Here is a 144,179-nt window from a genome sequence, read left to right on the forward strand (position 1 = left end):
TCTGATTCACATTTTATTGTAAGTTTGTCCACTTTGGATTGTGTCTGCTGTGGCATTTGAGATGCCCTTGAAATAGACTTTTCTCTGGCATCTGAAGTGGACTGTGGAATTGTACGTCTTTTCTTCCGGTGGCATGGGTATATTCGCATAAAGCAGGAGAATTATAATGTGTTACATGGTATTACGTACGGAATATGCACCACAGTGAGATGAATTTACTTTATTTACACTACGTCGGAAAGCGAACAAATCATAGACATATATAGATACACGCCATATTCACTGTGTTGCCCAGTCGACACGATACGTCAGCGTGTCTGCCCTATTGCAAGTGGTAAAAGTGCCATTTAAACTAATACACATAGACATGGAAACTGGGTTTTCTGATGAAAAAACAATAACGTTTAAAACAGTATCATTTACATACAACAGATTTTGGCGAATCGTTTAAATGTAATTATTTATATCCATTTATACACTAATAAAGGCAATTATTAAATACTACTACTACTACTACTACTACTACTACTAATAATAATAATAATAATAAAAATAATGATAATTATTATTATTATTATTAAATAATTCCTCCCATATAAGTAACATTTCGCGGACTGCCTTCTTCCATGTCCGAAACATTTCTAGACTTCGTCCTGTTCTTACGTAACACAGTACTGAAGTATTGATTGTGCCCAAGTTACCTCACGTATAGATTACTGTAATGCTATTCTATCTGGCATCCTACAAAAACTTATCCATCGCTTACAACTTCTTCAAAATTCTGCTGCTGCATCCGCGTTTGCCACGTTATGTTCTAAGTACAGAGGCAGAGTCCCATTGCATGGTTCTAACTTGTATTGAGTCGAGGTACTGATGCAAACACCATACATACAGGGTATTGACACGAACACCATACATACGGATACTATGAAGTATTATCCTTGGGGTCCCCAGGGACCCCATTCTGTAGTTCATGTATGCAAAATATGTCAGTAGGATGAATGTTAAAGAGACCAGGCTCCTGTAACTGGGCTTGGGCTACCAGACTTCCAGTATTCGTCTAGTTAGACGGTTTATCATGATATATTTGATGCACAATAGCTTTGACTTTAGTATGAAAAATGATGAAGCAAGTGATTCAACATAGCAGCATTGTAGTTCTTTCTCTTTTTGACTAGTAGATATATTGATCTAGTTATTTCCCAAGACCATGCGACTCGATGGCTGTTGTGAAGAGCTTTTATGGATGGACTCGTCAGCTGACCTGAGTTAGTTTTTACAGATCAGTCAAGATAATGGCTTCTTCTCTTCACTTCCTATGCTTCCTTAGAGGTAGTCCTCATAAGAGAAGGTCAATTGTTGCAATTTTGCCTGTGTATACTCTATATGTTTCTACATATGTTTACACTAGCAAAATACCCGCGCTTCACAGCGGCGAAGTACTGCCTTAAAATTGTTATTAAGAAGAAAAGTAAACATTTTTAAACTGAGGGAAAATATACAAATAATTATTTGTTAAGGATCTCTTTGTATACCACGTTGTAAGTTCGGCCCTCCGGTTGTAATATGACCAAGCTGTGCACTGAGCTTACTCTTGAGCATACAACGTAAGTTGTAGGGTTTGTCCCTGAGACTTATTAATTGTCATTGCGAAGCAGAGCCTTAGTGGAAATTGGAGGTGTTTGAATTGAAATGGGAGATCAGAGGGTATAACGGGGATGCGAGGAATAAAAACTCTCTCCCCTGAGCCACTGCCAGTAAAAATAGTTGCCTCAATTAGGTTCTTTTGCAGGCATGTGACCTGAAATCTTGTGCTGTTACAAAGTTTCGGTGGCTGTACGCAAATCCACAATCGGCTTTTTTGAGCCAAACCTGTTGTTTTCGCTTTTTATTATTGGGATCGTACCTAGAAACAGAAGCTCTATTAACTTGTGGATTTGCGTGCGAATATTTAGCGGCAGCGTCTCTATTAACTTGTGGATTTGCCTGCGAGTATTTAGCGACAGCGTCTCTATGAACTTGTGGATTTGCCTGCGAGCATTTAGCAACAGCGTGTCTATTAACTTGTGGATTTTTCTGCGAGTATTTGGCAGCAGCGTCACAAAGTTGTTTCCGTCTAGCTGCATCAGAAAATGTACCACGACGTCTGACACGCCTCCTTTTTACTGTTTTCTCACAGCTTGGATTGCTGCTGTCATAATCAGGTTGAGTTTCATGGTTTGTTTCAATTACGTTAGTATTTGCAGGACTTGTTGTGTTGAAGTGACATTTGGCATCTGTCAAGCGTTGTAAGCATATAACCGGTTTCATTGATAACTTCGCATCCAGCTTTTGAGAGTTGAAACATTCATAAACATCAAAGTGTCCACTACTCAAATCGTCACCTGTGAATCTAAGATGTTTAAGAGGCATTGGCGGTTCTCCAAATGTGTAAAATAGGCAGGCAGCCAACTACGTGGGAGGCCGGGGGACACAGAACACAGGACGCAACCCCGCCTCACACGGCGACCGAGCTGCAGGCTATGGACGTATATATGTATGTAAGTAGGATTCAGTTATGACCGTTACGCGTAGAATTTCTAAATGAAACCTGCTGAACTTTTGTAAGTAAGCTGTAAGGAATGAGCCTGCCAAATTTCAGCCTTCTACCTACACGGGAAGTTGGAGAATTAGTGATGAGTGAGTCAGTGAGTGAGGGCTTTGCCTTTTATTAGTATAGATTATTCAAGTACATATTTGTTGATGTATCACTTGAATCATCTGCATTTTAATTGTGCATCATTTAAGTGTTCTTTGTTCTGAGTTACTGTGGTCATTCTTCCTTTATTCTCATTGCTAAGAGGACTAACACACTTTTGCTGATAATTAATATGTTTGACTGTCTACATTTTCAGATATTACACTAGCAACATATGATGTTACAGAAAACTCTATGAAAATGGCAACTGGTTTAATTATCATGGGGTGTCTGTTTAGTTTGGAAGTTTAAAAAACTGTATGTCTATATCTGAAAACATTGTTACCTACATATGTTTTGTCTTGTTTTAGACTTACTGGTATAACAAAGAAGAATAGATGACTTTTAAATGCTTCCTACACACACATGATTTTTCTATTTTGCCTTCCAAGTTTGGACTTGGTGAAACACTCTTTGAAGGCCAAGAAATATATTTTTTTGGCAAAAACATCTCATTTTACTATCAGGTTACCATGGGGCTTAAACCCAACATTTTGCTTTGCATATACCCTCAAAAACCAACAGATGTAAAAGAAGTAACTTTGGTTTTCAAAAATTAGAGTCAGATTTGAAGCATATGGACTGTGTAGTGAGAGGAGCCAGTTGCTTAGAGCTGCCAAGTGAGCTTTTGCCAGACTGAATAAAGAATACTGAAAATAGAAAAATGTGTTGGGAGTTGAAATATTTAGGATTGTCGGCCACCAGTAATGTGTACATAATTTATACATATATAAACAAGTCAAGCTGAAGAAAGCAGCAGGAAGCTAATTTAGAATGTTACATGATTACTGATGAATAACATTTGTCAAAAGAAAATATTTAGAAGTGGCAGGGTTTTAGGAAACTATGGGCTTCGCAAAATGAGTGAGTAAAATCCAGACTGAATGGGGGTTTATATATAAAGGATTGAGGCATAGCAAGAGGGCATAAATAAGAAAGGTGAGTGCAATAAGGCCTAAAAGGAAAAGATGGAGGTGAGAGTAAAGAGAAAAGGCAGCAAGAGACCGGACAACTAAGAAAAAAAATAGGCTAAGATCTGATAGTTATTGCCAGATTACTTACATCAAATTTAGAACCATAGAGGTCAGAGCCTGCATTAGTATATAGCAAAATTGAGACTGCTAGATTACCTTCCTCTGAGTCATTTTCAACATTGCCTTAGATAACTGTTGAAGCTATTATTTTGTTTTTGCTATAAACGCATGCTGTAGGTATTTGTTTAGCTCTGACAGAAACATTTCACTTTAAAATACAGACTTGAACAGATAAGTACAGACCGTTATTATTTATTGCTTACAATAGCTTACCTTCAAACTATCATGTAAGTGGAATGTTCCATCCTGTCACCTTCCTAATATCTTGATGTACAGTAACAGTGAAATGGATTCAGTTTTTTTGTGAATGACAAGTATAATTGCATAAAATTTCCTGAGTGTAGTAAAGTAGTAATGTATCATAAAACATACAGCCTATTGTAAGTAACATAAAAGCAAATAAGATATACTGTATGTAAGAAGCTAACAACTGTAGCATCATACAGATAAAGCATTCTTTGTAACTGCATTATGAAATTTTCTCTTCATTTTTGTGGTTTGTTATTTTTTAAATTTTTACTAAAAGTTTAAAAATGAAATTATTTGGGCTGTTGAATTTCTTGTGTTATGCATAATATTCAGAGCTTAAACCTTTGCCATTTCAGTAGCTGTAGTTTTGGAAACTGTAATGAAATGCAGCTACAATAACAAATGGCCCCACTCTATTCAGAGTAACCTTAACTCTGTTCCAAGTGTAAAAAGTACAGATTTAACTCAACACCAAACATTGTGAAAAATGAACTCTCAATGCCAAAACAAGTTTACTCCAGAGTTAAAACAACTTCATCATGTTATTTTTTGTAATACTTGTTATCAATAGTTCTTACAGGTTTATGAATTATTGTAATAAATCCCAATGCTCAGTGTTATAAAATTAAGTTCTACCATTTTTTTCAAATACAGTATGTTACTAATAAAGATGTATCCATTGATAATTACAAAAACAACAAACAAATTCTAAACTGTTACAAAAAATAATTTAACCCAGGGTTATAAAAAGATATATTATATAAGCAACATTATATACAAATAATTATATACAAACCCTCCATAAACTGAAAAAAACATTTTAATAGATTTTCATAGATTTTTGGGTGCTGAATTCAAAAGTGAAAACCATCTTTCTTCAACACATAACATTTTTTCACAAAACATATTTTTTAGGGGAGGCATTGTGGAGTAGCGGTAGTGCTGCTGTGCAGTGTTACTGTTCTCCCACTGTCTGTGGGGTTTCCTCCCACTTTGCAAAGACAGGTGAATTGGTAATGGTAAATTTGCTGCATTGTGTGTTTGCCCTTTGATGGACTGGCACCCTGTTCAGCGTTGGTTCCTGCCTTGCACCCTGTACTACATGGGATAGTCTCCCCACGACCTTTGTCTGAATTAAGAGGGTTAGAAAAATTACAAAATTTATTAGCTGTCAATTACAGTTTATTGCTTTTACACAATGATTAATTAAATATAAATATTTTATTATTGTTATTATTATTATTATTCAAGGATATAAGAAAAAGAATCAGAAAGAAAATGTTTATCCTAATCTTCAATCAGCAATAATACTTGTACCACATGTACGATCTGTACCACGTGGACCAGATGTATCAATCTCTACTCCACCTGACAGTTTTGATTTTGTAGAAAGTCATTCAGTGGGAAAAAAGTCCTTCAGGTGAAGATGAAGAACTCGTCCCAACACGGTTAAACAATGAGCCACAGCCATTCACTGCATGAATTTAATCATTTAGTAAGAGATCTAGGCCTTCCCAAATAGCTCTTGGAGTCACAGATTAAAAGCTAAAAACTTATTCCATCCAGACACACCTTTCTTGTGGTACTTAAATAGAAATGAAGAGTTTGCAGCATTATTCAAGAAAGATGGATACTTGGTTTACTGGACCTGATATTAGACTGGTGTTGTACCGTGTTAGCCATGATGGATACAGAGAGAAGTCAAACAAACTGACACCTTTTACTGGCTAACTGAATAGATTACCGATTCTGTTCAGTTAGCCAATAAAAGGTGTCATTTTGCTTGACTTCTCATTGGGCCTGATATTAGAAAATGGATTTCTAATGCAGAATTTGATGGTGTGACCAACAAACTGCAACAGATTTCTTGGGAATAATTCAAAGAAGTACATTTTATGTTTTTAGGCAACAATAAAGATCCAAATTATAAAGAAATTGTGAAATATTTATTAGTTATTATTAATTAATTGGGTTGCAACCTGATACTCAAAGGTTACTTTTTGGATTCACATTTGGAATTTTTCCCTGAATATCTTGCAGCGGTGAGTAAAGAGTAAGGTGAAAGATTCCATCAGGATATCAAGGATGAGGAAGGAATATACAAAGTATGCTGAGATGTCAGTATTATAGGGGTCCTACTGCTGGATGATTCATAGGTAGGCACTAGAAGAACTGTACAAATAATGCCCCAGTAAAAACAAGGACATTTATGTTTGTTGCTTTTAGGAAAAAAAACATATAAATAGCAAATGTAAAAGCCAGTAGATGGAAGGGCAATAGGCTCCCTTTGTTTGAGACTGTGATGATAAGTGAAGAGGCAAATTTCCTAAATAATGCAGTTATGGGTTGTTGGTGATAGCCATTTACTGGACATAGATATTTACCTGCCATGCAAAAAAGTCTTTTGTTTTGAAGATCAAACTGCTTTGATTGGCATCTAATCAGTATGCAGCACTGTGATAGCAGAATTGCATGCTTCCTTAGGAAATTTTTATATTTACTTGGTTTGAAAATGTAACATGTTCTGGGCATATTGTTCTCTAATCAATATATCTCTGGTATGTGTACTTCTTGGCAGTTTTCAACTGTACTATTGTTTAACCAATGAAAATGTGTATACGCTATTGTTAATCAAAGGAAATTGGTATGTACTATTGTTTAACCCAGGGGTGGGCAAAGTCATTCCTGGAGGGCCGCAGTGGCCGCGGGTTTTTGTTCCAACCCAGTTGCTTAATTAGAAAACAATCCTTGCCAATAATTACATTTCATGGCTTGTTAGTGCTTTAACTCTATGTCAAGACATTCTCATATCCTAGATTTTTTTTTTCATTCTAAGGATATCATCCAAATACTTTGAAGTGTAAAACAGATGGGTAATTCTCAATCCTTCACTTTTTTCTCTTCTCTTTCCTTCCAAGTATTTAATTAAACCAAATAGTGCATGATAAATACACACAGGTGTAAAGGGTAACAAGCAAAATGGATAACTGCTGGTTTCTTTTGTCATTTGCATCTTATTGCTAATAAGGAGCAATTAAAAACCGAGAATGCAGCTGTTTAAGACTTAAATAAGCAATAAGGGTTCAAAATCTTAATGAAGGAGATAACTAAAATGAAGCAGAAGTGTTTCTAGAGCAATAAGTGCTTCTTACTAAACAATTGGGTTGGAACAAAAACCTGCAGCCACTGTGGCCCTCCAGGAATGACTTTGCCCACCCCTGGTTTAACCAATTGACATGTTGATTTAGGCAGAGATTAAAGTGGTTTACCTCTGGACAAATCAGAATAAAATCAAATATGGTCAGAGATTGTTGACTGCTGTCTGCTTCTTTTATGCCTTTGGCACCAGAATGTTAGAGCTACACCACATAGCAACAATAGCTTGTACTTGGCCCAGGCTCTCCTAGGCTAGAGGCCGGTAACACCTGAAACACAATTTATTTTAGATTTATAACCAGCTTTGCGTAATATGCACCTAATACCCGCTTATCAAAAAGAAGCTGCTATTAAGGCAGTGCTGACCAAAACAATACAAGTACTAGGTGCACATTTTCATTCCTTTCTTGCATTTTCATATACAGTTTTGGTATTATTACACAATTATAGCTCTTAATTTGGAAACTCAATGGCTGTGCTTTATTTATTTATTTATTTGCTCTCTCTCTATATATATATACAAAGAGAGAGAGAGTTAGAAAAGAGATAGATAGATAGATAGATAGATAGATAGATAGATAGATAGATAGATAGATAGATAGATAGATAGATAGATAGATAGATAGATAGATAGATAGATAGATAGTTGCCAAATTGTCCATTATGACACAATAAATATAAATACTGCTTCTCCTGTTTCCAAAAGCAGAGAGATAGGGCTGGCATCTTTCAGCATCAAGATATTCTTTTACTTTGTGTATAAGAAGGAAAAACTATAGTATTACTTCAATTACATTCCGGATAATTTATCACCAAATTCCTCCTGGAAATAACTATTAAACAACAAGACATTTGCAATAGTAACTGAAAAATACTTCTGATTTCCACTGAGATTAGACAGTAAGAAAGCAATTTTTTTCAGTTTAAATCTCATTTAGTCACCTACAGTATTAAGAATATAGAATGATATACAAGATTCCTGTAAGTCTTCCATGTTACTTGATCTGAAGCATGTGGACAAAATACAAACTTTTTTAAATACACCAAATTGAGAAGATGCAACCTTTCCTGTTTTGTTCTGTCTTGTGCTGCTAGGGGAAGTAAATTATGCAGAATCAAAATCAAAGAAAGGCCATGATCCCATCTTGATAAGCACAAATCTGTGGAATATCTTAACTATTTATGTTAAAATTAGGAGCTAAAAATAACCCCTACAACAGAACTCCTTCTTCATTATTCTCTGCTGTTACATATTTTGCTGTTCTAATCAGTGATTGAAGTTACTGGATGGGAACAGACTTTTGTTCTGCTGGAAGACTTAAAGAGGCTGGCTCAAACTTGACATGTCCATTCTAATCGTATGGGCCACCCAATGACGTCAGACATGGAAACACTAGTTTTCGACCCGTGCTGTGCATGGAATTTTTCTTAACTACATGACATTGACTATTCAAAATAGCAAATTCCAAGAAAAGTGTTGTGGCAAAAAGAGGTGATATAGACACATGTATGATTCCTCACTCCAAGATCGCAAAGATGCCACAAAGATACTTAGATGACTACAAACTCATTGACGAAAATTGCAAATAGCACAGGATAAAACAAAGCAGCATGTAAAGAAACATGCAAAACATGGACACTCCGCCTTCTCCTTTATTTCCTCTTCAAGCCAGTAATTACAGACACCACTCTTTTTTGCATCAGCTGAGTTTCATCAAGTGTAGGCATGTTTTTCTGAACAATCATGTAAACAATTCACTTCCTCTGCTGTGAAATTGTTAGGTATGCAACATTGACCAAACACTTCCTACTGAAGTAGGAAAATATTGACACACTGATTGAATGGGCTGAAACAAGTACAGTATTGATTGATGACAGTGCATGCACTTGGCTCCAGGATCTATATGCAAGCATTATGCTTTATAAATTGGGATTTACTCTCCAAAAACTGTGCTTATGTACTTTCATTTCCAACAATATCTTGCTCAATCTGTAGCAAGTATAATTATTTTAAAATTATCATCAAAAAGTTCAGTACAAAGAGGAAACCAGCACACTTACTGAAATGGAGTAAGAACATATTTAGATGAAAAATAAATATTAAACTTTTAATATCCGTAAATTCATGGAATACAAACAAAACTTAAGAACATTTATTTGGATAATGGGCCATCTTCTTATGGTTGCTGAGGGTTAGCTTCTATGTTTATTTTCAACTGGCTGTCCCCCTCAGTTCCGTCCATGTAGTAGTGAAACACGATAAATTTTAAAAATCAATAAAAAATTAAAAATAAAGTAATAATTTGTATTGAGAAGAATTTATATTTGTAGGTTTCATATCTGAGGGCCTCCTGATATACAATATTTTTGGTTTTGATATCAGGGCTGGGAATGTAGCTGTGATTTCTTTGTCAAAAATGTAACAAATTGGCAAGGTATCTCTGGCCAAGTGGAAGGTAGGTATGCTCTAACGTCAAACGTTGCCACTGTATCTGATCATATTCACTCTGATGGGGGAAGATACCTCTGCCAATGAGCAGATACCCTCTAAAACACATATAGCTGGGATCTCTCTCTCCAAAATGTCAAATGTTACTCTTTAACAATCTTAAGATAATAATGTCTGTTGAACAAACGGGTATCGCTAGCTAAGCAGAGGCAAGGTAAGCTCCAACATGTGGTGAGATGTAGAGAGGCTTGAACGGAGGCTATCGCGTGAGTGAGGAGGACCCCGCCTGGCTCCCTACTCCTGAAGTCCCGACTCCCCCTCCTCTCGGCCTGCAGCCTGTCTCTCGGATTTGCCCGAATAAATCGGTCCCGCAACAAAACTACAATACTTAGTGTGATGAGAGAAGTCGCAAAATCAACTGGAATGTTCAAGCAAATTATATAAAAAAAACCCAAACTAAATCTGTTAAGTAGTTCTCTCATGAAAAGCAGACAGACATACAAACAGATAGACAGATGTTGGATTTTATATATATATTTTATATATTATATATATATATATATATATATATTAGATATATCCTCATTCCAACAATGCATAATTACAAAGATTGCCTTTTTCTGTTATTCCTCATTCATTACAGGCTAAAAAATTAATCTGTGTGTGATAGGTATTCTGGTATTCCTCAGGAAATGCTATTCTTCAGACTGCATCTAGATGTCAGGGCACATAGCCCACCCCATTCAATGGGTCGTTGTAGTATTTCTTGAGAAAAGTTAATAAACGAATCAGTCCCAGACTCCAAATTCCCCATCAAACCCACATAACTTGTGAGGGGGCTAAAGGCTATTGCTAAAAAGAAAATTTTAATAATCCATACATATACATTTTTCAAATTCCCCCGAACACATCTCTTTCTCTTGTCTTAGTTGTATTGTGCTCAAAGCAGTGCAAATATAATACATTTCTTAGACATAAAAATAGCCAATTTTTTTTAACCTGTTCTAATAATTTGATAGACTGTCAAATGTAACTTACCCATGAGTCTCTGTCATTTCAGCAGTAAGATTATTGACCATCTGTCATCTTGTGTCGTCTCTCAGAGTTTTGGTCCACGTGTATTCTTTGATTACTTGATCCCCTACTTCTGTTTTCTCCATTCTCATTCAGCTATGGAAAAACAAATGCTGCACTCATTTCAGCATACTTTTACAGAAAATTTCAAAGCTCAATGTCAAAGCCCAACATTACAAATATAGGTTTGGAATAGGTGTTTGTGTCTAAATTTACCTTTAAATATGGCATGTATAAAAAGTGTTATATTTTCAACATGGTATAATGAAATGTATGTAAAATTAAAGTCTGCACTTTAATCACATCTGAATCGATTAATTTGTAAATTTAAACTGTAGAGCACAGGAGTAAATTAAGGTAAAAAGTGTCCTTGTCCCAAACATTATAGAGAGTAGTGAATATAAACTGTTATTTTTGATGGACTTACTGTTGTGATTTTTGATTTTACTTCAACTTTTGATATTTTGATATTTATTGACATCACCATGTTTTTAGTAAAGAACTGTCTATTTTTATACCATCTTGTCTGCGTCTGTCTCACTCACCCTGACTTATCTCAACTATGAACTACTGGATGCCTGGATGCCAAGTGATTAGTTCATGCTGGGATTTGCAGACATGTGACATCACAAACATCTTCTGCAGAATATTTCTATTTATGACAGCAAAGATCAGTATTTGATGCTGTGTTTAAGGAGAATTGAGGATGATAAAGGAAACATTACACTCTAGGTTGCTTTTATTCACATTTCAGCCTTCTACTCATTAATGTTGACTTTTTTTATTTTATTGATTTTATTAAAATCAAATAACATTCCATACAAATAAATCAAGTTTTACAAAAATAGGTTCAAAACAAATCAACCCCCACCCCTGAGAAAGAGACCTAGGCCAGCAGAGTAAAACTTTAAGCTAGTAAAAATACGTAAATAGATAAAATAATAAATGAATAAGGATAAATGGAGTAAAAGAGGGAAGAGAATCTGCTTCCTCAATTTAAATGCTTATTCTAAAATGTTATTGATTAGATCCTGCCAGGTTCTGAAAAAGTTTTGTACAAATCCTCTAAGTACGAATTTGATTTTTTCCAGTTTCAAATAGTATATAACATCAGTTACCCACTGACTTAGAATAGGAAAGTTAGGATTCTTTCAATTGAGCAAGATAAGTCTACATGCCAATAGTGAAGTAAACGTAATTACAGTTTGTTTGTCCTTCTCCACTTTAAGCCCATCTGAAGTACACCAAACACAGCTGTTAGTGGATTAGGAAGGATTGTGACACCAAGGCTGTCTGATAGGCATTTAAAGATTTTGGTCCAGAATGATGTTAATTTGCTACATGCCCAAAATATGCGGCCCAGTGAGGCCAGAACTTGATTGCAGCATTAGCAGGTTGGATTTTGCCCTGGAAACATTTTGGACAATTTTAAACGAGACAGATGCGCTTGATATATAATTTTGAGTTGAATAATTGTATGCTTTGCACATATGGAGCTTGAGTAGATTCTCTGCATTGCTACCTTCCACTCCATTTCTGAGATGTTAAGTAAGAGATCCTTTTCCCACTGTCCTCTTGAATCGTTGAAAGGGAGGGACTGTAAAATAGTTTTATACATTACGGAAATGTTGTCTGATTGATCAACATTTTTTCCAACATAGAGGTAGGTGGGAGATGATGAAAATTGGGCAGGTTTTGTTTAACAAAGTTTCTGATTTGAAGGTAGTGAAAGAAATGTGTTGCTGGAAAGTTACATTTGGAGTGTACTTGTTCATAGGATGCAAAGACGTTGTCAATGTACAGATCTCTAAGTGATTTAATCCCGAACGTTTTCCAGCCATTAAAAACTGCGTAAGTTTGAGAGGGTGGAAAAAGGTAGTTCTTGTGCAGAGGTGCCACAGATAAAAGATTCTCCATCTTAAAATGCTTTCTACATTGGTTCCATATTCTGAGTGAGTGAAGCACAATTGAGTTGTTAGTATATTGGTGATATGTTGTATTTATAGGGGTGCAAAGCAAGGAATATAAGAAGTACTGCAGGATTTTATTTCTATTGTGGACCAAGCCTGTGTATGTTTATCTATCTGTGTCAATGTCCATGTTTTTATAGATTGTATATTTGCTGCCCAGTAATAAAATTGAAAGTTTGGTAGAGCCATGCCACCTTCCGCCTTAGGGCTTTGTAGGGTCGCCCTTTGGATTTGTGAATGTTTTGAATTCCAAATAAATGAGGGTATGATTGAATCTAACTTCTTAAAAAATGATTTATTGATGTATATTGGAATGTTTTAAAACAAAAAGAAAAGCTTAGGAATGTTGACTTTTGTTTGTACCTGCCTAGAAATAGTTAATGTTAATATCTGTGTTGTGTAAAAGACAGAGTGGGAAGTAATTGAAAAGAGATCCAACGCAAGGATGTTTTGGTAACACTGGTGAACCTTAATAAAGGTTTCTATACTACATTATATAGTGAGCTATACTATAACTCAAAAATAGTGGGTGACAGAAACATTTTGAGTACATTTTTGAAATCAGCATTGTTGATCAGTATAATCCTCACTGCCATTTTTATGACAGTAAAGTGACAATGTCACGCACAGTCTCCAAATAAAGATAATTCTACACTAATGATAAACAATAATATCAATAATAAAAAAATATAAATCAAACTGAATACAACAGCTAAGATTTAATGAACTAAAAGCTGCATTGCAATAGTGCTATTTGATTGAGGCAGCACATAAACTTCAATTATAATGACAGATGTCAATTACTGCTGTGGTTAAAATAGTTTGTAATTGATTGTCAGAAATTCCACATTAGGTGAGTATCTTCTTCTCAGCATTTTGACATCTGTGCAGTATGAATTATTGATAAAGAAACACACTCCGCTAACATTTACATTTGTTGCATTGGTCATAACTTTGTTCACCTCTAAAAAGTTTGTAACCAGGAAGATTGACAGCCTTGTTGCAAATTAAATTAGTCAGCCAAGTCTCAGTAAAGCAGAACACTGAAGTGAATGAATAATCAGTTCTAGAGCTTAGAAGTAATTGAAGCTTGCTCATTTTATTGCACAACAAATGGATATTTGAAACAAACATGATTGGTAGTGATGAGCAAAACCTATGTCAAGTGAAACAAAGGAGAGTCCCAGCTCTGTAATCCCGCTTTCTTCTGCTAGTTTCAGTTGTGCTCTGGTTGCATCTCCCTCTTTGTGTACATTTAGCTCCCCTGCCATGCTGAGGAGCAACTGTGTGCACTTCAACTCGAGTGACCCATGGGGTTAGATAAAATGTGTAGCTAGCTAATGATGTCTAAAGTGATGAGTGATGTCAGACGTCTGCCGGGTTGTTCTCCTCCATTCTAAAGGAAACAGAAATTGTGTCAGTAGTAGTGTCACATCAAACCCTTTTTTTATTATTCCTCAAAGCCACAACTGCGAGACACTCCTGATGCTCATGTGTGTGGCAATGAGTACTGCATTCTGACCTTTTAAATCAAACTGTCCTATATAAGAATGAACTGAATTGATTTAACTTTAATGGCTATTTTTTGCAAAACCCTTTGACTAAAATAGGATGCACAGTAGAAAAAGGGGAATGAAAATGTATTAACACATAATAAAGGCAGCCAAACGGTGAAATCTAGTTTAACTCAAAAGCGTGAACGCAGGCATATCTTCTGTGTGGGCTGACTGAGAAAGTAAAGCCCAAATGCAGTGAAACGATATATGTCCACTTCCTGATTTACTTTATTATTACAAATTTCAATAAAAATCAAATTTTAGTAAAGGGCCCCTCATTGAACAAATACAACATGTGGTTTCAACATACTGTATATGATGTATTTAATAAACAACGTTATTCAGCACCAAATTTCACTATGTGAAAAGCCATGATTACATCTTGCCTGAAGAAGGGGCCTGAGTTGCCTCGAAAGCTTGCATATTGTAATCTTTTTAGTTAGCCAATAAAAGGTGTCATTTTGCTTGGCTTTTCTCTACATTCATAATGGCTAACACGGTACAACACCCTAGTACTGCTATGTGAAAAGAAATTATTACCCTTCTTAATTGACAAAATTAAATAAATGATTAGAGTCAGCTGATTGAAATCAGCCAAACTTGATAAATGCTAAATATAAACCTCTACTTATTTCTCTGACAAACAGGATCCAAGGGAAACAATGCCAGCCATTGCATTTAAAGAAATCCAGGTACTTATAAATCAGACCTAAAGGTTTACCCACCATACTAGCTAACAACCAGCAATCTTGCAACAGCAATTGCAAGCCTTATCTTCAACAAATGTATTTAATCTGATTAATTCTATGATTAAAAGTTAATAGGGGAAATAAAATTAATGAGTGTATATTCTTTATAAGACAAATAGAGAAAGATATCCATTCAGCAAAATTTTAGTTTTTCTATTGTTATGTTTATCTTGTGTTTGTATATACAGATATATTTTAATTGTCTATAATCCTTGCATTTTTACTGGATTATATTTCTTAATACCATGAGCATCATAGGGGTATTCTCTGAAAGAAAATGGTTATGTATCACTTTTTATCCACATAAAAGTAAAAACATTCACAACTTAAACCAGTTCTTGCAATGACAATTTCTTCATGTCATTAAAAAAACTCCTTACCTAATTATGTTTCACATTTCCTGATTTTAAATATTTGAGTGCATACAACTTTGTAATTTTACAATGGTATTTACTGATTTCATCAATGGTCACACACAGGGATGCATTCAGTTTCTCTTGGTGGTTGATTAGAGGTGATAACCATAATTTTGCCAAAATAATGGCAGAAAGGAAGACATACCTGGAATATATTGTACTGTATTAACAACCAACCATTGCTGTTGATGCCTTGTGCCTCTATGTCTTACCTCTGTGTAGAAAACCTTTTCTTAAGGAGGCAATCAGCACACTTAACAAAAACGCAGAAGAGAACAAATAAAATGTATAATTAATGAATAAACATATATATCGTGGAATAAAAGATGAATGCAGTTTCAAAGGTTGGGGGACTAACCAAGTACTCCCCACTTAAATAATAATAATGACTGCTACAAAACAAAATATTCAGGCACTAATAAATATAGAGCTCTTTTAATCAAGTGTGCTTCCACAGCACACTCTTTATCTGTTTTTCTTCAATACTGTTCCAAAACGGCTCTTTATACAAATGGGCGTGGCTTGGGAGGATAGTGGCACATTGTCAGGCTTGCTCTGACTGCAGTTTGTCAGAGCTACAAAGGGAAAGACAAAGTTGTTAGCAGAAGCACCTCCTCTCTTTCAGTGCTGGACAAATAATACAATCAATCAATCAATCAACAAATGAACTTAAAGAGTGTCAACATTTAGTTTGGACTTCGGGAAGAAGCACTGAATTGCCTGATAGCAGTGGGCAGCAAAGACCCCAGAGGTACTTCCTAGCACACCTGTGGCTAAAAGTGCTACAATATAACACCTCCTGGAGGGAACAGAGGAGATTTTTCATGATGGCACCCAATTTTGCCACCATCCTCTTTTCCACAACTCTTCCAGTTTGTCCAGGGTTACCCTAATGAAGGAGCAGACTTTCTCGATGTTTGTATAGACATTGTTTCTCTTTTGAGCTCAAGTTGTTTCCCCAGGAAACTATAGCATAGAACAGTACACTGGCTATTGTGGACTAATAGAACACTTCCAGTAGCTTCCTACATGCATCGAAAGACCTGAGTGTCCTTGTCCAGTCTGCTCTGGATCTTCTTGTACAGCGCCAATGTGTTGTCAGATGAGTGACATTTGTTTTTTATGTGAACCCCCAAGTACTTGTAGCTCTGTACCACTTTCACATCCTCCTCCTAAATGCCAAACATCCACTACCGTCTTTTTTGTCTTGCTGATGCTGAGTTGCAGGTGGTTCTCCCTGCACCCCAAGATGAAGTCCTCCACTAGCCTTCTGTACTCTGACTTGTCTTCATTATCCTTTTTTTCAAGTGGGAATAGACTCTGTGGAGCATATAGATCAGAGCATATAAGTCCGATAAGCAAATTGCAGAGGAGCATGATGTTCTGAAACCAGGGGTTAAAGATGTTTCAGGAGCAGCCTTTCAAAGGTCTTCATGATGAAAAAAGTAAGTCCTTGGGATCATTGGAATACCCTTTCTTTGGTTCTGGGACCACACAGGATGTTTTCTACAGCTGGGGAACCTTCTGAAGACCTTTTGCAAAAAACGAGAGTAGGTGACTTACAGAGCTGGCTGGCTCATGTTTTAGCACCCTAGGGTGCTTACCTGTGCACAGAGATAAGATATGTGTGTACAAAGTATCACCAGCAGTGGTTAGTTGCTAATACATATACAGTATATACTGTGTGGACACAAGGTGGCACTATTGCCCCTTTAAACCCAACAGACAGACACTCAGGACACCAGGTAAAAGCACTGAGAAGTATTTTAATTCTTTTTCTTCTGAAAAAAAGGGCTCCGCAAGCACCACAGCCACAATAAACAGGCAAGTAATTACAATAATCAATCCAATTCTCTTTCTCTCTCTCTATTTTCTCCTCCACACCTCCCAGCAAGCTTTGTGCAACTCCACCCAACTCTGGCTCACTTGCTGGGTTCCAAACAGTCCTTTAAATAGTGGCTGGGTCAGATGGAGAACTTGTATTTTCGTCAGCCCAGAAGCTCTTCAGGATTTCCATCCTCATGACTCACTAGTACCTCTGAGCTATGAGAGAAGCACAACTCCATAGGTCCTCCTGCAGTGTCTCCTGGTAGCACCCATGGTACCCAGCAGGGCTGCAAAGTGGAACTCCATATCCCATAGTGCCCTGTGGGAATCCGGGGCACCGTTATGCTGCAGGGAAGTTCCCATCTAGCATCTTGGGGAAGGCAGCATCTAAATGTAGTAGCCTTCCCTCATCCGTTCTTTCTCAGCCGTCCCTTACAACTGTCTATACATAAACATGTGAGAGTGGCCTAAATGTCTGAAATAATGTAAGGTGCATTCTTTGTTTTATTAGCAATGTAATTACAGCCCTATTAGCTCTTAGAGTTTGATGAGTTGGCCTCATTGATCATGTTTAAAACAGAGGTTACATACTGTAGGTGCTTCCACAAGAGCAAATAAAACTTTAAAAGATACCATCATAGAGTCCAAAATTTGTTCTTTGAGGAACAACAGCAACAACAATACCAATGTATAGGAATGTGAAAGGACAAATATATTGAAGATAATAATTGTATTTGTGAAGTACATAAACATTAATTTTACACAGAAACACTTGAATATATAACTTTATATGTTTTCTATGTATAATGACCTGGATATTTCTGCTTTTTAATTTTCACCCTTTGTTTAAACTGTTTTATGTAGGGCAGTACTGTAATTATGAGTAGATATCCTACAGTAAACAGATCTCTCATACTCAGAAATGAGGGAATCATCTCTTTAAACATGGTCAACTTGTCATTGTATCATTCTGTTTTTATAACATCAAATATGCAGACATGGATTACATTTATTAAGAGACAGAAAGACTCATCAGAATGGTAATGTGACTAGACAGTTCCTTTAAGAAGATGGAAATGATAATGATGTTAGGCACAATACAAATTATAATTTGAAAATATTCCCCACAAGAATTTTCTGTTTGGACAATCAAAGCAATTGAAAAGGCTTGCATTTTGTGTAGTTTACAAGAAAAGCACTCCTCAGAGTATCAGATGCTGTCTAGATTATAAAAGGGCTTACAGGATGCTTTAAAAATGAGGCAATCATTTGTTTGCCTTCAGTAAGATCAATTGCTTCATTCATTGGATAAGATCCAGATATCCAATGTGCTGTGTCGTGACCCCTAATCCACAAATCAAATGCACAGGCATTATTTAAGGGTTCAAATACCCTTTAATTTATAACAGCACCTTTACAGGCTTTCAGAAAAATACAATTGTCTTTCCTTTTTTCTTCCTTTCCTTCCACTCGTTCCAGGGAAGATTTGCCTGTGTGCAGCAGAGTAGCTCCTTTTATGATTTACCCAAAAGTACTACCAGCTCCACAGTATTATACCCAGGAAGCACTTCTGGGTCAAATGGAACTTTCTTTAAATAGAGAGGTGTTCTCCTAGCAGCTCACCCTGGCGTCACCCAAATACCCCAACAGGGCTGCCCATCATTACTATAGCTCCCATGTTGCACTGCAGATGTACAAATGAGAGCTCCACTGGTGGGATACTTCCATCTGGTGTATTGGGGTATTACATGGCCTTAGAAGTCAGTCTCCCTCTGTCCTTCTGTTCTGGAAAGATGCCAGTAACCAACCTGACGAATACGCCCATCAACCCATGTCAACTGTAACTGTGTATATAGCTGGGTGGAACTTAGAGAATCCAAAGGACCTAAATTTGAACTTGTGCAACACAGGTGTAAAGTTGCAAACAGGAAAGCTGTGTACATATACAGTACTATATCATGATGAATTGGTATATAAGTACATGCAAGTATATGTACAAGGGGGGACCCAAAAATTCCTAGAATCAGTCAATAGCAAAGGTGTATGGTGTAGTTACAGAATATGCCACCGTATATTATATGCCTACAGTCTAGTTAATCAGTCTGCAATGTGACAGTGTGCTGAGTCGATTGAATGTGTTAATCAACGGCATTATTTTGAACTGCTGAGGGCTTCTAAGAGATGTAGCACATTCAAAACGACATTTTGCACTATGACAATACCCCAGCACACAACACGTTGTCAGTCAAAGAGTTTTGTCCAAAAACAATGTGGTTGTTACTTTGCATCCCATGTACTTGGAAGATCTCACTCCCTGTAATTTTTTTTCCAAAATTAAAATTGTGACTGATGGGACGAAGCTTTGCTAAAGTGGAAGAAATCCAGGAAAAAATGCAGGAGGCTGTAGACATGGTAACAAATTATGAGTACAGGAAGTTTTAACAGGAATGGAAGAAGTGCTGGGACAAGTGCATTACATTTCATAGAGAGTATTTTGAAGGTGACTGAAAGGGAATTGTTGAAACGTTTATAAGAAACATATTGTAACAATTCTGGGAATCTTTGGGTTAACCTTGAATATATTGTAGCATAGTGATTAGTATTGTCGCTTCATTGATCCAGCATCATGGGTTTGCATTTGTGGATTTTTCATGTTATCGCCAAAGATGGGCAGATTAGTTTATTTTCTGATTCTAAATTGGCACAAGTGTGGAAGTGTATTGTATTAGTGGGCACTGCCGCCATAATAAGAGCTGTTTCTTGCCTTGTTCCCAGTGCTGCTTTTTAATATGCATATATGTTAATACATGATTATATGTATATGTGTTACACAAATAATATTAGAATTCCTTATATTTTATTAAATTATTATTATTTCCAATATTTAATGAAAATAACTTGTACAAATATCATACCTGCAAAAATGTATATTTCTTCATTATCTGACCCACTAGTTCTAACTGAATGTTATATGAAGCAAAAATTGGCTATGTATAGGCCACTCTGGCCAGGAGTCTATCCATTCTTTCAGAGGGGTCTCCCTCCTGTGCACCCAGAAGGCAACACTCAACATGTGAGAATCTCAGTCGCTGGAGCAAATCTGCATGTAGGTTCTCCTAATGATTGATTTCCCCACTTTCACTACCACTGCCTTTCTGGGGAAATGTTTTAGGGTGACTTGTTGGTGGTCCCCATTCATACCAACAACCTTAGAGTTATCTGAGTCACCATCCAGCTCCCAGAAATGATTTGACACTTCCAGCTCTGTGGTTGATGCCTCCGGACAGTGTGCACCCTTACCTTGTGGTTAAATCCAACCGTGACCTACCTGTCTCTGCTTCTTTGGTCTAGAACAGCGTTTCTCAACGTTTAGGTATTTGCGACCCGAGTTTTCATAACAGTTTTAATCGCGCCCCCCTAAGTTTTTTTGAAACCCTAATAGAATTTATTCCTATATTTTTTGCTGCCGATATACCGCTACAAGTTTAAAATTTTCCTACGAACAGCGAAATTACGCCACATATAGCAACATTTGTGCCCCCTTTTTTGTTACTTTGGGGAGCATGCCCCACAGTTTGAGAACCGCTGGTCTAGAATATCTTCCTGTACCACTGTGTGGGAAACAAGGTTTTTTTTTCTCAATACTAAATAGATTTTTATTATGTTCAGCACAATTTGTCCCTTACCATCATTGTTTTCTTCTACAAAAGTTACATTTGTTTTATTCTATTGTATTTTGGAATGAAATTTGTGTATGTTTTTACTTGAATAATTAGGTGACATTTTAGTTTTAATTTGAAAACATTTGCATGCTTATAAGTCAGTCTGTTCATAGGTACATGATGATTCTGCAATTGATTTTTTCTTTATTTGTCTGTATTATCCAGTCAAGTCATATAAGTCTGCCTCTATCCAAAGACAACTATCTATTAATTTTCCAAATCTACTTCTATTAAATGAACAGCATGTAACACAAGGTAGGAACAGATCCTAGACTGATGGCAGTTCATTACAGGGCAAATGAGAGTGCAACCTCATGTTCACAGACAACATTTTGGGCAAGGGGTAAATAAAGATTGTTAGAATTATGCTTCTATTCCACTGTGCCTCCTTCTATCTAGAAACAGGGCACACTAGATAAAAAAATTTCCTGATGTCTTGTTAATCAAACAAGACATAACATAATTCTAATATGGAATGTTTTAATGAATAACACAGAACTCTCCTGGGTTGAAGTTAAGTATCTTTTCTAAAGTGAATAGATAGATAGATAGATAGATAGATAGATAGATAGATAGATAGATAGATAGATAGATAGATAGATAGATAGATAGATAGATAGATAGATAGATAGATAGATAGATAGATAGATAGATAGATAGATAGATAGATAGATAGATACTTTATTAATCCCAATGGGAAATTCACATGTAAAGATCTCAAGGTAAAGTTAGAATTTTGGGCATTTAGCATAATCACTGACAAGGAAATGGAAAAAAACATATGTGATTATTTGCAATGGGTGCCTCAAGAGGAGTTGTGGTATTGTATGAGGAAGTCGGGAGTGGCAGACAAGTACGTAAGAGTTTTACACGATATGTATGAGTTAAGTGTGGCAGTGGTAAGGTCTGCGGTATGAGTGACGGATGCATTCAAGATGGAGGTGGGATTACTTTAGGGATCAGCTCTGATCCCTTTCTTTTTTACAATGGTGATGGACAGGTTGACAGACGAGATTAGACAGGAGACCCCGTGGACTATGATGTTTGCTGATGACATTGTGATCTGTAGCGAGAGTAGGGAGCAGGTTGAGGAGACTCTGGAGAGGTGGAGATATGCTCTAGAGAGGGGAGGAATGAAGGTCAGTAGGAACAAGACAGAATACATGTGTGTAAATGAGAGGGAGGTCAGTGGAATGATGAGGATGCAAGGAGTAGAGCTGGCAAAGGTGGATGAGTTTAAATACTTGGGTTCAACAGTACAGAGTAATGGGGATTGTGAAAGAGAGGTGAAAAAGAGAGTGCAGGCAGAGTGGAATGGGTGGAGAAGAGTGTCAGGAGTAATTTGTGACAGACGGGTATCAGCAAGAGTGAAAGGGAAGGTCTAAAGGACGGTAGTGAGACCAGCTATGTTATATGGGTTGGAGATGGTGGCACTAACCAGAAAGCAGGAGACAGAGCTGGAGGTAACAGAGTTAAAGATACTAAGATTTGCACTGGGTGTGACGAGGATGGATAGGATTAGAAATGAGTACATTAGAGGGTCTGCTCAGGTGGGGCAGTTGGGAAACAAAGTCAGAGAGGCGAGATTGCATTGGTTTCAACATGTGCAGAGGAGAGATGCAGAGTATATTGGGAGAAGGATGCTAAGGATAGAGCTGCCAGGGAAGAGGAAAAGAAGAAGGCCTAAGTGAAGGTTTATGGATGTGGTGAGAGAAGACATGCAGGTGATGGGTGTAACAGAACAAGATGTAGAGGAGAGAAAGATGTGGAAGAAGATGATCCTCTGTGGCAACCCCTAACTGGAGTAGCCGAAATAAGAAGAAGAAGAAAGAACATCAAAATATTTTTCAATTACATCACAGTTAAAAAAGAAAAGGTAATATATTTTTAAAAAATTGGTTGGCCTCATCCACAACTTAGTGTCGAATAGAATTTAAGCTAGAGAGCAATCACACTGGTTTATCTCCTTGCATTGTATTCATTATATATCCAATTGCTGGAATATTGATATTGTTACACATTTAAAGGAATTAGTGTAAGCTGTGCAAAATGAAACACAGCAATCTCACTTCAGTACTATGTTGTGCACCCTGCATAGCTGCCTGCTAACACAAAGGTTTTCTCTAAAGGTCAGAGTTTTGCAGAACACTTAAGTTCTTTCACTGACCTTTAAGTGTTTCAATGGAAGCAAATAATCCTCTTGTGGTTTTCAGAGGATAAGTCCTTTTGGACACTGTGTGTGTAAAATTAGTTATTTTTAGTCATGTTTTCTTGTAAAAGTCAGCTTTAAAAAGACTTTCTCTGACAAAAAAAAAAGTAAGCAAATTTTCATACTGGAAATATCTTTTATATAGATCTGAAGCCATTCATTATGAAAACAGATTTACTGGTTTTACTAAAAAAGTTTCTTTCAAGATTGTGTACCAGTTGTTAAAATTAGTATGCCACCGCTTCTTTTGAAAAAGTAAGCTTTATTTTTCTATTTGTACTGCTTAGCCAAGTCAGAATCATTTTTTCTTCTTTTTTGTTATTCTTATGTCTACTTGGGTTTTTATTTTGTTGTTATTGGTTGAAATATTTCTGTGTTTCTTGATCTTCTGTTATAGCTTAATTTATACATGGAACAAATAAAGCACTATCTATCTATCTATCTATCTATCTATCTATCTATCTATCTATCTATCTATCTATCTATCTATCTATCTATCTATCTATCTATCTATCTATCTATCTATCTATCTATCTATCTATCGTGGCGGATGGCTGGGGCCCTTGGCCAGCTGGGACACCTATTCTTTATATGGTCCAGGGGAACAAGCAGGGACTGAACAGTACCTCCCCCAAGACGCTAGATGGCAGCCCCCCTGGGTGACAGTGGTTCCTCGGATTCCCGCAGGGCTCCATGGGTGATGGAGTTCTCTACAACCCTGTTGGGATCCGGGGGAGCTGCTAGGGGGTGCTGCAGTGGTTCCTGAGCCCATGTGGGCAGATCTTCCACCACACCTGGAAGTGAAACTGGAAATAGGTTGTCAAGCACCTGGAGCACTTCCAGGTGGGCTATAAAAGAAGCCAGCAACCACCACTCCAGGAGCCAGAGACGGGAGGAGGGAGACAAAGCTTGCCAGAAAGGAGTGGTGCAGAAAGAGAAGAAGAATTGTGTGGGCTTGTGCTTATTGAGACTGTGTTGTGCCTGTGAGAACGGGCAAGTTGTTGCCCACAGGAGAAGAAAAGAAAATAAAAACATTTATTTGTTTTATTAGTGTGCCTCCTGCATCTGCCTGTGCCGGATTGAGTGCTGGTATAGCAGCTTTTGTCACACTCTCTGTCTATCATGTCCTAAGGGTACAAACTCAGAGGAGTGTTCGGTCACACCATTTCTCATTATACCTGTCCTGCTCCCCGTCACATCTTTATCTTCCATTAGGTGAGGACTGCTCTGGCTTAGCTGTTATACAGTAAGTCCTTACATTGGCTTTCATTTCTCCTTACATATAAAGCTTTACTGTATATATAAGATTATATATATACGATATAAAATTACTTAATAAATAAATACAAACCAGAGTGTTTACAATAATCATAAGATGCTGAACAAGTAAAGATTCCAAGCATTAATAAAATGACAGTGGATGGCCAAACCTATAGCTACAGTACGTCAAAGCTCTAGATTGATCTGCTTGTATACAAAATACCCTTTTGGTTTCAGCCTTTAAATGCAGGCAGAGGACTCATTACTTTAGTCTAGCATAACAGGATTGGAACAGCTGACTAGCTGTGCTTATTGCATTTCCATTTCTTAGTCATTTGTACAAAAATATATGTATTGCAGTATCTATAAACTGTTAATAGCTCTCCTCTAATCTATCTTCTTGGTATCCTGCTGTGACACTTGGTGCCACTGCTCTAATTCTGACCTGTTTTACTTTCTATGTGAAAGACTTCAGAAGTACCATGAGTTGTATATTCCAAGGATGAAAGGATATTTTCTTTTTATCACACTGACCTGCACAAACCTGTTCTGTAGAAAGCTATGTAGGGGGAGAGCAGGTAGTTGGTCAGAACTTTGACTGCATGAATTTGGCTATGACATTGCATTATAATTGACTGTGAACACCACAGAGGTTACCACTTTATAAATATTGTTAGGATCTTTTCAGGTCAGTCAATCTAAAATTTCATTGTCTTACTGTGTGTTTAAAGTAATCTGTAATTTTACGTGTGTTCGTTATGTTATTTGTAAAGTTTGTAATTGGATTTTACCTGCAAATGTATCGCAGCGTGATGAGTCTGCACTCAGTGATACCATATTTAGCATTTGTTATGCATGTATTTTTGTTTTTGTGTTTTCATGTATGTACTTTTCATTTTCAAAGGCAGTTTCACAACTGGTTTGATAATTTAAACATTAATTGTAATTACCATTGTATTTTATTCATGGAATACCAGTTTGCGTTTGTCATGTGATCATGTTCATTGTGCTTTTGGCATCACATGACATGAAGTTATAAACTGGTAGTAATCATGTATCACTTTATCCCTTGATGAATTCTACATCTGCACTATCTTCATCAGTGGTTAGCTTCTTATTCAAAAAGACCCGAGTAGTGGCATTGATATTTTGGTTACAACTTTTTGCTAGGCTTTGACCTTAGACAGACAGACAGACAGACAGACAGACAGACAGACAGACAGACAGACAGACAGACAGACAGACAGACAGACAGACAGACAGACAGATAGATAGATAGATAGATAGATAGATAGATAGATAGATAGATAGATAGATAGATAGATAGTGCTGAACAGTTCTAGCTAGCCTAACCCAGTCACATTTTGCTCAATTAAAGGTTTGATTAGTTTAGGAAGGTTTACTATGCAAAACTAGAATGGTGGTGACAGTGTGGCTCTGGTGGGTTCGCTTTTCTATAGCCTTCCACTAAAGCTACTCATTTCAGTAACAGCTTGCCAGCTCAGACTGCTACTGTATCTCTTCCAACCTTAATGCTATTCCCGTCTCTTACCAACACTGCTGGTCTTAGCATCATTACAATGGATATACATCTGGTTAAACAGATTAATAAAAGGCACAATATTAAACTTCCTGGCACCTGAAAGATAAGAGATAAAAGATATCCAGCAAAGGATAAGTCACATGAATCTGATAATCTTTTTATTTTGGTCATCTAATTGGAAAAGGTTAAATCAGTAATATAGCAATTGCAGTGTAGTCTTAACATTAATAAAATTATGATTTGTGTCCTGAAACCTGCATTTGGTGTGTGCAATCAGAGAATCAATGTTCATTTATACAGTAAACTGCTTGGAAGCAAATTCACTCGTCTAGAGATTGATGAGGAGACAAATTAAAAAATGAAAAATATTTTCTTTATTGATTAAAATCAGCTTAATAGTGTAACAAGCACAAAGATGGGAGACAGAGACACATATAAGCTTATAATTTTAGTTTTTGAATGAACAGGCATATTTATTATTTCACCTAAAACAGGCAACAGCTTAGCACTTAAAAACATTTTACCTACAGTTAGTCACCAGGAATGCCCCAAAAGTAACTAAATTCACAAGAGAAGTCATTGCTCTTCTCACCTTGTTCCTCTCATCTTCATACATCAAAAATTGCACTTGTTCTGCTTTAAGTACCTGGCCCACTCCTTTTCCAACATACTATTTCTCCTTTTTATCATTCCAGACTCCTTAAAAGCCCCCTGTAAAAATCACTCCAAGCAACGGTGAGAAAAAACTGGGACCTTCTGGAAGGACCACTAATGTTGTACTGTAGCTCTGCAGCCCCACCCAGGATTTAAGGAATCTGTCTTCCAGCCACCAAAATGTAATCGAGTTAATGTTGTGAGCATGGTAGAACATGCCGCCTCAGAAGCTGGGTTTGACTACTGACCCAGCTGTCTATGTAGAGTTTGAAGAACGTTCTACTTACATCTGTATAGGTTTCTCCCTGGTTTTTCCCCTTTTCCTTTTCACATCTTAGGTTTAGTTAATTTGTAACTCTAAATTGGGCCAGTGCAGGTGTGTGTGTGCCATGTAATATGATTGCACCCAGCCTGGCTTCCACCCTCATAAACCATGTATAAAAATAAGAACATCAGGAAAAAATGATGGATGATGGAAGAACATAATATATTATATTATGTTGGAATATATTTTGTACAGTATTCCTGTAAATGTTTATCCACACACTCATTCTGTTGTTGTCTGCAGTTTCTGTTTTTCTCTCATCCTTTATCAACAGACCACATCTCAATCATAATTTTAATTTTATGTTTGGCAGATGCATTTAAGTAAGGCATAGTACAAGATCATTATAATGGTTTGCATGGATCATATATATATATATATGTATATATATATATATATATATATATATATATATATATATATATATATATATATATATATATATATATATATTTTTTTTTTTTTTTTTTTTTTTCATTTTTTCTATAAACAGACCAGAGCAGACTATTTACTTTAGCGACTTGGTATGGGCAATTGAAAGGCCAGAACTGAACCAGCAACAACACTAAACGTATGCTAAGCTTAGGACCTCCTGTGCTGCTGGGCACATCCGGCAGCTATTTGGCACTCATTTATGTGATCGGTTGATGCGTCTTCTGTCACCTCCCACGTGATAGCACCACTTTGTAGATCTTGGAATTTTCTACTCCAAATATTTGTTGGCTTTTTTCTTTTACTTTTCCTGCCATGTGGAATCCATCTCCTTGCCATGTTTGGGTGCAGGTGGTGTGGTAAACATAAAATATGTGCTGTTGGTTGAAGACAGCACTCTGTCACTATGTCTAGCAGTCTCTGGGTTTTTGTAGGATTTTTTTCCATTTATAATGTTGCCACAGTAGGTGACATGAAGTATCTTTTACAGGCACTGCAGCATTAAAAGCCATGCTTTTCCATATTTTATTGGCAAAACTTGCAGTAGGTATGACTGGGCCAAACTTTAGTATTAAATTTAATTGCTGTGGATGGGTACATTGGGTGTATTGGGTGTATTGGGTGCATTAGCCAAAATTCCATTGTCAGGTTCCCTATTCTATAGTTAATGTCATTTTCTATGTTGCTTTCCCTGATAAGAACAACAGCAATGGAGATTAAGCAATTTCTGTCATCTACTAGTTAAATTGCCATAGTGATTGGAATTACCACTTGACTGCAAGCAATCTGCATGGCTTTTGCCTGTTTTATGCTGATTCTTGTACAACTTTTCTGTTATCTTCTTCCTTCAGTGTCATCAGTGAAGTTTAGATCTCTCAGTCTTGTTGTGAAGTGAAGAGCTCTAAATCAAACAGAACAAAACAATACCAGTTATTCATTTCTTAGCTGCTAAGAACATAGCATCAAAATGATTATCGATTAGAACATTAGAAAAAAAAATGACGAGAACAAGCCCAACAAAGCTCTCCAATTCTATCTAATCCTATCCATCTTATTCCTCCAAAATAATGTTAGGTTGAGTTTTGAATGACTCTAGAGTTCTACTGTCAACTACACTACATGTTAACTTATTCCATGTGGCACATAGTTCTCTGTGTGAAGAAAACTATCTAATGATTGTGCAAAATTAACCCTTAACAAGTTTCCAACTACGCCCCCATGTTTTTGTTAAACTAATTTTAAAGTAACAGCCTCGATTCACTGTACTAATTTCTTTCATACTTTTAAACACTTCAATCATGTTACTTCTTAATCACTACTTGCTTAAACTGAACTCTAGTTGCTCTCCACTGGACTTTCTCTGTAACTGATATGTCTTTTTTGTAACCCAGAGACCAAAACTGCATGCAGTACTCTAAGTGAGACCGTACTAGTGCATTATAAAGTTTAAGCATACAGTAAGCCTCCTTTGATTTGTACTCTACACATTGTGCTATATAACCTAATACTGTATAGCTATTAATGGCTTCTGAACACTTCCTGGAAGTTGGTACTGACCAGTCCATTACATCTTCTAAGTCCTTCTCATAAGTAGTACTTTTAAGTTTCAGTTTCAGCTTGTGTATACTAATCATACGTGTTTACTTCCTATGTGTAATACCTTTCATTTACATCCAACAAATCTGCCCAAGCCTGTATGCAATCCAAGTCCGTCTGTAATGCTTCAACAGACTCTAGATTACCTGCCAATTCACCTAGCTTGGTATCATCTACATACTTAACCAACTTGTTTTTTCCTATCTAAATCATTTAAATATATTAAAAATAGCAGCAAACTAAAAACTATCTCCTGGGGGGCACCATTCTTAACACCACCTAATTCTAATAGTGTTCATGGCACCATAACCCTCGCCTTCTATGTTTTAGCCATTTCTGCTCCCATCCACACACTACACTCTAAATTCCAGTTATTTTTGTTTGGTTTCCAACATCTCGGTAAACACATCAAAATTGGAGAGTTGTGCTTTGTTTTTATGATGAAATATATTAAAAGACATTAAAGACATTGCAAAATTGACTCTCAAATGATATTGATGGCTGGTTATAGCACATTGCCATACCCACCACATGACGAGTCACCTGGACTGGAACCCGATTTTGATGCAGTGCAGAAAATGTTTTGAAAGTATAATAAAGTCTTCAGACTGTTTTATAAATGATGCAAGTGATAAATTAAATAGTTGTCAGGTATGACATGAAATCTGGGCACTGCTACTGGCCACCACAACCCCCTCTCCCTCCAGTTCATATCAGACCCGTCTATCTAACATGGATTCAGGCCTGCCGAATGAAGTATCTACATGCAAATGTGACTTGTTAATGGTGGGCATTCATTAATTACAGCTGTCTCAGGTCTCCCACACAAAGCATAATTACATGCAAACTCTTCACAACTGCTTACATGTCTTAATGCTTTGCTTCTCCTTGCTTTTATCATTTTTGATGAAGATGCAAAACACAGGTGCATATGAAACCCTGTTTTCTGCATGAGGTGCTTTTAGCCATCTGTTTCCTTCTTATGTCCTTCAGCTGTTTTGGTTAAAAAAAGATTTTCCTTTTAAACCACTTATTTTTTGATGTTTTTATTTTTCTTTCTTTATATTCCTGAATTCCTAGGTTACTAAAGGCAAAGCTCAATGAGAGCTTTAATATGAAAATGCTCAACAATCTTGCTGCATATTTCTTTGATTTGAAACATTAGAAAGAAAAATGTTCCAAAGCTCCAAGTGATGTGAGGATTTGTTTTTGCTTGAGAGCTCTGCACTGGAGAGGAACACACTCTTTCTCTGTACAAACAGGCCCCTCTGACCTCCACACCTTTTCAACTTTAACTTGGGTTCATTTTCCAGACGCATCCCAATCCATCATACTTCTACAGTATATTATAAATGACCAGCTGTTAAGTGTCCTAGCTGCCAGTCTGACAAAGAATAAATGAGAAGAGGGAATGCAACGAGGTCGCCAAGGGTAAATACACCCTTATAAATGTAATCAGATTTGAAAAAGGGCAAATAGTTCCTTTTAAGTGGGGAATGAGAATCCACAGCTACTGTATACTATTTGTCATAAAGAAAAAGAAGACTGAATACACAACTATTACCTATTCATTGTTATAAAGAACGAAAAGATCACATTAAGTTGAGTTTAATTTGAGGTGGTTCAATCACCTTAACATACAGTACATGCATGTGTGTCATTTTGTATGACAGGTGAGAATCCTTACATTAGATTAGAGTTATATTAGGTTAGGCAGACCTTATTATCCCAATGGCAAACTTTGTTTGCAGTGGAAAACTATATAAAACATAGGACACTGCTTAAACAGATGCAAGAAAATAAGCCAAGACAAAAATATGACAGTAAGTTTTACAATCAGCACGCAACTCCACAAGTTTCCACAAAAAGAATAATTACCTTTAACAGTATACAATAATAATTCAGAATTCAGCAGTATTCTTACAACATCTAGAATTCAAAATGTTTATACCTCTGGAAATAAAAGTGTTCTTAAATCTGTTGCTCTTTATCCTTAGTAACCTGTAACCCGATGGCAATGAATAAAACTTAACGCCATGTCGCATTGAACAACCTTTCCAGCAATTTTCAATTGCAGACTTCATTTACATAATCTTAGTGAATTAGAGGCAGCTGGCAGCATGCTTCCATAAAGATTGGTCACATAATGTGATGTATCTTTTAATTCACTCCAACTAATCTGTGACTTGCTCCGACAAAATCTGATTGATTTTGCTTTTAGTCGTAGTGATGAGCTCTATGTGCTTGAGAACTGTCAGCCAATGAATGCTCATCCAGAAGTACAATGAGGAATAAGTAAAGGGAGTGTTTTGGACCTCAAAAACAGAAGAGAAGCTCATTTGCCCGATGTCTTGTGTTTTATGTACCATGACAGAAAAGAAAAACAAGGGCTGAGATTGCAGCTGAACCCTACATACAGCATCAGCTCCATCAGGCAGCATGCTAGTTGCAGTCACAAAAAGGGGTGAGCCCAATGGTGCTGGAAAGTCAGCATGCAGTTGCTAAATTTTACATGCCCAGTGATTTTCAGTTGTTTAAATTAACATGGCTAAAATATCAGTAGCTCCAGTCAACAACTCTGACATATCCTATGTCTAGAAATCACACAATGTGACATCTACTGTAGGAAAAATAATTGTTTCTGCCCTTTCCTATAAATATGTTTTGTGTAGAGATCAAAAATAAGCCTGTCATCAATGACTGTTTCTAGGTATTTTTATTGCTCCACCTTGTCCACACTCTTTCTTTTCATCATTGTTGAGGTGGAGGGGAATATCTAAAATCTAAGAGACATCTTAGAGATATTTAGCTGTGTAAAAGAACAATCACAACTTTGACCAAAATCATCAACAATAGGTCCTTCTTGTCTTGTAACAGGAACACAGTGACAGAGTCAACTGCAAATTTCAACACGTCTTTCCTTATGTCATCTCCTGCAGTCATTTCTGTACAAACGTAACAGAAAAGGAGACAGAAAGAAGTCTTGGGGTGATCCAGTGGATGAAGTTAGGCTATCAGAAAAACTATCATTAACAGTGAATCTTCGTGTTTTGTTAGTTAAATAGTCCAGAAATCACTCCATCAAGTTATGGTTTATACATAATTTATCAATCAGTTTGTCTACTAAAATATGTGGCTGAACTGTATTAAAAACAGATGAGAAAAAACAGTAATCTTGCATGGTTTTGAGCATGGGAAAGGTGTTATATAAAAAAGTATTATTATGAGTAGTAGTAGTAGTAGTAGTAGTAGTAGTAGTTTTTGTTCCTTCCAAGTGCTTATATAGCAAGTATTTCTGTGAAGTCCTCCACCCCATTCTTTGGTCTGTATGCAAATTGGCGAGGTTCCAGATAGGCCAGGGCTTTGCTAAATTTGTTAAATCAGTTTCTCAAACAATTTCATGATATGAGAAGTCAAGGACACCAGTTTGAAGTTATTTAAGACATTTGGGCATTCAGTTTTGGTTAATGAAATAACATTCGTCTGTTTCCAGAATTTGGACACCTTCTGCAAATCCAGAGACATCTTGAAAATAAAGTGGAATACTGGACAGAGTGAAACAGGCTTTGCATGTAGTAGTATAAGGTGGCACAGTGGTTTGTGCTGCCCCTTCTCCGCTCTAAGTAACTGGGTTCAGTCCCAAGTCTGGTTGGCATCTGTGTGAAATTTCTACAGTCTCAAAATGTCCTTGTTGGTACTGCAGGTTAATAAACTCACATCGCAGACTTATGTTTTAAGTTATTGGGCCACTCTAAAGAGGCTCTCTATAGGTATTAGTTTCCTTTCATAAATTTGTACCTGTCCAGGATTGGTTTCTAGCATAGGTGTGAGTGTGAGCATGAATAGATTCTGTGACTCACTTTGTTTTAGGGAAACGTAGGGGCAGAAAATAACTAGAGAGATACTGTGTACAACGTTTATTATCAATAACACTTGTGAACACTAGGGGGTCACTGTTGCCCCTGAAACCCAACAGACAGACACACAGGACACTAGGTAAAAGCACTAGAAGTTATTTTTTTCTTTTTCCTTCCTTTAACAGTGCCTCCCAGCACCACAGCCACAATAAACAGGCACGTATTTACAATAATCATAAACACAATTCTCTCTATTTCTCCTCCACACCTTCCAGCAAGCGTCATCCACCTCCACCTGACTCTGGCTTGCCTGCTGGGTGTTTTGCAGTCCTTTATATAGTTCTTGACCCAGAAGTGCTTCTGCTCTTCCGTCCATGTGACCTTCCAGCACTTCCATGTCAGAATTCCAGCTCTTTAATCAGCCTGGAAGTACTTCTGGGCTTCCATCCCTGTGACCTTCTAGTATTTCCAGGCTAGATGAGAATCTTATCTCCCATCTTCGTTCCACAGCACCCCCTGTTGGCAGCCATGGCACCCAAAAGAGCTGAGATACCGAACTCCAAGTCCCAGGATGTTCTGTAGAAATCTGGGGCACTGCTATACTCCAGGGGAGCTGCCATCTAGTGTCTTGGGGGAAACAGTGTCCTAGAAAAGCTGCCTTCCCCCATCCTTCCAACTCAGGGGCATCCCAGCCGGGTTGAGTTGCCTGCTGTCTCTTACAGACTAAATATGAACATTTCACTGCACATAGTTAATTTATCATAGCACACACGTACATAATGTTGCCTCATGGATCCAGTCTCTTGGGTTGGAATGACATGCCTATTCATTACCCATCCAGAGTTTACATGTTCTTCCCTTAACTGTACATATTTTCATCTGAGTATTCTGATCTTCCTCAAATTCTTTAAAATTGCAGTAGATGTAGTAGTAATCCTGTCATTTGTACTGAGTACAGTGAAATTCGTACTTGGATGTCCTGCTAACGTGCAACATGTTGCCACTTTCAAACTTTAAAAGATAAATAAAAATGTATTAAAGTACATAAGTTAATTTTTAATAATAGAAAATATAGATCAGCTTCTGTCAAGTACTCCTTATTTCTGTTTCTAAACTTTTATGCTTCACTGCTAAAACCTTGTGGATAAACCCTGAGAAAAATTCCAGTATGGTTAGCTTATATCGAGGAATATACTATTTAATCTGCTAACTTCATATGTGACCCGAACTGCATGTTAGGTAAATTGGCTATTCCAAATTGGCCTTGTGTGAGTGGTGGTGAGTCCTGCAGTGGTCTGACCACTTGTCCTGGGACGGTTTTTCTGATTTAGTCCAGTGCAGCTGAGTTAAGCCACAGCACCCTCCAACCATGAACTGGATGAAGCACATTATATTTTATGCAATTATTAAAAACTACCTGTGCTAACCATCTAAGATGAGTTGAAATCTAAGTAGTCGACAAAGACCTCAGTGTTAATGTTTGCAGTGCACCAAATGTAATTTGGCATGGGATTTATAAAATCAGTGTTAATGATTGTGATGTGCCATCTATTGGAATGCCATCTATTTATTTTATTAATAAAAATCTTTGTGATGCACAATCTTTTGGAATGAATGACAGAAACACAGCAGTTATGCTTTTATTAAGGTGAATTCCACCAAAAAATTTGTCCTTAGTTTTTAAAGAGACACAAGAAAACAGAAGTTTCTTCTGTGTTGCTGCACTAAAGAAAAAATACCATTGTCTCACTGAGAAAAGTTTTGCTACTCAGATCCAGTACAGAAGTGGCAATACTAATCTATAAAGACAAGATGGATAAATGCGTTTCCAGAACAAGCAGCCAGACACCAAGAGGCATGTAAAATGTACTGCTTTTGTAGGGCTACTGAGAGCCATCAGTGGTACTTCTGTATTTTCAGAAGCCTTAACTCGCTCTCAACAGTTTTATAATTTAATGGCCCTAAGTGGTTTTATGTTATGACACATACTGTATAACTGCCAAAGCTTTATGTGATAAAAGAAATCAAGAAACACATGTGAGAAAATGCTGAAGACAAAACCTATTGCCTTCAAGCTCTAATTGTGATAAGGTAGGATCAATAGAGCTTGTGTACTTCTAGAAGAGTAAAGGTTACAGGCACTTAATATATCTATAAGGATAATTAACATTGATCTTTGTTTCCTTCAATTTATAAAATGCAGCATATTAAACTTGAATACAACAAACAAAGCAGAATATCTGTTGCAACACAACTGTAAGATATTGCCCTCGATTATCATCATTGTAGCCAAACAGAAGGTACATATGTTAGTTGCTTAGTAAAATTTCACATTGCATCTGACAGTTTTTATTTTTTTTCTTCAGTATTATTTTAAAAATTCTTGCTTGTCAGGGACATGGTATTTTTGTGGTCCTTAAATTCGACTAATTGGGTTTAGTAAATCAATAGCAGGCTTGTTTCATTGCAATGATTAGGTTCTACCCAGAGCTGTTGGATATTATTTAAAATTAAAGTTTGAATACAAATTTATGCCCAAGTGAAAACAAAACCATAGTCTTAGGAATTATTTTGCTTTGTTTTACAGCCAGCCTGGCATAAAGAGCTTAGCTCAGCTGTTGATGGCACTGTGTTACAAAGCTCTTTTTGATTTGTGTGTTTGCTTACAATGTTTTTCTATAATTTGTTTTTTTTTATAGATTATTTCTAATACTTGTTTAAAATTGCCACTAAGGTGCAAGAACTTTTAAGGCTCTTTTTACTTACTACCTTAGTAGAGTTTTGTGGCTGTTTTTCTTCTGTTCAGGAGCAAAGATTATATGTCATTAATTGTTATACCAGATTTTAGTACTAGCATAGGAAAAGCTGAAAGATAGAAGCATGTGAAACTTTAATCAACAATGCTTAAAGTAATACTCCACCCAAAAGTAACATTTTATTAATTTGTTATTTATTCCATGGTTTTCTAGTGATGGTAAAATGCTAATCTCATGTTTTCATGGAGATTAGAAATTAACACAGTTTATGATAAAATATAAGACAATGGTGACCAATGCTGTACATTGACAAACAATGTGAAAAACATCCAGGGTAAAAAAAAATAAAATTTCACGTTACTCGTGTTGCATAATGTACATGTGAAGTCTTATGATCACAATATGCAAAACACATGCATTTTTTGCTAAAATATTGTTAAATAGATAATCCCAGAAAGAAGGGTGCACATCATAAACAGGAAATGCAATTCAGATGGGATTGAATTTAAGGTCCTATCTTGGACCCATATTAGTTTACACTAGTTCAGATAAAGGAACCATTTTGATGAAGGGAATGTTACAGTCAATCTTAGTAAGTGAAAGTTAATGTTAAATTCACATATTTGCGTATCTATAATAGAATGTTACTTTTGCATGGGTAATGGAAGGTTCTTTTGTACCCTCTATAAGACAACATGCTAATGGAACATTATATTTGGCTGTATTTTTGATGTAACCCAGAATAGATAGATAGATAGATAGATAGATAGATAGATAGATAGATAGATAGATAGATAGATAGATAGATAGATAGATAGATAGATAGATAGATAGATAGATAGATAGATTCTTAGCAAATGGAAAAATATAGAGGTAGACAGTTTTCTTACCATAAGTCATTATCATATTTACTAACATAGGTTAATAACATACCAAATGTTCTAGTGTATGTTGTGCAGATATAGAAACTGATTCAGTAACTTAAAGAAATTAAGATATAAGCCTGAAGCTGAAATATTACAAGCAATATTATTTTTTGTGTGTATAATTAATTTTTCTCATCATTCTTGAGTCACCTGCTTTTGCGTTGAATTTCACTAAAACTTTGAAGGTGAAGATACTGATGCATGTGTCATACTCAATATTCAAACCTTTTCAGTAGCTGCAGAATTTTAGAAAAATCAGAGAAAAGCAGCTAGCAACAGGGACTTAGAGTGTGAGATAGCCTAATCGGGGGCACAATGTAGGAGCAAAGAAAAAGGTTATTTTGGAGTGATTCACAAAAAATAAATGACATATTGTTATATACATTTGGCTGACACCTTTATTCAAGGTGACTAACAAGGCCAGAAAACATTGCAACTGTTTACACATATTTTTTCCAGTTGAAGCAAAGACACGTTAAGTGATTGCTCAGGGTCACTGGTAGTGAGGTAAAGGTGAGAATTGATCTAGCAATCTTGTGTCCAGACATTCTTTCATTTTTGCTTTGAACCATGTATACTGCTGTCCTTGTTCAGTGCAGAGGAAGAGAAGTTACAATGCTGGCTTTTTGGAGATTCTGCCTGTGTCATATAGTAGTCAGTTTAGGTAAATTACAGAACATCAAGAAGGTATATGCATACATCTTACTGTGGGAAAAAGAAGCACATGTGTATGGGGCATTGAGGCACATTTGGAACTGAATGGAACTGAACTGCTAATGAAAGCCACATTTAAACAGTAAGGGCACTGATGTAATGAAAAGGCACACCTGCAGGTTAGTAAAAGATTATATAAACTTTGGAATGTGAAGTGTTTGAGAAAGGAGCACAACACTTCTGAAAGGAGGAGAATGCTTCTTGTAATCTTTAAAAAGTGGACCTTTACAAAGATGCTTTATTCCTTTCTATGCTAGAACAGCTTGTTATGTTACTTGGTTACTGAAAATGTACCTTGTCTGTTAATCCTTTTGATTGCATAAGAATTACTTGAATATTTTGGTAATTAGTTTAAATCAAAAGTGTAAAAGCTCTGCGGCATTGTAAGTCTAGAATTTTAGGAAAACTACAGTGGGGTGGTGTTTTGTTGTAAGAGATTGTTGTGGCGAAAATTTCGGAGCAAAAGATGCACCAAGAGGTTTTCACCTGAAATGAAGGCTATTAGGAGACATAGGATAGGCAAACAGAGTATATAGTTTTATTGCAATAAAACGATAAGATAAAACGATAACACAGACTCAACCCAATTCGGCCAAATCGCACTTAGCCCCGAATAATTCAACAATCAAAGTTTATATAACCATTTCTTATCACTCTGACCTCGCTCAAATTAGCTCATTCGCTGTTTCCCTTCTGACTCCCCTCTGCACCTGGCCAGCCGGTATCCCAAGTTCTCAGGGGAACCACTATTATCTCCTGACTTCCTTCTGCAGCTGGCCACCGGTATGTTTACTGTATTGTTCATTTTTATTTTCTGTTTTGCTTATTTTGATTGGCCTCAGCCGGGCAGTTGTTCCTTCTTCCATTTTTGGGGTTTCTCTTATCATTTCCCCTTCCTTGGCCTTGAAGCTATTTTATATTTGGTGGCTAAAGCCAAGCTTCAATTAAAAAGAAATATGGCATGTGCCTTTATTTAACCATTTGCTTGGCAGGCCTGACTTGCATTAATATTTTTCTATATTTATTTATGCTAATACATGAATACACTAATTTTATTTTCCATACATTACATCATCTTGACCTCGTTGTAACAATGCCTTTGCTGTTTCTGCTGACTCTCTATTCCAGCTAGTTTCTCACGTGCCTACCATGACCATTTTTCTGTATTTCATCATTCCTTGCTTTCTGGCCTTCCAACAACAGGTGTTCATATTCCCCCTTCTTTTGTCCTCGATAGTTTCTGTGCATCATTCTCTTTCTATTCTGTCCTTGCTTTCCCAATATTGGTAGTTTTGCTTCAAGCCTAACTAGAAATGCAATATGACTAATGTTTGTTTATTTAACTATTTGCTTGACACATCTTATTTGCTTGACATATCTAATTTATGCTAAATCTAATGCATCAGAAGCTGTTAATTACTTTTATGTCGATTTATGCTAATACATAAATTTTTATTTTCCATAAGATAAGCAAATACATCTACCACAAAGTACAATTTGTGGTAGCACAAGAGCACTTCTTATAACTCCTGTTCCTAGTTACACAAGCACACCTCACTGTCCGCTCCTGATTCTAATGACAGAAGCAGCTCTAAAAGCACTTTTTGGAGAAAAGAAATTTAATTTTAAAAAGAAGCAAAGATTTCTTGGGGACAGGATGAGCCCATTATGCCTAGATTAGCTTTATAGGATTATTAAAAAAAGTCAAGTCAAGTCAAGTTGGGGAGCATGCACTGGTACAGTGTGTTGCTGCACCCACCACACGACAAAACAACTCAGGATACCATATGGCAACCCCCCAGACAGACATGCGGTCTAGTCCCACCCTCCAGAAATGACCCTCTATCTGCCGCAGCCAAGTGTTACGTGGGAGACCCCTTGGCCTGGTCCAGCCACTCAGGTCCCCAACAATGAAGATCTTATGAGCTGGATCACCCTCATGGAAATGCGCCACATGGCCATAGTGCCGTAACTGACGCTCCCTCGCAATGCAGGTAATGTGCCTCATTCGGGACTCCATGAGCAACCGCTCATTCGACACAGTCAAACCAATGGTACCCACTGATTTTCCGGAGAGACACAGCACCAATGGAGTCCAGTCTTTGTCTCAGCCCACTGGATAGTGTTCACGTCTCGCAACCATATAGCAAGACAGGAAGCACCAGGACTCTAAAGACTTGGACCTTCGTCCTTTTGCATAAATATCGGGAGCTGATCAGATAAGAGACAGGAGGAGGAGGAAGAATAAAGTCAAGCCAAGAATCATCCAACTTACTGCTGACACTTCAAGAAATACAAGAAATGGGCTGCCTGGAAAGACTAAACATCTAGCGTACCAGATTGTATGGTGTCCACACCTTTTTTTTTTTCTCATACAGTATAGGCCAGACACGGTGATCAAGAGAGCACACTACCAAAAGGAAGGCTACAGTGACTACAGATTGTCATACATGACTTAAGTCTGAAGGAACTGCTGACAGAAGGTAGTAGGCCCAGTAGTGTTGCAACGGTAAACTTTATATCCCCAATGGTTGGTAAGTATAAAAATAGGAAAACTAAAGTAGTTCCAGAGAAGTCAACATTATATTTTGGGTTTAAATTAAAAAGAATCTGCACATTTGATTTGTTTCTAAGAGAGGGTCCCCAAAAGCCTTTCCATAATCAAACAAGGAGGTAAAGGTCTTTGGTCAGGCTACATTTTATCAGTTATTTTCAATCCTTAACCCACACAGGGCCACAGAGGGTGCTGGAGCCAAACTCAGCTAGCATAGGAACAAACAAGGCAGGAACAAACCCTGGACAGGGTGCTAGTTCATTGCAGGACAAACACACAAACCACACACTCGGGTCAATTTAGTATTGTTAATTCGCCTAAAATGCATATCTTTGGGAGAAAACCAGAGCACCTGGAAGAAACCCACACAGACACGGGAAGAACATACTACTACTGTGCCACTCAGGCTACATTTAACAGTTTATATAATACAGTACATAACTAAACATATGTGTAAAATAATGAGAGATAATGATATATCCTATTTTTAGAAGTATTAATATGAAAGAAATAGCAAGGATGAAGTGATATTTGCTTTCAGTTCACTTTCAATTGTCATTTTCTAGTTAGGGCAACATTGGCAACATGGTGTACTGATTAGGTTGTCTTGTATTGCTGAGCTGTACTTGCCCTATAAAGGAAAATGACCTGACAGCTCAGCACAGAAACCTTATTTTGACCACTTATCCACAGTTATAATCCAGAGCACATGGCTAAAGGAAAGGAAGGGGATGTATACTGACCTGTAACCTAAAAGCTTTGTTTAAGAACTCAGCTTTTACATCACAATTACAATCTGATACAAAGACTACAAAATTGGTACCAGTCTACTGACCCATTAGTTAATCTCAGGATCATCTCTACTATTGCTTTTGAACAAGAGTCGGGGTACTTGAACTCCTCCATTAGGGGCCTCTGTTCACCCCTTACCCTTAAAGAACAAGCAATCATGGCCTCAGATTTATCAGTGCTGATTATTCCAACTGTATCACAAGTATGAATCATTCCAGCACATGCCAATACAACCTTTACTTTCCCAAACTGGAAAATTTGCAACCATTTGTAACTTATTATTCTGTCCACAAGATTTGACAAAATGCTCCCATGTTCATGATAAATGTACTCCAAGTCAAGTATGCTAATGCCGTATACGTCACACTGAAAGGCACTTGCAGAAGCTTAAATACAAAACAATGTGGTATCCAAAACTGAAAAAAGGAATGGGTCTCTATTAAATATACTAAGGCATATTACATATATTCAATTTAATATATTGATGTCAAATTAAAATATGATTACATTGTGTCCAGTCACAATGAAACACAGCCTAGTAAGTAGAAAATCATTGGATCATGTTGTAATTCAGGGTTCAAGATGGAATTAAGCAATAACTGTAAGATGCTCAGATGAAGAGGCGGCTGAGTATTGCCCACACCAACACATCTAATCTAACACTGGGTAGGACAATGGGATTGTGCAACTCCAATCTATGAGATAGGAAGGCCTGCATATTCTCTGGCAGCAGTGCTGTTCATCTGACTCACTTATGCAAATGTGGCATAAAACTTTGAATCATAATGATTTCTTTTTTAATGAAAAACTGGAAAGGTTTCACTAACACAATTAAAATTGAATGAAAAGAATGATGTAAAATAGTATCTGAGTTCTGAAAGATTAACATAATCAGAAAGTGTAGCTGAAAATAATAGCATAATGCTAAAGTGTCATGATTCAAATTGAAGTAATATTATCAAAATGTATAATTTACTTGAATAAATTACTTTACACCAATTTAAAATTTTTGGATTCAAATAAGAAGTAGTGTAGGGCATTGTTGTAAAGTGTAATGTAAAAGCAAACAATTCATGTGGACCCAATGCTCACAATTAATTTAAATAAATATAAAGGATTTTTTCAGTGAATCATAAGGTCTTTGAATCTTCACAAAACATATTTGTATAGGATTGTTTAACTCTATGATCTCTAAAATATCCATTCAATGAAAAAGAGTTGAGTCCTTGGTCAATTGTGTGAACATAATGTGCATTACAATGAAAAATTTAACTGTTAAGTAGACAGTTCACTTTCATAGCCCAGCATACTATTTCTAAGTAAGGCTTAGGAGTATGATCCACCCCCAAATAAAAATGGAGACTACCACCCCTGTCTGCCACGCTTGAAGCACTGTCTTTTCCTCCAAAGCAATACTGAAAAAAACGTTAACTAAAACAATCTCACAATATCCAATTCTTCCTGAATTTCAAAGAGGATGTTATTCATCCCTGTTACATTACTACTACAGAACATTTACTTAATATTTTATTTATGGGCCCTACTTTAACAAATGTTTCTTTCTGGCACTGCCTCCAAAGATAAGGAGTGCTTTTTACATCTTTTTTCATTGTATCTCATATTGAGCTGAGGGATTCCAAACATCCTGAGCTAAATTCCACTTACTCTTCTTGAGTTGTTAAAAACAAAATGTCTTTGAAAGTTTACCAAATCTTCCCCATACACAGGCCTGTGTTTAGTCACTGCTACAGCTCCCTTTTTGGCTTCCCAGTATCTATCAGTCAAATATTGATACTCTTCTTATGTTATTGCATAGATGATCATTCATATCTTTGACAGCTTCCCTAATTTTTGGACCAGTGAGGCTATGGAAAGACTACAGAATGGTCTAGATTCCTCTCTCTGAGAGGTATGTAGAGATGCCTCTTATTGACTAGATAAGTACACAGACACAGTTACTTCTTACTTACAGTAACACAGCTGAATATTTTTTACAAAGATCTCAGTTTTCTGAATAGCACACAAGACAATTGCTTTATACATACAGTAAATCAACATAAAATGTCTCTTGCTGCGCGTGCTGTAGTTGTTGTCAGTACCTGTTCACCGTTTCTGGCAGCAGTGGCTGCATGGGGCCAGCGGTGGCAGTCACAATGCAATCTGTTTGTACCTCATGTCATCGTAAGCAGTGGTCCTCCCAGGCAAACGTTGCTGTAGATGCATCAGCTACATTAACGTGTTCAGTGCCATGATCAGCTTATGCTGGTACCTCACTTTCATTTTCAATCTCCAACTCCACATCACTTACATTAAAATCAGAGTCTGAGAAGTATGATTCAACGATAGTATGCAAAACATCATTCATGGAGTATTTTGCTTTGCCCATTCGCTTTGGTCTCTTGCCAGATGTTGATGCCATTTTAGAGGTGCTTTGTTCTTTGCTACTCATGCACACGCAGGGAATAGATGTCACCGAAGATAACTTTCTTTCTAGCAAAGAGAGTCAAACTAAAACATAACATAGTTGGCCACCCTTGGTATATAATGCTGGGACGGTGTCATGTATATAGTGTTGTTTTATTCTATGTGCCTTATTAGGTGCATGGATGTAACAATAAGAGAAATTCCTAGCAACTGTACTCCCTGGCTATGAAGTTCAAGTTCACATTCAACCCTCATTCTAAAGAAACATTTAAGCAATCAACATGTTTTGATTTATTTTGTTCGATTAAATGTGCAATGATTAAAGTTATAATGAATATTGGCCACTGACTTTTCCATAGGTACACGCTTTTTTTCAAAAACAAAATGAATATTATTAAATATAAATAAATTGGGATATTACTAAAATACTCCTAAATTTAAATACACATAATGAAGCTATTATAACTGTGATAAAAATGTAAGCATTCATCTATCAATTTGCAAACCTGTTGCAGGGAATAGGAGATTAGCCTAGCAGCATCAGCTACAAACCATATGACAGCAGTCCACCCGGCAGGCACACTTATGCATACACACATACAATAATGCACATTTTACACCCATACTCAAACTAAATCAGTGTAGTGTATCCAATGTATCCTTACAGCTACATCTTGGCAAAGTGGAGGGAAATCAGATTCCCTATGCAGACATGGAAAGAATTTGAAGACATGGGCACAGAGGCAGCAATCAAACCAAACCTTGAGCTTATATACCCAAGTATGTGAGATGGCTATGCTCAATACAAGAACTGAGGTTCTCTAGCTTGTCAATAGATGGAATAGTGGCTGCTCCCAGCACTCTGATTGGTGAATGGCTACCGTTATTCATTAATCAGCATAATGTCTGATTCCTGGGTCAGTCTTATAGACAGTATATTCACAGCAGTTTCTCCACATCCGCTCTGTATATTTTGGGCAGTGGGGCTGGAACATCTTCCACAATGTTGTCTTTCAACCCAGCGTAAGCACCATTTCTACCCATCTAAAAAATTAATACACAGACTACAATACCGAGAGGCGTGCCTTATTTTTTAACTACAAGGTCAAATAGTTTAAGGTATTAGCTTCATGATGTCTAATATTTAGTCCTCACAGGTGGCGCAGTGGTAGTGCTGCTGCTTTACAGTAAGGAGACTGTGGAAGATTGTGGGTTCACTTCCCGGTTCCTCCCTGTGTGGATAGCGCTTTGAGTACTGAGAAAAGCGCTATATAAATGTAATGAATTATTATTATATTTGTATATGTTAACCACAGTTTTGTTGCATTTCTTTACATAAATTTCTGCAAGTGAGGATTTTAGCTTTTTATTATTAATATTTACATTTTGTTCCATAAAGTATTTGTATCAATTGATCATTTTTTAAAATTTTACAGGTTGGTACCTTTTCTTACTTTTATTTTCACTGGAGATTTTTCTAGAACTGTTGGTTGAATTAAAATATTACTGATACAATTAATGAGCAACATCTTCCTGTATTCAATTCAATAAAATATTATTTCTCTTACAATCCATGATTTTTCCTTTAACATGTATGAGTCCTGTCTTTAATTGTGTAGTACTAAACTAATTTTCTCATGTGTTTACAATTCAATGCGTATCTGTTCTACATTTAATGAAAAACACTGTCTTGACAGCCTACAACTATAAACAAATCGTCTGATTAAACAATTAATTGAATTCAATTAAAGAAATGTAGGCAGTTTCTTTTTTCCATTTACAGGTTTTAGAGGCATCTAAAAAGTCTTGAAAATTGTGGAATTCGATCTGAACATTTTTGAATGTAGCCTATTAATGAAATTGTGAATTTTCTTTTGTGTGTGTTTAAAGAAATACTCATTAAGAAGAGAAGCGTGAAGCATGACATAAAATCTCTATAAATTCCATAGGCACATGTGAATTAATAATGCATTTGTTTATAGTTACATAATTTATCTTTGTATTTAATACTAGCTTTGACAGACATGCTTCTGTTGTCACATAAAATGTCTTTTAATCCATATAGAATATTCAAAAGCACTTCTGTTATGGGCACTGAAGCATTCAGGATATGTAAATCTGCAACAGACACAAATTAGATTAACTATCTAGATAATCATAGTTGTGATACAGAATAAAAATAGTTTATTTTTGGCATGGATTTTTTTTCAACACTCAGACAAGATTTCTTTGCACAGATAGGAAATGTGACTAGCAACTTGTGGGTCTCATCAATACAAAGACACTGAATGTGAAACTTTTTACAACTTTATTACTCTTAGACATCTACATGTAGTTTTACAAAATTTAAATCTGAAATTTCTTTCATTACATATCCCATTTATCACAGTTAAACTCTTAACAGTGGTTATAATTCAGTGTCATACAAGGCAAATGATTGAGTGATACTAACACAGACCTTTAGCTTCATGCCTATGTAAAACTTATACTTCTTAGCCTAACACATGGAATTTTTTACTTGCTCTAATCAAAATGTTCTGTCATAGCAAATTTGTTATAACATTTCACTAGCTGGTCCATGTTCTGTGCAGTCTATCTTCTGTGAGTAATAAAAGCTCCAGGTCAACTGTATGGTACGGAAAGGTCACATCTTTATCACAAAGAGTGTGGCCTGGGGCTGCGCCTGACTACTAGCTATGATCAGTTTCACATTATAAAATAGCTTTGTTTGTGGGGTGTAACCTTGCCTCATGCCTCACTATGGTTTGAAAATCTTCTATTTTTGCTTGTTGGTGTTTACACTGTGTCTGTTTCCCAGGCACAGTACAGTACTTGATTTGCTGATATCATAGACATTATCATCGAGATAGCACCTACACAAATTTTCAGAAATAGTCCGTTGTAATAAGCTGAATCAAAGACGTCTAAAAAAATGTCTACTTAATGGACGCATACACCAAAAACTGGTGTATATGTATATATATATATATATATATATATATATACATAAATATATATATATATGTATATATAAATATAAATATATATATATATATATATTCATTTGCTCAAACGTGCAAAATACGCATATTTTTTGCTAAAATATCACCAGTACTGACTTTCAGAAAACTTGGCATACAAGATATTCATAATACTGAATATTTTGTATATCGGTGGATTGGCGTTTCTAAATTGGCCCTAGTGTGAGCTTGGTGTGTTTGTGTGTGTCCTTTGGTGGGTTGGCACCCTGCCCAGGATTGGTTCCTGCCTTGTGCCCTATGTTGGCTGGGATTGGCTCCAGCAGACCCTCGTGACCCTGTGTTCGGATTCAGTGGGTTGGAAAATGGATGGATGGATGGATGGATATGTGTTTTGTAGTGACTGAACCAAGCATTCAAAAAAAGAGAAAAAGGTAAAGTGAGGAAGAGGAAAAACAAAGCAAATGTCAAAAAGTCAAAAAGAGGATAATAAAAATTAAATCTCAAACTAAAAAATCAAAGTAAAGAAACAAAGAAATTTCAAGAGCTAGAGAGAATCACAAATCATAGCATTTTATCCAAATCTTGCATGCGAAATGGAAGTCAAAACAACCCACAGTGTAGTTACCCTAGTTGCTCCGCCCCTAACAACGACAAGCCACATCATGACAATAGAATTAAAAAAAATGGTTGTGCTCATCATGAAAACAGAACAGCATCTGGAAAGACAATAATAAAATTAAACTTTTAAATGAGGGTTTCAACATAAATAATACAAATAAAACGTCATTCATAACACATTTGAAGTGAAGACAGGAGTCTTAACCAATGAATGATGGGAGAGTTGAATCTTCAGTTTAAACAAAAATTATTATGGTAATGCATCTTTTCTATTTAACTTGTATGCTGACTTTGCTGGAAGTATTCATATTTTAGTATTCACGCATTTGCTACATTTTGAGTATATGAATGGATAAAGGGTATGGGGATTATGCAACATGATTTATATAAGTTTTTTTTTCTTTTTTTCCCATGGATATTTTTCACATTGCTTGCCGCCAGACTGAGATGGTCACCATTAAGTTCCATTTTATCATGAACTATTTGTTCTCATTCTGCGTAAAATCTTTTTTCTTGGCCACCACTACAAACTACATAGGGTAAGTAACCTAAACAAATATATATATATATATATATATATATATATATATATATATATATATATATAATTTTTGAGTGGAGTATTCCATTAATATATCAAGTCAAAAAATAAAATGACTGAATGCATTTTGAAAACTAAAATTAAACAAAAACAATTCATTCCAGGTGCTAACACTACTAAATGAAATGTCAATAAATGAGTTTGTTAAAAAAAAAATCAAACTTTCTCATTAAAAACAAGATTAGCACAATGTTGTCAGGTTGAAAATAAGCAAAAAGAACAAATAGGATGTATAGCACTGCTCACTGAATGAAAGGTCAAAGTGCTGAAACAAATTTACAACTGTAATATAACAATAGAAAACTGCAAGCCTTTGTTAAAATTAAAACATAAATAATTAACATAGTAATTGCAATTTGATTCACATTAAAATTATGACAAAATACAGCCCATTGTAAATTAGGTAAAAACTAAAATTAAATTATTGACTGCGCAGAAAGTAAATGAATAAAGCAATAATTTAATACATACAGCTGAATTAGTGTGTGTGTTTGCGCGTGTGTGTGCACGTGCATGCGCATGTGTGTGTCTGGTATGCATATCCACACTGTGAAACTTACCACTGTCATTTGCGCTGTCATGTGCGTGCTTACGAGGCAGCCTATGGACTCTGGTAATGGTACAGTAGTTACCCTCTGAACTAGGTTGGTGCCATGTGCTAATGCCTCATCTCTTCCTTCCTTTGATGAACTAAAGATCAAAGGACATCCACCCTCTGGCGTCACTTCTGTTGTCACCCCTTCTGGACCCGCCCCTTACTGCCTGAAACCCATATGACCAGCAGTTCAGCCTTTGAGTCTGTTCCCTATTGGACCCCGATCTGAAAAGACATCTACTTTATCTTTGCAAAAACATTATTTCAAAGGGAAGACCATAGACTGTGTTTTATTCCAACAATTTTCCCTTTGGGGAAATCTATTTAGTGACCACACCTGTACTTTACTAGGTAACTATAACTTTGAGGCAATTTTATGGCTTAGTAAACATACTGTATACAAAGTTGCTTCCCACGGTTGAAAAAAATCAGTGAAATTAGAGTTTGGAACCAAATTTTTTCTATTTGGTACCCTTCACTTTATTTCACTCTGGGCAGCTCAGGGTACACTTGCTAGTTTAAATTATTAAATCATTTAGTACTGAATTAAAAATCTTAGCACAATTTACAAAACACTAAATGTCCATTTGTCCCTTGAGTTGAAACCTCTCCCAATAGTGCCTGGTACAAAGCAGCAATTGATCCCAAAGAGGATGCAAGTGCACCATCAAATACATCCATGCTGGGTCAATGTAGAGTTACATACAGTACGTATCTTATTTAACAGCCATTATATAATATTCTTTATTCATATTAATTATAAAAGTAATTAGAAACTAAACAAGACAAAAAGAAAACTGAAAGTAAAGAACTCAAGAAGCATGGTACCACAGTTAGGCTCAAGGCTAGATGCAACTTGCTCTCAGAGTTGCTGAATGGTTGATTGAGTCGGACAGTTGTAAATATCAAAGAAGAGATCAGAAATGCAGAATGCATTAGTGATCCCAGGATCCTTTGTAAAGAGGAGTGTCTTCAAAGATATTGAATATCAGTAGCCTGGAAGTATATTCTCAAAGATAATCAGGGAGACCTTCAGTTCAAAAAAATAAATGTAAACTAAATAACTTGGCGGAATTTCAGGGAAAAATGAATGCATTCTTCTAACTAGACATTATTTAATAAAAAAATACCTTTGAATTCATGTCCCATCTATGCCAGTGAATGACTGGATTGTGATTATACAATATGACCAGAGAATATCAGGGTGTTGGAACATTTCAGGCAATCAATAAACTAAAAGGAAATTGCTTCTTCATTACAAAGATTACTAATCTTGGATTTGAATAGAATAGGTCAAATGCCTGAGGAAAAGGTAAAGACATGGTTAAACTAAAACTGGAGTCATCATCAGAACATCTATCAAGACAATAATTAATATTCTGGGAACAACATGAATAAAGAGTTAGAATAATCAAGAGCCAGAGAAATACAAAATGACAATGTGACTTATACCAGAAAAAAAGTAGAATAATAATTTGAGAACATGCCAAGGAAGAACCATGTTGCTGTCGGAAGGACATTGCAATATGAATAGCTATTGCCTACGAGGAACAAAAGGCAGATAGGAAAAATTAAACAGCTGAAGCTTAGCTAGAATTGGTCATTGTATAATCTACTCTAACATCCTACAATTAACTACAATGATACAGATAATCCATCCATCCATCCATCCATTATCCAACCCACTATATCCTAACTACAGGGTCACGGGGGTCTGCTGGAGCCAATCCAAGCCAACACAGGGCGCAAGGCAGGAAACAAACCCCGGGCAGGGCGCCAGCCCACCGCAGGACACCCACACACACCAGGAACAATTTAGAATCGCCAATGCACCTAACCTGCATGTCTGTGGACTGTGGGAGGAAACCGGAGTACCCGGAGGAAACCCACGCAGACACGGGGAGAACATGCAAACTCCACGCAGGCACTGCGCCACCGTGCCGCCCGATACAGATAATAATAATAATAATAATTCTTTGCATTTATATAGCGCTTTTCTCACTATACCCCTTTGAAACCCTTACAATTGAAGTTCAGTGCATGCAAATTGTATTTGGTCTTCCTAATTAGAGATGAAAAGTGCCAGTGTAATTGAATAACAATGAGAAGCACTTATTAGGAGTCTTCTCTTTTTGGTATTCTAAACATTGGTCTCTTTATCAGTTAGTCTTTAGGTCTAACCAGCTATCCCCTTAATCATTACTTTCAAGCTTGTCTTTCACATGAGCATCTAAAGATTTAATCTATACCACATCTAGTGATCTGACATAAAGGTATACTAAATTTCAGGATATTTTTGATCGGTGTGTCAAAGGCAGAACACAGTTTGAAAATGTAGTGGCACTCCCAAAGCATATGTTGTGAATTCATAACTTTACTAAATTTTTAATAGCATTAGAAATTTTTCTTGTGTTCAAGCATACATAAATCCTTTATTTTGAATATTTGATTGTTTTCTCAAATTGTTATGGTTAAATTATATATAAAATTATTATTTGTTTTGGATTTACCAGAGTGCCATTTTGTTCTTTATGTTTTTTTTTTCTTCACGGACACAAATTCAAACAGAACTGAAGTAGGGTGGTGGTCGTCTTAGTTATATAGGTCTTCAACAGGAAGGGGAGAGTCCAGGAGGGCAGACAACAAAAGTGACTTTAGCAGTGGAGTGGCGCTTAGCCTTCTGTTCTGCAGAGAGAGGAAGAAAGAAGACATTATACTACACTGTCAACACCTGGCTCAGTTGGTTATTACCATCACCTGAGCCTTTAAGCTGTCCCCCAAATATACAGTATATTGTTGCAATAAAGGCAGTTACAGTTTGCCAGGTCATGTCACCTGGAAGTCACGTTGGATAACGTTATTGACGAGACAATATATATCTTGACAGCTCAAGACACTTGTTATCCTACTATTGGGATATTCTACATAAAGTTTTCAGATGTCTTTTGTTTAAGATCTTTTGGATTTCAAACTAACTTCTGTTTTACCGATGAATTTTAGTTAATGTTTAAAATACTTACAGCAAAATGAACAGTTAGAAGTAATCTGAAGCTATGCGACTTTAGAAAAGCTTCACTACATTTTTTCTTCTGACCTGTGTCTTTATTTGCCTGAACGACTTAACCTATCCTACCCTTTGGTAGAATTCAATATTAAGTTCATTTAACTATGAATCCTGAGATGGAAACTCTTAGTGAGGTCATTCAAACCTTTTATTTATAACAACAAGATTTTAAAACTCTCTATGACTTTTTAATTTCTTCCTTATTGTGTACTTTAGGAAACATTTAAGAATTGACTTAGCCAGTTGTTCAGTTAAAAGGAGAAATAAAACAACAGTCCAACAAAAACTTAGAATCACAATAAATTAGTACTGCTGGGCTTCTGCTTGTATTGTGGGATTTCAGGACATTTTGGTGCAATTTGTTCAATTTTAGGGGAAAGACTGGGATATAACAAGAAGTTCAGTGGTCAGTGAGCATAATAGAGACTTGTTTGAAAATGTATTGGTGTCCCCAGTTAGAGTTGGTACTTTGAATATTTAAGCTGTGTCACAGGAGGCTGGGGTCCTTACCCAGCCGGGACACCTGGAAGAACCAGGAGGTGGCATTTATGTCCTCCGGGCTACGAGGAGGCAACCGCCCTGGATCAGGAGAGGACCACGGGTGAGGAGCAAGGAGGTTCCAACCTGCTGGGACCCGTGGCCACCGCTAGGAGGCGCCTCAAGCCTCATGGAACCCGGGAAACATTTACTTCCGCCACACCCAGGAAGATGGAGGAAGATCCTTCCGGGGATGCCCGGAGTGCTTCCGGTGCAAAGGGCAGCACTTCCACCACACCAGGAAGTGCTGCTAGAAGAAAGTCACAAGGCACCTGGAGCACATCCGGGTAGAAATGAAAAGGGCCGCCTTCCTACAATCTGAGAGCTGGAGTCGGGAGTGGGAGCAGGACAAAGCTCTCGTAAGGAGAGGAAAGGCGGCCATGGACATTGAAAGAGAAGCCCGAAAGAGGGGTGATTGGTGCTCGGAGCACTGTGTGTTGTGCGGGACTGTGTTATTTGTGCTTAAATAAACGTGTGTTTTATATAAAGATGTGGTCTCTGACTGGTGGTGTCCGGGCAAGTCTCACAATGGTGCCCAACGTGGGGACTTCCGCCGGTTTCAAGGCGGGAAACCATTTCTATAAATATTTTGTGAGCTGCCAAACACCTCAGTCAACCACACACATGTACCCCATGGAAGCGGCCCACACACGCACCGTGGATGTTCTGCAAATTGCCCAGAGGCCGTCAGTGGTTCCCCGAAGTGTCATCTCCCACCTGATGGGGGTGAGGAATGCTAGCCACGGCAGGAGACCGGTGGATTCTCCAGCGTTCGACGTCGCCATGAAGACCGCGGTAGGCACATCCACTGACGCGGCCGGTAGGAGGTTAGAAGCTATGAGAGATGGGATTCAAGAGGTGAGTCCCAAACCCTGCGATAGGCAGCCCACAGGGGTCGGTCGTGCAGGGCTCTGTATAGCTTTTGCAGGAGGGGACTACCTGGATCCGCGTTGCCGGCTGGGGTGTGCCGATCCTGACAGTGATGCTGGGATGGCGTGGCTAGAGGAAAGGGAGGATCCGCCATGTCTTGAGAAGCCGAGGCAGAGGGGCTTCAGCGAGTCTCACAGACCCCTCGGGAGAAAGGTGAAGATGGCGGTGGACCGGAAGTCCCTCCCTGTGACAGGCGATGGATTGGACGGTGTGTGCCGTACTCCCGTCGATGAATGGTCGGCAGCGGGACCAGCAAACGTCCATCCTGAGCAATGGGGAGGGACCGACGAAACCCGGAAGAAAGCTCCAGAGTGCACAGCTGGTGAGTGAGACTGATTTAAAGGTAAGTCCTCCACTGGCTAATGCTTTGTTTGTGCCTGCAACTCGAGGCGATCTGGAAATTACACTTCGGTTCGCAAAGATGTTGCAGCAGGTGGAACACGACCTTCGAGTCTGTATAGACGAGCTGAAAGATAAGGTGATCGCACCACGTCAGATCTTACGTCAGGAGGCAGAGAGGCGTGGCGCTGGAATCTTTGGCCGGGGGATCGTGGCGGTACGGGTGAGTAAAACCGGTACCGTAAAGAGAAACGGAGAAGCGAGCGAATGTGTCCCGGTATCATGTGGTTCCAGTGAATGAGTAGCTGCGTCTCCGATAGTGGTGGTGACGGGAAGAGCTTATTGCATGGAATGGGTGGAGCCAAGACGCCGGCTGATGAGTGTCGTGGGTTTTAGTGTCCTACTGCCAGTACCAGCATCAGTTTCACGCCGCTCCACAGGGGTGCAGATGGCGAGGGGTCTCTTCCTTTCCCGTAGGAAGACCCAAGCCATAAAAACACCCCAGAGGAAAAGGAAGAATCGGAGCAGGAAAACTGGCTCTTCCTACAAAGTGAAACGTGAGCCCGTGAGCTCACATATCGTGATAGACCACCCTTTGCAGTGGCAGAGGGAAGCCCCAAAGTCAACGGGGATAACGAGAATACGAGCGGTCCAATTACATAACACAAAGACGGGGGCACGAAGGACACAGAGTGGATGCCGAGGTTTCGGCAGCCAGGGTGCCGGCCGAAGGGGAGAGCGTTGGCCCTTTTATGGAAGGGAAGACGCCAGACAGTGGCGTCAGGGCAACGACTCTGCCCCTGTGTCAAGTTTATTTCTTCTAGGACTGGGCCCTGGATGACAGCGTTTTGGACCCACTTTGTGGGAAACCTGCCCTCACGGGACTGGCCGATACGCCAGTGGTCTTCGCTGGCGGTGAGGCAGTGTCACAGGAGGCTGGGGTCCTTACCCAGCCAGGACGCCTGGAAGGACTGGGAGGTGGCATTTATGTCCTCCGGACCATGAGGGGGCAATCACCCTGGATCAGGAGACGACCACGGGTGAGGAGCAAGGAGGTTCCAACCTGTTTGGGGGCACCTCAAGCCTCATGGAACCCGGGAAACATTTACTTCTGCCACACCCGGGAAGATGGAGGAAGATCCTTCCAGGGACCCCCGGAGTGCTTCCGGTGAAAAAGGCAGCACTTCCGCCACACCAGGAAGTGCTGCCAGAAGAACATCACAAGGCATCTAGAGCACATCTGGGAAGAAATAAAAGGGGCTACCTTCCTACAATCTGAGAGCTGGATTCGGGAGTGGGAGCAGGACAAAGCTCCCGTGAGGAGAGGAAAGGCGGCCACGGACATTGAAAGAGAAGCCCGAAAGAGGGGTGATTGGTGCTGGGAGCACTGTGTGTTGTGCGGGACTGTGTTATTTGTGCTTAAATAAATGTGTGTTTTATATAAAGATGTGGTCTCTGACTGGTGGTGTCCGGGCAAGTCTCACAGCTGTCATACATTCAAGTGCAGCAGACAACAAATTGTGTCTGTGAATGGGAAACCACTTGAGAATGGAATTATAGGGCACATCACTAGTATACTTCTTATGTAAGTTGGCAGCCTTCACCAGGAACAAATCTTCTTCTTCTTCTTTCAGCTGTTCCCGTTAGGGGTCACCACAGCGGATCATCTTCATCCATATCTTTCTGTCCTCTGCATCTTGTTCTGTTACACCCATCACCTGCATGTCCTTTCTCATCACATCCATAAACCTTCACTTAGTCCTTCCTCTTGCCTGGCAGCTCTATCCTTAGCATCCTTCTCCCAATATACTCACCATCTCTCCTCTGCACATGTCCAAACCAACACAATCTCGCCTCGCTGACTTTGTATCCTAACCGTCCAACTTGACCTGACCATCTAATGTATTCATTTCTAATCCTATCCATCTTCGCCAGACCCAATACAAATCTTAGCATCTTTAACTCTGCTATCTCCAGCTCTGTCTCCTGCTTTCTCAGTCAGTGCCACCATCTCCAACCCATATAGCATAGCTGGTCTCACTACCGTCCTTTAGACCTTCCCTTTAACTCTTGCTGATATCCATCTGTCACAAATTACTCCAAACACTTTTCTCCACCCATTCCACCCTGCGTGCACTCTCTTTTTCACCCCTCCTCCACAATCCCTATTACTCTGTACTGTTGATCCCAAGTATTTAAATTCATCCACCTTCGCCAACTGTACTCCCTGCATCTTCACCATGTCACTGACCACCCTCTCATTTACGCACATGTATTCTGTGTTGTTCCTACTGACCTTCATTCCTCTCCTCTCTAGAGCATATCTCCACCTCTCCAGGGTCTCCTCAACCTGCTCCCTACTATTGCTACAGATCACAATGTCATCAACACACATCATAGTCCATCGGGACTCTTGTCTAATCTCATCTGTCATACCTGTCCATCACCATTGCAAATAAGAAAGTGCTCAGAGACAATCCCTGATGTAATCCCAACGTCACCTTGAATGCATCCGTCGCTCCTACCGCAGACCTCACCACAGTCACACTTACCTCATACAAATCCTGTACAACTCTTACATACTTCTCTGACACTCCCAACTTTCTCATACAATACCACAACTCCTCTCAAGGCACCCTGTCATATGCTTTCTCCAGGTACACAAAGACGAAATGCAACTCCTACTGGCCTTCTCCATACTTCTCCATCAACACCCTCAGAACAAACATTGCATCTGTGGTGCTCTTTCTTGGCATGAAACCATACTGCTGCTAACTAACCATCACATTCTCTTCTTAACCTAGCTTCCACTACTCTTTCCCATAACTTCATGCTGTGGCTCATCAATTTTATCCCCCTGCAGTTACTGCAGTCCTGCACATCCCCGTTATTCTTAAATATGAGCACCAGTACACTTCTTCTGCACTCCTCAGGCATCCTCTCACTTTCCAAGATTGCATGAAACAATCTGCTTAAAAACTCCACCGCCATCTCTCCTAAACACTTCCATGCTTCCACAGGTATGTCATCTGGACCAACGGCTTTTCCATTCTTCATCATCTTCATAACTGTCCTTACTTCTTCCTTGCTAATCCATTGCACTTCATGATTCATTATCTCCACATCATCCAATCTCTTCTCTCACTCATTCTCTTCATTCACCAGCCTCTCAAAGTACTCTTCCATCTGCTCAACACACTCTCCTCACTTGTGAGTATGTTTCCATCTTTATCCTTTATCACCCTAACCTGCTGCACATCTTTCCCAGCTCGGTCCCTCTGTCTAGCCAATCAGTACAGGTCATTTTCTCCCTCCTTAGTGTCCAACCTCTCATACAACTCATCATTCACCTTTTCTTTAGCCTTCGCCACCTCTCTCTTCACCTTGCGCCTTATCTCCTTTTACTTGTCTACTTTCTGCATCTCTATGACTATCCCACTTCTTCTTTGCCATCCTCTTCCTCTGTATACTCTCCTGTACTTCCCGATTCCACCACCAGGTTTCCTTTTCCTCCTTCCTCTGTCTAGATGTTACGCCAAGCACCCTTCTTGCTGTCACCCTTACTACATCTGCTGTAGTTTCCCAACTGTCTGGTAATTATTCACTACCACCCAGTGCCTGTCTCACCTTCTCCCTAAACTCAACCTTGCAGTCTTCCTTTTTCAACTTCCACCATTTGTTTCTTGGCTCTGCCCTCACTCTCTTCCTCTTCTTGATCTTCAACGTCATCCTACAGACCACCATCCTATGCTGCTTAACTACACTTTCCCCTGCCACCACTTTGCAGTCTTCAGTCACCTTCAGATTGACTCTTCTGCATAGGATGTAATCTACCTGTGTGCATCTTCCTCCACTCTTGTACGTAACCCTATGTTCCTCCCTGTTCTTAAAATACATATTCATCACAGCCATGTCCATCCTTTTGGCAAAATCCACTATCCTCTGACCTTCTTCGTTCCTCTCCTTGACACCATACCTACCCATGTCCATTGAAATCCGTTCCAATCACCACTTTCTGTCCCTTGGGTACATTGTTCATCACTTCATCCAACTCACTCCAAAAATCTTCTTTTTCATCCATTGCACACCCATCTTGAGGGGCATATGCACTAACAACATTCATCATCACACCTTGAATTTCCAGCTTCGTAATCATCACTCCGTCTGACACTCTTTTCACCTCCAAAACACTCTTGACATACTGTTCCTTCAGAATAACCCCTACTCCATTTCTCCTCCTATCCACACCATGACAGAACCATTTGAATCCACCTCCAATCCACCTGGCCTTACTCCCCTTCCATTTACTCTCTTGTACGCACAATATATCAACCTTCCTATTCTCCATCATATCTGCTGTCTCCCCTTACCAGTCATATTACCAACATTCAAAGTTCCTACCCTCAGTTCCACTCTCTTTACTTTCCTCCTCTCCTCCTGATTCCAGACACATCTCCCCCCCCCTCTTCTTCTTCTTATTCTTCTTCTTCGTCCAACAGTAGCCGAATTTCCGCCAGCACCCTGTTGGCTAACAGTATTAGTGACGGTCATTGTTAACCAGGGGCTCGATCGATCTGGCATGGAAATTTGTATTGTTGCATATTGATTTGGCAATATTTTACATTGGATGCCCTTCCTGACATAACCCTACCCATTTATCTGGGCTTGGGACCGGCACAAAGAAACACACTGGTTTGTGCATCACCTGTGGCTGGGTTCGCCAGGAACAAATACACTTTTTAATTATTCCAAGTGAGTACCCTCAGGTTCATTTAGGGTACCCTTCATTGGAAAAAAACACAATCCTATAATAGACTGGAAGTAAAAGAAATAAATAAATAATGGTCTCTACTGTAAAGTTAATAATTTGCTGTCAATTACACCCTCAGTTATTTGTTATGAAGGAATGGAGATATCATCCTTGTGTTATAGCGATTTTCACAATGCTTTTTGCAAACAAAATGATGTGGTAAATCCAAAACAAATAATAATTTTATAAAGGATTTTATCATTAGTATTTGCAGAAATAATTAAATATTCAAAATTCAACAAATTAGTAAAGTTTTGAATTTGCAAGAACAAACTTGACGTATTAATATGTATCTAAGAGGCTTATTATACCTTAGATGAAAACATAGCACATCAAAAAGCAGTTTAATGGGACAGGGAGATGAAAGAGAATATAAGGTAATATGCAGGCAAGAGACTAAACTGGGAAATTAAGAAAGAAACCAAATGACAAAGCCCAATGCAAAAGCCAAAAATCAAGTAAAATTTCCTAAAATGAAGTTTGAATCCAAAGCCTCCCCATTGTTTTATTCGTATCCAGATACAGTACCTGCATGCAAATATATCACCCTCTTGCCAAAAATTAATGTTATTCCTTGTATTTCATGTGCTTTTTTAAATTATGGAGAATCCATTTTGTGGTGTTTTAGCCTTTTTTTTATTGGACAAAGTTTATTTCTTTGTTTCACTACCAGCTTTTCTTCATGCCACACAGAGTTACATTTCACATGACTGTGCAGAAGATCCAGTATAAATATGGTGGCTCTGCAACGCATCTTGATCTCTTGGTGGAAAAAATTTCGTCAAAAATCCTTCTAGAGTAGTTGGTTTATTTATCAAGTAGGCCTAGCGTTAAGTTTCATTATGGTTTTTTGATTTCCTTCTCTTCCTATCTTCTTTTTTGATCTTGCCTTGTGTTTTGTTGGCTGGTTATTGCAATCTTTTCAATTCTGACCTTCCCCCGAGTCTCATTACAATCATATCTGATTTGACATCTTTTGGTCTCCTTGTATCTCACATTAATTTCTGGAGACGCTGTTTCAACACACCTTCAAACTGTTTTGTCAACCGCTGCCTCCGGTAGGTTGTGAGTTACCATTGTTTATAATGGTAGTGGGTTGTGGTGGGTCGCTGCTCTGATGATCGCTCTCACTCCGCAGCTTTATGACAGTTACACTACATTAACCAAGAGGTGATGGGTGGGTTGCAAAGACACCAGAAAGATGGATAAACACTACCTTAAATAGTGGTTATGCGACAATGAAATATGTTGCATCACCAGCAATCCTGTGAAAGCAGCAGGAGATGCTTCTTGAAACAGTATAACCACTCAAGCAATGGTGCTACAATCAAGAAGGATTTATTCCAAACTGGTGCAGCAATGATTTCACTGTAATAATAGTAAAAATATGATTAAAATAACCATATAAAAGTAAATCAATAAAAATATATAGAAATGAATCCCAGATGGCAAAAGCTCTCAATCATGAGAATATTTTTGCTCTGTCCTTTGGAAAGAGAAAAAGCACGCTTCCATATTTAATGAGGAACATGCAGCAGGCCACCAGCTCTCACACAAAACTTTCTACAATGAATCATAGGCTTATAAGTAAAAGAAATTTAACTGAGGTCATACGCAGTAGTATTTTTGCAATTGGTCATTAAGTTAAATATAAATCATCCATTAAATCATCCAAAAGATTCTTCTTTGTATTGTGGTGGGTGGCCTGAATCCTTACTCAGCCAGGACGCCCAAAGTGTGGAAGGACCAAGGGAGAGAGTATTGTTGGGACAGTTTCTCCCCCGGGGTGATAGAGGGAAGCACCCTTGGTTTCCAGTGGGGCCATGGGTTATGAGCATGGGAGCTTAACCCTGTTGTAAAATGTGACCACCCCCAGGGGGCACCTGGACCTTTCCAGGGCCTTGTTTGGTCATGCTTCCTGGAGGTGTGGCTGGAAGAACCTCGTTTGGCACCTGGAGTCCTTCCGGGTGCCCTATAAAAAGGCCATAAGTTGGCCAGAGTCAGGAGGGAGAGAAAAGCCTAAGGAGGAGTGGAGGCAGAAGGACTTTCGGCAAGGAGGAATTATGGTGTGATGTGTTGCAGGACTTGTAATTTGGGCACTGTATTATGTAAATAAATAAATGGGTGTACTGTGGCAAAATCTGTATCGTGCCTGTTTGTGTCTGGGTTGACGTAAAAGTATGTAACACATTCTTAAACTAAAACGTGTGTTGTCCTGTTGACCTGTGACACCTGTGAGCTTCAGCAAATTATATAATCCGTAAAAAAATAATAATAATATTAATAATAGCTTGAGTTGTGCCAACAGTTTGGATTACCCTGTCCTTAACAAATAAAATTTCATTTACAAGCCATAGCAGTACATAGAAAAAGGAGAATTAATTTCAGGTTATAAGACAGAATCAAGGTATCCAAATTTGGATTTTACATCTGAAGGTAATTCAAGAACAATTCTGTATTAAGATGTAACCTAGAAGGATCAGTTATGTATAAAACAAGCATTACAAATACTATGTGGTGATCCAGAGACAATCAGAAAGATTATGATAGTGAATAACACAGCAAGAGAATGGAATGCTGTAAAATGATGTACTACTGTAAATCAGGCTTAGGTCAAAGCATCACCCTTGGTTTGTATAATACTTCAATACAGAACAGCATAAATAGAAGAGCTGATGCTTTAGAACAAAGGTGAGATTTTGCAAATGCATTGTAGAATTTCTAAAAATAATCTCATTATAAAACATATAGGATATATAATTGAAAAGATGAATGTTTTTCACAAGTTATTCAGCGATGCCTCCAAATTGTGATATATCATGAAATACATTGGAGATTATTTTATTGCTTATGGCATATTTTGAAAAACTTTTAGCTTTTTATATAAAAATATTTTTGTGGACTCCGTATCAGCCTTAATGTTATTATTGTTACAGAATACATAAGATCCCTTTGCAATATGCTTTAACATAACATTCCCAGATTCTTACTCACAGGACATCAGAGCCTATGCCATCGGTATCAGAAATAAGCCAGGAATCACCACCAGATGGGAAACCAGTCCGTTGTATAATAAGGTGTACTGTTTTTTTTTTAAATCCAAACTTATGGAACAAAACTAAGTTTAACAAGAATACAGGTTCATAAAGCACAGCATTTTAAAATTGCAACTTGCTTCTTTCTTCTCTGTGTTGTGATTTGTTTCCTTAATTATTTGGTGTTGTAATGAGGTAAAGAAGAATAGAAACACTAAAAGTAACAAACACACAAGTAAACAGTAAGCTGAAGACTAAATTCAACAGACATGAAATGAGTGCCATAAGACAGACTTGTTAACTTAGACTTTACTGGAGTGTATAGCAGGGTGTCATGCACCATGCAGTGCTAAGTGCAGAAGACACTGGTTGTACTGTAAATTCATAATGCTTTTTTTAAATGGCTGAATTTGTTATGTGCTCACATTCTGTTTTTCTTAAGGTGTTCTGCTTCCTTCAAAAATCTCAAATTCTATTTTTTTGCTGAACATTGTTGCATTTTTTTCTGTTTCCAAAACATTATACATTTTTTTCCAGAGGATATTAGTGTATAAAATCATTATATAACATTTTTATACAAAATTATGGCCTAACTTTTTATTCTCAAACCAGTTGTACAGGGGCAAGTGAGAAGGCAGAGTGAGTCCCAAAATAGTTGGGGTGCCAGCCAGGCCAACCCTTTTTAATTTGCAACAAAAAAGAAAAGCAAATGTAACAGGCACACAATGGCATTTTTAAACATAATAGGCAGCAGCCTTCTGTCTAGCTGCATTTTCTAAACTGGTTAGGCTTTGGAGGAGCTCCTGGCAGTCAGGCATTCAGGCCCAAAATTGTGACGCCACCTTCCCATGTCTCCCTTTATGTCATCTGGGCCAGAAGAATTGAGGCTTTTCAGGCACCATTGCCCTCAAGGGTTGGTTTCTCAGCACTGTTAGGGAAAAAGTAGAAAAGATCACTAGTAACAGAACCCCCTCTCATTCTGGGGTGGTACCATATACCTTAGGTAAGCCTGGAGATCAACCCTTTAACATGCATGCATGACACCGGTTAAATAAATTCAGAGTATCTCCATTTGCCCTCTCTTATGCAAGATAATACAATAAATTATTCAGCAAAGGTATTTTGCTTCCCTTAGTCATTATTATTATTGTGCTTCCATTATAACAAGTAATTAACACACAGTCCCAATACTATTAGAATGTTAAGAGGCTGTCAGAACCCTAGAAATTCTAAAATTCTAAAATGACTGTAAAAATACAGCATTTATCACTCAATATATATATGAGCAAAATACACACACATATACAGTAATCCCTCCTCCATCGCGGGGGTTGCGTTCCAGAGCCACCTGCGAAATAAGAAAATCCGCGAAGTAGAAACCATATGTTTATATGGTTATTTTTATATTGTCACACCCCCTCCGTCAGGAGCAGGGAGAGAGAGAGAGAGACAGAGAAAAACAAAGTCAAAAATCAATACGTGCTCTTCGAGTTTTTAAGTATGCGAAGCACCGTGCAGCATGTCGCTTCACGAAGCAGCTGCACACAGAAGGTAGCAATGTGAAGATAATCTTTCAGCATTTTTAGACGAGCGTCCGTATTGTCTAGGTGTGCGAACAGCCCCCCTGCTCACACCCCCTACGTCAGGATCAGAGAAAGTCAGCGCAAGAGAAAAAGAGAGAAAGTAAGTTGGGTAGCTTCTCAGCCATCTGCCAATAGCGTCCCTTGTATGAAATCAACTGGGCAAACCAACTGAGGAAGCATGTACCAGAAATTAAAAGACCCATTGTCCGCAGAAATCCGCGAACCAGCAAAAAATCTGCAATATATATTTAAATATGCTTACATATAAAATCCGCGATGGAGTGAAGCCACGAAAGGCGAAGCGCGATATAGCGAGGGATCACTGTACAGTATATATGTGCCAAATACCTTACAAAAGGTTTCTTTGTAGTCATAACACAATTCTTTTTTCTCTATCTTTTTCTCTCTTTCTTCTCCTCCACTCCTCCCTTGCAAGCGTTGTCCATCCTCCATACCCGACTGCAACTCACCTGGATGAGGCTGAGCAGTTATTTTATCTGAGACCCAGTAGCTCTTATGGTGCGGAAAGCTCTTCTTAGGTCAAATGTGAGATCCACAAAGTAGGGATTAAGTGTCCCTGCAGCAGTATGGAACTCCGGATCCCAGCATGACTAGGGAGATTGCCCCCTAGCATGTCAGGGGAGTAGGTAGCCCTGCCAGTTTCCTGCCAGCAACTCAACATGCCCACCTGCAAAATTGACATGCTTTATTATTCTTCTGGTAGGGGCAGGAAACATTTCGACCTTCTTTGTGCCCATTCAGTGTCATGGCAGCCAGGTAAAGGATATGAACCTATCCTGAAAGGGATGTGTGTGCATGTGTGCCATCCATCACTATATATATATACTAGCAAAATACCCGCGCTTCGCAGCGGAGAAGTAGTGTGTTAAAGAGGTTATGTAAACATATATATACATATACATATATATACATATCTAAGGCTTATTGACTGAAAGTGGCTTTCATGAAAAAACTTATGGCTTTGCTACAGGATACACCCTCCACAAGTTAAGGAAGTAAAAATAAAGGTATATATTTCTGTTTTATTTAAACCTTTTAAATAACAAGGGCGCTATATGAGCACTGACCCAACACAGACTGACATGGGAGGCACACTTATAAAAGAAATAAACTTTTATTTTCTTCGTCTGTGGGCTACGTCTTCCCTGTACCCACCGACACAACACAGTCCCACACTAAGGACAAACACAAACTCAAATAAATACAAATCAAATCTCTCTACTTTATCTCCTCCACTCCTCTCCAGCAAGCTTAGTCCCTGTCCTCCCGACTCAGGCTCCCAGAGTAGTGGCTGCTGGCTTATTTTATAATGTACCTGGAAGTGCCCCAGGTGCTTGATGACTTCATTTCCGGCAGCACTTCCAGGTGTGGCAGAAGGACTGCCCATAACGGCTCAGCAACTCACCTGGCAGCACCTGCGGATCCCAACAGAGCTGCACCAAACTCCAACTCCCATGAAGCCCCGTGGGAGTCTGAGACACTGCTGCAGCCCAGGGGGGTTGCCAACAAGCATCCAGGGGGAGGTAACGTACCGGCCACCCTTGCTCCCCTGGTCCAGGCAAGGGCCCTGGCCACACACTACAATATACATACTGTGTATATAAGTATATATATATATATATATATAGTTGGTATGTTTTACACAGTGAAAAAAGACTAAGAAACACTGCCATATACCACATGAATGCCAAGTTCTATTCTGGGCTGGGATTACCTTCTGGTTAATGTTTCCATTTTCTACATGTGTTTACATAGATTCTGCATGCAGATTTTAAATATATGAGACATACTGAAGTTTCTGTAATTTGTGAGGATACTGTACCAGCCAAACGCCCCATTCAGGAATAACTCCTATTTGGTACATAGCATGACCTACATGTACAGTATATAAACATTAAGTGCCTAGAACACTAATTTTGGATTCCTGGTTGAACACTAACAGGGATGGAAATAATCCATTTCTATCAGATTGTCCTCTGTCTTGTCTGCGGCTTACAGAGCTCCCGAGTACGTGGTGTTTAGTGTTAATCTTTGTTCGTCTTTGTCAACTAGTATAAGTAAAAAAGTAGATTTAAGTGATAGTAGTACGCAGACATACATTTACGAGCGGCAAATCCTGCTCGATTTCCGAAGAAACTGCGCCGAAATATCCAGTGAGGTGACAGAGACGCTCCGCAGCCTTTCCTTACTTCGGCAGCCTAAGAAGCTGAGCTGGCGAAAACGCAAGTGCAGCGATTGGAAGCAGAAACGAGGTAAACGCGGAGGTGTTAGCACAAGGCTAAAAACTAACCAACCAGACCTGCGATACTGTCTATTCTGCTTGTGAACGTCCGATCACTGGACAACAAGCTGGACTACATAAAGCTGCAGTGGGCCAAGCAGTGGGAAATGAGAGACTGTTGCATCTTTATTTTCACTGAGTCATGGCTCCAGGAAAACATTGCAGACTCGGCCATCAAGCTAGACGGAATGACCATCTTCCGAGCGGACAGAGACGCCTCTTTGTCCGGTAAGACCCGCGGGGGGGGGGGGGCTTTGGGGGGGGGACTGTGTGTTTATATGAACAGAGAGTGGTGTACGAACGCTGCCTCAGTTGCGCGACACTGCTCCCCGCTGACAGAGGTTTTATCAGTAAGGTATCGGCCTTTCTACCTGCCGAGGGAATACAGCTGCGTGCTGGTGGTTGCCGTGTACCTCCTGCCTAGCGCAAATGCTAACCAGGCGCTAGCGGAACTCTACGAGATCATCAGCAAACTACAAACAATGCACCCTGAGGCATTTTTCATTATTGCTGGAGACTTCAATCATGCCATCTTGAAGTAATTTCTCCCAAAATTCTACAAGAATGTGAACTTTGCTACTAGAGGGGGAAGCTGTCTGGACAATGTTTACACGAGTGCTCCTGACGCCTACAAAGCCCTACCCCACCCCCACCTCAGTTGTTCAGATCATATCAGCATTTTTATGGTCCTTGCATACAAGTCCCTGCTGAAACGCACTAAACCAGCCCACAAGAGCATCAGAGTGTGGCAGGATGGTGCGGTTTCAGCTCTCCAAGACTGCTTCGAAATGACAGACTGGGACATTTTCAGAGAGGCTGCTATGAATGGTGATTCCATCAATCTGGAGGAGTACACGGACTCTGTGACTGGCTATATCTCCAAATGCATAGAGGATGTTACTGTTACCAAGGATGTTACCACAAGAGCCAACCAAAAGCCCTGGATGACAAGAGAATTGCACAAGCTGCTCAAGATCAAAAATGCTGCCTTCAGATCTGGAGACAAGGCCGCCCTCAGGATGACCAGAGCCAACCTGTCTCGCGCTATAAAGAGAGCTAAGTGGGCATACGCGCAGAGGATCAACAAACAATTCAGCAGCACCAGAGATACACGTCATATGTGGCAGGGCATTCAGACAATTACAAACTACAAGCCCAACCCACACAGCAGCGATGCTGATGCCTCCCTTCCGGATGAGCTGAACAACTTCTTCACACGGTTTGAGGCGCAGAACAAAGAGCCTGCGAGAAAAGCAACACTGACCAGGCACTCTGTGTCTCCATAAATGACGTGAAGAGGACTCTATCCAGAGTCAATCCACGCAAGGCTGCAGGACCTGACAACATACCTGGTCGTGTGCTCAAAGAATGTGCCAGTCAACTGGCTGGTGTCCTCACAGACATCTTCAACACATCTCTGAGCCAGTCGTCAGTCCCAGCATGCTTCAAGTTGACCATGATCATACCACTGCCGAAGAAGTCATCAGTGACATGCCTGAATGACTTCCGACCAGTTGCACTCACGCCAATCATAATGAAGTGCTTCGAAAGGTTAGTCATGTCACACATAAAGACTAATCTCCCTGCCTCCCTTGACCCTCTTCAGTTTGCATACCGCTCAAACAGGTCAACTGAGGATGCCATATGCTCTGCCCTTCACCTCTCCCTGACACATCTGGATAAAAAAGACACGTATGTCAGGATGCTATTCATAGACTTTAGCTCTGCCTTCAACACAATCATCCCTCAAAAGCTGGTTGTAAAACTGAGCAGGTTGGGCCTGAACACCACCCTCTGCAATTGGATCCTGGATTTCTTGACAGAGAGGCCCCAGTCAGTTCGGATGGGCTGCAACACTTCCAGCATCATCACACTGAGCACTGGAGCACTGCAGGGCTGCGTGCTTAGTCCACTGCTGTTCACCCTGCTGACTCACGGCTGCACAGCCACGCACAACACCAACCACATCATCAAGTTTGCGGATGATACAACGGTACTGGGACTGATAAGCAGGGATGATGAAACAGCATACAGAGATGAGGTGGAACAGCTGTCTGCATGGTGTGAAGACAACAATCTATCTCTCAATGTCGACAAGACAAAAGAGATAATCATGGACTTCAGAAAATCACGTCCTGCCCACATCCCACTCAGCATCAACGGTTTAGATGTGGAGACTGTTAGGAGTACCAAGTTCCTCGGTGTGCACATAACTGAGGAACTTACGTGGACACATAACACCTCATCACTAAACAAGAAAGCCCAGCAGAGACTATACTTCCTGAGGTGACTGAAGTGAGCAAGTCTTCCCCTTTCCATCCTCACCATGTTCTACAGAGGCACCATTGAGAGTGTTCTGACCAACTGTATCACTGTCTGGTATGGCAACTGCAACATATTCGACCGCAAGTGCCTGCAAAGGATAGTGAAGACAGCAGAGAACATTATTGGGGTGCCTCTCCCTTCACTACAGGACATATTTTACAAACGCAGTGTCCGCAAGACCTGCAGCATTGTGCAGGACCCCTTACGCCCCTCACATGGACTTTTCACACTTCTGCCATCCAAGAGAAGATACTGCAGCATCAAAGCCAGATCTGCCAGGCTGCAGGAGAGTTTTTACCCCCAAGCTATTAGACTTCTTAACACCAGGCTGCCCCCTGGCACCTTCCACACGGCCTCAAACACCTCTAAAAACAGAACTTTTATACATGTGAGCCACTGTCCTGCAAAGACAAGTGTGCATGTAGAGAAGAACTGAAAAAAATCTCCTACTGACCTTTAAGTATTTTGACACTCTTGTTATCCTTCTGCTGTGAAACATTCTGACCTGTCATTGTTTACACATGTCTTAAACAACTATTATTATACACTGATAATTTCTGTATTATCTATATCTATTATTTATTTATTAAATTACATATCTTACACATCAATATTGCTGCTACTTCTTTGTCTTTGTCTTGTCTTTGTGCAATGTCTTGTCTTGTTTGTGTTTTAATTTTAATTTAAATTTTAATTCTATTTTTAAATTATTATTTGCACGTCATGTTATTACACTGTGGACCCTGAGCTTCGCAATTTCGTCTATCTGTATGCTTGTATATGGTTGAGATGACAATAAAGTTCACTTTGACTTTGACTTTGACAAGTAAACTGATTTCTATTCAACATTAGCACTAAAATTTTCTCACAATTTGTTTTATTACAGGTATTTAGTACTCTTATATCAAGGTGTTGTGAGTATTCTGCATTTTAAAATGCATACTGTATTTAACAGTCTTTTAAGTTGTGGTGGTCATCTCTGGTAGTACTCATGGAATACTGTGCTTCTAGACAATGACCAGCTGCCACATGACTCGTGACTCTCTGATTTCTTTTTGCTTATAAGAATGTAGGCAGTGGCAACTGCTTAGTCTCCAAGGTCCCTACATTCTCTTCAAGCTCTTTGTTAAAAACATAATCTGTCTGTTGATGTAAAAGACCATTTGTTCAGTAACTTTAATTTTTGCATGCCCCCTAAAATACTTATACAATCTATTTCTGTATTGACCACTGCCAGCAGTATAATAATTCTTTCATTTCTTAGACTCTGAATGCAGCTGAGGACAGTAATTTTAATTTTATGCAGTGATAGATAGTGGCAATAATCTCCACACTGAGAAGAAGTTGAAGCACTCATGGGAACTGTGGAGAACCAACCCTTCAAAACACAAAAAGAAGGCAAAGCAAATGTGAAAAGATTCCTCTGAGGCTAAACACATTCGTACAGCCACAGCAGCAGACTGCAAATATTTTAGCAAAAGCTGATCTGTTATGTCAATTATTATACCTGCTCTAGAACACTGCCCCTTTTTGACCTGCAGGTGTTCATGTAGTGAAGCAATTAACAGCAATTATTACTCAAATAACTAAATCTTCCCCCAGCACGTGCGAAGGAAATCTCTAAAGGAGCACAGGTTCACTGAGAGAAGTTTCAGTGATTGTTGAACTACAACCTTCTTAGTTCCTTGCTGAATGAATCAATGTTTTGTTGTTTACTAGAAAGACATCTTTCCAGGTCACATAGGACTAAGGAAAGCCATGCATTTTTTTTTGTAAGAATTTATATTTGCATTGACAGAGTATCCATTTTTTTACATTGAGTGGCATGCTATCCTGAATATCAGGGCTTCAACATTCATCCAGTGAAGCACTGATGAACTTAAAATCAAAACTGACATAAGCAAAGCTAAAAGAACCCCTGTTTATTTAAAAAGTCCATCATCTGAAATGATGTTCAAAAACAGGCTGATGGTCCTACACTAAAGAAAAGAACAAAGACTAAAATTCTAGACAAAATTCATGGTCCAAAAACAAAGCATGTTCAAGCAAACGAGAAAACGTGAACAATTCCAAAATATACACTGGGAGCCCCAGATTGTGGCTGTTAGAAAGGCAAAACATTGATAGAGCAATGCCATCATCAGAGCTCTTCTCATTTATTTCCCCTTCCCTCACCAAAATGTGACTGTCATGTAGTAAATGTTGTGCATCAAAACAGACTGATCAAAGAGATGGAGGAAAATCTTGACATATCATATAGATTCTTCACATATCACATCATGCCATAGTCTTTACCCAGATAACAAGCTGATGTTAATGAAATAATATTGAATAAGTATTTATAGTAGATGAAGGGATGTATTCCTTGTTTGGCCATCACTCACTCTGAGTGAACTCTAATTTCTTAGCAACTCATGATGTATCTGGGACACCTGGATGTTGGCTCTTCCAGCTGAGAACTAAAGTACACACAGTAAATTCACATTATGGTTTTTAACACTAGAATCCCTGAAACCTATGAAAAAACTTGTAATCCTGGCCCACCTTAAATCCCTTCACACCTCTCCATCAGTGTCTTTTATTTTGTAAATGTGTCAATCAGCAGAAGAAGCAAACAGACTGCTATCCCATCCCCACTACTGACGGAGCCCAAACTCTGGAAAAAGCTCTCCCAGCTCAAGCCTTGTTTATCTTGGTGTGAGTTACCTGAAGCTGTATAAGGTAAATAATACATCGTTATTTGGAATACATACATTTCATGTGTATTCTGTGTCTACAACGATCTATGTAAGTGTAGGATGACATGAAATGCAAGAAATGTTTTACACATACCTGAAATACAAACTTTTTTCATGTTTTAATACTAACAACAAAATTTTGACATGAAGTGTATGATGTGGAAGACTGAAGTCCAAATATCAAATCCACACTTTCACAAAAGGTACACATATAACAAAACAAGTGCACTTTTATTCAAGAATATAACCGAAGAAATGAAATCGGGTTAGGGTACAACACTGACACTGACTGCTTTGGTGGTGCAGTAGTAAGAACTACTGACTCATAATCAAGTGGTCGCAGGTTGCTTCCTGGAATTAAAGTTTTGAGAGGTGAGCTGCTCTTATTGTTATTATTATACAATAAAAACATACATTTGATTTGAGTCTGTAACAGTTGGTGTAAATATATGGTACTTGTAAAGGTCTGTCTGTTTAAATTGAACAAATATCTTAATTTAACATGTTGTTAGTGCTCTAGTTCTAAAATTTCTATTTCAATCCAGAAACTCCTAACATATCTATTACCTTTAAAAAGCAATCTAAATGAGAGGACTGGGATTTAGTCATGTTGCTTTTTAATTCTTATATAACATTGTGATGAAACCAGACCCCAGCCCAGTAACAAAAGCTTGGCCCAAAACTGGAATGGGCCAGAGAAAGCCTGGAGAGAGATTTAGATAACAAAATCCTGATATTGTGATGATATAACTGTCGATTTTGAAACTTTAAAACTCAAGTAATTCTCTGAGCTTTGAGGGCTTTGGTGTCATTTAAAGACCACACCTCCTTGTGAACTAGGGCACAGGGAACTGAACTTCTGAACTGTCATTTTTATCTTTAGACCTTTGACAGGTATAGAATACGAAGCTAATTATTGAACTGTTACATTTTGAAGTAACGGACTAAAAGGAAGTGGCACGCCCCCACAGAAGAGAGAGTTCAGAGTGGGACCAACATTTGTGGGAAGTTCTGGGCACTAGGGCACAATATATTTCTTATATAAACAGAATGAGATTTGTAATAGAGCAGAATCATCTTGAAGACAAAGAGGAAGGAGTGAATCTGTATCATCACTGCTAAACTGTTGTAAGAATATCATTTTTCTATTATTTTTATTTTGCATGCAATATAATTTTCAATTTTATTCTTGTGCTTTAATACTGTAAATGCTTTTAATATTAACTTGGTCTAGATTATTATATCTTTCTGGTCTCATAAGTTCAGGTGCAGGAGGTGTCATCTTAGTGGTTTTGATTGAAGGGCTTGGTGGGGTTAGGGATATTAAATATAGGTTTGTGAGACAATGGCCTGCAAAAGGTTACCAAAATTGTTAAAATCTCAACACCAGGTGCTAGGACCAGAGACCCAGAACTGCAGATGAACCTAAATTACCTTAAGGTCACCTTTGCCTTCACATCTCTCTCCCCTTAGCCTGGGAGATAGAGCCAAATAACCTGTATATCCCTCCGAGCCCAGATCTAGACAACATACAGTATTTTAAATATTTTAGTTCCCAAGAGTCATACTTCTCTTATCCTTTCCTTTTGTCTCATGTAGATTGTTACAAGGTATGGGAAATGCATGAAAATCTGCGTCTGGTCCAGCTCTCACACATACAACAAGAATGGGCAAATGGAAAGGGTGAATATTTCCGAATATGAATTTGCTGATGCTGTTAAAAAATGGCCACGCTTTTCACAACAGTACTTAGGTGGAAATGGTTGCAAAAAAAAACACTACTGGTCTGTGTGATCTTGAGTGAAAATTTGCAAAACCAAACAACCACTGGCAAAGCAGATGGCACAACACAGAGGAGCTATCTCGTCAGGCCAGGACTCTGCAGTCTATTTACACCTACAGGACAGTGGTCACTCTTTCAGTGATGAAGATGTGCACATCCTGGACAGGAAGGAACGCTGGTTTGAGCGAGAAGTCAGGGAGGCCATTTACGTGAAAAAGAAATGACCATCTCTGAACCGAGTAGGGGGCCTAAGGGTACATCTTTCACCATCTTACAATGCTGTGATTGCAGCCATTCCCCAACTCCCTGTGAATGGTACTCATGGCCATTGGTCAATGGACAATTTGCATATCATTGATCACACGGCCCATTGTTAGTTAATGGTGCTAGTTTTGGTCATTATGCACAGGTACTGTTTATAAGGTTGGCGAAACCTGCAGTCAACTGAGACTGAAGAAGTCACTTGGATGAGTGATGTAACATATCTCCCTGGAAAAGAACTATGTCCAGATGAAATGAATCAACTTTCTCGAACTTACCTTTAACCTTAATTGTTCGATCACACAATACTCCTGATACCAATTCTTCCATCTACACTACACTCTATGTGTTATCTCTGCATCTCGGGCTACCATTGATCCTAGATATTTAAATTTATCCACTCTTGTCAATAGCTCTAACTAACTTCTTAATCTTGATCATCAGCAAACATCAAATATTCTGTCCTTTTCCTATTTATCTTCAATCCTATATCTTCCAACTTCTTCTTAACTTCCTTGTTTGTGGTGCTACACAACAGAAAGTCATCAACAATATGGTGGCTCGATCAGCTGCTATATGTCTAATTGTCCTTTTTTCATTTTAATCAGTTTTAAATTGCCATTTTTAATTTTCTTTTCAAAGGTAGTGTTTGGTAGAACAAGTCCCATAGAACTGATGTTATTTTCACTTGTAAGTGACAGAGATTTTAAAGGTCTTTTGATAAAGGCAGAACAGGAAAATAGTCAGTTGTAAGCAGAATTCAATAGATAGATAGATAGATAGATAGATAGATAGATAGATAGATAGATAGATAGATAGATAGATAGATAGATAGATAGATAGATAGATAGATAGATAGATACTTTATTAATCCCAAGGGGAAATTCACATACTCCAGCAGCAGCACACTGATAAAGAACAATATTAAATTAAAGAGTGATAACAATGCTGATAACAATGCAGGTATACAATATACAATGTAATATACCGATAATGTTTTATCTTTCTATTTCTAGACAAAAAATACAAACAATTAGTCAAAACACAAACTTAAAATACAGAAACAATTCAATTCAGTTTAGTTTATTTTTGTATAGTGTCGTTCATTGTGTACAGGCATAAATCACTGTGACTCAGGTTAAAGTTCTCAAGTAAAATGTGAATACAAACTTTACAAATGACTAATTTCATAATGAATACACATCAAAAAAAGACACAATTTATTTAAACAGACAGGAGAACAAAGTACTTTGAAACTATTTAACATAAATGAAACCTAACAATATCTGACCATTAAATAATTGCTGCACTATGAAACAACTGAAAAAACTACATTTCTTTCCTTGAGAGATTGTTTCCTTGAATGCTAAATCTCTTGTGATGATCTGTGCTTTGTAGCCAATGACTTTATTGCATGTACCAAGCTGAGCTGCCAGCATGTGCTGAGCTCACTCTCGGCACATTGAGATGAAGAGTAGAATGCTTCAAGTGCTGCAATATGGTAGCAATAATTGTGAAAAGTAAAAGAACTTTAGTTACTTTGTTAAAAAAATGTTTTTCAGTGGCTACTGTGATCATGTGCCCTGATAAAAAAAATTTCTTATCATGAAATACTACATTTCCACGCATTGAAAATATATGACAGGACATAACAGAGCAGTAAATGTAGAACACTTATATAACTGTGCAATTTGAATGCCGAAAGGAAGAGCTGACAGTGTTTTGTCATAGCTTTTAGCTGAACCAATGCTAGGTTATTTAGGTTGAGATTTGCCATGACACATGCGTTTTTTGCCAATTTCTTCCCCTTCAATTTAATGATATTTAAGATTTACTGATTTTATTAGTATATCTGTTGTGATGTTGTCTTTAGAGGAGTATCGGCAATGCAGGAACAAACAGACATAGAGAACTATTCTAATAAGCAGCACTCACTGTTCATTTGGTCTTTGACTGCCCTTACAAATTACATTTCAGCTCACAAGACAAAACACTGGGCACCCCAAATTGATCAAAATTGCTTATAATGGCAAACAAAATGTATTTTCCAAATGGAAAAAAAAAATCCAGAACATAGTTACCTTTTGTCTATTTGGAGTTGATGGCATGAATAGAAATATGGGTATATGTTTTCATCAGTTAGCTGAATTTTCTTTTATGATAACTAAAACATAACTAAATACTCCCTGCAAAATGTGTTGAAAAAGGAACTGCTGTTCAATCTTCATACGTATGGGAACATCTGAGGTTCAAACTTTTAAAGAATCTGAAAAAATACAAAGACATCGGACCCCAATGATTTTGTATGAAGAGAGTGAAAATCCGTACTACATTTTTTCATAATAAATTCATAAATTAAATTATTCTCCTACTCTCTTCCCCATTAAACACATAGGTGCCTTTTATTGTTTTATGCTGCTAAAAGTTTATTGTAATCTTTCATGTGTGTGTGTGTGTTTGTTAAAAAGTTTCTGTTGAGTCAAATAAATTAAATAAATCAGTATACACTCACTTACCTGTACACCTGCTTATTCATGCAATAATGGTTGAATGGAACTACCTTTTCACTACATTGGAGAAATTTGGGTTTGGCCCAAACATTTGTGCATGCATCAAACTACTGTATACCAGTCCAGAAGCTTCAGTTTGTATTAAGAACATTAATTCAGACTACTTCAAAACTAGAAAGTGGTACTAGACAAGGATGCCCCTTGTCACAACTGCTTTTTACAATCACCATTGAGCCACTGGCAGCTCACTGTCAAAATGCTTATGAGATAAAGAGGATTATCAGAGAAGGACTTGAACATAAAATTTCTCTATATGTAGATGATATGGTACTGTATATATCAGATCCGCAAAATACTGTGCCTGCAGTGCTAACAGCACTAACAGAATTTCAAAAGATGTCTGGTCTCATAATTAATAATTTGACTAAAAGTGTGTCCTTTCCAGTGGAATTCTCAAGCACACAGTATTAGATTGGACACCTTCCCTTTTATCCTTGCAGATCAGTTTAAATACCTAGGGGTAAACATCACAAATAAACATAAAGCTCTTTATCAACAAAATTTTGCTGTCTGCATGGAAAAAATTAAGCAAGACTTGCATAGATGGTCAACCCTTCATCTCACTTTAGCTGAAACAATTAACACTGTCAAGGTGACTATCCTTTCTAAGCTTCTTTTTCTATTTCAAAACATTCCAATATACATCAATAAATAATTTTTTAAGAAATTAGATTCAATCATAATCTCATTTATTTGAAATTCAAAACATCCATGTATCCTAAGGGTGACCCTACAAAGACCTAAGGCAGAAGGCTGTACCTAACTTTCAATTTTACTACTAGCCGGTGAATGTACAAGCTATGAAAACATGGACATTGACATAAATAGATAAACATACACAGGCTTGGTCCACAATAGAAATAAAATCCTGCAGTACTTCTTTATATTCCTTGCTTTGTACCCCAATAAGTACAAGTCATTGCCAATATAATAACAACCCAATTCTGCTTCACTCACTCAGAATATGGAACCAATGTAGGAAGTATTTTAAGATAAAGACGCTTTTATCTGTGGCACCTCTGCATGAGAACCACATTTTTCCACCCTCTCAAACGTATGCAGTTTTTAATGTCTGGAAAACATTCGGGATTTAATTGCTTAGAGATCTATACGTTGACTTCGCATCCTATGAACAATTACACTCCAAATGTAACTTTCCAGCAAAATATACCTTTCACTATCTTCAAATCAGAAACTTTGTTAAACAAAACCTGCCCAATTTCCCTCACCTCCCACCTACATCTATCCCCGAAAAAATACTGATCAGTCTTGAGGACTCAGACAGCATTTCCATAATATAAAAAAAACATTTTATAGATTCTCCCTTTCATAGATCCCAGAGTACATTGGGAAAAGAATCCCTCATCTCAGAAAAGTACTGGAAGGTAGCCATGCACAGAATTCACTCAAGCTCCATATGTGCAAAGCATATAATTATTCAACTTAAAATTATATATCAAGCGCATCTGTCTTATTTAAAATTATCCAAAATGTTTCCAGGGTAAGATCCAACCTGCGAACATTGCAATCAAGTTCCGGCCTCACTGGGCCATATGTTTTGGGCCTGCACCAAATTAACGTCATTCTGGACCAAACTCTTTAAATGCCTATCAGACAGCCTTGGTGTCACAATCCCTCCTAATCCATTAACAATTGTGTTTGGTGTACTCCCAGATGGGCTTAAAGTGGACAAGAACAAACAAACTGTAATTGCTTTTACTTCACTATTGGCACGTAGACTTATTTTGCTCAACTGGAAGAATGCTATCTCATCTCTATTAAGTCAGTGGGTAACTGATATTATATATTACCTAAAATTGGAAAAAAATCAAATTCTCACTTAGAGGATCTGTTCTAAAGTTTTTTCAAAATTTAGCAGGATCTAATCAATAACATTTTAGAATAAACATTTAAATTGAGGAAGCAGATTCTCTCCCCTCTTTTTTATTCTATTTATTTTAATTCATTTATTTATTTACATATTTTTACTATTATTAAAGTTTTACTCTGTTATCCTAGCTCTCTTCCTCATGGGTGGGGGATGATTTGTGTCTAACCTAGTTTTGTTAAACTTGACTTGCTTGTATGAAATGTTTTTTGATTTTAATAAAATTAATAAAATGCGTAAAAAAATATATAATCACCTAATCATGTAGCAGCAGCACAGTGCATAAACCTATACAGAAACAGGTCAGGAGTGTCTGTTAATTTTCATTTCAAACACCAGAACGGGCATAAAATGTGACCTCTGTGATTTCAACTGTGACTTGAATGATAGGCAAGCTGGTCTGAGTATTTGTCTAACTGCAGATCTCTTGGGATTTTCATGCATAACAGTCTCTAGAACTTCCACAGAATGGTGGGAAAAACAAAAACATCCAGTGAGCTTCAGTTCTACAGATGGAAATACCTCATTGATGAGACAGGTCAATGGAGAATGGCCAGACAGTTCAAGCAGACAGAAAGACTATAATAACTTAGATAACAAGTTTGTGCAAAGCATCTCGGTAACAAACCTTGAGGTGGAATGGCTTCAACATCAGAAGACTACGTCAGTTTTTCAGCCAACAGCAGAAAGTTGAGGGAGCAGGGTGCAAAGGCTCTCCAAAACAGGAGAGCACAAAGGTGGTAGGGTGAGAATTTGTCACTACGCATGATTCTATGCACCCAACCTGCCTTGTGCCTACAGTCAAGGCTGGTGGTGATGGTGTAATGATGTGGAGAATGTTTTCATGGCACATTTTGGGCCCATTAATACCAATCAATCATTGCTTGAATGTCACAGCCTATTTGAGTATTGTTGCTGACCATGTACATCCCTTCATGACTACAATTTACCCATCTTCAAATGGCTTCTTTCAGCATTATAGTGCAACATGTCAGAAAACAAAAGTCTTCTCAAACTGGTTTCATGAACATGACAATGAGCCCAGTGTTCTTCAGTGGGCTTCCCAGGCACCTGACCTAAATCCAATAGATCACCTTTTGGATGAAGGTGAGTCGCAGCATAAACATGCAGCAGACAAATGTGCAGAAATTGTGCTATACAATCACGTCAATATGAGCAAGAATCTAAAGGAACGTTTCCAACATTTTGTGAAATTCAAGCCACGAAGAATTGAAGTTGTTTTAAGAACAGAATGAGGCCTTACCCAGTATTAGTATAGTGTTGATAATAATTTGATCAGAGAATGTAACATATTGTTATTTGTAAATGTTTACAATAGCAATTTTATACTGCAAAAGATGAAATCTAGACCAAGTGAAAAGTATTTAAATCATGACATTATGTCTAGTTTTCCTTATTGTAAGAATTATCGACTTATCCAAAAATTTGTATTTATGATTATTTAGCTTACTTTAAGTCAAGTAAGTTCTGATAACCACTTTGGCAGATTTTTTTGCTAAATACAAGTAAAACAACTCCCATTTAAAGCTTTTATGTCTGGTTTTTGCATATGTATTTTTTCAGTGCACTTTTACGATATCCACTATATATTTCTTTACACATGTTTACAATGACAAGTAATCATCTCATTGTACTCAAAAGGTACTCAACAGTACTTTCTATTTAGATAGATAGATAGATAGATAGATAGATAGATAGATAGATAGATAGATAGATAGATAGATAGATAGATAGATAGATAGATAGATAGATAGATAGATAGATAGATAGATAGATAGATAGATAGATAGATAGATAGTAATTGTATAATTAGTAATCCACCACTGTTAAAAAAGGGGTGCCTATGTTAGCACCCTGTGCACAAAATTTCCTGGATGCACCCTGTCAATGTAATGGTTTCCTATGTCAAGAACAAAATCCAGATAATAGATGAAAATATAGGGGACTATATTAGGGACTGACAAGCTTAGAAATTGACCATGTGTTAAAAATGGCTTAATTCCTTGATATAAATGTAATTAAATATTTTACAAACAAAAGCACAATGTCAGTAAAACAGGAGGATCTGCTGAGTATGGAAATGTTTAGTTCATGGTTGAAATAAGCAAATATCTATTTCATTTGCAAGAATTCACATCTGCCTGAGCCCTACCCCCAACAACACTAATACATCCACAGTTTCTGATAGGTGTCTAGTATATTTTTTCCATATGGCAAGATGGCATTGATTTAGCTGCCTCTAGTCTGAAAAGCCCCTTGATTCCACCAGCAACAATAATAACAATTGATTTTTAGTCATAAAATGACATCAGAGACATAAAACTCATAAAGCTGAGAAAAATGCTTGTAGACAAGTTGAATCATTGATTAATGTGCTACTATGATAGACTCTTCTGTCACCCAGAGTGTGTAGCTAGTACACAAGTGGGGCTCATCAGGGTTTCTTAAAATTTAGAACATTTGGACTAGGCCTGTTTATCTGTAGCATCATCCCTTAAGCATTTCGTTTTCTCTATGGGACTCCAAAGTAATATTTCCCATCCTGTCAGGCTCAGATTACATACCAACAATGATATAGAAATTCTATTCTTCTAAAAAATAAGACACGGGTTAGCAAGGCCACCCCTAAGGCAAGCAAACATTGTTAGTACTGCTGAGAGGGCCTCAATATTAAAAGGGAATAAACCTAGAAAACTAAAAGAGAATTTAATTTACATTTATTTTTTTTTTTAGTTTGAGATTAAAAAAATGCACAGTTAACAGACAAAAGAAATGCCTAAATTCTCATGGGTAAATGAATAGCCTCTAGCACCTGTCAGTGATGACTGAAACTCATTGTTTTTATTGGAAAGGCCAACTATGACACTAGGGAGACAACCTCCTTGTGCAATATCATAACTGAAAGACTCCAGCAGCTTATCCAGTTCCTAAAGAAAAAGATTTTAGTGAGTTTAAGACTCAGTACAAGCACATTTAAAAGAAAGCACTCTTATTTTAGCAATAAGAATACTTCTGTTAGACAGTGTTTGGAACCATAAGGAACATTTATTTTTTGTAGGAACATAATTGGATTATAATGCCCTGAGTGGTAAAGCATACTGTAATTTTCAACAATAATCTATCATTAATGCTGAAAATATGCTAAGTAAACATCCATTAATAAGGCATTATGGAATACAGAAGGGTTGAAACTCGTAATGACTGAGCTTATTCTTACGAGAAAAGATTTTAAACATTAAAATGAAAAAATATGGAGTACATCAGGATAAAATGCAGATGTACATAATGAGATAAGATCGTGGCATCGAAATACCTGTAAAAGAAACAAGAAAAAGCTTTAATGCTTTAGCTATTTCTCACTATACTTTACCATACTTTTTCCAATACTTTCTCTGTACTCTCACTTTACATGCCTGTTACTCTGTAATAATTACATGTACTACTATGGCCTTACTGTATGTAATTTGGCAGTGCACTCTTTCCTTTGCCTGAACAATGCAATATCAATACCAAGTTTTCATACTTTGCATTGGTCTTACTCTCATAACTCATTTTTTTTCCAGGCCTGTACATTTAATAGGATTGTTGAGTAGTGTCTGACTGTGGTTTAGGGAACAGTACCAAAAGTAATTTAGGAAAGGTCTTTACTTGTCTCTAGAAAGATTTATTCAATCTGCTGTGAGATATGAAAAACTGCTAAGAGCAGTAGTGCTATTATGCATAATGTAGAGATCCAGAGAAGGCCCATGAGGACCTGGCTGTACTTAAAAATATATACCGGATAACTGATAAACTAATAATGAGAGCAACTGACTTTCAAAAATTCTCCTTGCACATGTGCCACCACGAGGCACTGTTAGTTGATAGATTCCTTTACTTTTCTCTGTGCAAATCTCTGATCTGATTCTGGATACCAGAACACAGGAATACCTGGTGAGAATGTTAGATTTTCTCAAAAAAGAGTCATATTGACAGCTAGTACAAACACCTGGATGCTTGTCCGTCAAATAGTACAAAGTTGGCAAGATTCCATTTGCCGCTTTTGTTAGTAGAATTGACTGTGGCATTGCATTTATACATCATTAGGTTGGATGGCTAGAGAGATGCTTTTCCAAATCAAGGAACTGGGCAGACAATATGCAAGCAGCATGAATGATTCTAGAAAGACTGGACCATTGTGATAGGATAACATCCAAAACGTGAAAGGCACACATTAGCTGCAGTTACTGCTGAGGGAGACTAATGGACTATGTTTAAAAAGCTGTTGGTTCTTTGTGTTCAACAGTCACATTTGTGAAACTTAAAATGAACTATTTTTTTTCCAAAGCAAATTTAAACCTAATTTGTCGTTTATTTTTGCCAAGTACTTTAAACAAGGCTAATAAAACTGTGATGTTTTTATCTCTGTTTTATAAACACCAATGTAACTTTATGTATAAGGGCTATGTGTAATAATAACATCCATAACACTGCAATATTGATAGCATAATGAATATGCATTGGAGCAAAGAGTTTGTGGAATATTTTCTGAGTCACATCTGAGACAGAAAAAGATTTTAATGAGAGAAGACTGGAAAAAGAATATTGGATATTGTCAAAATAGCGGCGAATTTCATTAGCCAGAAAATCAAGATTTTTTGTTATCCCATAAACACTAGTTAAGCCAGAAACAGTTTTAATGTAACTAAAAGAAAGGAAACACTAAAGAATTGCCAACCCACACAAAGTTTATTCAATCTGGAATACTTAGGAATACATGCACCCACCTTTACACTGTTGCTCTAGTGACATCAAACACAACCATACTCCCACTTCCTTCTGGGTAAAATTGTCATGGTAACCATCAGCACTATAATGTAAAAAATAATGGCATCCATAATAATACAAAATAGGGTTGCGATATGCAGTAACAATACAATATTTTAGTTTCTTCCAGAAGACACCAAAATGGGTACATACTAATTCAAAAAAATTCTAGAATTCCTACAAAAAATGAAAGAAAATGCTGGGCCACGACAGAATAAACTACAGAAACATGTGTTTGAGGTGGAAACTTTGACAACTTGTTTAATTAGCTAATAGATTTGCTGGTTCAATATCACATTCAGGTACGATAAAATTGTGTCACAATTTTTTATGTAAGAAGTGGTTCTTAGGTTCTGTCTTAAATGTACTTCTTCTTAATTTCAAACAGTGTCTTTGTCACTGGGCATACAAATTCCAACTTGCCACCTAATGAATTATGGGCATTAGTATCCTGAACAAGTAAACTATTCCCTTTTTGCTTCCCAAATCTGGGAACCGGAAATAGGCACACACAATAACATTGGGAGCAGACTGATTAACCTCTTTCCCAAATTTATTTAAAACTATAACATGGTTAAAAACTACTAAACATCATCCCCATTAAAATTTATTTTATTTAAAACACAAGTCTAACATCCCCATTTTAGTCTGCTAGATTGTCCAGCAGAAATCCCACTGAACTTGGAGAAGAAGCCATTCCTGAAAATCAAACTTCAATGCCGCTTGTGGTCCACTTGGGAATATCATCTTAGCGTTGAAAATAGCTGCACCACAAAATAAGAAGGAAGTGTCTGAATAGCTGAACTAAATCAACCAGCTACTCAATCAAGAGAAGTTGCCAATTTCCAACTGATTTTGACCTGGCACCCCGACTTTCAAAAATACTTACAGTATTCTTATTTCGATGGCTTCCTATTTAAAACAAAAATGAAAACCACCAATTGCAGCTCACGATCCACATTTAAAAAGCTCCAGAAGTCAGCTTCATCTTAGCATTCTCCTGTTGCCACTCCAGCCTTTTCCACAACATCACATGGCTGTTTCTTGTGTCTCTTTCCCTTTTTCCAGGCTGGCACTGACAACCTTCCATCTCCATGCTACAGAGTCTCCCTCTTTCTTTTGTAGATTTCAATTTTTAGTTCAATCCCCCCCCAATTGCAAGTATGCAAGTGTAAGTGAAAACAATTACAAAAACAAAATGAAAATCCCCAGCCAATTAAATAGTGGCAACAATTACAAAAGCACAAGAAAATGAACAATTAATGTTTTTAGATAGGAAAAAAGAAAAATCTCACAACACAAAGTAGAAAATCCACACAACCCACTAAATACACATTCTAAAAGAAAAAAAACTCTGCATATCACATTAACACTGACATCTTCAAGTGCATCATTCTCCATTTAAAAGGAAGAAATCTGCTGATTTAACTTTATTAATGCCTTTAACACACGTGTATACCGTGATTAGCTCCTCACACAGCTTTTTTGCTTTGACAAAAGTGGTTTATTTACTTGAGCCTGTCAGAGTTAGACATGCCATTCACATTTAATTGGTTGCTCTTCTATGCAAAGTTTCTAGGGCTTCTTTTTTGTTGTGAATTGGCCAGAACCACATAAAACACCCTAGACAAAGTCTCACTAGTGCATTATAGAGCCTGAGTATAATGTCCTATTTATCTCTATTCAACAGCTTTTGGGAAAAAAATTAACATTGCATCTTTTTAATTACTTCTGCACATGCCTAGACAATAAGATTGTTGTCAATGTAAATCCCTAAATCATTTCACAGACTGCTTCCTGTACCACAACATCATTTATCGTCAATATATAATGTGTGTAATTTATGTGACTATTGCCTAACTTCTAAAAATTAAAATCTTCTCAAGTTTATTTCAATGATGTATTCTTACTATACATAGAGTCAATGTGAAAGTTGAAGGCCATATCTCATTTTCAGGAGCACAGAAAGTGATTTAAATACCTTTCTGTTTGTGATAGCCTATGTTATTTATTAAGCACAACTAATAAAAACTACGACTTAAAAAAATCCTGAAGCTGAATACTGTTTCTGTTTGTGCCTGTGGTACTTAACTGGCTTATTAGCCACAGCCTTAGCCTGCTGCAGCACTGTACTGTTACAATTTCCCCCCTTCTGAGCCTACAGGGATAACAGATTTCTTTGTTCAGTCTTCTGGCAATAAGAATAGGACATAATAAATTAGAACTGAGCTCAATAGAATAGTTTTTAGCAGCTAATACACTTCATGCTGCATACACTCAGGTGAAATATGCCTATACTGAAACCATGCACATAACACTATTGTTTTCAAAGTCTAAATATGTTTGTAACACTTTGCATACACATTTTACAACAGGAAAAATGATTATTTTATATTCTGATTATGTATAGAGAAAACATGTATATAAAGTGTAATGTACTAATGATTTTGATCATCCATCCATCCATTTTCCAACCCGCTGAATCCAAACACAGGGTCACGGGGGTCTGCTGGAGCCAATCCCAGCCAACACAGGGCACAAGGCAGGAACCAATCCCAGGCAGGGTGCCAACCCACCGCAGGACACACACAAACACACCCACACACCAAGCACACACCAGGGCCAATTTAGAATCGCCAATCCACCTAACCTGCATGTCTTTGGACTGTGGGAGGAAACCGGAGCGCCCGGAGGAAACCCACGCAGACACGGGGAGAACATGCAAACTCCACGCAGGGAGGACCCGGGAAGCGAACCCAGGTCCCCAGGTCTCCCAACTGCAAGGCAGCAGTGCTACCCACTGTGCCACCGTGCTGCCCTGATTTTGATCATGCATTATAAATTATTTTAACAAACCCACTTATCCAATGACTAGCTTACATGCCTATCCCTGGGCACAAAGAAGAAACTAACAAAGAATGCCAGTCCATCACATGGCACAATTATACTCAGTTCTACTTGTTCTCATTCAAGATCTCATTAGAGTTACTGGTCATTGGCTTCCATGATAACTCTGGGAAGAAACCAAATGAGAAAGAGAAGGCCAACCCCCACATAGTGACTGAACCCAGATATTGACCAGGCTTCTTCTTCTTTTGGCTGCTCCCTTTTGGGGTTGCCACAGCGGATCATCTTTTTCCATATCTTTCTGTCCTCATCATCTTGTTCTGTTACACCCATCACCTGCATGTCCTCTCTCACCACGTCCATAAACATCCTCATAGGCCTTCCTCTTTTCCTCTTACCTGGCAGCTCTATCCTTACCATCCTTCTCCCAATATACTCAGCATCTCTCCTCTGCACATGTCCAAACCAACGCAATCTCGCTCTCTGACTTTGTCTCCCAACTGTCCAACTTGAGCTGACTCTCTAATGTACTCATTTCCAATCCTATCCATCCTTGTCATACCCATTGCAAATTTTATCATCTTTAACTCTGCCACCTCCAGCTCTGTCTCCTGCTTTCTGGTCAGTGCCACCGTCTCCAACCCATATAACACAGCTGGTCTCACTACCGTCCTGTAAACCTTCCCTTTCACTCTTCCTGATACCCGTCTTTCACAAATTACTCCTGACACTTTTCTCCACCCATTCCACTCTGCCTGCACTCTCTTTTTCACCTCTCTTCCACAATCCCCTTTACTCTGTACTGTTAATCACAAATATTTAAACGCATCCACCTTCGCCAACTCCTTACATCCTCACCATTCCACTGACCTCTCTCTCATTTACACACATGTATTCTGTCTTGTTCCTACTGACTTTCATTCCTTTCCTCTACAGAGCATATCTCCACCTCTCCAGGGTCTCCTCAACCTGTTCCCTACTATTTCTACAGATTACAATGTCATCAGCAAACATCATAGTCCATGGGGACTCCTGTCTAATTTCATCTGTCAACCTGTCCATCACCACTGCAAATAGAAAGGGCTCAGAGCCGATCCCTGATGTGATCCCACCGCCACCTTGAAAGCATCCGTCACTCCTAACGCAGACCTCACCAACATCACACTTCCCTCATACATATCCTGTACAACTCTTACGTACTTCTCTGCCACTCCCAACTTTCTCATATAATACTACAACTCCTCTTGAGGCACCCTGTCATATTCATTTTCCATGTCCACAAAGACGCAATGCAACTCCTTCTGGCCTTCTCTATACTTCTCCATCAACATCCTCAGAGCAAACATCACATCTGTGGTACTTTTTCTTGAAACCATGAAACCATACTGCTGCTCACTAATCATCACCTCACTTCTTAACCTAGGTTCCACTACTTTCCCATAATATGTTTCTGTGTTAATGGCCAGTGGGGCACAGTTCCACTAGATGCGCAAAATAGGAATACAATTCCTTCAGTTATTTAACTTATTATTAAATTTGTTGCATCTGGGCTGCTGAGCTGCACAAAAGACAGGCAGGACAGAATGGAGCAAAGAGAATGTTTATCTTGACAGTTGCAGGAACAGCAATTAACTTTTATTCAGCAATGGTGCCTTTATTGAAATTCACAGTAAAGCTGGCCTCTTCCTAGTTGTCTCTGTTACAGCAACTCCAATTCTTGAGTTTAAAAGGTATCTCCTCAAGAGGACTCAGCTGTAGGGATAGAGGCACAGCAGAGGCTAGGACTGGGTCTGAGGCAGTCTGCACAGGATAAGAGAGAACAGAACAGGAGGTGAGTGAACTGGCTTTAAAGACTCACAATAATGTGCGATAACTGCCATCCTCAGAGAGGGTTTCTTTAGCATTGTAACCCTGTATAACAGAGTGTTTTCCCTGTAAATGAGGTGGCTGAAGGTGTGCCACAACAGGTTTAAAGCAATCCTAAGCTTTGTATTGTTGAGCAATGTTTTTCAAATCATCTTTTATATGCCCAATGTAATCACAGGGTCCTGGCCCTGCAGTGTTCCCTTTACCCTTGATTGTGTGCGTGTGCTCATGTGTAACCAATACTTACCAGTTTAACTTTGGGTCTTAAAGGCCATCACTTATATTAAAATGATGACCTCCTTTTGTTGTTACATTTAAATCACGTGTTTGCACTTCAGTTTTAAGCATTTCCCAATTTGGGCCATGCATTATATACAGTACCAGTAAAGAGGTACAAAAAATCAGGTATCATTTTCTCCTTTAATGCATCACTCACAAGAAATTACGCTGCAACTTGATTTTCACCCACTGCTGAGGAGAAAAACACATAAAATCTGAAAAATCCACCAAAAAAGACTGTGTTTGTTCTGCTTTGTGAAAAAGAAGCCAATAGTATGATGCCCCTGTTTCAGAGAAGTGCAGAATCCTGGCGTTGACAGAAAAGGTGTATATGTATGTATGTATGTATGTATGTATGTATGTATGTATGTATGTATGTATGTATGTCAAAAATTGTTTTTTTCAAATATTTTCTAGCTTTGTGCTGACCAGCAAACACCTGGCCAGAAGGTAGTTAGCACTGCTATTGGACCTGCAATTCATGTAGTCTTTCTATGGTATTATAATTATTATTACTATCATTATTATTATTGTAGCTTTTTGTTTTTCACCACAAAGTGACTCAATTTAAAACATGAAGTGTTTCCATTTCTCACTTTATTCACTTTTAAATCTATGTGGCTGTATTTTGACTACTAAGATAGGCACCAGTCGCTCCTCGACCCAGCCATGGACAAGTGTATTAGGAAAATGAACAAATGGATAGGTAAATGTTTACTGTGTAAATGTCTGCAGATGTATAGTAAAACTCTTGCCAAAAACACCAGTGAAATGTGATTATGAGATTATTCTGGCATTTTGATACAGTAATAACTAGTGTAGTCCAATAGCTCTAAAGTGTTTAGTTTTAATCCTAGCCTGCCCTCTACTGAGTTAATTTGTTGTCCTAACTGAACTAGTTTAAGAAAGCTCTGCAGTGGACTGTTGTCCATATAGAGTATATCCCACCTTGAACTAGTTGTGGCCAAGATAGAACACAACTACCCACGACTTTATATTGGGCTGAAAAGTTTAATAAAACGGAATGATTACCAAATTCCAGTAAATTACATTTTTCTTGTACTCCTAGCTATGGGATTTCCCTAGTCTAACGTCATCACATAGACATTGAGCATTCCTCATAATTTTATTGCTAACTGTTTAGGATCTAATTTACTTCATATTATTGTTGCAGTCTGTACTACAAAGCATATTTGAGTAAAAAGATATGATCATTTAGTTCAGTTACCTTCTCTAATTTCATTATTTAGTTTGTCAGACTCTGCTCAACTGAGAAAAATGTAGCATCTGTCTGGCTAAGAATGATATCATGTTAATTAATTGAACTCAGAGAAAATTTTGGGCTTCACTAAAGAAGAGCTATGAGAGTGTGCATGGCATATCTTTAAGCAAATTTTATAATTGATGGAGATGAGCTTAAAGACACTGCAAATGTGCCAATGTTAGAGTAAAGAGACAGAGCTAATTAGTAAGCTAATAATTTTCTTTCCTAAATCCTGGGACATTCTGAACTTATTTGTCATTTTCTATCAAACACTGCACTGAACTCAAAGGAGGCTGTGAAGTTTTTCTTTATCATGAATTTTGTGAAAGCTTTGACTGACACTAGCTGAAGTGGCCTCATTACAGCATGAAGTTATAAAATTAGTTCAGTTTATGATTGCAGGCAGTAGTGAAGATCAATAATATTCAGTGTGTCACTGTGGTCTGTGTATTTAATAAGCTTTGCATTAATATATATTTTTGGCTTTTGATACAGTATTCTTTCATATACAGTATACTGTGCTTATATTTTTTCTGCCTATTATTATCACTGTTTTACAGTGTTTACTTTTCTTTTTTATCATGCTTTGCTTGCCTTTGCTTTCATTCTTGTGCTACAAAAATCTGTAAGAAATCATTCTTTGGGCTCTGCAAGGAGAAGTCGAGATGTTTTGCACAGATTTCCAGAAAATGGGTGGCATAACTGCTAATTAGACACTGATTAGTTTATTGTACCAGCACAGTATTATCTTAAGGTTACAGAAGGTGCTACCACACAATGATTTTTGAGAATCCACAACCACTGGGTCCCAGACATGCTGAAGCAGAAAGGCTTCTGTCCTACTCAACCCTCAGACTTTGCAATTGCTGTCCTCCATAACTTTCCACCCTCCAGACTTCTGTAGGCTTCAACAGCATCTGAGCACTGAGAACAGCTCAGCTAACTGCTGCATTCATCTCGGTCAACCTTTATCAGGGTCTCCAGACAGATCCTGACAATGGAGTTGTAGGCTGAAAGAGTCTTTAATACAAGCTACATATAAGCTGGTGTTGGTTGTTGTTGTTTTTGTGATTATTTTGTTGATGTTGTTACTTTGATTCAATAATATAAATGGAACAACCTTTCAATTCCCTCAAATGAACCTGATCCATCCATGGAGCTAAGAGTTTCTGCTAGACACAATAACAATATCAAATACTTTGATCTGGTTTATCCTGGTTAATACCCAGAATCTATTCTAACACTAGAAGTGTGAGTCAGAAACTACGGTAGATGAGACAACAATTTATCACGTGGCTCTGTCACATTCACATCACTCTCATCAATCCAGTCAGGAAATGTTCAAAATGTGGTGTGAAATCCAAACTCCTCAGCCACAAGGACACACAGAGTCAAATTCTTCCAATGCAGAGACGTGGTGTAGATGAAGCATATCATGTAAGGTGGCAACGACACCTTTTTGGAAAACAGTGAATCATAGAGCACACTTACACACATCAGACCTATTTAGAGCCACTCGGAAATTTGACTTACTTGTCTTTGAGACATGGAGGGAAACTTAAAACATCTACTGAAAATAATAATAACATAGTATTATGCTTTTATATTTGATGTACAAAGATCACAATAGATTACAACTGTTTACAGATTTTTTTTATGGATGGGGAACACGTGGGTGGAGTGACTTGAGTTGTCATGGGGGATCACCTTGAAGGCCATGCTGAGGTAAGCAATACCACTCTGGGACGAGTCTGTTTCATCTTTCCACCCACAGTTACAATACAATACAATACAGTTTATTTTTGTATAGCCCAAAATCACACAGGAAGTGCCGCAATGGGCTTTAACAGGCCCTGCCTCTTGACAGCCCCCCAGCCTTGACTCTCTAAGAAGACAAGGAAAAACTCCCAAAAAAACCTTGTAGGGAAAAAATGGAAGAAACCTTGGGAAAGGCAGTTCAAAGAGAGACCCCTTTCCAGGTAGGTTGGGCGTGCAGTGGGTGTCAAAAGAAGGGGGTCAATACAATACAATGCAGCACACAGAACAGAACAATTTCTCAATATAGTAAGGAATAAAAAATATAAATTTTAGAAGTACAGAGCAGAATTTAACAGTAGATGATATATCCCATAATAAGATTTGGATTTGTGTTGAGTCCTGGAGACCTCATCCTTCAAGCTGCCTCCCCCATTTGGCCATTCCACGGCTGAAACAGTGCTGGGCCAGCCAATCCGATGAAAGGACCCCTCTTTCCTACGATTCCTGCGATCCTCCATTTGGGATGACTTTTCCTTAGGCAGGCAAAACAACTTGGCAGGTGGGCCATGGCACCAAGTGCCACATTTGAGTACCGAGAAGAAAAACAGAATAAGTGAGGGTTAGTATACAATTATAACTGTCATGTTACTTATGTTTAAGTGCTAATGACTAACAACAGAGATGCAGTCTGTACAGTTAATCAGCAGCTCTAGTCAGGATATGCTAAACTGAAGTAGTGAGTCTTCAGCCGTGATTTAAAAGCTAAGACCGAAGGCAGGCAGTTGTTAGAAGAGCCACAGGGAAGATGCCTAGCCCTGCCCACAGCATCCAGAACTGGCCATACCATATCCACTTCAAATGCCATAAAACAGGTGGTCCTGGGAAGGTGTTGTCTCATTTGGACCCTTAAAGATAGCAAAAAGATAAGAGAGACATAAATAATAATAGTAAAGTAAAGCACAACAATTACTAAGCAGGGTCAAAAGTACATTCCCAAATATAGAAAACAAAAAGTAAAGTAGACTGTTCAATTAGATTAATTTCCAAAAAGTTCCGTGTCTATTGTTTTAATTAAAAAAAATGTGAATAAGAGAAGTCCAAAACATATGATTTGTATCCAAAGATGGTCAGTCTTGAATAGGAATCAGAAGTCACTCAAAGGACTACAGAGGGCCTCAGGGATTGCAAAATTTTTGAGCCAATGAAGAAACCAATCACAAAGAAAAGCCTACATGTTTTGGGACTGGCTGTTCCTTCTTCAGGGTCAAGTAGTATGATTCTACAAATTGATAAAAAACAAATTAACAGAAAAAAGAAACATTTACAAAATAAATAAATAATAGTAGTGATGATTACACCATTGAACAACAAATTCCTTCATAATTGTTATTGTCAATTAGTCATATCCTTTTTTGCAGAAAATTAAATAGCATATGACACACTGAAACCCAAATCCCAATGGACATATAAACACCTATAAATAATTAATAATTAAGTTCAGGACCAACAATACATTACAGTCTGAAAAATGGCAAAAGGAAAGAGGTTAGCTCAAGTAATATACCAAAATAGTCAAGGGACAGACCGGATGTGCAATGGCCAACACCATTAGAGCAAACCGACCTTCAGCTGGATTTGTTTTGCCTTTTTATCAGTAGCAGGCCAATTCATTAGTCTCATTAAGACCTAGAGGTGATAATGTATTACACTTAAAAATGCACACTGCAGGGGTGTGGTTTGATTTTTTTTTCAATCCTATTTTTTGTAAAAATTGATCAATTTGTAAGGAATGATTACAATAAAATTAATTAAAAAAATTTTAAAAAACACACTGTTTTACCTTTTTCATTCCGTGCACACTTTTTCTGTTGTTTTCTGTTGTGTCAATTAAATCAGGGAGCCCAGCTAGTGTCCAAAATACTTCTTCTGGCTTTGTACAGTCTTGTGCATCCAATCACAGAGTCAAACAGTGAAGCAGATGCAAGAATTAATCTGGCAGCTTTGTTATTCACAAGCCATTACCTTAGCCACTACACCACACTGCCTACCAGACAGAGACTGGGCCAGGATCCAAAACTTTGAAGTTGTGAAGCAGAAGGGATAACTGCTATGTGTGACGATGCGGGTTCCGCTCCATACTCCCATCTTGCTTCTGGGAGCTCTGAGCCCGACACTATCAGTAATGTCACCAATGAGCTGGACAGTGAGGCACAACAATGAAGCAAGGGAATGGTGCAAAAAGTGCAAAGTGCTTTTATTAAAATCAATAAAACCTAAAACAAAGTGTCCAAATGAAATAGTGCAGTGCATCAAAATAAGTCATTAAATACATAATCCAATAAAACAAGTGAACTAGTGGAGGTTAAAATCCAATGGGAAAAATTCTTTTAAAACCGAGGTTAAAATAACGTCTGGAAGCAGTCTTTTTTTAAAAATCCGGTGCATACTTCTTTAACCTGGCTACTCCCCTGCTTCTTCCTTTCGGGCCCTGCAACAGGCGAGTTGCCCTACCAGCACATGTAGCTCCTTCAATACTGGTCCGGTAGCCCTTCGCTCCGTGGCTACGTTGCGCTCCAGCAGGAACTAGAGTTGGGTTCCTTCTCCAGCGGCCAGGATGCTCACGCTGGGGCACGACACGCCCAAAGCCTCCATGACTCCGCTCCTTTGGACAGCCAGTCGTCTCCACTGCTGGTCACTCCAGCTCCTCCCAATTACTCAGCTGGAGCGTCCACTTCAAACTGCACCCTCCGAGAGTTGGCCACACTTCTCCAGGGCTCTCATACCAGCTGCCTGCCTTTACTCAAGCGAGCCTGTTGTCGCTCACTCGCTCACACCAGCTTTCCACTTCCTGCAACCTTCTTCTTCTCCCTTAACCTCCCGTTCTTTCTTATTTCCTTCCTCTTTTCTAGCCGCCTCGCGCTTCTATTTATTACGGAGACGTGGATGAGGTGTGGCAATCAGCAGCTCCCGGCAACAATTACAGATGCGGACAACTCCTCACCTGTGCACTTACTGTCGGCCACACTACTATGCATCCTCTCTAAGCCGCGAAGGCGGCGATTATTTATTTAAAAAGTGGCCTTTTTGACTTGAGCTGTGGACCTGCTACACCACACTATGTTACTGTGCAAACAGAATACACAAGACCAGATCTACAGTATCAGGTGCAAGGCAGGAAAAGGTGACATCCCATTGCAGGGCAGACTCATTAATTAAGAAAATTACAGTTGGAATTCACTTTAACCTGCATATTTCTCAGATGAGTCACGGAACTGGAGAACCAACTGACATACTAACATTAAGGACTTTCATCAACTTTCATCCAACAAATTATTCAGCAGAAGTGGAGCTTCTTTATATGAATGGAAATAACAGCTTAATAGTGCATTCACTGCTAATACTCCTTTAAATTTAAGACAGATATTTTTTTCTTTACTAATTCTGGCATGCATTTGTCATTATTTGTTAAGTTAGCTTCTGTAAAAGCTAATTTTTTCCCTTGGGACAATTAAAATTCTATCTATCTATCTATCTATCTATCTATCTATCTATCTATCTATCTATCTATCTATCTATCTATCTATCTATCTACCCAGAGAAAACTCAAAAGGATATAACATGAATGCATAAACTTCCCCAAGAAAGTGAGTTACCCAGAATTCGAACACACTTATCTGGAACTGTAAGGCTTAAACAAACAAGTGCATAACATAACCCTGCCAAGCCCATTTAATCTAATTCAGAGTCACAAATGACCACAGCCTATCTTAGCAGTACTGTCTGCAAACCAGGAACCAAACCTGAACAAGTTAAAACATGGTTACCTTATACTGAACATCAACAATATTAATTTGTGTTTTGCATTAATGAAAGAAATCTGAGATGTTTCTTTTTGAATCAATCAGCACTCCAGATGTCATTTTAGAATAAGTATAAAATTACATAAACAAAGTAAATCTTTTAAATCATTCAATGCTTTGTCTTCTTATCCCAAGTTGAATTGTATTTTATTTAACTCCACAAATGCAACAGACTGATGCTTTTTTCATCCATACTGAATAAAGAAGAATTCATTACAATATTACTGCATGCAAGCTGGTAACACCAATACAATCTTAAAGCAATTTCTTACCAAAGCAAAGCCAACCCAACTGCCTAATGAACATTAGAACATTAGAAAAATTGTGACAGGAACAGGCCATTCAGCCCGACAAGCTTGTCTATCTTGTTTATCTAGATTCTCCAAAATAACATCACGTCAAGATCTGGAAGTTTTCTCAAGTGCGTCTCTCTACCACACAACTTTGCAGTTCATTCCTTATATCAGTTGTTCTTTCCATGATGAAAAACTTTCCAAAACAGGGGTGTCGAACTCCAGGCCTGAAGGGCCACAGTGGCTGCAGGTTTTCATTCTAACCCTTTTCCTAATAAGTGACCAGTTGTCATTGCTAATTAATGTCTTTCCCTTCATTTTAATAGTTCTATTTTTGAAGGAGTCAGTCCTCTGGATTGATTCTTTTCTTCGTTAAATGACAGCCAAATAGATATGAGATGTAAAATGAGCCAACAGATTACCAGCTAACTTGGGGCTACAAACTCCAACCAATTTCACTCCAACCAGTTTCTTAAAGATGTTAATTAGATCTTGATGTTAATTAAACCTGTTATTTATTTCCATGGCTTGTTGCTGCTCTCATTCTGCCACATCAGACATTTCCAAAACTGTTAATTTTCTGTTTTTTCTAAGAACACCGTCAAATTGTTTTGGTGACCTGAGAGATCAACCTTACTGAGACCTTCACCTTTCTTTATTTTCAGATATAGTGTGATGGGCACAGGTGAGCTAGTCATGTGGTGGCTTGTTTTGTGTTTTCAGTTTTGTTTGGCTGCTAATTAAGGAAAAAGAAACAACTAAGGGGCCAGAGTCAAGTCAACTAAAACTAAGGCAAAAGAAGTTAATTAGCAGCAAAAACTGGTTATTAATTAAGAAGATGGTTAGAATGAAAATCTGTAGCCACTGTGGCCCTCCAGGACAGGAGTTCGACATCCCTGTTCTAAAATGTGGGTGAAATCTACCGATAAGAAGTTTTCACCTGTGTCCTTGTGTTTTTGTTGAAGAATTTATTTTAGAGTAACATCTGGGATCCATTGTACTAATTCCTTTCATAATTTTAATCGCTTTAATAATGTTCCTTCTTAATCTCTGTATGCTGACAACTGGGGCCCATTGAACTAATTGATTTCAGAATTTAATCATGTCCCCTCTTAATCTCTGTTTGCTTAAACTGAAAAGGTTCAACTCCTTTAATCTTTCCTCTTAGCTGATACCCCTTAGTCCTGGTATTAGCTTAGTCGCAATTCTCTGAACTTTTTCTAGTGCTGCTATGTCTCTTGTAATATGGAAACCAAAACTGAACACAATACTCCAAGTGAGACATCATTTGTTTGTTTATAAGCAGTTACATTTGTGTACCTCAAGTACCAAATACAAACCATTGACAAATTTATATTGCTATATAGTCAGTCATAAAGGATGACATTATTTCAAAATGAAAATAAATACTAGTATTAAAAGACATGTATGGAAAATATAATATAATGTACTGGCTGGCAGCACATTGCAAAAAAGAGCCCTGGACAGGGAGCCAGTACATAACAAGAAAAAATAGAAATCAAAATATGAAAGAAAACAGATTTAACATATTAGAGACCAACACTTATTTCATTCATCCATTTTTAAATTCACCTTTATTTAAATATCAGAAAACACAAACTGAGGGAAGCTCTCATTTGTAGTGGTACCGAGTTACATAAAACAACAAAAGGGTCAATATCATAAAATGTTAAATTACAAACCAAAATATAAAATCATTAAAAATTTTACATTTGTACGTACATATATACTAAATGTACAAAGGAGATAAATGTTTAAAATATCATTAGCAGACTTGTCGTATGGATCTTAACACCATAATCCTCTTTCTTTTATTACAATGCCATGCAGTATTTTAGCAGACGCAGCAATAAACTCGGACTATGGGGACATCTCTAGATTAGGCCATAATTAAAACTCTGCTTTGATCATTCATAGTAGTAATAACAATGCAGGTTCAGGAAACCTGTTATGGAAATCAGAACATATTATGTTGGAATGTTTGAGCAGTTAATAAAGGTGCCTTTGAATTTCAGGGTGGTGTTTGAAAATTAGTTTGTTTCTCAAGATATGCTCTTCATTTAACCATCCTCATTTTCTCAGCATTTACAGTATTAGTCTGCCATATCCTGGCATACATGTTATTGAACACCGCTTTCACTCATTTATAGTTACTTTCAACAAGCAGACCTTCCAGTTCAACATAGGTGTTATAATGAAATTTTGCATGTAATTGTTTATGACATTTTCCTTCATGTTAATTCTTGGTTTATGTTTCACTCATTTATGGTTCCAAATCATGTATATATATTGTATTTAATATAGTTTCTCACTTCAACATTTATTTAATGTTAAAATAATTTTGTGTTGTTTTTGATTTCTCACAGGTGCTGGCATTCATTGCTGAGTTCTCTAGGGAAAAAATTAAAAAACAAAAATTCTGCAGACATGCCATCTAAACTGTTTATACAACTGTGTAAAAGCAACCAACAACTTTTTTGAGGCTATGTTAAGGCAGAGAATATTCGCATTTTTGGTTGAGTAGGTGGTTCATCTAATATATTGCAGAAATCAGGAGGGACTGGTGGAGGTAACTTTAAACAGTGAGCCTGCAAAAGAAGATACAGTAGGTAATTTTGACATGCTATGTGCCTGGCCCTGTAAGCAAACTGGAGGCTTTGGATGTTTGTTTTCAATGACAAAACGAAAATGATCACTTTAGTAGATTTATTAGCATTGACTTAATGATTAATAACAGTGCTCATGTGCATTGAAGAAGAATAAGGGCTTAAGGAAGCATAAATGACAGCACTGTAATTTTGATTGATACCGTTTACTGAAGTTCAATAGTTTTACATGTGCTCTGTAGTAATGTATATTAACATGTATACACAGCAAACAAATGCTTTCTTATGCCTTTTACATTCTCATTTCTTAACTACAAAATGATGCATGTTACATGATATACTGGTATGAGAAAAATGTAAATTTTTGCATTCAAGTCATGAGTTTCCAGTGTATTTGTAATGACGTATTCAAAGATCTTGACGCTAATTTACATGTACATTGTTATCACAGATGATAAACCTACTAAACATAGTAATAGGTTGAGTAAGTACCTAGTGGCCCATGGATAACGTGTGTTCAATGAGGTGACAACTAATAGATAGAAGTTGCACACTTTCGTTTTACTGCTAAATAGCAGGCTGTCCTTTCTAGATTTTAAAACTCATGTGCCAGACCACTTGTCATTATTAAAACTTATGAGCTGTTTTTATTTTCACCCTTCAGTAGGTAAAGAAATGCTAACAGATTATGGAGTTACTGTGTAGTAAGAAATTAATGGAACCTTACATTGCATTTGGAAATATTCTCCAATTAGTCAGAACATTGTAATTTACAGTAATTTAGAATTTATATTTGACATTAGTGTATTCAACATAACTGGACAGGTGAGGGCCTCCCCCCTTTCTCAACTGACACTAGTGCTTTACAATACATAAAGGTCTCACTATCTGCAATGCAAGTTCAGTTCACAGTTATCACTTCCTTGGATGGGTTGTGCCTCTATAGCCCCTTGCTTTAGCCCTTAAGTAATATCTGGAGAATTATAGGTAGAGTCCTACATGGTACTCATTCATTCTCAGTCCCACTCCAATCTGCTGCATCGCACAGCCATTCTCTCCTAAAACATCTTACAGTAATTCTCTTTCCACCTTCTTCTGCCTGGTTTCTCCTGCTTCGAACAGCATTCCTGTTTTTCCCCAAAAAAAGGCACATGAATTAAGCATATAGATTAGATGCTTTATGCAGCACATAGGATTAGGGATCATGTAGTTCATGAATTGAGGATTAACCAGGGTGTTAGAGGGAAACACATACTCAGAAAGATATGGAAAAATACAAAAGCTGTTTATTAAAGCCACTCCAAAAATTCAGTCCTGTGTCAAGGCATTTAAAGCAAAAACTCAAAGCCTTCAGATCATTTTTCACCCTTTCTTAATGTAAGGTACTCTAGAAAAATAACTTCAAAAAAAAAAAGGATTTACTCAAAATATTCCAGCAGTATAATGCTCACCACACTCGACTCTGAGTCTCTTAAATCATTTTAAAATCAATTGTAGGTCTTCTTTCAACAGGCTCCAAATAGCCTTCTCTCTTTAGATAAATCGGAAAGTGGTCATATACAACTAACGAATCCACAACAGTACAACACAATAATAACCCTCTCTCTTACTCCGTTTAATCAGAGAGATACTGCATAGACTAAAGACAAAACATGACCTCTAGTTTCTGTTGTACTGTTATACAGTATATGCCAAAGGGATTTTTCCCAGAAGTACCACCAGAAAACCCTCCAGTCCCCACCAATAAGAGTGCATGCTGCTATGCTCACGTTGTTGGATACCTCAAGTGGGAAGACACACCTGTTTTAGGACATTGACACCTGTGCACATGTAGCAAGTAGACATGCTCATAAATCCTCTATTTAGGCCTATTTCCTAAACCACTTTCAGGTAACCTTTTTCCTGCACCATCTTTTTTGGCCATTAACTCACACCTAGTTCCTTTCTTTTCCGTCAACTAAACTTGTACTCTTTTCCCCAGATTTTACACTCGTTGCTCTCTGGCTATGAGACAAGTCTGCTCTATCATAACAGCATATAGCACCTATAAAAACTATTCACCACTTTCTTCTGTTCTTGTTCCGGTTTTCTGTGGTGGTGATCTGCACCCCCACCACCTGATCAAAGCACTGTGATGTCCCTACATTGATGGATTAAAGACCAGAAGTCCACATGACCATCATCATCAAGTTCTTCTATGAAAACCCTGAATATAATGAGGACTGATTGATGTTAGGTAGAATGCCCAGAGAGGGCTGGGTGGTCTTGTGGCCTGGAACCCCTGCAGATTTTATTTTTTCTCCAGCCGTCTGGAGTCTTTTTGTTTTTCCTGTCCTCCCTGGCCATCGGACCTTACTTTTATTCCATGTTAATTAGTGTTCTCTTATTTTAATTCTTATTTTGTCTTTTTTTCTCTTTCTTCATCCTGTAAAGCACTTTTTTTCCACATCATTTGTATGAAAATGTGCTATATAAATGAATGTTGTTGTTTTCACTTTTTATTGTAATATATCATTGGCTCACTGTGTATTTAATTTGTTTTTTTGACATTGATCAACAGAAAAAGTAAAATCAAATCTCTGCAAAGTGGTTTAAAATTAATTACAAACAAAATTTAGGATCATTGGTATTACAGGTTAAGATGGTCAATCAATATGCACTATGTGACCATAAAATGAAGTTCAAAGCCCTGCAATCTCCATTGACTAACTTGTGCAGCAGAATGGGCCATACTGAAGAGCTCAGTCACTTTAAACATGGAACTGTCATAGGATACCACCTTTGCTTCAGGTCAGTATGTGAAATTTCTGCTTTTCTAGACCTGCCCTGGTGAACTGTAAGTGCTATTAATTGGAAGTGGATGCATCTAGGATCATCAACAGCTTAGCCATGAAGTTGTAGACCACACACACTCACAGAGTGGGGCCACTGAATGCTGAAGCACATAGCATGTCAAAATTATCTATTTTCTTTTGCATTACTCAGTGTTCCATAGTAACTTTAGAAGCAACATCAGCACAAGACCTATGTATTGGGAGCATCATGAAATATGTTTCCAAAGCTGAGCAACTGCACAAAAGCCTAAGGTCATTCTGCACAATGCCAAAGATTGGCTGGTGTGGTGTAAAGCACCCAGCCATTGGAGTCTGGAGCAGTGAAAACACATTCTATTGAGCGATGAATCGCGATTTACTTTCTGTCAGTCAGAAGGACAAAACTGGGTTTGGTGGCCACTTTTTGTTTATGGTTTAATTACAGTTATATGTGTATATGTATGTATGTGTAAATGTTTTTTTTTTTTTTTAAGGAGACATCATACCGTTGGTTTATTGAATTAGGGCTTACCATGCGTATTCCGGGCTACTGTTTAACATCATTCCCCGGGTTTACTCTTTCAAGACTGTTTAAGATTATATTTTATGTTTAGAGTATTTGGACTGTATTTTTAATAGATATCTCTATTTTAATCCTTATACACCGCTACTGGGGGCTTGTTTTGTTTTAGACATATTCTGTCTCTAGGTATGTCAGATTACTGGGACTTTGTGAAGTGGGGTCCAGGCAAATGGGGGGGGGGGGCAAGGGGACTAGGGGGAGAGAAAGGGAACAAGCTATCTCTAATCTATCCTTTTAATTCTTATATTTATAAGTGCCAATGTAACAATAGGCTTCATGGCAATAACTCCTGGGAAAATTGGAAATTAAAATCAAAGCTGTCTTATCTTAAGTTAAGAATACAAAATGACAACAAAAATTCAGAAATCTGGGTTTGGTGAATGCCAGGAGAACGCTATCTTTCTGACTGCTTATTGATAACTGTAAGATTTGGTGGAAGAGAGATAATGGCCTGGGGCTGTTTTTCAAGGCTTGGTCTTGGCCTGTTGGTTCCAGTGAAGGGTACTGTTATTGATACCTTATAAAAAAGACATTTTCACTTCCAACTTTGAGGCAACAAGATGTGGAAGGCCCTTATCTGTTCCAGCATGACTGTGACCCTGTGCACAAAGCCAGGTTCTTAAAGACATGGTTTGATGAGTTTGGTGTGGAAGAACTTGAGTGGGCTTATAAGGCCTGGGTTGCCCATAGCCTTGGTATCTTCTTGTACCTGAACAGCAATAGTCATGACCGGGATGTCTCAATGAATGAGGACACAAAACAACAAAGAGTTTGGTGCAAACCTGCATTGTTCTTTTTATTCCAAATCAAACAACGGTGTCCAAACAAATAAACAGAATGGATCCTTCTTCTATAAAGAAATAAATATATATTCCAATAAAATCAGTGCTTAACTGTGAAAAATAAAATCAGTTAATAAATAAATTAATTAAATTAAGAATTGATATCAAGTCTCCTAGCCTCCTCCTCCCAAAATCCCAGAAATAAATATTGTTTCTTTCATTTTCTTCCAATAGTGCTCCCCCACTCTCTCTCTCTCCTGCCTCCCCTGGTCACCTATTGGTCCCCATTCTGACTCTTGTCCCAGTCACCTCATTCGGTCACTGATTGGATGCTTGAGGCCAGTTTCCATCACCCTGCCATTTGCCTTCAGTTCAGCAGAACCCCTGGAGCACTCAGCTATTCAGCAGGAGTGACCCATCCCAGGTGCCCCATCTCTCTCACTCCCTCACGGACCACCTGACCACCCTGCCTCTGGTGGAGTGGTGGCTCTGAGGTTAGGAATCTGCACTGGCAATCGGTTCGAATCCCGTAAAATGCCAATAGGAAATCTGCTCTGTTGGGTCCTTGAGCAAGGCCCTTAACGTGCAATTGCTGAGCGCTTGGAGTAGGGAGAAAAGCGCTATATAAATGCAAAGAATTATTATTTATTACACTGGCTCACACCCCGCATCCATTTTCTGCTCATTCCCAAACCCTCTCTCTCTGCCTTGATTTTCTCTTGTCTCTTTCTTTCCTTCTCTGTCCTTATTCCTTTCGTTTTCCTATTCAAACTTATTTTATACCTTTGTGGGTGTAGTTGGAGTTCCAATGAAGAACAGCTGAGTTGCACATTATCAAGCCAGCTGCTAGCATCTCTATTGAACACTTTACAAGCCTGAGCCACATTGTTTTTTATTTTAAATCCTGCACTGCCACAGACCACTAACCACAGCACCATAGGCCTGCACAGAGCCCTGACCTCAGCTCTATTGATTACCTTTGGGATGATTTGCAACACTAACTGCATGCCAGGTGGTCTTGTCCAACATCAGTATTTGTCCTCACAAATGCTCTTTTGACTGAATGGGCACAAATTCTGACAGACCCATTCCGAAAATCTTGTAAAATGCCTTCCAAGAAGAACAGAGTCTGTTACAGTGGCAAATAAGTGGGCAACTTCATATGACCGTCCATCGGTTTTGGAATAAGATGTTCAATAAGCTCATATAGGTGGGATGGCCAGGTGTCCACAAATTTTTGGCCAGGTAGTGTAAAATAGGCTTGGAGGAAAATTTTGATGTACAAGGTGGTATTAGAATTGGGTCAGAAAAAATCAACATATGAAGACATTATAAGGGTTAAAGTATAATTTACGAAGCACTTCATTATAAAAAGTGTTTCAGGAACCTAAAACAAACTACAAAGTCATGTACAGTAGTTGAAAGAGAAACTTTGTCCACTTTTAAAAAGTCTGGATAAAATATTGGGAATACTTAGCTAAGACCTAAACAAAGAAGCTAGATGGTCTCCTCTCATTTAACAAAAACGTTTTGTGTTGTGTATATTCTTAAGTACAAATTAATTAGCAACTCAAAAGAAAAAAGAAACAAAATAAAACTTCAAGCTGATTATGGAGGAAATTTTCACTGTGCTCTTGGTGATATTTATGAAATGAAGCTAGGTCTACCCCGTGACACTGTGTTCGGATTCTGTGGGTTGGAAAATGGATGGATGGATGGAAGCTAGGTCTAAGGTATAATGGCTGTATTATTCTAAGATACAGTTCTTAGTGACAAAAATGCACTCACATTTGGGGTTCTGGAAACAATACAACTATGAACAAATCGAAACAACCACTGCTCAAGAAGAACTTCTAAGCTTATGCTATTATTAACAGAAGCTATGCAAAGCAGGAGAACAAGAAAGAGTCCATTTCATATGAAGCATAGACTCTTCTCCATAAAGTATTACCTTCCTAAAATTTTGGGAAGTTTAAATTGCCATTTTAGACAGAAAAAAAATATGAAGCAGATTTTAGTGAAGCATTGAAACTGTGGTTTACAGGAAGAAGTAACATTTATGCCATTTCATTCAACTTTATTTTATCCTGTCAACTTGTCCTTGTGATGTCTTGCTGTTTTCTTCACTGCCCACGTCCCCCTTGCATTTCAATACAGTATGGATCTTAAAAAGGCTTATTCCAGAATTAGTCTCAGTTCACCAGTAATGTGAACTAGAAATTCAAACACATTTTCTTATAGAGTTTCCGACCTTCAAACAACAGTTGTTAATTGATTTTTCTCAGTATTTGAAAAAGCTAATAAATTTAATGTGAGCTAGGGTTTTGCATACTAAATTGCTCATCTGGCAAACCGCTGCCAGTGCCTCTGATTTTCTTTTTTGGGGGATCATTATTGTATCAATTAAAAGTATAATAAAACCAGCTCTGGAACAAGTATGTGTAACGCAAAGAAATAATGAAAACCTTTATCTAACCCCCCCTTAATATCCACTGTTTATCAACAGGAGAAAAATAATGAAGATCTACAGTACAAAGATCTCTTTAGCCCTCCCAGTCAAACTAAAATCACAGCCCCCACAATCCCACAATGTTACATACACTTAAAAAGAAAGACAAACAGGCATTATGATAGAAATGAGAGGAAGTAGAAAGTGAGAAAGATATTGAGAGGCAATTGAAAAAATATCCTGAGGGATTTTGTGTCAGTGAAACTTTTCAATGAAGCTTTAATTTTATGAAGTGCTTTCACCAAGAGGTTGAAGGTGTTACTTCAGGCTTTATTAATATGCACTGCAGACAGCTCCTGGGGCATTAAGGTCTAAATAGAAGTAAAGCAACAGCAGGGGTTCACTAGATCTGGAGGTTTCTAACTGGAAGTTAGCACAATTTTGAAAAAATAATGGCAATAAAGATTTTTAAGTTTAAATTAAAAGTAAAACTCATAGGTGGAAAAAATTGGAATCTTGACAGTGTACAGAAAAAGCTGATAGAAAACAAGATGAGTACACTGGACGGTAATTTTAAACAGACGAAGTAATGCTCCATTATCATCACCTGAGCACAGCTGACCATGACAGTTGGCTGTTAGACCTATCCTGAGAAGCATTTGAGTGTCACAATACTGTCTATGAATGCACTGAAGTTATGGCTACATTCGTGTTACAAGCCTCATTGCTCTACTCTAATTTTCATATTTGCATATCGTGACGATTCACATTCATAAGTACAAGAGACCTTTAATTAACTGAAATGTTAACGTGTTTGTGAATGAGTCATCCACGTCACCAACAACAAAAGGTTTAATATTTGTAAGTCGACTCGTGGTTTTAAAACCAACAAAACGAACTAGTAGCTACTGCATGCGTCACATTTTTCTCTGGAGGGTTCCAAACAGTTCAGCAGCAGTACATGATTAGGTTGAGAAGATGAAAAAAAAAGCCAGACTTCTAGCTTTTTTTTTTTTTGTTTTCACAGCTACTGCTGGTACTTCTGCACCAAGAGATATGTAGGTACGAGAAGGGAGCCAGAAATGATGGGACTGTGACTATATTCACAGCTGTAGCTCTCCTCAGTTGTTTTGCTACTCTGTTGGTGCTGGTTGATGACGGCAGCACTCAGCCCATCTGTATAGGCAAAACAAAGAAACTAGATGGACACATCAATTCTAATCTGACCTTTCTAATTCATGTCGCATGGCGACAAACTGAATGCATATTTGATCTAGGACCACATATGAAAACAACTCACATCTGATATGAAAAGATCAGATTTCTGTGTCCACACAGACCTGAAAACATCAGACCTGTGTCATATTAAGGCAAAAAATCAGATCTGAGTCACTTTAGCCTGGCAATATGAACATAGCCTCAATGTGCAAATAGCTTGATATTTGGAATGTTAACAAGATTTTTCAGGATAGCATCCCTGTGAAGAGGAAGAGAACTAGTTAGAACCTCTTGTGTTGAGGCTTTGATAAGAGGATATAACAGTACTTAACAGTAAAGCAGGGCTACTCAATTTCAAATTCAGTTGGGCCAGATTTTTGAACCAAGAAATTTAGCTGTGGTCAGACATTTTCACCGCCCAGTTAGCAGCAGGTAATAACAAATTATAAACAACCATAAATGAATGTAATGTTTATTCATTCTTTCCCTTTTAAATTTGGTCACATCTGACACAGGCACATGAAAATGTGCTTAAAAAACAATAAAAAAGCTATAACTGAATAGAGTCTGAGGTAGTAGCTATACTTTTTTTTCCACTTTTGAAATAAAACAAAAAATAATTGGTCATATCTGACCTAGGCACGGCTCAAAACTCATAAAAACAAAAAATAGTGCACAGTATTAGCAATAGCATTTTTTTCCCTTTTGATATAAACTTTTTTGCTCACATAGGCACCAGGCACGTCTCCAAGTGCATAATATCAAAAAAGTGCACAGTTTTAGCAATAATGTTTATTAACCCTTTGAAATAAAATAAATATTTTGATCATATATGACCCAGATGCATCATAAGGTGAATTTAACAGAATAAAAAAGAACAATTGATGTTAGCAAAGCTATCAGTGCACAAACCCTTAACAAATGATAACAGTAGCTAACACACATGAATACTGCACACTGAAGTTACATAGATTGATTTTAAATCACCACATGTGTGATTAGCAGTGCCTTTTTTGTAAACAAAAAGGTGGTGGTGTGTATGCGCTGCATTTAGATCAAGTTTGAGGTACTGTGTAGGTATAGAGAGACTGACAGTCCTAGTGCTACATGTTTTGTTTATTTGGTGAAAAACATAACGTTTAAAATTTAAAATTGACAAATCGTCAAGTATATCAATAATAATAATAGTTTACCTTGATAAATTGCTTTACTCACTATTCAAAGCGCTTTGCAAACTCCACACAGGGACGACCTGGGATGCAAACCCATGATCTTCTTATTGTGAGGCAACGGCGCTACCATTACACCATAATATTGTGCTTAATAGTTTAATATTACAAACACAGAATTTCCAAAAATGAAGAATATTAACAGCAGGTTAATAACAAACTCTGCATTCTACAAAAAAGTTATGTAGTCCTGCAAAGCAATCAGTGCTTAATTTGATAGAGTTTTAAAGAAAATGTCAAACTTTTTGCATGTTTTCATCAAATGCTTTCTTTGCTTTGAGTGTCAATGGCTGTTAATGTCACTTGTAACAGCCGTAAATCTTGCAGGATCAAAGCATGTGAGTGGAGGGCCACCCAATCCTATTAATAGAAGTGTGGAGATAGTGCTTGTCAGTAATGAGGCTGTCATCAGAGTAACAATTAGATTAATTTGCAAAAACTCACGTTTGTATGCACTTCATGAAACTGAAATACTAAAACTAAGCAAACAATTGATTATAGAATCATTTAATATTTAGTGGTGGTACAATGTATCAGAACATGCCATCACAAAAAAAGAAAAAAATCACTGTATCATAGACTGTTACCACCACTTCTAGACACACAACAGCGCTCTGTATTGTGGGTTGAATGTTACTAGGCTACACAGAGTATTGCATTTATGGTTTGTACTGCTGTAGGAGTTTATGTAGGAATTTCTGAAGGATTGCAAAATGTGTTTTTCTTGGTTTTTCTCTACATTTCTGGTGGGACCACGGGCTGGTGGTTGCTTCTGGACCGCATGTAGACTGCTGGCTGCCGTTTGAATTGGCTGGCAGTAAGGCATGAATCTGAGATGAGAGCTAACAAAATGACAGAATATGGAAAGATAATGTGGCCAAATGAAGTGAACACCCAAATGTCACTAATTTAGAAGTTAGTGCGAAGGTTCAAAATGTACTATGAGAAATAGCTGGATGGGATCCAGCCCACATACAGATGACCTTGGAGGAGGAGAGGAGAAGGCCCACCTGAGGAAATGACCACTGGAGTAATTTACAAGGAAGCAGGAAGTGATTAAGTACGTTTAGTGTGAAATATAGAAGTTGTTGTGTCAATGTGTGTATTTGTTTCTGTTCACTCTGTTCCATTACTCCTTCCTGGACAAACTAATCTTCTTCCAATAAATACACCACTCTTCTGGATATGGAGCTAGGTCAGGAGTGCCCTAAACAGTTACTGTAAAGCTTAAACTCAACAGAAAAGATTCCACCTAATATATGATAACAACGCCACGAACACAGATATCCCATGTTGATCTCCAAGAGAAATAAATAAAAATTAGTGATTTTAAAGATTGTATCTTAATATGTCATCTGCATACAGCATTATTGTTCCAGATCACTATTTTTTTTCTTTATTTCACCTTATGCAATTTCTTGTATTAGGATTTTTTTAGTTTTCACACACCCCTTTAGGTCAGAGCACAGGGCCAGCCATTGTACAGCACCTCTGGAGCAACTGCAGGTTAAGGGCCTTGCTCAAAGGCCTAGCAAAATAGGATCTCTTTGCAGTAATGGGGATTCAAACTGTTTCAGCACAGATGCTTTGCCTCAGAGCCACTATTAATTGGTATTGAATATAATGTCTCATATCATTTCATTTTCTGAAACCTGTTTTCCTGGTTAGGGTCGTGATAGCAGATGGTCAAACAGGTAAGTCAAGTCTAGTCAAGTCAATTTTATTTATATAGGACATTTAATGCACAGTTTCCATAAACAGACCAATAAATACATTAAATGAAACAAAACAAAATAAAACTATGAATACTCACATGCTAGTTTAAAAAGCCAAAGAGAAAACGTGTTTTCAATGTGGATTTAAAAGTGACCAAAGTTGGTGTAGATCACCTCTAAACTTAAGTCTGGACCTTGGCACAACCAATACCATTTTATCAGAAGACCTAAGTAATCAAGAGGAAAACAAAGAGTGTTAGAGGTCAGTAAGATAAGAGGGTGATGAACCATTAGGGAACTTATAAAAATCAATAATTTTTTTAAATTAATCAAGTAGCCAAAAGGATACCAGTGAAAGAAGGTAAAATTGATGTGATTTAGTTTTTGTGTGCCTATTAGGCACATAGCTGCAGTATTCTGGACTAATTATAGACACGCAAAGGAAGACTGGTTAACTTCAGAGCATAATTGTCAAGCTCAGAAGAGACAAAGGCATGAATTAGTTTTTCAAATTCAGCTACAGATAGAAAAGACTTTAGCTAATACCCAGAGGTGGTAGAAACAGGGAGTGGCAACTGAGTTAATTTGTTTGTTGAATTTGAGGGCAATATCAAAAATCACAGTAAGATTTTTTACAAAACATTTAGAGTAGGTTTTCAGAAGGCCAAGGTTACTTGTAGAAGCACAGGTAAGGTCAGAGGGCCCAAAACACATAATCTCTGTTGTTTTGTCATTCCGATTGAAAAAATGTAGTGACATTGATTTTATAATGTCTTTCAGATATTCTAGTAAGGTTTTAGGAAAATTTGTTTCAGTGGAAGATATATTTGTGTATAGGCTGCGTAGCAATGAAAGGAAATGTTACATTTTTTAATAATGGGTCCTAAGGGCAGCATTGATAGTGAAAAAAGAATAGATCCTTGGGGAACCCCACAGATGAGAGGAACCGGTTAGGAGGAGAAGTCGACCAGGCTGACTGAAAAACAATAGTCTGTTAGGTTTGACCAGAACCATTCCAAAGCAGTTCCAGACTTCAGCGTTGCAAAGATTTTAGTAGCAACAGGTGCTATGCATATAGACCCAGCAGAGGTAACTTAGCTTTATCCCTGCTTTAGATGAAGTCTACAGGCCTCACAAATTAATTTTGACAACAATGAAAATAAACTATCCCAGAATGATGACATGGAGGAGATGGAGAGGAGAAAGCATGAAACTAAAATTATAAAATAAAAATGTGGATTCCAATTCATCTTACCTACAGTTACTTGAATGATGAAAGTAAATGTAATTTAGAGTGATGAGAAAAAATGTTTTAGTATAATAAGACAAACAACAGTATTTCAGGAATGCTCATACTGTATTTATATTTATTGAATGTCAGCACTCTAAATTAACTTGTGAAGGGAATGAAAAAGGGGATAATCCAACTCTGAATTGTTGATTTCAGAGGAACACTGCTGTTGACTAATAGAAACACTAGTTAAATAAAAAGAACATCTCCATAGAGTTAAATAAACTGATTGCATGGACCAGGGAGCCTAGCTCAATAAGTCAATGAAATGAGGCAAATAGGGCAAACTTGATTTCTGATTTGAAAAGCGGGACAGTTATAATTATTTGAATAATTATCCGCAGACAGAGTGAACTTCAACTTCATTATCATGTTTGTGTTGCAGGGACCACAAAGATTATGTTGTGGATTATCTTCTGTAAACACATTGCTGACAGGAGTTCTGTGGAAAACGTCTAACTCAAGACCATATTGATAATATGTATGAGCAATCATTGTGATTCCTAAGTATCTCAACTATTGTAAAACAGTGAAAGAAAATTGATCAAATCTATTTATCTATTTCACAGGAAACAATACGTTATTATTTAAGTTAACCTTGAACTCTGAGATTTGATAAGTCTCCTGGTACCTCCACATAAATTAGTGTCAGATATCAGCTAGAACAGTATGAAAGCATACTTAAGGGAAGAAAGAATCTTATAAACAATACCTTTAATAATATTCACCCCTTGGAATTTTTCAGACTTATTGTTGATCAACATTGAATCACATTTAATTTGGCTTTTTTGACACTGATCAACAGAAAAAGACTCTTTAATGTTAAAATAAAAACAGATCTCTGCAAAGTGGTTTAAATTAATTACAAATATAAAAAATAAAATATTCGATCATATAAAAAAATAAAACAATTGATCATATAGAAAACAAAATAATTTGTCATATGAGTATTATATTAGTCTAAAGATAAGCAGGGCTGTATGGGTAATTAACAGCAAAATGGCACACTGGTATATTGATCTTTGCTTTCCATGAACTCCTGGGGCATTTGCATTCAAGAATACATGCATAGATTCCCAGGATTTTCGCTAAACAGACCCTCACAGAAGATAAAGGTTGGGGTGGGGGGGGGGGTACATGATTCTGGAAAACAACTGGGGATTTTGGAAGAGTGAACGTGGCTATTCAGCAACTGTTATTTTATGAGGCATTTCCCATGACCATAACAGCAGAATGGTGATTCTTCACAAAGTACAGTTGTGGATCTTTTATTGTTAACTTAACATGCCTAGTATCAGACTTAACTCTCATTTGGTGTATGTGTGTGTCTTTTAATCTCAGTCCTTTTTATAGTATTATTCTTTAAGTAGCTGCAATCAAGTAACAACAGTTATGTGCAGGTTAGTGCATTATCCTACCTTATTGTAATTTCCTTCTTATCATCTCCTACTACTTTGAATATTGTTATTATTATTATTATTATTATTATTGTTGTGAAGCCTTAGCGTTAGTATCATATAACTACAAAATGTCATCATGAATGACAATTTGTGGCAAGTAGTGCTGTAAAATCATGACATCACTCATTCTCAAACATGACCTTCTACTTCTAGGAGAAGGATGCTTTGTAACTACTTCTTATATCCTGCTCTGTTGTAGGACAAATTTTTATCCTAGTCCGACTTTTAGCAAAATTCCTAGAGATAACTTCGAGATGCTTAATTTATACGGGCCCAGATCTCAATGAAAATGAAAATTTTTGGCTGGACTTAAAAAAGGGCTGTTGATTCACGATCCACATGCAACCTGCTGGAGCTTGAAAAGTTTTGTAAAGTAGAATGAACAAAAACCACAGTGTCCAGATGTGCAAAGCTTATGTAAGACCTGTGCACACAGACTCAAGGCTGTCATGGCTACCAAAGATGCATCTACTAAATAAATGAATTATTGGGGGTGAATACTTACACAATACATTATTTTGGTTTAATTTGTAATACATTTAGATTAGTTTAAAGAAATTTGCTTTCACTGTCTCTATCTGTTGATCACTCTCACAAAATCCAGATTATGTCCACTGTAATTTAATTTTATACAATAATAAAACGTGAAAACTTCCATGAGGGTAAATTAAATGCTTTTCATAGGCACTTCACATAAAAATAAATTACAGTTCAAAAGGGTAACAGAATTAATCACCATTACCTTCAAAAAGTCCTCCAAAAGAAGATATCATTTAATGTATTAACTACAAGAAAACAACAGAGCATCTATTACTTAAATAGCATTATTTTTACCATTAACATAATAAAACTAATTAAGCTTTTAGCTCAGGAAATAATACAGAAAGAAGTAAGGAATACTATCGCATCAACCATTAATGCAACCGGAATGAAATTTTCTGAATACAAATTAATTAAGTAAACTATTTAAGAGAATACTACAGGATGCTTTTCACATCAGAATGTTATAAAAATGAAGCTCTAAGTAGACATTTTTGTGCTTAAAAAATGGATAATTTCTTGAGGGATCAGCTGGACATCAGTTTTCCTGCTATATCTAACTTTTTTGAAAATGATCCCATTTTCATGATTGACCATTCTTACTGACATACTTGACAGTAGCACAACCTTTGCGTCTCACATTTCTGCTTCAGTCAAAACAACACTTTGCTGTTTAATATCATCACTGGAATATGAGTTGATCTGCCTTCATTGAATACAGGCATGCTTTACCATGCTTTGATTTCTTCTCGGTTGGACATCCTTAATTCTCTTCTTTATTTTATCGGCATTTCCCACTTTTGCCACTTTCATATTCACCCATCAATGAGTTTTCAAAACTTGCCTGCTTCTCACCATCTTGGGAAGCAACAGCCTACCCAACAGTACTTTTTTTTTTCCAAAATCTCAGAGCAAAATATTTTACTTTATGTTTTCAGTACATCTATTACTTCAGATGTTAAAAACTGCCTGAGAGCTTTCACATTTTTTAATAATGATTTTGTTTTGCCATTTTACTTTGCTAATTATAGCTCTCATTAAGTGCCACTAGAAACCTAATTAAAAATACTCGTACCACTACAAAAAAGAAACAATGACTGAAAGGTAAGAATTTTTGATATACATGCACAACCACATAAACTCATGGAAAATATTTTCATATATGTGAAATTACAATTACTGTCAAATAAGAACATATTACAGCAATTAATTCTTCTTTGTGTCTCATAAATAAATGACTTACTCAGTAAGAAGCAAGCCTCCAATTGATTACAGCACAAAAAATTCAAAAAGCACTTTGAGCCATTTTTCTCCAATGGTGGCTAAATTCTGTGCTTCAGGGATCTCACAGGTATATTTTTTTAAATAACTGTATTTTTACGCCTCATTTTGAATGTCTGTACAATATGTCACAATTAACGGGGACCTCTGAAAGGAATGAAATAATTGACACTAAATAATTGACAGTGAAGATGAAGTTGGTACAAATATTGATAAGCTAATATATTACTATCATTTGGTTGAGATAAGGAATGAAAATCAGTATGATAATGACTAATATGGGACCGGGGAAATTATACAGCGTACTGTACTCTGTATTCTTTGGATATCAATTTAAAATGCAGCAGTTAATATGCATGGGTTAGTAAATATGCTCAGCCATGAATCAGCATGGGTGTGCACTAGCCATCAGGAACTATGGGGGACTTCCTGGTGGGCCAGTGACGTTTCTGGGCCGGTTGAGCATCTGTGCACACCTTTTCAATTTCTCATAAATACATGTATGCACATTTAATAAATTCATAAAAAGAAGGCCCCTACCTAAGTGATCTATTCTAGGTGAAAATGAGGAAATCCCTTCCCAAATGGTACAACTCCATGCCTGAAATTGAAACTATTCATCCATTTTCTTAACCTGCTCACTGCGTTTAACCTTTTAACAAAAGACACCACAAGTAAAAGGAAAAAAGGTGCTGCTGGGAAAGCAAGAATTAAACAAAAAAAAATGTTGCTGGACAATGTATTAAAATATCAGCTTTATTTAGAACAGGTGAGAAATGTGGCAACCGTTAACTTTACAAAATTGCGTTGGTTCACAGATTCAGTAGTACTAGGTGTCAGAAAGTAGCTAGCTAGCTAGCTACAGTATCAAATGTGATTGGCCCTACAGTCTGTCATATTACCTAAAATGCCCTGAGGTTTTGGCGTTAACGTGCTATGTGTGCTTCACATGACAACACTGTTAATGTTGGTTCATTAAATAACTTAGCAGCCAACAACTGTAGTTGTAACTTAGCACCACTATTTAGAATATATGTAGCCTATTAAAAAAGGGAAAATGTTTAGTGAATTTATGATGCAAATAGGCTATTAAGCAAGTGAAATGCTACCTGCTATGAATGAACGTCCAGGCAGAACAAAATGCTACCTGTGCTTGTTAGTTCTGCTCCAACTAGATGTTATTTTACAGCCACAGAGAGTCAGTCTAGTCATGCTGATGAGGCAGGAACAGAAGGTCGTAAAGAAAGGACAGCAACAGGTATGTGCAATATTGTGGTGCTGTGATGTGATGATAGGATTTGGTTTTGTTGGTTATTTTCAATATTAATTAAAATTATATGATCTGTGTGAAGCAGTAATAAGACTGCAGGCTATGAAGAAATTATCTATGGAATAATATGCAATAATATAGCCATCATGTATTATTTATAGCCATGACACATTGTACAACACTACATGTTGTAGTCCTATTAATTATTTAATTTCTTTGTTATTAAAGATGAGGATGTCCTTTTGGGATCTGTGCCAGAGAGGGTTTTACTTCTGGGTACATGACAGAGGCAACAACAGCTAAGGAGGATAAAGAAAGGGATACTCAGACTAATGAAAGCAAGATAGAGAAGGCTATTACAAGCTTTGATTACTTTGCATTTCCCCAGTCCACAGGTCCTGATGTATTCTTCTGCTATCTCCTACGACAACCCCCAAGACATAGACTGTTGGGGATGTGATAAAAGTGATGGAAAAGAGGGTACAAAGCTGAAGCTACCTGTACTCTACAAGACAGTACTAATAAACATAGCAACTTGGTGTTTTTCAGTAAATATGACACCTGCTTGCACCAACCTCTGCATAAGTACTGTGAAAAGAGCAAGAAACTGGCAATTTAAGAGTTGTATGTCTCTATTCTTCTGTTGGCAGTTACCGTGGTGGCCCAGTAATAAAGCCCGTGTTCCATCCATCCCAATTGGGGGTGGGCTGGTCTGTATGATGTCACTCCAGGGCTGAAAGAGCATCTGTTTCATTCCTGCATTGAGCCTGATATTGCAATTTAGGCTTTGGCTTCCTCCATACATGAATTTATACAGTAGGATTAGAAAATGACTGGATTGATGGACTGATACATTAATAAATTAATACAAGTACATTGAATATACAAAAACATAAACCAGTAAGCAACATTTAGTACAAATTGATTATTTATTTATTATGGACACATTTCAGCCCAGGAGATCACAAAGACAGGATAAAATATACTGTAGTTAATGGTGTTATAAAAAACAATGCTTGATTGGTTGGTGTTTAATTCACACTGAAATATTACAACTATAAGATTAACATATTGAGTTAAAGAAGTCAATCTCAAGTCAAGTCAAGTTGGGGAGCATGCACTGGTACAGTACATTGCTGCACCCAGTACACGATGAAACAATTCAGGATCCTGGTTGGCAACCCCCCAGGCAGACACGCGGCCCAGTCCCACACTCCGGAAATGACCCTCTATCTGCTGTTGTCAGGTGTTACGTGGGTGACCCCTTGGCTTGGTCCAGCCACTCGGGTCCCCCATAAGTCAATCTCCTTTAAAATAAAATATTGTGTAACCTACTATCTTGCCCATTTTTCACAAACTGAGTAACAAAACAATAATAATACACATAGCATGTACATCTTCTCTCTGACAATTTCTTAAGCTAATAATAATAATAGATTCAATAGCTTAGGTGCACTTGTGGCATAAAATAAAATGACTGGCATGTCATATTGCTATGCACATAGCAGGCAAGCCAAGCAATTCCATAACAAACTGCTACATACAGTTCAGAAGAAATTTTGCCACAAGGATTTTGCCACATTAAAAAATCAATTTAAATGTGATGGTGAATTATGTAATTTTCAGTAAGCAATATAAAGATTGATTGACTTTTTAAATGATGGCACAGCAGGAGTTATCATACTTACAAAAGGACTATGTGATATGATTCTTTTAAATATGTCTTTTATCTATTGAGTCTTACTTTTTACATGATTTGTATATAAATGCTAAAATAATGCTGATTATGGTTCTCTTGATATGATTTTCTAAATTATGAAGTGCTATGACAGATGATTGCTGTGACACATTTAACAGAATATTCCAGACAGCGTGGACCACCTTCAGTTTGCATATTGTCACATTTGGTCCACAAAGGATATCATATTTCTTGCAATTTCTACTATCCTGATACACCTGGATATTAGATACTGATAAGCCAGAGTCCTGTTTATAGAGAGCAGTTCAGCATTTATCACTGTTGTACTATCAAACGTAATCACAAACCTCATTGACTTTCCAACTGGATTTTGGACATCCTAACTGCATTTGCAGACTGGCAACTTCACTTTTCTTAATGGAGGTCCTCAACACAGGCACCCACAGGGTACGGTGCTGAGTCGCTCCCTTGTTCTGTCCTAAATTTGTGGCTAAGCATAGCTTCAATTTTGTCAATAAATGTACTGATCACGCTACCATGATAGGCTTGATCACTAATAGTGATAACATGGCTTAACTTTTCACACAGAGGCCATCATGCCAACAATCTCACCCATACGTAAGTGACACCAAAGAGCAGCACATTCAGGAAGTAGAACATAAACTGCATTACAATTTACATCAGAGGATATGCTCTGAAATGGTCAGCAGTTTTAAATTTTTGGAATTACCATAACTGTTGACCTGAAGTTAACACAAAACATCCGGGCATGGTGAAGAAGGATCAGCAATGCCTTTATTTCCAGAGGAAAGTTAGATGATTCCAACAATACTCATTAAATTTTAGAAATGTACAATGGAGTCCATTTTCTCTAACCACTTAACATGCTTGTACGGCATCTGTTCAACTCAGGATCATTAAACAATAGTGAGGGTTGTTAAGATGACACAGAATGCGGCTGATACACAGCTGCCTTCTGTTCAAGAACTACATAGCAAACACTATTTTAGAAAAGCAGACCCTATTATTAAATGTTTCAGCCATGCTGCACAGTGGCAAATGCTTCAGGATTATTAGCACTTGAGCTACCCCACACAGCTTCAATAACTGATGTGCATATCTGTTCAGCTAAAATGCTTAAGCAAACACTTTTATGGCCTACAAATACAGACATCTCTTCTCATTTCCTTACAAAAGTACAAGAATTCATAAACTGACACAGTCCTTACCCCCAACCATACCAATATGCATGTCTTCTCCAACCTTGTGGTAATCCCAATTATAATAATAACAATTTCCTTGCCTGATTACAGCCTTTATGTTACAGTATATCTTTTTCTTTCATTGTTGGATGTGTTTGGTCAAATTGCCATTTATAAAAGACACTTTTGCCCCAATTAATTTTCATCTACACGATTTTGGGAGAATGTATGAGATTAACTCTGCATACCGCATCTCTGTTGTTAGTCACTAGTACTAAAATATAAGTAATACGATATTTATAAAATGTTATTAACCCTCCCCTATTCTGTTTCGCTCCTTGGTATCCTCATGTGGCATTTGGTGCCACTGCCCTAATGCCAAGTTGTTTGCCTGCCTATGGAAAAGTCATTTTGGCTAAAGGAGCACTGGATTCATCATATTGAAGAGTCCCTTCATCAGATTGGCTGACCCAGCACTGACTCAGCTGTAGAATGGCCAGAAAGGGGGAGGCAGCTAGTTGGCTGAGTTCTTCCGGAATTCTGACTGTGTGTCTGATGGCTTTTCTACAGTCTGGCTGTGGTTCTATAATTAACTGATGGACAGATATTGTTATTTGTTCATTGGTTTCTGCTATGTTTTTGCTATATTTTAATAAATCTGTATCTTGATATGTTCTTGATATGTTCTGTATTTAGTGAGTGGTATAATGTATTCTTTCATTTTTCCTTGAGAGTTGCTACAGGCGCTCTGCACCTACACTGGATGAGGAGTGCTGTGCAAGAACAAAGTATTTTGTACTATTTTACTAAGGTGGCAATGATAGATTGGCCATGTATCGCTATGAAGAGGATTGTTTGTATTCTGTTTTGTGTGTCACATTTACCCCATGTTTGGACACCCATTGCACGCCAAACTTACCTGGAAAGGGATCTTTCTCTGAAATTCCCTTCCCTAGATTTCTTCCTTTTCTTTTTCTACAAGGTTTTTTGGGAATTACTTCTTGTCTTCTTAGAGTGTCATAGCAGGGGATGTCAAAAAACAGGGCCTGTTAAAGCCCATTTAAGCATTCCTTGTGTGATTTTGGGCTACATATTTGGTCTATATGTTTTGCCCAATATTGCCAGAATAGGTTGTGCTTCCTTATAAACCTAAACTGGAATGAGCGGATTTGAGAATGTCTCTATATTATACAAAAAAAGACGAGATGTGACTTTTTCAGAAAGACACTTTCATGTCCTGCGAGACTAGACTTTGTGCCAAGAGATTTATCCATGCCCGGGGCCAGAAAAAGACAAAGAGTAGATGACAAAGTAGAACGTCATAAAGAATTCAAAAACATTGGCGCGATACACATGCAGAGCATGTTAGAGAAAATGGAAGTAGGAAAATTCGAAAGTCGAAAAAAATGATAATAAAGATCACATTGGTGCAAACAAATGGAAATTATTACTCGGTGAAATAACGGAACAGCGAAAAGAGGTCGAATAGAGCTTGAGGATGTCTGGGGGAGAAGAAAGACAAGGCACTGAGACAAAAAGGACAGCTGCTGTACAGGCTTTTAAACGTTCGAAGCGCCACACGACATTCATACCACGCGGCACGGCAGCAGCAGCAACCAGCAGCTGATCGAGCAAAGAGGAGGTAAAAAAACCTATTTGTTTCCCATTGTATCACCGTTTAAGAGAGGTTTCAGAGGAGCAACTGCATCTCCTTGGGGTGTGTTTAGCTCCCCTCTTCACAACGGCACGTAGTGTAGGTGGGGTTGGCAAGCGAATCGAGCCAAGGGTGAAGCTCCCTGATTAAATAAACTAGTTGATAATATTGAGTTGAATCAATAATTAAGGGAAAATGGTTCACATTTACACATACATTGCAGGTTTACAGTATATTTTTATATATATTATATAACCTATGGCCCTACCATGTGTCCACTTATCTTTAATTGCAAATAAAACCTTTCATAGCAAATAATATCAATGTCTGCTTTGCAAAGCAGAATACCACAAAAAAGTATAAATTCATCCTCATAGTATCATGTAGAATTAAATAATTAGTTGATAAAGGCAGGTCATTTAAACTAATTTTTATTTACTGTATCACATTTCATGATGAGAACAGTTTTACAGTATAATATATTTTAACATAAATAGAAAGTCAGTAAATCTCAGACCAATTCTGTATTTAGCACAATTGGAATTATGATGAGTATTTTTCAAAGAGATTTTGGAAAACTTCACATAATAAATATTTGAAGAAAGAAAGAGTTGCACCTTGAAATAGTTACTTAATATTTTCATGGAAACACCTGATAATAATGAATTGACAGCAACACTGAAATGCATGGCTTATTTACACCAAAAATTTTTTTAACTTACAACACTTTTGCTCCCACTAAAACTGACCATTGTTAAGTCCTTAATGGAGAGCCGCACAGTTTGAGAGCAGCAAGATGTCCTTCACAGACATTTTGAAGTGTAAATCTTCTCTGGATGTGGAGTACATTCTTTTGTCTCCTAAACAGAATGCACAAAATTAAATGTACAATTCTTTATTTTTCTGTTCCTGAAGAGGAGCCGCATCTTAATAATTGCCATAGCAACAATAAAATTGGTTCAAAATACCTTTCTATTATGTATTTTATTTTTGATTATGGGAGAACAAGTCTGAATATAAATCAGTGAAAGCACTCATATCATATTAAGGCAGCCCTTCACTGGAATACCATTGATATGAGCCAACATACAGATCAATTTTAGATTACTTCCTTTTATTACCATGAAGGCATGATATTTATCAATGTTAAGGACAATATCAATAATATGGGAGACACTTGAAAAAATAAACAAATTATGTTACAGTGCACTTTGATACAGCTTCCAATTTTACTCTGGCAGATGAAATATGCAGCTTGACAAAGTGGCCTGTGCGGCCCAAGCAATTTATTTGACAATATGGGATTGCTTTATTGAGTAGGCTATGTACAATTTATTTAAATGCCATCAAACACTTTAAAGTCTAAATTAATTTTGCTAATTAATTTTTTCAGATATCCTTATTCTCAATATTCTAGTCTTTAATTGTTCACTTAGGAGTGATTTAAATATTTAGGTGGTAGTAATTCTTTTTAGGATTGTGTTGTTCATGAAAATAGACTAAACAAGGTAAACAGCAGAAAGAAAAAAAAAACAGACAATCAAACCCTCAGGTTAGTTTACCAAATATATACAGTGAAGTTAAGAAATACAGACCAACCAGTGAGAGATGTTAAAAATGATCCAGTATTGATTTTGAACCATGTTGTAAAAAGCAAATACACTGTAAGGCCAAATGTTTGTGGACCCCTAAACCATCATGCCTATATGATCTTGTTGGACATGTCTTTCCAAACCTATCAACATTATATATGTGGCTTTAACACCCCCCTCCCACCACACACACACACACTATTTTGGGAAGGCTTTCCTTAACACTTTGGATACAGGTACTGACAAGTCCTGACTCGAAATCAGCATTTCAATTCATCCCAAAGGTGTTCAGTAGGGTTGTGCTGATCAGTCAAGCTCCTCCATGTCAAACTTGTCAAATCATGTCTTTATGGACCTTCACTTCATGCCCAAAGGCACAGTTATGCTGGAACAGAAAAGGGCCTTCCCCAAACTGTTGCTAAAAAGTTGCAAGCACACAATTGTATAAAATGTCTTTGTATGCTGTGGCAATGTCAGAACGTTTCACTGTAATGAAGGGGCCTAGTCCTGTGGTATATTGTGAATTAAGGTTTTAAATAAAGTTGTTATGAACCAGATAACCAAGGTAAATATATGAATAAATAAGGGCAATGGTTAGTAACAGAGAGCAATGGAGACGGGTGTCTTTTGTAAAGTTCTGTTTCATGTGCTTTAATAAATTAAAAGCTTTTCTGAGTTAACCATCTGTCTTGCACTGAATCATTTACGGAAGCTTCCAGAGGGAATAAAGAATATTACAAGTCCAAGCCCTGAAAAACAGCCTCAGATTATTATCACTCCTTCACTAAGCTTTACAGTAAGCAACATGCAGCCCAGAAAGTAGTGTTTCCTCTAATCCTCCAAACACAGATTCGTTCATCAGATTGCCAAATTGTGACACATGATTTATCACTCTAGAGTCCAATGGAGGGGTGCTTTACACCACTAAAGCCAATGGTTTTGTGCAGCTGCTTGGCCATGGAAACATATTTCATGAAGCTTTCAACACACTGTTCTTAAGGTTACATAGCTTCCAGAGGCAGCTTGGAGCTCTGCTGATGCAACAGAGGACAGACGATTTTTACATACTATGCCCTTTTGCAGTCTGTGGCCCAGCTCTGTAATTTTGCATGGTCTACCACTTCATGGCTGAGCTGCTGTTGCTACTAAACATATTCATTTCACAATACCAACACTTACAGTTGAACAGGGCAGATCTAGCAGGGCAGAACTTTCACAAACTGTCTTTTGAGAAGGGTGACATAATATGACTCACCAAGGTATTGTGCAAAGTTCCATTTGCAATTATGTTTATTGATGGTCTTTATTTAATAACATTTATATGTTACTTAAATAAATGGCACACTGAATGTTGTTTACCTATATTTATTTACTTATCTTCCTACAGCGTAAAGTCACAAGTAAACTGCAGAGCTTCCTGTGTTCTTGCTGGGAGGGCTTCTGTTCTCTTTTTCCGATGTAGAACCCTCATCCTCATGTGAGTTCACCTCTGTTATAGCATGTCTTTATTTGAAAACAGCAGTGTCAGATCGGGAGGAGCGTGAATGTGATTGAGAGAATAAAACTGAATTAAAAAAAAATGGTAACCTTTACAAGTACTATAAATTTACACTGCCTGTTACAGACTCAAATCAAATGTATGTTTTTATGGTATAATAGTAACAATAAGAGCAGCTCACTACTCAAAATGGTAATTCTGGGAAGCGTCCAGAATCAAACCAGTATCCTCTTGATTATGAGTAAGCAATTCTTACTGCTGCACCACCCAGCATTCGTGTCAGTGTCGTACCCTAACAGAAACAGGGTACGACAGTGTCTAACAGTGTCGTACCCCTGACAGAAAATTAAACGCATATTACGGACAAGGCGGAAGTACAGGGAAGGGCAGAATGAGTGGCAGAGTCACCAGCCTCTAGCAGATGCTTCAAAGGCCGCCTGATGCGTCACACAAGACAGAGAGGGCGGGACCAATAAAATATCGTGCGGCCGATCCAATCTAACCCAATTTCATTTTCTTCAGTTATATTCTTGAATAAAAGTGCACTTGATTTGTTATATGTGTACCTTTAGTGAAAGTGTTTATTTGATGTTTAGACTTCAGTCTACACACTTTATACACTTCATGTCAAAATTTTGTTGTTAGTACTATAACATGAAAAAAGTTTCTGTTTTAGGTATGTGTTCAACATTTCTTACATTTCTTGCATTTACTGTGATCCTACACTGACATAGATGTAGATGTTGTAGACAAGGAACACACATGAAATGCATGTGTTCCAAATAACAATATATTACTTACCCTCTACAACTCCAAGCACCTCACACCGAGATAAACAAGACTTGACCTGGGAGAACTTTTTCCCCAAGTTTCAATTAGCTCTACAGGCACAATCCTCTTTAATCAAATCCCTGTGTGCATCCATGTGTCCATGTGTGTGTGTGTCTTCTGGTGAAGTGCGCATGCGCGGGGCACTCTTTAATAAAGGACATCATTGCTGGGGAGAGTGCTGATTGGGTACTCACGGCCGCGCACATAAAATCCTTTGCTGGGGAGATGCCACACATACAATTATTAGCTGCATGCCAGCACAGATTAAAATACTTGCTGGGGAACTGCACAGTACTTGCTGGAGAGACGCCACAACCACGATTATCAGCTGCACGCCACACATTACATCGGTTCCTGGGGAGACTCTGCTGATTGCCCACTGTTGTGACAGAAAATTAAACGCATATTACGGACAAGGCGGAAGTACAGGGAAGGTCGGAATGAGTGGCAGAGTCACCGGCCTCTAGCAGATGCTTCAAAGGCCGCCTGACGCGTCACACAAGACAGAGAGGGCGGCCGATCCAATCGGATTTCGGTAAATGAGGTAACACCTAAAACATAAGGCACGAAAAATCCAATTGGGTACTGAGACGCGGAGACCAGCTTCCCCAAAGAGGTGGGATTAGTGTTTGTTGTTGTGCAAGTGTTCACTCTGAGGATGTCAGATTTGCGATTAAGAAGCTTGGCCCGGTAAAGTGTAAAGTATCAGTCGTTGAAAGGGTTTTCCTAAATATACGAATTTTCATGATATTACAATAGGATGACTTTTAAAAGTAGATTTATTTTCGCACACATAAAATCTGTTGCTGGGGAGACGCCACACATACAATAATACTTGCTGGGGAACTGCACAGTACTTGCTGGAGAGACGCCACAGCAACTGTTCTAGCGCCCGTTATTGTAACGGGCTTAATGTCTAGTTTTGGAATAAAAAATGAAATCAGCATGCACAGTAAAGCCCGCATGGTAATGAAGAGAATATGCAGACTTGACGTGCAGAATGACTGTATTGCAATTTCAGTTCAGGTTCCTTCATGTGTGAATACATAAATAGACTAGGTTTAAGTGGATGTTCCTTATCTGCACAGTTTAATTTTATTTTCTTTTTTTGTTGCTTGCACTAATTATTTATCAAAGAAAATAATAATAGATCACTTTAGATGGTTTATCATAATTATCAGGACATGGTGATTAAAGAGGCAGGAGCAGTTTCCACTGACAGCACTTCTAAAATTAAACATGAAACTAATTATATCTGATTATTTCAGTCATAATCAGATTTCATTAGGAAGCCGTCTACATAGATTATGTCATGACCTAGAATGTCTAGCTTTAAAACTAATATTGCTTTACTTGTGATCAACAGAGCATTTATTTAAAGGCCCTCCTACCGTCAATAGATCCCTATCAGTGAAACACTGAAAGCTGCAGAGACTAGAAAGGACTGAAAGGTGGTTTCATTCATATGACATCCAAAGTATACAAGCAGATACAGTAACAAACAAAAAGGAAAAAAAAAATAAAAGATGGCTTTAGCCTGTGAGTCATTACCTCTAAATTTGTTTTATTTATGGACAGCAGTCTACAGCAAATCACCTGTGATAATTTCCCATTGTACTTGATTGCTAGCTGACTAAATCCTCTTATTTTAACGTTGACAGACAGTTCAATATCAGTGTGTCATTTGTCAACCGGCAAGCACCAACACCTCTGGATGGTGTGATTTAAAGTCTATTAACCTTGAAGGCAAGAAAAGCTTCATAAAGTTTGTGACCATTTCGTGCACTACACTGTGCATTGCTTCCTATTTATTGCCATAAATCACCCAAGATGGGTATGGAATGGATCGATAGCAAAAATTATGCCACAACATTAGATTCCATAATACAGGACTTCGGCTATTACTGTTCTGTCTTAGTGTAGGAGGAATCATGAAAATTAATGGTCTTTCTTTTTTCCGCAACATGTTTATGGGAAACCATTACCTTCAGTGTATTTCTTCTTTAAAAACTATCAATAAATTCTGGTCTCTGAATGTCCAGGCAACCACCTGCAAAATTACAGCTATACGCATGTTGTTATTTTGCACTTGAGAATAATGCTTAAGAGCTAAACAAATGAAATTAGACCCATAACATAACCCATTATAACATTATCCAATTCCAGGTCACAGGGCTATACCAGGAGCACTGGGTGCAACCAAGAAAATAGACTTTGCATCAGTTTATTACAGCAAATGAGTATAGAGTCAATGTCACATTATGTAAATTTCTGACGTGGAGCATGTCAGATTTGCCGACCAAAGTCACTGATTTCATTGCTGCACCATGTCAAGTTGCAAAACAGAAAGTCACTGGGTATATCTACTTTGCCAGCCAGATTACAACTTTCGTCTTTTATTTTTCTTCTCTTCATTATGTAAAGAACTTTGAGCTACTTTTTGTATGAAAATGTGCTATATAAATAAATGTTGTTGTTGTTGTAAATGAAGCCTATGACTGAAAACCACTGGAAGAGTAATCTAATGTGACACCGGCTTAAGCAAGACCTACTTATACACATATTGTACACCTACTCTTACACTCACAGGGACAATCTGGAATTGCCAATCAAAGTCAAGCTGAAAAATATAGCAGCAAAAATATACATATAAGAGACAAGAGTCAACTATCTCAGTCCTCGGTCCAGATTATGAGAACATCTCAATCAAATTCAGGATCACAACACTAGAATTACCATTTTCTTCTAATGCACTGACTCTGCATGGTAGTCCTACAGACTGGTCATTAAACCTGGTCCAAGCACAGGGAGGGGAACGGGGAAGGTGAAGGCATTCATGTCCATTATATGGAAAAGTACAGAATGGGATGTTTATGATTAGTAATATTATGACATGTGATTTAAAACTCCCAAATGGTACTGTTTAAAACTAAAGAATGAAGGAGACAGAAGTCCCATTTTAGAAAACTGAAGCTGAAATATATTTCAGACATTTTTGTTATTTTACAAAAAACGATATCTACCCATGTATCTCTTTATTGAACAGGCATAATCCAGTTCATCACTACACATCATGGAAGCACTAGGCACTTGACAGGAAAAAACCCCAGATGCAAAAAAAATACTAATGAGGCACAGGGGTTAAAACAGTAGAACATTTGAAGGTATAATAACCACCATTAAACTTGAGAAGCCATTTTAAGTTGAATATAATTTCATTGCCCTTCTTTTTTCTAAATAGCTTATTGGATTCATAGAAACACGGTATGCACACAGCACTGTAGGAAGAAAGGAAGCATCTCTAGACAGGGTGGCAGTCCTTTCCAGGAAAACAGTAGAAAATCCATACAGATTATCAGGAAAATTTTCCAACTATTCATAGGTTGGGTCCAGGCCATGATTTTACTCCAGAAACCCATAGCTGCAAGGCAAAGTATAGTTTTGCAGTGAAATAATATGGAAATGAAAGATTTCATGCTTGAATTTTAAAAACTGCATATTGCATTTTATATGACCTTGTCTTGGAATTGAGCATGTTAGTAGATATTCTCTCTGTAACGTGATTCATGTGCACATTCAATTAGGTCCATAATGGGGTTTTTTTCTGCCAAAAGAAGCCCATTCTTAAAGCATCTCACAAAGCCTGCAGATCCAGGGCTTCTTCAGAGGAAAAACCTCTTGTCCAATACAAGATTTTATTAAAGAGGAAAGAAGGTGTGTTTTGTAAGTTTTATTTCTCATGTGAAGCTGGTTAGTTCAATACAAGAAAAGTCTGCACCTCATTCTGTGGAGCTATGACCAGCTATTGTCCTGTGTGATTGTGAGAGCTGCAATGCTGAATTAACTGGAGTTTAAAACCTTAGAACAATTTTAATGAGAAAATGGCATTCAGCCCAACAAAGCTAGCCAATTCTGTCCAACTAAAACATCAAGTTGAGTTTTTAATGCCCCTAAAGTCTTGCTTTCTAAAACACTACTTTTAAAAAAAAATTTCAGTCTATGTTTTTTTTGTGTGAAGAAAAACATCCTAACGTTTCTGTAATATTTACCCTAACAATTTTCCACCTCTATGCCTATAGTCTTGATTTCGGAATTCATTTTAAAGTAGCAGCCTTGATCCACTGTACTTCAGTCACATCACATGTTAAGCTCCATTTACTAAAACTGAAAAGGTTCCACTCATTTAGTCTTTTTTGGTAGCTCATACGTTGTAGTTCTGGTTTCAGCCTATTCACTCTTCTCTGGACTTTTTCTAGTACTGCTGTTTTATTTGTACGCTGGACACCAAAACTTGACAAAGTACTCCAGGTCAGACCTTGACTATGGGCTGCATGGAAAGAAAAGCAGCAAATATGTAAGAGATTGGAAGAAGACATGTAGTCAAAAACCACAGCAAGGGTCAAAACCAATAAGAAACAAAAAAGTATCAAAACCATAAAAACTAGAATTTAAAGATGCATTGAAAATCATAAACTAACTCTAATCTGAGGTCTTAACAAGGTGAATTGAACACTTCCTGTTGTAGGAGAAAGTCTCTGAAGCTGTGTGATTAAAATCATTACATAAATTTACACAGTTGCTTCATTATACAGTTTCAGGCAGTTGCAATTTAGACAAAAACTAATTGTATGTAACACCTCTGCAGAAAAAATTGTCTTAAAAGATACATCTGAAATACAAAATGCAACTATGCAAACTCAGAGCAGAGGTTCAGCTGGGACTTACATTGCATAGTAAACATTAGACTTTCTAGCTCCATTTTCTGGTAACATGTCAAATAAGATCATCCTGATAAAAGGATGTACAGTAAATGATCTGAATTGTGAGGGTTTGGGATTTACTGTAAGGTTCACAGGGTGCAGAATCATATCTCCATGGCAACAGTACCTGTCTTTCAGATTGCTGTATCTCTTTTCTCCATTAATCTGTTTATCTATCCATCTATCCAATCTTTTCTAAATGTATACTCTGGCAACTGAATGCTCATTTTAACTAAGCACTGTTTCTAAGAATACATTTTGTGATTTGCTACCAGCAACTTGCAGCTAATGAATTCTAAATGTAGCTCTTTTATAAACTGCTGTAAACTTTCTGCCACAAAGCAAAACTGCAATTGCTCTTTGCCATTTCCAGGGTATTCAGTGCATAGTTACAGAAACAGAGTTCTTTAGTGATTACAAGCATGTTCCACTTCATAAGTTAACCAATATAACCTCTAATGAAAATTAACTGAAACAGGGCCATACTATCAGAAAAAGCATTGACAAAAGAAAGGCTTGAAAAAGTGCAAGGTTAAACAAGAAAAGTACTCGCTATCGAGCAAGTCACTAATGGGCAAAAACACATTTATCAGCAAACTTTCCTTGTTAAAAAACATTTAGTGAATATGGATGTTAATAATGATTTGATTTCTTGTGAAACAAAAATGTATGGGAGCAGTATTGCTTTAATTCTTGTTTGTTCTAAGCTTAAATCATTTCATTGTCATTTATAAAATTATAAAATATATTTTTGAGGAAATATATTGTTTAATGCTTGTTTTATCTTGGTAGAGTAACGTATTGCTTTACTTTCCCCTATTGTATTATTAAAATGTAGCCTTTGTCAGAATGCCTAATCTCCCAGACTTACCACTGTTTATAAGGTATTATAGTATATAACTTATCCCCACCTTCCCTTCTATATAGTAAAAGACAAGCAGGAGTTAAGTTACACATAAAACAATGTATTATTGGTAATATTCATAAATAATAACAATATGCAAAGTACATTTGAATATTGGCAACCATACAACCTGATTATATGTGTAGTTTCAGGCGGCACACAGACTTGTTAGTTACTTAATGTCTCTAGTTAAAGCATCATTCAACTTTCTTCAGAACAGGCTGCATTGCCTGCCTCAATATGGCTGCCGAGTTGTGCGCTCCATTGTGTTGTCTTTTTCAGTTCATGGTGTGATGGTCTCCATCAGTTTAGTAAGAGAGATACTTCTTCATCATATGTTGGTTAGTAAGAGGGGGAGAATGTGGTTGAACAAGCAGATTTATAGATTCTCTGTCCAACCCCTACAGCCAATAGGACATCATGGTACTTACTGTAAAAGCTTCTTATAGAAGCCAATTCCAAACAGCCATGCTTCAAACCAATGGGGCAAAGACAATATTAACACCTAACATCCCCCAAAACCATATGTTAAAGTGCAGTTTGGCTTCCTTGCAGAGGTTGAAAGACATTAGCAGAGAAACACTCGCCAAACTGGTTTAAGGCACATTCCTCCCCCATCTCAGTCGTAAAATTCAAAGCGACCCATTCCTAAAGTGGGGGGGGGGGGGGGGGAGTAAACACTCACTAATGTAACATTAAATTACATTGCTTTGCCTAAATTACAAATAAAGACATACAAAATATTTATCAAGTTATATGCAAAATCTTACATCACAACAATGCTATCTCACCAGCGTTAAGAAAAATTGTAAGCAAATAATAATAATAATTGCAAGTGAGTTAGGTGCTAGCAGAGCTCATTACAGCAGCAAAAGTGAAAAAGTGTAAAAATATCAAGAATACCCAAGAAAACTAATGAAAAAGCAAGCAAAGGTGCAGGAAGATATGACATACATGACATAAACAACATCATATTACAATGTAACATAAACATAATGTTTTGAAACTTAATTCAGCTTTGGACCAGAACATAAACCCAACAGCATCAGGCACAGAAACCAACCCTAGACATGGCAGAGTGCATCCCAGGGCCCATTTAGGCATACACCCAAATTGGTTATATATTTAGAATTGACAGTTAACATAACACACATATCTTTGAGATGCAAGGAAATAAGAGTAACTGGAAATAAACAAGGGAATTAAACACAGGGTAAAAACTACAAACTCCACCAGACATCAACTGATTGGTGATTTGAACCCAGGATTGATAAAACAGTAGCACTCACCACTGTGCAAGCTTAGCTCCCATCATATAATGGCTTCCCAGTGAAATTGTACTCACAAACGAGGAGAGTGTGTTGAGCAGATGGAAAGAATACCTTGAGAGACTGATGAATGAAGAGAACGAGAAAGAGAAGAGGTTGGATGATGTGGAGATAGTGAATCAGGAAGTGCAATGGATTAGCATGGAAGAAGTAAGGACAGCTATGAAGAGGATGAAAAATGGAAAGGCCATTGGTCCAGATGACATACCTGTGGAAACATGGAGGTGTTTAGGAGAGATGGCAGTGGAGTTTTTAACCAGATTGTTTCATGGTATCTTGGAAAGTGAGAGGATGCCTGAGGAGTGGAGAAGAAGTGTGCTGGTGCCGATATTTAAGAATAAGGGGGATGTGCAGGACTGTAGTAACTACAGGGGGATAAAATTGATGAGCTACAGTTTGAAGTAATGGGAAAAAGTAGTGGAAGCTACAGTAGGTTAAGAAGGGAGGTGATGATAGGCGATCATATGCAAGAAAGCCAGGAAGATTCATGGCGATTTACTGAAAAAAAATCCTTCTTCGAGTGGTGAAGGTGAGGAATTTAAAGCCAGCAGAAGATGGTTTGAAAAGTTTCGCAAGAGAAGTGGTATTTAATTTTTTTTTAACTGTGCTTAAAACTCATAAAAAAAGTGTTTACAGTGAGTAGTTCGTAAGGGTCTAGTGCGAACTCTTACAATGTTTGTTTTCTCTGTTGTTCAAGGTTTTCTCAGTGTTATTCAATGTTTTTACATTTAGTTTACTATTACACGGTACATTCTATGGTATAATTAATTATTTTTGTGCTTAAAAAACATAAAAATATATACAGTGGAACCTCGGTTTGCGAGTAACTTGGTTTATGAGTGTTTTGCAAGACGAGCAAAAATTTTTAATAAATTTTCACTTGATAAACGAGCGAGGTCTTGCAGTATGAGTAGTTTGTCTGCTGAGCGTCAAGTGATCACAACTGAGCTGATGGTTCTTCTCTGTCTCTCACTGCAGGGATTGTGGGCAATCGTCTCCTATTCTCCGTCTGAGTCGGCATGCCTCACTCATATAGTCAACATCCGTACGAGCGTATAGTGTTTACTACAGCATTAGCATTGTGACTGTGTGCACGCGCGCACTCGTGTGTGTGTGTGTGTATGTGTGCTCGCGCGCGCGTCTGTGCTGTGACGTACGAGTCCCCGTCTTGCACCCTAAAACACGAAGCTGAGTCTCAGTACTTTAGCAACACAAGCTTTATTCAGCTTGAAACAGCAACAGCGCGGTTATTTGTACACAGACACAGCAGTCAGGCAGGGCCCTGCGCATTTATAACGTTCCTTGTTCCTTGCATCACCCATTGACGGCAGGTGCTTATAGCATGTCCACGATCTTTTTGGATTCGCTTTTACAGAGAACTGCTACAGCGCTGGGAGACTGCGATTGCTTTGGGACGCTCTTCCGCATGTCGTCCCGTTGGGTGCAATCCCACAAGAGTTTAGAAACTCACTCACACCAGCCATGATTCTTTTCAAAGGTAAAGTGCAAGTTAATTTGTTTTATGCATTTTTACTTTATATTTTGTATTAATCATTTTTATATGAATAGTTTTGGGTTGTGGAACAAATCATCTGAGTTTCCATTATTTCTTATGGGGAAATTCATTTTGATATACGAGTGCTTTGGACTACGAGCACGTTTCCGGAATGAATTATGCTTGCAAACCGAGGTTCCACTGTATATATATATATATATATATATATATATATATATATATATATATATATATATATATATATATATATCTACATACAGTTTGTACGGTCTGGAACGGATTAATTGTATTTACATAAAATCTTATGGGGAAATTATGTTCGGGTCATGACCAAATAAGATCACATCCAGAGTTTTGGAACGAACTACGGTCGTGACCAGAGGTACCACTGTACAAGGGAAGTGTGACCGTGGTGAGGTCTGCGGTAGGAGTGACAGATGCATTCAAGGTGGAGGTGGGATTACATCAGGGATTGGCTCTGAGCCCTTTCTTATTTGCAATGGTGATGGACAGGTTGACAGACGAGATTAGACAGGAGACCCTGTGGACTATGATGTTTGCTGATGACACTGTGATCTGTAGCGATAGTAGGGAGTAGGTTGAGGAGACCCTGGAGAGGTGGAGATATGCTCTAGAGAGGAGAGGAATGAAGGTCAGTAGGAACAAGACAGAATACATGTGTGTAAATGAGAGGGACGTCAGTGGAATGGTGAGGATGCAAGGAGTAGAATTGATGAAGGTGGATGAGTTTAAATACTTGGGATTGAGAGTACAGAGTAATGGGGATTGTGGAAGAGAGGTGAAAAAGAGAGTGCAGGCAGGGTGGAATGGGTGGAGAAGAGTGTCAATAGTAATCTGTGACAGACGGGTATCAGGAAGAGTGAAAGGGAAGATCTACAGGATGGTAGTGAGACCAGCTATGTTATATGGGTTGGAGATGGTGGCACTGACCAGAAAACAGGAGACAGAGCTGGAGGTGGCAGAGTTAAAGATGCTAAGATTTTCATTGGGTGTGACAAGGATGGATAGGATTAGAAATTAGCACATTAGAGGGTCAGCTCAAGTTGGACGGTTGGGAAACAAAGTCAGAGAGGTGAGATTGCTTTGGTTTGGACATGTGCAGAGGAGAGATGCTGAATATATTGGGAGAAGGATGCTAAGGATAGAGCTGCCAGGGAAGAGGAAAAGAGGAAGGCCTAAACAAAGGTTTATGGATGTGGTGAGAGAAAACATGCAGGTGATGGGTATAACAGAACAAGATGCCGAGGACAGAATGATATGGAAGAAGATGATACGCTGTGGCAACCCCCAACAGGAGCAGCCAAAAGAAGAAGAAGAATTGAAATCACCATAAGAGTTAAGCTCACAGAAAGGAGCATCTAAAAACTAGTAATAAATGCATGCTGACTATTTCAAGCGGCTAATACCTTCATCAAAAAAAATGAAAAGATTAAAAAAATTGTTGACCTAATGACAGTGCCTATAACAGTATATGCATCACTTTGTACATTTTCACATTTTATTGTTTCACAATATTGGATTCACTGTTGATTATTTTTTAAAAGTGATAAACAGAAAATGATTCCTTAATGTGAAAGTGAAAACAGATATTTGCAAAGTGGTCTAAACAAATTACATTTATAAAACACAATAATTGATTGTGTAATTATTCACACTCTTTTGTGTAACACACCTGAATCTCAAAGTCACACAATTCGTTCACTGATGATCACCTGTCAGTATTCAAGGAGTTTCAATTGATTGTGACACAAATGTGGCTTATCTGAACGGCTCAACTTGTGAGTCAATATGGTAGCCTAAATTCCACAACAGTGCAAAACAACACTCCAGGCTACTCCGCAAAAAGGTAATTGAAAAGCAAAATGTAGGAGATGAATATTCCTTGTAGTCCAGTTAAATCAGTTATTAAGAAATAAGAAGAGTATGGTACAGCTGTAAATATGGCTAGAGTAGACTGTCCACAAAAACTAAGTGACTGTACAATAAGAAGGCTAATGAGAGGGACCACCAATATACCTGTGATAATTTAAAGGAGTCCCAGTCTACAATCGATAGGATTAGAGAGGCTATTCAGACAACTGTTGTCCAGGTGCTTTATGAGTCACATCTTTATGGGAAATTGCCAAACAGGTACCCACTGTTAAATAAAAAATACAGAATTTGCCAGAAGGCACATGGTAGACTTTAAAGTCAGCTGGAAGAAGGTTCCATGGCTTGACGAAACTGAATTTCAGCATTTTGGCCATCTGACTAAACACTGTGTTTGGAGTAAACAAAAACACACCATCCCCAATATGAAGCATGGTGGTGGGGCATTATGCTGGGGTGATACTTCTCTGCAGCAGTCTCTGGAAGACTTGTGAGGGCAGAGAGTAAAGTGAATACAGCAAAATACAGGGGAATACTGGAAGAAAACCTGAATCAGCTTCCAAGAATCCTGTGCTTTAAGTGAAAATTAATTTTCTAGTAAGCCAACAAGCATAAAGCCAAACATAACCCATGAATGACTTGAATGTCTTGAAGTGGCTGAGTCGGAGTTCAGATCTCCGTCCAATTGAAAATTTGTGACTAGATTTCAAAAGGGTTGCTCACGTACAATCCTTACGCAACCTGAGAAAGCTTGGTCAGTTTTGAAAACAGGAACTGGGAAAACTGCAGTGCCCTGATGTTCAAGGCTGATAGAGACCTGTGCATACAGACTCAAGGCTGTAATGGCTGGCAAAGGCAAATGGAACACCCAACAGTTACAAATAAGAGAGATGCACAGGTGTAAACTCCTTTCCACACACAAATAAGGCGTGAAATCATTTCATTCTTTATATTCTGTCATACATGTGAGTATGGTGTGCCTCTTTTTGTAATCAATTTAAGACCAGCATTGCAGAAGTACTTGGATTAACACTGCCATTCCTGTTTTTATGTTCTGCCCTCTGGCAGGAGAGACCAGGACCTGGAAGAGAACACATGACCACACCTTATTCTTGCTTTTGACATCGTTTCTATCTCTTCCAACTACCGTGTTTCCCCGAAAGTAAGACTGGGTCTTATATTAATTTTTGCTCCAAAAGATGCATTAGGGCTTATTTTCAGGGGATGTCTTATTTTTCCATGAACAACAATCTACATTTATTCTTGAACAAAAATCTACATTTATTCAAATACAGTCATGAATTTCTTGCAACTACATCTCCTTTAGAACCATTGGCCCCAATCTGTCTTGTCTAGCAATAGAGCTTTCCCTAAATGAGCACCTCTTCTCTGTGTAGCCTGCTCGTAGTGCATTGGCAACACAACTGTCAGCGATTTTATCCCATGAACTCTTCACCTAAGTCACGACCTCTTGCAGGCTAGGCTTCACAAAGTTTCCACACTGATTTCTCTCCATTCTATTTTCAATGTAGTCGATAATTTCCATGCGCAAATGGTCCTTGAATGGCTTGTTTATTTCAATATCAAAAGTCTGGAGATAGGCAGTCATTCCTGCAGGAATCATTATTTGATCTATTCTTCTCTTTTCAAGGAAGCTCTTCATGTCTTTAGCGCAGTGTGTGCTGGGTGAATCCCAGACTAGCAGACCTCTTTTCTGCCTCACAAAACAAGTGACTGCATTAAATCGACCAACTTCCTTATAACTGCTTGTGTGCACCAGGCTTTTTCGGTTTCAAGAACACAAATGCCTGAAACATGTTCAATATTGTCCTTCTTGCCCTTTGTTGATGATTAGAGGTGGGGCTTTATTTGCATCCAGACGAATTGCCAAAATACAGGTAACACGTGCTCTTTCATAACCAGTAGACTGAGGAGGCACCCCACTGATCAATTGTCATTTGGGATCCTTGGCCCATAAACACTGCAGTTTCATCCATAGCAATCATGTTGGAAAGTTGATATTTAGAAAAGTCAATGCCATCAACAAAGGACTTGAATGCAAGTGCATATTTAATAACTTCAGCATCTTCCAGCTTAAAGAGTGTTGTCGATGTTCTTAGAGACAGTTCATATCGCGGAAGGAAGCCATCCAGCCAGTGTTATGATGCTTTGAATTCTTCTGGGGATATTTCTAACTGTGGTGCCATTGCAAAGGCAAATGCTTGAATATCAGCTCTGCACACAACCAAAGCCTTTGCTCTCCTGTCAGCAACCCATTCATAGATCATGTCTTCTAGCTCAGGAAATAATGATTGCCGACCTGATCCACACTTACACTTCTCAGCATTTCCCTTGAACACCTGTTGACTGAGGTTATTGTACTCAGCTCACCATTTTTGGACCATTTGGATATCCAACTTCTTCTCTATGCAGAAAGCAGTAAGATTTTTGCCCTGGGACTCCTCCACAATTCCTTTCTTGTACTCGACAGAATAGCTCTTTCTTTTTAAACTCATCTTGTCAGGGGGTCAAAATACTATTTCCTGTTCATCTGTGTAAATACGGTACCGGTAGGCATTTATCTCTCATCCAAAGGCACCTGAGCGGGATTATAACTAGGGCTTATTTTTTGGAGTAGGGCTTATATAATGAGCATCCTGAAAAATCATGCTAGGGCAGGGGTGGGCAAATTCATTCCTGGAGGGCTGCAGTGGCTACGGGTTTTTTGTTCCAACCCAGTTGCTTAATTAGAAAACAATCCTTGCCAATAATTAAATTTCATGGCTTGTTAGTGCTTTAACTCTGCTATGTCAAGTCATTCTCATATCCCAGATTTTTTTTCCCATTCTAAGGATATCATCCAAATACTTTGAAGTGTAAAACGGATGGGTAATTCTCAATCCTTCACTTTTTTCTCTTCTCTTTCCTTCCAAGTATTTAATTAAACCAAATAGTGCATGATAAATACACACAGGTGTAAAGGGTAACAAGCAAAATGGATAACTGCTGGTTTCTTTTGTCATTTGCATCTTATTGCTAATAAGGAGCAATTAAAAACCAAGAATGCAGCTGTTTAAGACTAAAATAAGCAATAAGGGTTCATAATCTTGACGAGGGAGATAACTAAAATGAAGCAGAATTGTTTCTAGAGCAATAAGTTCTTCTTATTAAGCAATTGGGTTGGAACAAAAACCTGCAGCCACTGCAGCCCTCCAGGAATGACTTTGCCCACCCCTGTGCTAGGGCATATTTTCGGGTTAGGTCTTATTTTTTGGGGAAACACGGTAGATATGTTTCCAGCAGCATTCATAATGGAGTCAATTGTCAAATGACTGCAGCAACAAATTTAAAGGGAATATTTATTGCATCCTCACATTTTATTTTACAGCTTATTTGTAGCATCAGTGTTAAGAATAAAATTCCAATTGGGTTCTCACTATAGAGTAAATCTATTAATATATATGTTTGTGTGAAACTTTTTTATGGACATAGACATCTGCAAAGCACCCCCTTTCACCTCTCTTGTTGTTTTAGATCACAGTAGCATGATAGGAATGTTCAGAAAATAACAGGACTCTTGCTCTTTGCAGGGCAACTTTATTATTGATTTTAGCTTGTACTTACAATAATTGTTCAGATGAAAGATTAATCGTTCCTTAGTCTTTGTTTCCACAGAATTTGGTTTTACCATAACTCTCTACCTATATTTGATACCATTTATCTTTCCATCTTTATAAGCACTCCATCAGTGCTCCAGCATAGACATTCTAAAACATAATGCGGTCACTACCATACTTTGCAAGCCTGCCACAATTTGTTGACTAGGTTGGCAGGGCATAAAATAAAGAGAATGCATATCACAGCAGTATCCAATTACAAAACTAAAAATAAATTTAACATCTATTATTCCGCAAAAATTAAAGCAAATCACTTATACTTTGATAGAAGTATGGCTATGAAGACTGAGAAGCTCAAAGACAATTCACCTTGAGAAAGCTCAGCTCAATGTCATAGAGATGCCCTACTGGGTTTATACATGTCACGTGCCTCATTTGTAGGCAAAAGATTGCCATGTTTTCTGAATGTGTAGCAGGCATGACTTTAGAACTGTATAAGGGACATTTTTTATTTTCAATTCTAAATTTACCTGCTCATTTTAAATGGGGCGCATTTCTGAAATGTACTGAGCAAGCTCTGTTTGCCACTAAAGTGAGATTGTATTTACGCTGTGCAGTTTCATCAGTTGTATTACCTGTTACTTGATTATGTAATACTAGCTGCATGTGGTCTTCGGGACGAAAAATAACCCGAAGACTCCCTAGCAGTTTTGCTATATTCATGAACTTGGAGAGGTGTCAGCTAACTCTTTGGAATTAACCAGTGCACAGGACGTGGACCCACCTGTGCTTGTTGCCCCACTTACTTTCATAAGAAGACACTGGTGATACCATATCTTAGCCGTATTGCTGGCATTTGAGTCCTATTAATCTTTGTCTAGAGAAAATACCTCCAGATAGATAATGTTTTAGTGAAAACTTCAAGCCTTGCCCTCTGTTGCTGAGGTGTTTCACTTGCATGTTGTTGCGCGGTGGCGTTTGCTGCACACAGGTCTTTCGTAGTGAGGTGCATGCAAGCGGTGAAAAAATGTAAAAATGCATGCATGCGCCATCTGGTGGCTGTAGTTGAGCACAAGCAGAGCGGACTGCTCCATACACACACACACACAAGTCATTTGTTTATACTGTATACTTTTAATTCTTTGAAATAAGCGTAAAACAAAATGCACATAAAAAAAAAATGTAAATGTCAAGCCCCAGTAGCAGTTGCACCCCTGTGATTTAAATCTGTTCACAAATTAAATCTGTTCTGTAATTACAGGTACTGTACTTCAGCAAGATATATCTTTGATGTAAATCTTAGTTTTTTTAAGCATGTTTATTTTATTACTGATTATATGATTGGTTCACTAGTTTCTTAATATTTTGGGAAATTCTGTAAATGCTCTAAACCTTTTATCAAAGGTGCTTAAATTACTAAAAACTACAAAAAAAAAAATTCATCACCCAAACAGCAAATCTTTCTTTGCCAGACAGCCTGAATGAGTTTTCCAGTAGATGTCCCTGACAGAGCAGAGTTTATATAACCTGCTAATATCACCAATTTTCAACACAATGAAGTCTCCTTCTCATCCTCCTAAAACCCTCTTCATCAAAACAGGAATTATGCAAGGTCTTCATAAAGTAAAACTGCAGGAGGGCAGCTGTCCCTGACCTCCCCTCTCCTGCTACATTGAAGGATGGTGCTAATCTACTGGTTTCAGTCACATTCAGAAAATCCCAGGGTCTCCACCTGCTTCAAATTCTGCACCATTGTCACTGTCTCTAGTAAACAAAAATAATTACAGATCTGTTGTAATGAAAATCTGTGAAGGTCTGATACTTGTCTACTGCAAATTCATTGTGGACTGAAGTGATATCCTTGAGCAGACTCCAAACCTACACAACGCTAAGGAGGCCAAAGCAAATAACAGCAAAAGGGTCTTATTACACAGAATAATACACAGACTGGTGTGTGGTGTTGAGGACTGCAATACATAAAAATAGGGGAAACAAATGCTAGACCTTCTGTGAACCTGTCTATACTCCCCTGTATTATAATCCCCCTTTATTTTTTAATTTTCTTTACTTGCAAAGAATTTTTTTCTGTGTATTTTCATTCCCTTTTGGGGTTTTTGCTAATGTTAAATCTAACTATGTTAACAGTTTTGGAAATGTATTTCATGTTACTAAATTGATTTTTTATCATTTCTAACTATGTATTTGATAATTATGGACCTCACCATTTTAGAGATTTGTCGTGGTGATTTACTGACAATGACTGAAGTGTGACACCTGTTGTACAACATATAAAAAGGTCAACACTAACATTTGATTTCTATTCAAGATTGCGGAGAAATCCCTTCAATGACTGGGCATGTGTTTCTTATTTAGTTTTCTTTAGCAAACACATCTATTATGTGCCATATTCTTTGAATCTGGATTTGGGTTTAGTTTTAGGCTTTAGTGAAAGATCATTCGGACTTCCTGTTTACTGAACATAATGCGTTGATTTTCAGCTACTTCTCATTTCCTGTGCTGTTCTTATCAACATGCTGTCTCTTTTCTGAGACGCTATATAGTACCAGGTTATAATGGCACCCAAGTCATATTACCATAATAGTTAAGCTTACAAAAAGGAGCATCTAGAAAACAGTAATAAATATATGTTGCATTACACAACTTCATCAATGAAAAAATAAAAAAATGGAAATTTACCTTACTATATTCAAGATACCATTTGTATGCTTAAAGACGGCTAGGCAAACAGGACACAGAACAGTTACAAATAAGACACATACATACACAGGTGTCATTATAAGATTCTGTAAACTCTCACTTTCATTTTAAATAACATGTCATTTACAGGTATTGTGTTATTTATTCCCTGTCAAGTAGGGTGGATGATCCACTTGCCCACCAGACTGTTTGTTACCTGTTATATTCTTGTCCTGCTCACTCCTTCTACCTTCTCTCCATACACACCTGGCCTCTATTTCTCCCACCAGCAGAGTCCCTGACTCTCACTGTTTTCCCAACTTCATATCTCAATGGCCTTCTACCACCCCCTATTGTTGGTGGTCTAATAATAGCAACCACTAAGGTATTGTATAGCATTAACCCTGCCCTTCACTATTAAATGACATACATTACAATCTCCACCATCTCCAGCCTTCCATCACACCTTTACATTTTGGGTTCTCTACATTTTCAACAGAAGGTCAATAAATCAACTTCAAAAATCAAAAGCAACTTTAAGCTAATATGAGCTTCCAGTAGTAATATCTGTACTCTCAGATGCTTAGACAACAAATTAGCCCTTGGTTCAGCTTTATAATGTAGTTGTTTACCTCTTATTGTGCCAACTGAATTTTTCCATTTTACATATGAATAGATTAGAACAAAATAAGCAATGCTGTGCAGTGGAGCCAACACTTACAGACTTCATCTCTGTTAACACTTGTATGAGTACTCTGTACTTCAATAAACTTATCTAAAGCCAATGATGCCATCAGAGGTCACATTACCAACAAGGTTGAGACTGTGAATAAGGGTGAAGTGAATTGCCTACTGCTGTGGTATGTTAACAACATTATCCTAAACACACAAAAAAGTGTAGCTCTCAGCACAAAACTAATACAGCAAAGGATAAAGAAATCCTGGAGAAACAGTGCTTCTGTCTGCAGGGGACTTTGGATTTGGAAGAAAATTAACTTTCCTACAGGCAAATAACTCAAAACACATGGTCACATCAGAGTTGAGTAATTGAAAAACAGTCAGAGTGCAGGAGTGGTCCCTTCAGAGCCTGCACATCAGTGTGGTCAAGAATATGTGTCTAGATTTGAAAAGTGCTGTTCATTAACTTCACCCATCCAAGTTAACAGTACTAGAACAAGTTTGTATGTAGATATTGATGTTCCCATGTGCTCAAAAACTCAAAAAAGGTATTCTAGAAAGAGAAATGTTTTTAATTTATTCCAAATCTAGTCAAATTTTGGGCATAATGGTATTATCTGTTCATCCATCCATCATCTTAACTCGCTTATGCAGGGTAGGGGCACAAGGCAGCTGGAGCCTATCCTAGCAATGATAGGGGACAAGGCAGGAACAGCACAGGGAGAGGGTGCCAGTCCATCGCAGTAATGGAATAATTTGCTTTCTCTTTTAATTTAGAGAGTGTACTAATTGTTAATGCTGTTGCTTTATATCTTAAGTAGACTGGGGTGAAACCTTTGTGAGACATGTATGTTCTGCTCATGTCCTTATTTTGTGTACTTTTTTTTGTGGGTCATTCATATTTCCACCCATATCCCCAAGCTATCCATGTTACCATTTTAAGCTAGCTCAATATGTGTGAGTGGGTAATGGACTGGCACCTTTTATAAGGTTACTTCATGCCTTGTACCACAAAGGCCTTTGAATGCTCTAGCCTCTGCAATGGTGAACTGAATACAATTTTTATGGAACATTAGTGAATGGATGAAACAGGTACATTATGGGTGAGGGTAACTATGTGATGAAAAAACATTCCTTCCAGGGTTGAGATCTATGTTGTGTTAGATTCTGCTGGAATACGATCTGGCTGTTTGTGGCCCAGATATTAGATAAGTGGAATACAGTAAGTAAATGAATAAGTGGACTGTACTTAATTAGAAAAAACCTGGAAACAATAAAGACAATTGAAAGAGTTCAGAACAGTGTAGAAGCCATAATTTAGTAGCAAAGAACAAAAATCCAGAAATCTGCAGCATTAAATACCCCAAGCAGTGATGCATTGTTCTAGCTTTAAAGGCAAAAGTGTTGTTAGTATTGTCACTTTTCCTGACATATCCAGCTGCTCAGGGAACTTTGGAAAAACAGAACTATTTCATGAAAATACAGTACTAACTGTGTAAGCCTGCGCTGTGAAAAGAACGGGGTCCTAGAAACTATTGAAATCGTCTGAAAAAAAATGAAATGTAGAGATGTCAGGTGATTGAAAGGAACTACTCTGGGCATCTCTCTTCTAGGAGGTTTCGTATTGCCGACATTCTAGCATAGTTTGTGCATTAGCGTCTAAGCAACTGTCTTTCTTCAGAGGTTTCCTTTTGCTGGCGTGCTCGCCTCGCTTCTGTATTAGCGGCGGGAGAAAAAGTAAAAGGGATACTGTTTTGCTGATGTGCTCACCTCGCTTCTGTATTAGCTGCTAAGCGAGTGACTCTTTCTTCAGAGGTTTTGTTTGCTAAAGTGCTGGCCTTGCTTGTGTATCCTCGGAGATGGAGCCCTTACTCCGACCACCTCTTACTTCCAGGCCAGACAGACACACACACTTCCACGCGTAGAAGTTTATACGTATATAAGATGCTTTGCCCTTGCTCTACTATATATATATACAACCAAGGCAGTGTCAGGGGAACATGAATTCGCGGACAAACAAAGATCAAGATCCAAATGAAGATTATATATATATATATATATATATATATATATATAATCTTCATTTGGATCTTGATCTTTGTTTGTCCGCGAATTAATTAGAAGAAGCACTAGATGGCAGTAGAGAGACAGCTAAAACATAGGCATTGCATTAAGAATCTCCTCCAGGCTTATAGTACTGAAGACTGTAGTACTCCAGTCACACCTCAAAACACAGACATTTAAACTAAACAAATTGTTGTGCTTTAAATTAACTAATCTTTATATATAATCTTCATTTGGACCTTGATCTTTGTTTGTCTGCGAATTCATGTTCCCCTGACACTGCCTTGATTGTTACTTTTCTTTACAAACACTGTCGATACCACTCTTTGTGTTTAGATCTGGCGTCGACACCTGCTTCGTTGTCGAGACTGTGGTTTTTTCTGTTTCTATCGACCGTTGTTGGCAGCACTTCGTCCAGATCGAATGTTCACCTGCTTCTTGGAGTCGGCAGTCAGAGTATATAAGTCGGACACACTTCTGTGATTTTCCATCAGTTGGCGTTTGGAGTTCAAGAAAGAAGCATTGGTTCTTCTTTACTCTTTGGATTGCCACAAAGCAACCTGCGAGATTGGAGAAAGGTTGAGAAGAGATCACGAGAGGAAATGACAGCGTCATGAAAACGAGACGGACTGTGAACAGAGAGAAGCAGAAATGCTCCTCCACCACCACATAATTACTATTTGGACAGTGATTCCGAGTAGGCCGTTCCTATCGAATCAATGTCCAAGGGTTTTGTTTTGTAATTTTGTTTCCCTTATAAAAAATCATAATGCTGTGCGACGAAGGGCCCAGTTCACGACTGGCAGCCGCGTTTAAACAGGGAGCCCTTCACAGACAACTTTAACACACGCAACGTAGTTGTACGCACATGGCTAGTATATATATATATATATATATATATATATATATATATATATATATATATATATATACATACACATGTATATGAAAATTTTATATATTTTAATTTTGGAATTCGGCTCAAATCAATAAGGGACTAAATCTTAAAATTTTGTTAACATGTTCAATTGTGTCTCTTAGATTACTGACGTCTAATATTTTTCACTAGACAACTAAGCGTTTTTCACAGCGAATTTGCTGGGTTCAACAGTAATCTTGTTGCCCATATTTTTCCCTGAAAATTCACACTGTGGCTTACTTAGGAAAACTTTTTTTTTTCCATAATGCTTTCCGAGGCCAGTATGCCATCACAGAGTTGTAGCACCCAATGTTGGATGGGGATGTCACTACCTGATCTGTGTTACCTGCCCGATTTTGCGTCAGAACTTTCACACATGCATACTGTAAGCATACTCAACCTAATACTTTACTGCACTGCCTGTGTTAGTGTCAGGAACAGCCAATGCCGAGTATGATCCCTTGCCTTACAAGGCCCATGAGTGTTAGTCATAATGTGTGGAGATCAGTAGAGAGAGATAAAGAGAGAGACATGAAGAACTATTGTAGACTGAACAAATAGCTTTATCTCAGGGAGGTACAGTGGTGCAGTGGTTAACACTGCTGCCTCACAGCTCAGGTCATATTTTTGACTACAATAATCACCCCAGCAAAGTTAGCAGATACTTCAATATCCCTCAGGGACACTTAAAAGACCATTGCACCATTATAATACCTTTCATACTAGATCAGATTCACCTTCCCCAAAGACTTCAATGCATTTCGGCAAGTTTGCTGATATTCCCGAACATTGCTGAGGCAAAGTGAATTCAGCAGGGTTGTCTCATCACTACTGTTGAAACAGTACAAAGGAGTTAAATTTTAAAATGATGAATAATTTAACCAATACTGGTTTTACTCTTGCTATCATCAAAAGTTTATATTGTACCTGGAATAAAAACCCATCCCTTACAGACACAATTATGTTGTACATTGGGCAAAACTAAAGAGTACGTACCAGGGCTTCTGGAAGCACTGGTATCTGTTATGACAATGCCATCACACAACTGTAACAGCCTTGCAGGTCAAACACTATAACCAATTTCCTGTTTTTTTTTATCATTTTCTCTTTAATACCAAATAACTAAAATCTGAATACACTTTGCAATTGCAATAGTTTAAACGCCATATGAGATAAAACCCACAGCTTCACCTACTCAGCACACTGGTAGGCAAAAAATGCATTTGAACTTATAAGCTAAGCTAAAAAAGAACAAGACTCTCTACTTCTTACAGTATTTTAACCAAAACTGAACTTAAGCATTGGTACTTGCTGCAGATTTTCATCCATCTAGAATCAAAGACTGACCATCATACTTTGAGTTCTGCTCCAAGCTAATCTAACAATTGCCTTAAATAGGTAAGCTGAAATACAATTTTATGAATTCAGCTCTATAGACTTCTTAATATCTGCTGGAGTAGTGTCATCACTGCATCATAAGATTGCATTTTCTCAGCTACAGTATAGTCATGCCACCTGTATTTCAAAACAGGTCATCCACCTGAAACTAAGCATGGTGTGACCCAGCCAGTACTAGGAAAAAGTTGGTGGTTGTTAGGCCAGCAGGGGGCGCTTACCCAGTGGTCTCTGTGTGGATTTCAACACCCCAGTGGAGTGATGGGGACACTGTGCTTTAAATATGATGCCACCCTTCAGATGAAAACCACAACTCTTACTCTCTGTGGTCATTAAAGATCCCTGGACATCTTTCGAAAATAGTAGAGTGTAGCCCTTTTGTCCTGTCTAAAATTGCCCATCATAACCTTGTCCATTCTGGCTCCCTAATCATCCCCTGTCTGTAACTGGCTTTCTCTCTCACCCCTTTAACACCCAATAGCTAATGTGTAGTGAGCATACTGAAGCAATATTTACTGCCGTCGCATCATCCAGGTTGCTACATATTGGTGGTGGTTGAAGTGGTTACCCTCTGTCTATGTAGGGTGCTTTGAGTAATGAGCTCTATAAAAATATAATTAATTATTATTAATTCATGAATATAGCTAAAATTACCAATTACCTAAAATAAAAATAAATAAATTAAATTAATGCACACTTAATCAGCAAGTGACACATTGTGAAAAAGTCTGTTTTATATATATATATATATATATATACATATATATATATATATATATATATATATATATATATATATATATATATATATATATATATTGTGAAAATGAATAGACTCTACACACTTAAAAAGGTTTGGAGTAGCCACCTGTATATCATTCCTGGCTGCAGAAGGCTTTTAAATAGCACAGAGATGTTCTCAGTACAGAGTTCAAAACAGAACCGAGGGTTTGCAAAGATGGCGGCTTTAAGGGATCAGACAGGAAGTGATGCAATGGAACAGGAAGTGATGTTCTTCTAGTGTCAATTTGTGTGCCAGAAGTGACGTTCTTCTGGGTGCCGAAACCGGAAGTGATATTCTTCTGGGCCCCGGAACTGGAAGTGACATTCTTCTGGGTGCTGGAACTGGAAGTGACATCATCCGCTCTGAATCAGACAGGTATTTATATAGCAGCTTTCCTATGACTACTTACATTTTTTTAGAGTCTAAACACATCCATCCATCCATTATCCAACCCGCTATATCCTAACTACAGGGTCACGGGGGTCTGCTGGAGCCAATCCCACCCAACACAGGCCACAAGGCAGGAAACAAACCCTGGGCAGGGCGCCAGCCCACAGTAGAGCGCGCACACACACACACCCCCACACCCACACACCAAACACACACTAGGGCCAATTTAGAATCGCCAATGCACCTAACCTTCATGTCTTTGGACTGTGGGAGGAAACCGGAGCACCCAGAAGAAACCCACGCAGACACGGGGAGAACATGCAAACTCCAGGGAGGACCCGGGAAGCGAACCCAGGTCTTCTAACTGTGAGGCAGCAGCGCTACCCACTGTGCCACCGTGCCGCCCCGTCTAAACACAATATTTCAAAAATTAAGAGCACCATACTTTAAGAAATCCAGTGGATTATGTAAAGTGTTTTGAGTAGTGATCCATATAAAAATATAATTA

Source organism: Erpetoichthys calabaricus, chromosome 9 (genome assembly GCF_900747795.2).
Source record: "Erpetoichthys calabaricus chromosome 9, fErpCal1.3, whole genome shotgun sequence".
NCBI lineage: Eukaryota > Metazoa > Chordata > Cladistia > Polypteriformes > Polypteridae > Erpetoichthys > Erpetoichthys calabaricus.